At 44.0% G+C, this 144,179-nt stretch overlaps 1 protein-coding gene across 2 annotated transcripts; it reads right to left on the bottom strand.

Moving 5' to 3' along the window:
* Positions 1–298: 298 nt before the first annotated feature.
* On the bottom strand, positions 299–71,848 carry EMB (embigin). Of its 2 annotated transcripts, none has more exons than XM_073622169.1 (9): positions 71,376–71,848; positions 43,284–43,367; positions 39,173–39,362; positions 34,683–34,771; positions 31,036–31,163; positions 25,214–25,496; positions 16,246–16,279; positions 16,089–16,154; positions 299–9,294 (listed from the first exon to the last, which is right to left on the bottom strand). In XM_073622169.1, the coding sequence occupies exons 1-8, from the start codon at positions 71,461–71,463 to the stop codon at positions 16,097–16,099; spliced, it is 954 nt and encodes a 317-aa protein (XP_073478270.1). In that variant the 5' UTR covers positions 71,464–71,848; the 3' UTR covers positions 299–9,294; positions 16,089–16,096. The 2 variants fall into 2 exon arrangements, with proteins under 2 accessions (XP_073478270.1, XP_073478281.1); XM_073622180.1 differs by lacking the exon at positions 71,376–71,848 and adding an exon at positions 71,281–71,305.
* Between the last annotated feature and the right edge of the window lie 72,331 nt (positions 71,849–144,179).

Consider the following 144,179-nt stretch of genomic DNA (forward strand, 5'->3'; position numbering starts at 1 on the left):
CCTGACCACCGTGGTCAGAGTGCGTCCCTCCGTCATACGCAGCTGTTCTCTCTTCTCTCCCCCTCACCCCCTCCTCCTTGCCTGTCAGCTCCCTCTCTGTGTCTCTTCCCCTGTCCCTCCCTCCCCTGCCCCTATTATTAAAAATAAAAAATCTACAATGATTACTGCCAGCCGCTCTATTAGAGCCTGGCATACTACACTGTGTAAGTCATTTCTAAAAACAAGCGTTGTAAATACCTATTTAGAGCTATCTTCAGGCCGGTCACGTGAAAATCATGAAATCAGACCGAGACAGAAGCACAGTTACATCACACTTGTTTAATAATAAAGTAAAAAGAACAAACAAAGTCAAAACATAGCCAAAGTTCAGTAATCGGAACGGATAGTCAGCCAAGCCGAAGTCAGGGATCAAAGTAGTGGAACAGCAAGCAGGATCTGGAGCCAGAGGGGATGTTAGCAAAGCCAGTCTTTAAACAGGAACGCAGGAGATAGTTTCTTGTGATGTGACCAAGGCGAAGGCAGAGCTCCTCTGACAGATGAATGTAAAGAAAACAATGCCTGCCATACAAAAATGTAAAAAAAAAATGGCGTAGTGTCCCCCCCCCCCAAAAAAAAATCCATAACAGACTCTTATACGAGCATGCAGCCCAGCAGGTCAGGAAAGGGAATGACGAGCTAGCACCCCCCTTCCTGAACCATACCCGGCCACATGCCCTTAACATGGGGGGTTGGCGCTTTGGAGCAGGGGGCATGATGGAGACAAGGGCCTCATCCCCACAACTGTGGCCATGGTTGTGGGGTTGTGCAAGCAGGGGGCTTATGGGAATCATAACAAGGTGCCCCTCAAAATATTGCCCCCCCATGTGAATGAGTATGGGGTACACAGTAGACATGCGAAGAACAGAAATGTTTTTTTGTTTCATATAGATTCGTTATGTTACTAATGTCATTTTGTTATGGAATTCGTTTCGTTTGGTTTCGGAATTTGTTTTGGTTTTCGTTAAATTTTGTTTCTTTTTTGTTAAAATTTGTTTCATTTATACATTTTCTAACGAATTCCAACTTTTCTGAACGATTAGAATTCGGATGAAACTAAAAATGATCGACCGATCCGAATTCTGTGTGAAGAAATGGATGGTTGTTCACCACTTGCCACCCGCCATATAGCAAAATGACGTTGGCAAAGTGGTTGCGATATCCTGACTGGGCATCAAATGACGTTCTCAGGATATCAAGCCGTGGCGATCGTTGTTGCGGTGTGTCAGTTTGACACACGGCAACTCGGATCTAGGTAAAGAGTCTCTGACAGAGATTCTTTACCACGTGATCAGCCCTGTCCAATCACGGCTGATCATGATGTAAACAGGAAGAGTCGTTGATCAGCTTTTCCACACTCTAGTCTGACGCGAGTAGAGGACAGCCGATCGGCTGCTCTCCTGACAGGGGGGTCTGTGCAGTTTATCAGCGCAGCCCCCTCGGATGCCTGCCCAGGATCACCAGGATGCCACCAGGACCACCAGGAATGGACCACAAGGTATGCCACCCTAGACCACCAGGGTAATGCCAATCCCAGGCAGCTGCCAATCAGTGCCCAGGCAGCTGCCAATCAGTGCCAGTGAAAAATGCCTACCAGATTCGGTCTTTTTTTATTCATTTAGCAAAAAATAAAAACCGCAGAGGTGATCAAATACCACCAAAAGAAAGCTCTATTTGTGGGAACAAAATGATAAAAACTTAGTTTAGGTACAGTGTAGTATGGCCGCACAATTGTCATTTAAAAAGTGACAGCACTGTAAGCTGAAAATTGGCCTGGGCAGGAAGGTGCGAAAGTGCCCTGTATTGAAGTGGTTAAGCAGCGGGCCAGGAAGTCGGCCGCCGGCCGCTGGCATCCTTAAGAACCATGGGCTTCCCCACTGACAGACAAATTCAAAGGAAAGAATGCTGGCATTGCCTGGCAATAGAAAAATGAAAAAAAAAAAGGCGTAGGGTCCCCTTCGAGTCTGGTATGGATTTTAAGGGGAACCCCATGCCAAAAAATAAAGCGTAGGAATTGCTCTAGTCGACACGGGGGGTTCTATACCTACTTAAGCTGGTGGCAGCGTATATATAATGTTTGGGGGTTCTAAGTAACTTTCTAGCAAAAAATACAGATTTTTAACTTCTAAACCAGTGTCAAAATAGGCTTGGTCCAGTGGTTAAATGGTTAAGTGGTTAAATAAGATGGCCGCCCTTGGCTTCTGTTTTTTACTGCGCATGCGCCGAGCCTGGTGCATGCTAGTCGCTTGAGCACCCAGGTAAAAAATGCGCTATTGCACATGCGCAGCATTGTCTGTGCTAGACACGCATGCCTGCGCACGATCCGCCAGGCTTACTGGCATACAACCTAGGGAGAGAGAGAGAGACTGCTCTAAAGGGAGGAGCCCACAAGCCTGCAGGCTCCTATGTCCCCTCAGTGCCATACTGCAGCCATGGAGGAAAGCTTCTTCTCGAATGCCCCCTGGTGGTAAAACAGGGCAACAGGCCTAACAGTTGCATTACTATGGCTAACAGCTGAAAGTTGTATAAGAAAACAAGGGAGTCAACTTACAACCCCATATGTGCAAATAAAGGGGCTTTACTTACCAATCTCGCAGCAGTGCTTACCCTGGGCAATTAGGAGCACAAACTTCATACATCATGGTGGGTCTTGTCACTTAGAGACCTTCAAAGACTGGGTACCCTTTTCTATTTTCTGGGTCCACTCCCTTGGACCTGTACAGCACCCTGCCGAAATTGCCTTAGTTCTGTAGTGCCCAGGATTCCACTATTCAGGGTCCAGAGCCACAAAATGTCGCAATACAGGCAAAACCTCAGAGTCTTCCATCTTCTTTTGCGAGGCTGGGGTACCATTTATTTAGCATTAGCATTTTAAAAGTGGATCCGATTAATCTGTCCCTTGATTCAAAAAGAACCGGTCCAGGACCATAAAAAACTCACAGAGAGCGTAACAACCGTGACTATCAGCTTCAAGACATGGGAAAAACTTAGGTACTTCCTGTATGGGAGAGGTTATATAGAGGGGAACGTACTGTCTGTTTTTTTGGTCGGCTACTGTCCATTCACCTATAGGTGGTGCATAACCCAGATATTTAACCACTTCAATACCGGGCACTTTCACCCCCTTCCTGCTCAGGCCAATTTTCAGCTTTCAGCGCTGTCACACTTTGAATGACAATTGCACAGTTTACTCAAATTAAATTTTGATCATTTTTCCACACAAATAGAGCTTTCTTTTGGTGTATTTGAACACCTCTTCGGTTTTTATTTTTTGTGCTATAAATAAAAAAAGAGCAACAATTTTAAAAAACCACAATATTTTTTACTTTTTACTATAATAAATATCCCAAATTTAAAAAAAAAAAAAAAAAAATTCCTCAGTTTAGGCCTATATGTATTCTTCTACAAATTTTTGGTAAAAAAAAAAATCGCAATAAGTGTATATTGATTGGTTTGCGCAAAAGTCGTAGCGCCTACAAGTTATGGAATTTTTATTATTATTTTCTTTTTTACTAGTAATGGCGGTAATGTGCGATTTTTATTGTGACTGCGACATTGCGGCAGACAGATCGGACACTTTTGACACTATTTTGGGACCATTGACATTTATTCAGCGATCAGTGCTATAAATAGCCATTGATTATTGTATAAATGTCACTGGCAGGGAAGGAGTTAACATTAGGGGGCAATTAGAAGGTTAAATGTGTTACCTAGTGAGTGATTCTAACTGTGGGGGGTGGGACTGACTGGGGGAGGAGACCGATCGGTGTTCCTGTATACTAGGAACACACGATCTGTCTCCTCTCCCCTGACAGGACGTGGATCTGTGTGTTTAAACACACAGATCCACATTCCTGCTCTGTCACGAGTGATCGCGGGTGCGCGGCGGACATCGCTGCTGCCGGGCACGTGTGTTGGCTCCTCGGTGACGCGGCGGGCATGCCCCCTATGCCGGCATGAAGCTGAGAATGTCATATGACGCCTGCCCAGGATGGGAGATCCCATCTGCAGACGTCATATTACTATGGGCAGGTATTGAAGTGATTACATATATAGCTTGCTCTGTGTCCCGTGACGTATGATAAGGAAAACACAAATGCCTGTGTATACTAGCCCTGTCACAATGTGGAGGATTATGCCTCTCTCTTTTACCGCACATTCACGCCTGTCAACTTTGGTGCATAGCATTAAGGCAGTCCATTTATTAAGAGCAGTGGTCTCCAAACTGAGGGCCAGATGTGGCCCTTTGCTTGCTTTTACCTGGCCCTTGGGGCACGATTTTCATCTACTGATACCAACAATCAGACATAATTCCCCCCACTGACACAGATAAAGGCACAATTCCTCCTATGGGTGGAGCTGCGCCTGACGGATCACACAGAAGGTATAATGCGGCTGCTGCCACTACTGAGTGGCCTTTCTTTTTACTCAAAGGCAAGACACTCGGGGCTATGGACCCCAGATTCGGGGGTGTAGCCCCAAAAGTCACCCTCTAGCGAAGCCACTGCCTTCCAATGACACCAAAGATGGGGCACGATTCCTCCCAATGACACCAACAATGGGGCCCAAAGACACCAATGATGGGGCACAATTCCTCCAAATGACAACAATGATAGGACGCTATTTCTTCTACTGACATCAAAGATGGGGCATTGTTTATTCCCACTGACACCGGGACCTTTTCTACTCCCAATGGCCACAGTCCAGCCCCCCTTTAGTCTGAAGGACAGTAAACAGGCCCTTTGTTTAGAAAGTTTGGAGACCCCTGATTTAGAGTACCAATACACCAGAGCAGACAGAAAAAAAAATATGTGTAGTATTTGTTTTCCATGAACAGACCTGTACAGACTTTGTTGTACATATACTGGGGTGGATTTACTAAAGGCAAATAGAGTGTGTACTTGATTTCCCCCAGAGCTTAGTATATGTGGTAAATCTCTGCTGATTTCCATCATACAACCATTTGCAAGTAAAATCCTTTTTTTTTTTTCTGATTGGGTCTATTTACAAAGTAAAGCTTCACCAAATTACATTTACTAAGGAAAGTGAGTGCAAAGCGCACTGTCTATTTGCCTTTAGTAAATCAACCTCAGTGTATACTGCAGTACACACCGAAATAAAAATCACAAAACAACAAACTAATAATTTATAGAGTGTATATTTATTTATTTATTTTAAATCAGTGTATGTGTATGTGTGTGTATATATATATATATATATATATATATATATATATATATATATATATATATATATATATATATATATACAGTATATTATGTTAAATGTAACCTCTAAAAAGCACAGAGTTCCTCTATGGAAGTAACTTAAAAATAAAAAACACACAAAGTTTGTGTGTAATTCAGCGCTAAAAAGAACCTAGTAGTTACAACAATAGCATGCAAATGTTCATATATCTTATGTTGATACTAATACAGAATAGAGACATCAAAAGGATGCAAATAAAAGTTAGTGAGAAACAAAGTGTGTGTTTCAATGAAAAGTAATGGGGGGTGAACCCCTTTAAAAAAGAGTCTGTTATAATTGCTGCTGTGGGCAGCAAGGCCGCTTCAGGTAAGGGCTGGAGACTCAGGAACTGTGGAAGATAAAAGCAAGAGAGGGGAGAGAAGCGCCAGGCAAGTCCCAGTACAGCAATATAAATTTATTTATGATAAAAATCAAAAACCATCAATGACAAAATAGGATTGCACTCACATAGTGCTCAGTGTATGCGGGCTTGTCAAGTCCAGGGAGAAAACAGAAACCTCCGGTGTGGCCCTTGGATGGTGGGCTGCGAGCCCCGTGTGCAGTGGGGAGCTGGAGGGACCTCAGGTGAACGCCGGCTGGATGTCTCGGTGTGAGAATGATCTGGAAATGTAGACCTGAAAGCCACCTACCATTGGCATTGGCCAATCAGAACGCGTTTCGGAAGCAAGGCCGTGCCTCCTTCATCAGCTCCGTGTCAGGGCTGGGCTCAGCCCTTCCTTCTCTGAGCTGGCCGCTCAGCTGTCGGCTAATTGCCAGCTTCTATCTCTCCACAGTTATTCAACTGTTGATGATATCCTGCTCGTCAGTCCTGCCTACTTAAGCCGCCCAGTCCAGAGGAGTTCTGCTTTCGCCTTGGTCAACACCACAGAAACATCTCCTGCGATCCTGTTCAAGACTTGCTTTGCTGACATCCCTTCTGGCTCCAGATCCTGCTTGCTGTTCCACTACATTGATCCCTGACTTCTGGCTTGGCTGACTATCCGTTCCGGTTACTGAACTTTGGCTATGTTTTGACTACATTTGTTCTTTTTTACTTTTATTATTAAACAAGTGTGATTTAACTGTACTTCTGTCTCGGCCTGATTTCATGGTTTCTGACACTCAGGAGGTTTCTGTTTTCTCCCTGCACTTGACAAGCCTGCATCCACTGAGCACTATGTGAGTACAATCCTATTTTGTCATTGATGATTTTTGATTTTTATGTTAAATAAATGTATATTGCTGTAGTGGGACTCGCCTGGCGCTTCTCTCCCCTCCCTTGCCTTTATCTTCCTCTATGGCAGGCATGTCAAACTGGTATTTTTATTCATCCCTCTTTCCCCAATTTTTTTCGGCCCCCAATGTAACTGAAAAGACCCAGCTGTTCTCCATTTTTATATGAATTTTTGCAGCTCAATACTTCAAATGATTGAACCCTTTTTCTAGTTCGAAATGTTGCAATGTACTGTTGTTACTGTAAAATTAATTTTGAAAAGTGATACAGTATAATCTTCTTCTTCAAATGAATAGATGTGTCCTCAATAGATATAATGTGGCCTCCTTGAGGATGCATTTGACTCAATTCAGGCCACTGTTTCATATGAGTTTGACATGCTTGCTCTAAAATAAAAGGCACAGTGTATATAAACCAAGAATATAAAGTAAACCAGCAGGTGGCCCCCTTCAGTCACACACGGACGGAACACTTCATTGGGTAATAAATATTTATATTCTATAAGGCAGGATCTATGTACTGTCTGGAACATGGTGGTGGCTCGGTGTTGGATGTATTTTCCAAGAAGGAATTATTTCCTGCAGGCTGATTCTGTAAGGCCCAGAGCGAGGAGTAAATTACAATAACCCCCAGCAACAAATCAGAAATTGTATTTCACTTGTGCTTTCAGTAAAGTGAAACATAATTTGTTGCTATGCGTTATTGCCTTTTGTACCTTCACTGATTGTTGTACTACTTCACTGAGCGTGCCCCAGTTTTCTCCCGTATCACAAAAGATTATGGATTCTGAAGTCTGAATTGCCACAGCTGAGTCACCGGTTTGCAGTGAATTGATCTAACTATAGTCTCAGAAATATCGGTTTTGCCCGCAGGCTGTCACCTAGTAAAGAGCATATTTTAAAGTATTTATCCCCTTTATCCCCCCTGCAGGTGCTATTTTTAGCACCATAGCGCCTGTACAGCGCCTCAGTGTGAAAGCAGCCTTAAGGTATCCTGACCCCCTGACATGCCACATTTGGCATGCCATTTTTTGGAGTGGGTACCTAGTTCTGACAGGTACCCAGCACCCACTTCCGCCCGCGTGGCCTAGGCGACTCCTCCCTCCCTGCAATCTTCTGGAACACGTGACTCGCGCATACGCAGTGCGTACCTGGCTGTGAAGCCGCAAGCTGTCACAGCCGGGTGCCCACACTTGCAATGCCAGCGCTGCAGACCGATGGGGGAGAGAAAGGAGGCTTCAGGGCGGCCTCATCGCTGGACCGTGGGACAGGTGGATGTGTGTTTATTAAAAGTCAGCAGCTACACTTTTTGTAGCTGCTGACTTTTAATAAACATGGGTCCAGCTGGAACTCCGCTTTAAGAGTGGCTGCTCTCCCGGGTCTCTGCCTTCTGACTGGCTGAGAGACAATCACAGCTCACAGCCAGTGAGGAGGGGGTGGGGGGCGGAACCAAGCCAGGCCATGCTTTAGACACACACTGTGGGGCTTGGGAGCGAGCATGTACGTGTGCCCCCATAGCAAGCAGTTCATAGAAAAGGAGGGGTCAGGGGTCCTGGGGGGGGGGGAGGAGGAGGATCGGGGTTGCTCTGTGCAAAACCATTACACAGAGCAGGTAAGTATAACATGTTGGTTATTTAAAAAAATAAATAAAATACCTTTAGTATCACTTTAAGGCCAGGAGTTTAATCTGCCTATAACTTGCCTTTTCAAGTTTTTCTTTCCCCCTCATCAACATGCTAATGACATTTTTAAATTAAACCTTTCCCTTTCCATTGCATACCTTATTTTAGACACAATGATGAACTAATAAGGCAAACGCAGCATGATTTTGTGACAACTCACAGGAGGAAAAGCAGAAAGAATATCAAAGGGTTTTTGTAAATGCTTTTGTTTCTCTTCTTTTTTTTTTTTCAAATGGTCAAAATCCCACAATGAAATAATTTGGTACTTTGGAAGTAGAATTGACATTTCAGCAGTATTGGCTTAGGTAACTTAATACATATATCTTACTGACGCATATGAATTTCCATCCTGCTTCAAGCTCCTAACTCTAATGCCGCGTACACACAATCGGACTTTCCGACAACAATACCGTGGATTTTTGTTCGAAGGTTGTAAATTTAGATGCCGGCACCCCATTTCCTTAGGAGCAAGGTATGAGTTTCCTCCTTTAGCTTAGAGCATTGCTCCAAGCTGTTCATCTTACATATATCTTACTTACTTTATAAATATAAACATGTATCGTTAAATAGTATATTTAGTCGTTTCTGATGTGTTAATAAATAACTTTTATCTGAACTAGCAGACAGATGCGTACATCTCATTCACAATAACTCAAGCAGTGACAACATACGAGGCTTGTTCTTCACCTACATTTTTGGAATCCATTTACACATTACAGTTCCCAGAAGCCCTCAAAAATAGGACAACGTGAACACTGGAGCAAAACTATGGGGCTTATTGAGTGAATATCAGTGTGTAGTGAAATCTCCGCAATCAGGTCACAGAAAGTGAGAAAACCCTATGTAGATGTTCTGACCTGTATTTGGGTTTTAACACAGCACTCATATCTGCAATTATTTTCTAGGCAACATTAAGTAATACATTTTTCAGTCAGTAAGCAGCATATGCAATAAAGTATGCATACAGTATATTATTATTGCTTGGAAGCCACGAACATTCAAGAGTGCGGGATAGGTTGAAGTTGAAGCCCAACTTTGGTTCATACTGAAGACGGTTGAAGTCGGCTGCATAGTCCTCTGGAGAGGTTCTGCATCTCTGCAAAGAAAAAGGAAGATAAATCAGTATACAAATTGGACAATACATTTCATCACCAACCTCATTTACAGTATATTCCTGCTTATCCTAATGAAGATGGTGGGGGGAGCAAGATAGGCAGGCCAATTTTCTTTGTCTGTTCATTTACTCAGGTGCCTTCTGTGAGATATTCTGACAAACCAGGACAGAGAATTATTAACAGCTCAGTAGCTTTTCTTGTATTTTTAATACTTGGAAAAGAAAATGGCAGGTTTTAGCCCAATGATTTGGTTATTGAAGTACAGCCAAATCCCTCAAAACCCCACCTCAGCTCAGGAAAGGGGGCTGAAAATGTAAAACTGCCTTTCCACAATTAAGGCTTCTAGAACAGTTGAGGTCTGGGTCGATGGGCTTTTTGTTCACATCAGACCTGCTCCTCTCCCCATACAAGTCTACAGGAATATAAATGCAGGTCAAATGTAGGTCCTAAGGAGGTCAGCTGCAAGTCAAAAGAACCTGTTCATTAATTCTGAGGGATATCAGAAGCATCTCAAACTGATGTCAAAAGTATGCTCACTGAGCCCACGGCTGGTTGACACTGCCCCTTAATCAGGTTCTGGCACTGTCAAGGTTAGGGCATTCAGGTCTATTGACAGTATTGAGGGTAACTGTTCCTAAAGTCAGTGTCATTAGCATAGAGCTGGTCAGGGTTTTAGAGACACCCCCTAGGCAGAGAGAAGCACAAACATGGACTGCCCCACTCCCGAGTATGCAGTGCACAGGTAAGTTAAAGTGGTTCTAGAGGTTCAAGGTTTTTTACCTTGAACCTCTTTTTGAGGCCTGGGTTAAGGCCAGGACATCCTTAGGTAGTTGCAAGATTTATTTGGTAGACTCCGAGACTTCAATAGGAGGACAGCCATGCAGGAAAAGTCATCCAGCAAGACGCTTCTCTGCTGGGTCCCTAGCTTGGCACTCAAGATACCTTTCAAGCTTCACCCCACTGGCATACTCGGTCCCTGGCTTGACACACAAGGCAATCGTCACCTCTGCTGGCTGGGTCCCTGGCTTGATACCCACTGAAGTTTCCCGATTGTTCACTGTCCCTGGTTGGTGAGAATACTGCTCCGGTACTTTCTTCAGTTACTCACTGTGGTTCCTGGTAATAAGGTGGATGGTCCCTCAGTGGTAACAGCTTCACCTCTACTTTTGACCACAATAGGTTTTCCAGCCGTCAGAACCGTCATTTCTGGTTGGACTGCAAGCCGCACTCCCAACCCTGCGCTGCTCTCTTGCTTCTGCATAGGCCCTCAGACTGCCTAGCAGCCAGATGTGCCCAGGATAGGACAAATCTCTGGCCTAGCAGCCAGGGGAATAAAACACACGTCCACCCAGACAGCCATCCAGGTGGCACAGAACAGTGATCGCCTGACTCCACCCGAATATATAGGTTCTCCCAGCAGGCCAAGGGATTCAAGACAATCCCTGCCCATTGGCTGAGATACCCCATATACCCATTATCTGACCTTGCAATGCCATTCTCATATCCAGTACCACCAGGTACCCAGGCACCTAATGGTAGAAGAGAAAAGTGCAACAAGGTCAAACTTAGAGAGAAATCAGTTGATCTCTATCAATTAGCCAAGATGACTATTCCTCTCAAGTAAATTTTTGAGGAGCAACCCTGCCTAAACTCCAGGGTGCTACACAGTATTTGGAGATAAAGGGGGTGATGAAAGCTGTGCAGGTATGTCTAGTTCTAGGTACCTGTACTTTTCGCCTGTTCACAGTTTTATTTTTTTAAGTGACATTTTTGTCTGACATATGCGTTACCGCGTGTGAATTAGCATACATTGTTTTGCACATTCATGTGCATTGTGGTAAAGCACACCATCAGGACACTTTTAAAAAATCGGTCACCTGCAAAAGAAGTGTTTGTATCTTCCCAGTCCATCGGGCCGTGTACTGAAAAGCAGTCACATATCCACTCCCAGCTGCTGCAGATATTCCTGGTCTGATGAATATTTGCTCTGTCCACCTCTGTGGTTCCTCCAGCTATCTCGTATGTCACTGCAGGATGTATGAGCTGGCAGGAGGAACCACATCCACCGCCGGGGGAGTAGTACATATTCAACTCATCCGACCATCGAATACTTGCAGTGGCTGAGGAGCGGAGAATAGACGACTTTTCAATACATGAGCAAGGTGCTTCTTATACAGGTGACCTATTTTGTAAAAGTGCCCCTGTGACAACAAGGTCAATCATTATTACTTATAATTGTTAACTACTAATAAATCTGACCTAATTACTTAGCATAAAGCTTTTGGCTGGACTTGCATCAGTGCATTCCTGTAACGTAATTTAAAACTCACAGCATATACCGCAGCATAGGAAGCACACACATAATACAGAGCACAGTGCAAAGTGCAGCAGAGTGGCAAAGTGGTTAGCACTTCCAGTGGGCAGCACTAGGCTTGTGGGTTCGAATCCCAACCACTGCAGTGAGTTTGCATCTCCCTGTGCCTGTGTGGGTTTCCGCCTACACTCCAAAGACATGCTGGTAGGTAAATTGACCCTAGAATGCATCTGAATGAGAGTTAAGGACCTCAGATTGTAAGCTCCTTGAGGGCGGGGACTGATGTGAATGTATAATATATATGTGAAGCTTTGCGTAAATTATACAGTGGGGCAAAAAAGTATTTGGTCAGCCACCAATTGTGCAAGTTCTCCCACTTAAAAAGAAGAGAGAGGCCTGTAATTGTCATCATAGGTATACCTCAACTATGAGAGACAAAATGTGGAAACAAATCCAGACAATCACATTGTCTGATTTTTGAAAGAATTTATTTGCAAATTATAGTGGAAAATAAGTATTTGGTCAATATCAAAAGTTCATCTCAACACTTTGTTATATATCCTTTGTTGGCAATGACAGAGGTCAAACGTTTTCTGTAAGTTTTCACAAGGTTGTCACACACTGTTGCTGGTATGTTGGTCATTCCTCCATGCAGATCTCCTCTACAGCAGTGATGTTTTGGGGCTGTCGCTGGGCAACACGGACTTTCAACTCCCTCCAAAGGTTTTCTATGGGGTTGAGATCTGGAGACTGGCTAGGCCACTCCAGGACCTTGAAATGCTTCTTACGAAGCCACCCCTTCGTTGCCCGGGCAGTGTGTTTGGGATCATTGTCATGCTGAAAGACCCAGCCACGTTTCATCTTCAATGCCCTTGCTGATGGGAGGAGGTTTGCACTCAAAATCTAGCGATACATGGCCCCATTCATTCTTTCATGTACACGGATCAGTCGTCCTGTTCCCTTTGCAGAGAAACAGCCCCAAAGCGTGATGTTGCCACCCCCATGCTTCCCAGTAGGTATGGTGTTGTTTGGTTGCAACTCAGGATTCTCTCTCCTCCAAACACGACAAGTTGTGTTTCTTCCAAACAGTTCTACTTTGGTTTCATCTGACCATATGACATTCTCCCAATCCTCTTCTGGATCATCCAAATGCTTTCTAGCAAACCTCAGACGGGCCCAGACATGTACTGGCTTAAGCAGGGGGACACATCTGGCACTGCAGGATCTGAGTCCCTGGCGGCATAGTGTGTTACTGATGGTAGCCTTTGTTACGTTGGTCCCAGCTCTCTGCAGGTCATTCACTAGGTCCCCCGTGTGGTTCTGGGATTATTGCTCACCGTTCTTGTGATCATTTTGACCCCACGGGGTGAGATCTTGTGTGGAGCCCCAGCTAGAGGGAGATTATCAGTGGTCTTGTATGTCTTCCATTTTCGAATTATTGCTCCCACAGTTGATTTCTTCACACCAAGCTGCTTGCCTATTGCAGATTCAGTCTTCCCAGCCTGGTAGAGGTCTACAATTTTGTTTTTGGTGTCCTTCGACAGCTCTTTGGTCTTCACCATAGTGGAGTTTGGAGTGTGACTGTTTGAGGTTGTGGACAGGTGTCTTTTATACTGGTAACAAGTTCAAACAGGTGCCATTAATACAGGTAATGAGTGGAGGACAGAGGAGCCTCCTAAAGAAGAAGATACAGGTCTGTGAGAGCCAAAAATCTTGCTTGTTTGTAGGTGACCAAATACTTATTTTCCACCATAATTTGCAAATAAATTCTTTCAAAAATCAGACAATGTGATTGTCTGGATTTGTTTCCACATTTTGTCTCTCATAGTTGAGGTATACCTATAATGACAATTACAGGCCTCTCTCATCTTTTTAAGTGGGAGAACTTGCACAATTGGTGGCTGGCTAAATACTTTTTTTGCCCTACTGTAAGTACCTGTAATAAATAAATACAGTGCTATTCATTTTGAATGGCATCAAGCCAACTGACTGCAACGTACATGAGTTTTGGCAAACCACAACACACAGATGCAACTTATTTTAAGTAAACTGTGCAAAGTTAATGTTGTCCTTTAAATCTGAATGTATTTTTAAATTTATTTATGGTATAATATATATTTATTGTATATCGTATATATGTCTCTATCATCTAATGGAAGTTTTGGAGATTTTATTGTTTTTATGTTCACTGAAAATAATATTACTGTGTTTTTACTGAAAATAAAATGTTGGCAGGAAAGACCAATTTATTTATTCATACCTATTGGAATCATTAGTCATGGCCTTGTAGAATGCTTTTTTTTTAAATTTTTTTTTACATTTACCATGTTCTTTTCAGCATTTTGGGGCTACGAGGAGAATGGCTTTATTATTACTGTTACAACCATAACTAGTTTTATTAAGAGCAGTAACTATTGTATGTGTTACTTTAGTATGATTTAAATAAGTATTCACTTACCGTATATACGCAAGTATAGGCCGACCTGAATATAAGCCAAGGCACCTAATTTTACCACAAAAAACTGGGAAAATGTATTGACTCGAGTATAAGCCTAGGGTGGAAAAATGCAGCAGCTACTGGGTAAACAATGCCCATCTGCAGCCTCACTGTGCCCATCTGCTGCCTCATTGTGCCCATTTGCAGCCTCATTGTGCCCATTTGCAGCCTCACTGTGCCAATTTGCAGCCTCATTGTGCCCATCTGCAGCCGTACCTTTGATTACTAAAACAGCGGGTGTCTCCCGCTGTGTTATGCAGTCTGTTCGGCGGCCGTCCATTGTAACAAAGCCCCACCTCCTCATCCGCTGTGGGCTTTGTTACAATGAACGGCCAGCAAAACAGACTGCATAACACAGCGGGAGACACCCGCTGTTTTAGTAATTAAAGGTACGGCGGCTGTACAGCTCACACGAGTATAAGCCGGGGGGGGGGGGTTTTCAGTCTAAAAAATGGGCTGAAAAACTCGGCTTATAGTATATATATATATATATATATATATATATATATATATATATATATATATATATATATATATATATTATATACAGTAATTATATAAGCGAATATAATTATAAATACTGTATATACTATTATATATGACTTAAATGAGTGTTCACTGACAAAACACAATCACTTCCCAGTAGCAAAGATCAATGCTTATGTGCAAAGCATAGTACCAGCAACCACTAAATCAAAATTCATGAACTGTATTTTGATCAATAAAATGCAATTTCTAAATATTTGCCAAGGGGAACCGCACAAAATGACGCTAATAACTCTATGGGGTTGATTTACTAAAACTGGAGAGTGTAAAATCTGGTGCAGCTGTGCATGGTAGCCAACCAGCTTCTAACTTCAGCTTGGTCAATTAAACCACTTCAAGACTGCAATATGTATATTTACATTGTGGCTTTTATGTGGTTCACCGGGGTTATGGCAAACGATTAGCCACTGGATCGCTTTTAGAAGCGGCAGGAGGGGTTGTCCTGTGTTTCTCAGGCTTACCGTTCTTAGCGGCGAGCATGAGAAACGATCTGGTGGTTGGCGCAGCTGGTCACAGATCAGATTGTCTCTCCTCACCTCTATGATCTACGTGGACCAAAGCGACGTCATGACGTCACTTCTGGTCTAGGGCAGAAGTAAACTTTTTTTTTTTTTGTTTAATACATAGATCAATGTCTCTTTTTTTGGGGATCTGATGCTTTTAAAGGTAGAGGATAGATTTGGGATCTTTTAGGCCCCAGATCTCTCCATAAAGAGGACCTGTCATCCCTTGTTTCTATCACAAGGGATGTTTACATTTCTTGTAATAGGAATAAAAGTGATAAAAAAAAATGAAAGGCACAGTGAAAAAAATAAAACAAAAATAATAAAATAACTGTAAAAAAAACATTTTTTTAAAGCGCCTCCATCCCTCCATGCTCGCATGCAGAATGCATAGGTAGGTAGCACACGCATATGTAAACGGTGTTCGCATCGCACATGTGAGTTATCGCCATGAACGTTACAGCGAAAGCAATAATTCTAGCCTTCCACCACCTCTGTAACTCCAGACTGGTAACCTGTAAAAAAATTGAATAGTCAGCTATGGAGATTTTTAAGTATTTTGTCGTAGTTTGTCGCCATACCACGAGTGTGCGCAATTTTAAAGCGTGACATGTTGGGTATCTATTTACTTGGCGTTACATCATCTTTTACATTTAACTTAAGAATTGGGTTATATATTGTGTTTTTTTTTTATTACAATTGATTAAAGTGTATTTATTCCAAAAAAAAAAAAAAAAAAGGGCTAGGTCTTCAAGTGGATAATTATGATATTATGAAAAAAAACCTGGAAGCTGATTGTTTTTTATGCAGAACTGAACCAGATTGTGCACGCTCCAGTTTTAGTAAATCCACCCCTTTGCTTCAAAACTGTATTCTTTAATAACAAAACGAGATCCCCAGTAGACGTTCTATCACCTTAGATATTAAGCTTTCCTCTGCCTTGTGGTGCTCTCTTCACTTTTGCCATTTTCTTCAGCTTTCCTAAAAAAATGAACATGCAGTACAAATATTAAGCATTATACATATCACAACAAAACTATTAAGTAATGAATTAATATGGGCAGGTTCTTACAGTTGTGTCATTTGTTCATCTTCGCTTTTAACATCTGTGAAAGAGAATTAAAATATCATTAGAAACATAGAATGGATAATGCATTTATAACTCACTGTAATGCCAAATATAAAGGGCAACATAACATGCACAAAGTTTTTCTTAACACTAAACAGGTACGAAAGAGACCACTTTTCCCTATGCTTGTCTGTCAAAGTGACCCTCACTTACCCTGTTTCCCCGAAAATAAGACCTAAATAATAATAATAATCACGCTAGGTCTTATTTTCGGGGAAACAGGGTATTTGTATTGTCACTTAATGCTGTGCAGAACACGGCCCAGTTCACACCTGTGCGATTTACCGTGTGTTCCCTAATGCACATTAATACATGACAAAAGGGTTCCAGTTCTTTTGCATGAGGCCTTTCACACCTGTGCACTTTCCTGTACATTATGAAAAATAATACAAGTGCATTTTTTTGGTCGATCAATGTGTGTTTTTGGCTTTAATGGCAGCATACAAAAAATGCATTTAACGTACATTTTGCCACACGACAAAAACCTCTGTCCCTTAGCAATCACTACATTATTTGACTTTTATTGGCCAAACAAAAAAGGGAGAACAAATGAAAATGCACTAAACCTGCATGAAAATGCACATCAATAACATGCCGAAAAGGCAGAAAATGCAGATGCAAAGATGGGAACCTAGCTTTTCCTGCACTACCACCAATTCCCATGCCTTTTTTCTGTCTCATGTGAAGAAATAAATTTACACTTGGGCAAAAAAGGGTATTAAAGTGTTACTAAACCCACAACAGTAAAATCAGTCTCTAAATGCAGCATAGGATGCTTGTTATACTCACTGTGGAACTTGAGGGGTTAACCCTCTGCATTGTTTAAAAAGGCTAACACACAGGCAATAGCCAACCTGCACATGCTCAGTTGTGTCTTTTATGCTGGAGAGAACAGTTTCTTGTTCTCAGAGATAGCCAGGTCACATGATATTGACATCACACATGTGGGCGTGTATACAGACTGCAGTGAAAATCTCCACCTTCCTTAACTCTCAGCACTGAAGAAACTGCAGTTTATGATGTAACCGCTGTATACAGAACATAAGCTGTGGGCACTGTGTGTGTGTGTGTGTGGGGGGGGGGGGGGAACTATTTTCATATTACTTGGTTTAGTAACACTTTAAGGTATATGCTACTCCAACACTTCCAACACTTCATATTTCTGATATGTGCTTGTTTGAAAAAGTATCCTGTTTTCTTTGTATTGCGTCCTTTATGTGAAACCTCTGGTGTCCCTGCCAGCCACTGTGCTTTCTTAACAAAAACTGACCACACCAAGCGGAACAGCACAGTGTGATCAGTTTTCTCTCCCCCAATAATCAGATTGGTGCTGACATAACCCCCCCCCCCTCCATCCCCCCGCACAGCCATTTATCAATATAACCTTTATTGGGGATCCCAGGCCAAGAATTTCTGAATGGGGACAGCATCTATGGGTCCAGGAGACACCAATTCTAGTTGCGCTGCTGTGACCTTTGCCGTCTTAGGCCTGCTCCAATGTGTATCACCTGTTCTCTTGACATTTTGTATATATTTATGACTTTGCTATTATATTGTAGATTTTGACACCCTCCTCTCCCCATAAAGAAAGAAAAAACATAGCTTCGAAATTCATTGGGCTACCCTGTGAACACCGTGAAGGATCTGGCCATACACCCAATACAGGCAAATCCAGTGCTACAGTATTTAGAGTCATAGAGTGCCATTCTATGAAGATTGTATGTCAGCATGTCATCATGTTAATTGTTTTTTATTGATGTAGATACCAATATGACCGTTGGGTCATTTTTTATGATTGTATAAAAAAAAAAAAAAAAAAAAAAAAAGCTTTTGCATCTTTTATCATATCTCTATCATACTTGTTTACTATTTTTTAATTCTGCTTAAAGAGTCCCAATTGGCATTGTATTGTTATGTATCTCTAAGTATTTCTGGGGATGTTGGCAGAATTTCATGTTCTATGCCCCATGCACACGATCAGAAATTCCGTCAGAAAAATCTTGGATGGTTTTTCAGACGGAATTCCGCTCAAGCTTGCCTTGCATACACACGGTCACACAAAAGTTCTCTGAACTTTCAACCGTCAAGAACGCGGTGACGTACAACACTACGACGAGCCGAGAAAATGAAGTTCAATGCTTCCGAGCATGCATCGAATTGTTTCCGAGCATGCGTGATTTTTAGCGCGTCCGAATTGCATACAGACTAATGCGTTTTCGGATAGGAACGAACGAAAAATGGAGAACCTGCTCTCAATCTTTTGCTGGCTGGAATTATGCCAGCAAAAGTGCGATGGAGCGTACACACGGTCGGAATTTCTGACCAAAAGCTCACATCCGCCTTTTGGTGGCGGAATTTCTGATCGTGTGTACGGGGCATAAGGATCATTATCTAACTGGCCTTTTCCTCTAAATTTATTGGGAAGACCAGTATTCTGTTGTTTCTCCTCCCCTAGCTCTCTGAGCTAATTATACATCTGAGGATAGAAGGTAAGTGATCACTTACACTGTAAAAAAAAAAGCAAACAAAAATGTATTTATAATGTTTTTTTTATACTTTTACACATTTTTTTGCCTTTCACCTCTATTTTAAACTGAATGGGTTGTTTTACAAGGGGAGGGTTCAAATATAGTTTATTATAATATCAATACCACAGTAATAAGTGATAAAAGTCCAAGCCTGAAAACAAATAAAAAAAAAGCATCAATAAGCTGCTGGAAATCACCTGGTATGTGGCTTCACAGTCTTATTAACTGAATTCTTTAGCGCTCAAATGTTTTTCTTTTAGCAACCAAAGTGCAATAAACATTCACCTCTGTCATGTTTATATATTAAAAATGTAGCCCCCACTATCATCATTCTCATGGAACTTCGCTGACCTAAGACGGCAAAGGTCACAGCAGCGCAACTAGAATTGGTGTCTCCTGGACCCATAGATGCTGTCCCCATTCAGAAATTCTTGGCCTGGGATCCCCAATAAAGGTTATATTGATCATACACAGTCCATAACAGTGTTAGGTATTTATCTGCATTAACTCCTTGTTGTCCCTGCATATAGAAAGTGTCATGTTATGTACACTATATAGCCAAAATGATGTGGACACCCCACCAAATTATTGAGTTCAGGTGTTTCCAGTGAAGGGTCCTGGTAATTGTACAGGAAACATTAGACATTTGCACCCTTCTAATATTGTGACAGCACAGGCAGGTATGCAGAAGGTATTATATGTCTCATTCCATCACAAATTCAAATAATTATACCTGATTTTAGGATATAGGGCAGAGCCAAGAAAAACATTCTAAGTGGACATCTACTGCTGGTTATAAAATCTCTGTGATGATCCAGCCCTCCTAATAAGCCGGGGTTGGCAGGGCCTTCCATCCTTATGCCGTGTACACACGGGCGGACTTTTCGACCGGACTGGTCCGACGCAACGAATCCGTCGGACAATCCGATCGTGTGTGGGCTTCATCGGACCTCCAGCGGACTTTTTCTGTCGAAAATCAGACGGACTTTAGATTTAGAAATCTTTCCGACGGAGTCGAAAAATCCGTTCGTCTGTATGCTAGTCCAACGGACAAAAAAGGACACAAGGGCAGCTATTGGCTACTGGCTGTGAACTTCCTTATTCTGGTCCAGTCGTACGTCATCAGGTTCAAACGACCGGACTTTCGAACGGACTTTAGGACTTTCAAACGTGTGTGCGCAAGTCCGGTCGTTCGTAAGTCCGCGGTAACTCCGTCGAAAATCCGTCGGAAAGACCATCGGACGTTTGATGCTGAAAAGGCCGCCCGTGTGTACACGGCATTATTCCCACTTCTTCACACCCCCTACTCCATAAACAAAACTAAACGGGTAATCCCTGCAGAAATGTTTGGCTTTATCCTTCTGTATTTTAACTCCATAACGACACAATAACACATATATGTGGCATCCAGAAGGTGGGCTTTAAACCTGGGCGCAGCATATAGGTATACCTGTGTTTGTGCTGGGAGCACCCCACACAGCGCGCTCCCAGCACAGAGACCGGGCTCTCACCGGGGGCCCCGAGTCTCATACTATTAATCAGCACCTGGGACTCCCAGTTCCCGGTCACCTGATCACTGTGATAGCCTCTGATTGGCTATCACAATGATCAGTCACCCATATGTTTTGTTTCTCTTCTGATCAGAGAGAATGATGCATTGGGGTTGATTTACTAAAGCCAAATAGACTGTGCACTTTGCAAAGTGCAATTGCAGTCTGTAAGTGCAGTTGCTCCAGAAGTTAGTAAATGAGGTAAAGTTCCACTTTGCAAAGAATACCCAATCATGTGCCAGGAAAATAAAATAAACTGCATTTTTGCTTGCACATGATTGAATGATTAAAGTCAGCAGGGCTCCTACTCATTTACTCATCTTTGGCACAACTGCACTTTGCAAAGTGCACAGTCTATTTGCCTTTAGTAAATCAACCCCATTGTGTCTTTTTCTCCTTGCAGGAGAGAAAGATGTAAACAAATAAAAGTGCATAAGGCCCCTTTCACATATGCGGAGCGTTCAGGTCTGCCTGTCAGTTTTCTAGGCGGACCTGAACGGACGCTCCATGCAGTTCTATGGAGTGACGGATGTCAGTGGTGACGTGTCCGCTGACATCCGATCCGCTAAATTCAGACGGATGGAAACCCTATTTACCCTCCTTCTGGCAGATCGGATCGGATGAAAACGGACAGGCAGATCCGTTTTCATCCGAACCCCCCCATAGAGGAGAGAGGAGTTCTGACAGGTCCATCTCAGTGTGCAAATGCACAACAATGTGTGAAAGGGGCCTAAGCAAAAGATTAAAAAAAAAAATAATAAGACAAAAATAGCTAGATTAATGTTTGATCTGGGTAAGTGTCAGGGTTAGTGTAAGGGTAAAAGGTCAGGGTCAGCATATTTTAGGTAGAATTTTAGAAAAACTGCATTTTTAAAATTAATGTCAGTTATTGTCAATGTCAGTGTGGTTTAGATAGGATACAAAAAGCAAAATGTGCACTATTGTTTCTGGGCCCTACTACGGGTACAAACATCAAATAACATGCACATATGTGATATTGCTGTGATTGTAATAAGCAGGAAAACTTATTTTGGGTTGTTCTTTGGCAGTAAGTTATAGCAATAGCAAGAAATTTACAGCTAAATAAATTTAAAAAATGTATTTTTTTTTATTATTTTGGGCCAGTTTTCCTCTGATAATAAAACAACAACAAAAAATAATTCTCCTGGATGCACTAGTAGTTGCGATCATACGTACAATTTTACTAACACACATGTGTGTGCATAGCGTTTGCTGGGTGTGCTTGGGCACACCCTAATCACCCTGTGCAGTGCCAATTTCCCCTGCTTCCTGGTGCCCCCTATCCCCCCCCTGAAGTGCTGCCAGCCTACCTCTTCTCCTCTCCCGCCGGATGCTGCAGGGGGATATTTCAGGATGGAGAGCAGGGGAAGGGGCTGGTAACTATTTCATTTTTTTGCCCCTTCCTTTTCTGAATGAACACAGTGAGTGAACTGTACCAGTCGCTCCTGTGTTTATTCTTAACTGAAGCATAGCCCCCCCCCCCCCCCAACAGGGCTCCTAAAAATTTTTTTTTTTAAATAACGTAAAAAATAATTTAAAAAAATACATTGTAAAAAATAATAAAAATAAAAACTACTGACACCAATCTCTGCTCTACTGACGCTGTCCACTGCTCTGCTGATATACAAGCATGTATGTTTGTGCTCTGGAGTGCACACCCTAATGCAATAGGCTGCGCACACCAATGCTAACACATGACAAAGTTGCAAAATCGGGTCTGGGCGGTAAACAGTGGCGTCACTAGGGTTGGTGTCACCTGGTGCGGTAAAACATGGTGTCCCCCCCCTCGTGTATCCTGCCCGGCGCCCTGCAGGCAGTGCAAGGTCACCGGGCACACCCCAAACCGGTCCCTGTAAATGATAGTATAGGGTGGTATAGTGGCAGGTTAGGGTAGTATAGGGCAGGTTAGGGTGATATAGGGCAGTTTGGGGTGGTATAGGTCAGTTTGGGGTGGTATAGGTGTGGTATAGGTCAGTTTGGGGTGGTAAAGGTCAGTTTGGGGTGATATAGGTTAATTTGGGGTACTATAGGGGTGGTATGGGTCAGTTTGGGGTGGTATAGGGCAGTTTGGAGTGGTATAGGTCAGTTTAGGGGGGTATAGGGAAGGTTAGTGAGGTATAGGGCAGTTTGGGATGGTATAGGGCAGTTTGGGGTGATATAGTAGAGATGCCACTGGAGGTAAGGTTTGTTTTACCCTTGCTCACAAAGGGGTTAATGCTTAGGATCATAATGTTCCTTTAAAGCAGGAGTCTCAAACTGGCGGCCCTCCAGCTGTTGCAAAACTACAAGTCCCATCATTCCTCTGCCTGTGGGAGTTATGCTTGTAACTTTCAGCTTTGCAATGCCTCATGGAACTTGTAGTTTCGCAACAGCTAGAGGGCCGCCAGTTTGAGACTAGGGATGAGCTTTGAGTTCGAGTCGAACTCATGTTCGACTCGAACATTGGCTGTTCGCAAGTTCACCGAACAGCGAACAATTTGGGGTGTTCGCGGCAAATTCGAATGCCGTGGAACACCCTTTAAAAGTCTATGGGAGAAATCAAAAGTGCTAATTTTAAAGGCTAATATGCAAGTTATTGTCATAAAAAGTGTTTGGGGACCTGGGTCCTGCCCCAGGGGACATGGATCAATGCAAAAAAAAGTTTTAAAAACGGCCGTTTTTTCAGGAGCAGTGATTTTAATAATGCTTAAAGTCAATCAATAAAAGTGTAATATCCCTTTAAATTTCGTACCTGGGGGGTGTCTATAGTGTGTCTGTAAAGGGGCGCATGTTTCCTGTGTTTAGAACAGTCTGACAGCAAAATGACATTTTGAAGGAAAAAACTCATTTAAAACTACCCGCGGCTATTGCATTGCCGACAATACACATAGAAGTTCATTGATAAAAACGGCATGGGAATTCCCCAAAGGGGAACCCCGAACCAAAATTAAAAAAAAAAAAATGACGTGGGAGTCCCCCTAAATTCCATACCAGGCCCTTCAGGTCTGGTATGGATATTAAGGGGAACCCCGGCCAAAATTAAAAAAAAAAAATGACGTGGGGTTCCCCCAAAAATCCATACCAGACCCTTATCCGAGCACGCAACCTGGCAGGCCGCAGGAAAAGAGGGGGGGAGGAGAGTGCGGCCCCCCCTCCCTCCTGAACCGTACCAGGCCACATGCCCTCAACATTGGGAGGGTGCTTTGGGGTAGCCCCCCAAAACACCTTGTCCCCATGTTGATGAGGACAAGGGCCTCATCCCCACAACCCTGGCCGGTGGTTGTGGGGGTCTGCGGGCGGGGGGCTTATCGGAATCTGGAAGCCCCCTTTAACAAGGTGACCCCCAGATCCCGGCCCCCCCCCTGTGTGAAATGGTAAGGGGGTACATAAGTACCCCTACCATTTCACGAAAAAAGTGTCAAAAATGTTAAAAATGACAAGAGACAGTTTTTGACAATTCCTTTATTTAAATGCTTCTTCTTTCTTCTATCTTCCTTCATCTTCTGGTTCTTCTGGTTCTTCTGGCTCTTCTGGTTCTTCCTCCGGCGTTCTCGTCCAGCATCTCCTCCGCGGCGTCTTCTATCTTCTTCTCCTCGGGCCGCTCCGCACCCATGGCATAGGGGGGAGGCTCCCGCTCTTCTCTTCTTCTTTTCTTCTCTTCTGTTCTTCTTCATTTTCTTCTCCGGGCCGCTCCGCAATCCATGCTGGCATGGAGGGAGGCTCCCGCTGTGTGACGGCGCTCCTCGTCTGACAGTTCTTAAATAACGAGGGGCGGGGCCACCCGGTGACCCCGCCCCCCTCTGACGCACGGTGACTTGACGGGACTTCCCTGTGGCATTCCCCGTGACGTCACAGGGAAGTCCCGTCAAGTCACCGTGCGTCAGAGGGGGGCGGGGTTCACCGGGTGGCTACCCCAAAGCACCCTCCCAATGTTGAGGGCATGTGGCCTGGTACGGTTCAGGAGGGAGGGGGGGCGCACTCTCGTCCCCCCCTCTTTTCCTGCGGCCTGCCAGGTTGCGTGCTCGGATAAGGGTCTGGTATGGATTTTTGGGGGGACCCCACGCCGTTTTTTTTTTTTTTTTTTGGCGCGGGGTTCCCCTTAATTTAGGGGGAACCCCACGTCATTTTTTTTTTTAAATTTTGGCCGGGGTTCCCCTTAATATCCATACCAGACCTGAAGGGCCTGGTATGGAATTTAGGAGGACTCCCACGTCATATTTTTTTTTTAATTTTGGTTCGGGGTTCCCCTTTGGGGAATTCCCATGCCGTTTTTATCAATGAACTTCTATGTGTATTGTCGGCAATGCAATAGCTGCGGGTAGTTTTAAATGAGTTTTTTCCTTCAAAATGTCATTTTGCTGTCAGACTGTTCTAAACACAGGAAACATGCGCCCCTTTACAGGCATACTATAGACACCCCCCAGGTACGAAATTTAAAGGGATATTACACTTTTATTGTTTGACTTTAAGCATTATTAAAATCACTGCTCCTGAAAAAACGGCCGTTTTTAAAACTTTTTTTTGCATTGATCCATGTCCCCTGGGGCAGGACCCAGGTCCCCAAACACTTTTTATGACAATAACTTGCATATAAGCCTTTAAAATTAGCACTTTTGATTATTAATGTTCGTGTCCCATAGACTTTAACGGTGTTCGCATGTTCGAACGAACTTTTTTCCTGTTCGCATGTTCTGGTGCGAACCGAACAGGGGGGTGTTCGGCTCATCCCTATTTGAGACCCCTGCTTTAAAGCAATATATCCTGAAAGATGCTACTTCATCATTATACTAAAAATAACTAAACATTTACAGCACAAAGCTGAGAATGTCTTACCATCTTCACTGTGTTTCTTTTTGCTCAGCAGTTCATAGCCTAAAATAACGCCTACTAAAACGGCAACTTCCGCTACTATAGCAAGAAAGACCTTAAGTGGCACCATTAAACTGAGCACATTGACGTCAACATGTCCTTCACTTTCTCCAGTCTTAAAAACTGCCTTGCACACATACGCGCCGCTATCGCCTTCAGTCAGGCCTGATATGTGCAGCTTTGTCTCATTGGCTGTTTTGTTGTCTTGTTTGAACCTTGAGGATTCTGAAGAGATAGTTAACAGTACCTAAAAAATAAATAAAAAAAAAGTGCAAAAAATAATAATATAGTAATAAAATACATATACTGTATATTAAAGTGGAACTGAACTCAAAAACCAAAGATTTGCTACAGTACAGTATGTTATAGGGAACATTTAGAAATGATCATTCTGCATGGATTTTAGGAAGAATCAAATTGTATTTTTGAATATGGAACAGATACAACAAAACACTTTCTTTGGGTTTTTTAACAGACCACAAGGGAGCTCACCTATAGCGTTTACATACACTTTAACGTTTTTGTGAAGGCTACATCTAACTAGTCTTAAAAACATTCCCTCCCTTTTCCTCCTACCTATCTCCTGTATACTTTGTGTAAAAAATATCGTAACTTTTTTTAATTCAGTACGTTCACGTGATTTAGCAGCTCCAATTCCCCTATGTAAGGGAGTACTCGACAAAGGCTGAGAATTCCCAAAGCAGTAATGCCAACCATAGGCTCCCATGGCCCATCCCTCCTCTTGCCTGCAGCAGCTGCTCACTGACACAGAGCTGCAGGATCACATGACCGGACCAAGGTGGATTAAAAATAGGTAAGTGCACAGATATTTTTTATACTATAAATAGTATAAAAAATGCAGGATAGGTAGGAGGAGGAGCAAGGGAACTTTATAAAGAAAAATTAATATATACCTTAACTAATACTTTAACTTAAAAAAGACCACATACTGTAGACCACATTGTTCAGTTCTACATTTTGTAGGACAAACCCTTAAAACCTGAGACTGATCTTGTAAACCCAAGTCAACTGAAAACAAATATCTAATAGCCCCAGCCTGGGAATAGGAATAGATGAACACTCAGGACACCAAACATGTAGAACATAGAGGCTCCAGAAAAAAGGGGCAAGGTTGTATACCATGACATCATAATTAAAGCGGAGTTCCAGGCATTTGTTTGTTTATTAAAAGTCAGCAGCTGCAAAAAGTGTAGCTGCTGACTTTTAATAAACAGAAATTCACCTGTCCCACGGTCCAGCAATGAACTCACCACAGCCGTGTTCTCTCCGTGCCCTCCTTCGGCGGCATCTCTACTATAGGCACCCAGCTGTGACAGCTTGCGGCTTCTGTGCATGCGCAAGTGGTGCTGCGGTCTGTGACTGGCCCTGAGGTCTTCCAGGACCTGTCATGTGTCCCAGAAGACTTCGGGAGGGAAAGCAGGTACAGAAGTAGGAGCAGGTACTTGACAAATTCGGGTACCTGCTCCCCCCTCCTCACAAACAGGAGCCAGGAAGGAGGTCTTATAGCGGAAGTTCCACTTTTGGGTGGAACTCCGCTTTAATATTTGCAAAGAAAAGCAACAAAATACAAAACAGAGACTTTCAAATCAGCAGGACAATAAATCTAGAACAAGGACAGTAAGGGCTTGTTAACACTTGTTTCAACTTTAACACACATTAAAGGGTAGGTTCACCTTTATGCCGCGTACTCACGAGCGGACTTTACGACAGACTTTGCCCGGCGGACTTTTCGACAGACTTTATGAGGGACTTTCCGAATGAACGGACTTGCCTACACACAATCCACCAAAGTCTGTCGAATTCGTACGTGATGACGTACGACCGGACTAAAACAAGGAAGTTCATAGCCAGTAGCCAATAGCTGCCCTAGCGTGGCTTTTTGTCCGTCGAACTAGCATACAGACGAGCAGACTTTTCAACCGGACTCAAGTTCGACGGATAGATTTAAAACATGTTTCAAATCTAAGTCTGTCCAACTTTTGACAAAACAAAGTCCGCTGGAGCCCACACACGATCGAATTGTCCGACGAAATCCCGTCCGCCGGGCAAAGTCTGCCATAAAGTCCGCTCGTGTGTACGTGGCATTCGAGAAAAATTTGTAAGGTGAACTTACACAGGATGCCCTCCTCAACCACCCCCTCCACCCCCCAGTCTCGCTGACCTGGAGCATGGCGATCTCCCATTCTGAGCCCTGCTATAGCCGAGTCACCGGACCGGGGCTTATAAATCCCCTTGGCTTTCACTTCTTCTTCCCCACTCAAAGGACAGGTTACGTGGGTTTTGATTTGTCGGCGCGGTCACCTATTCAAATGCTCCTAAACGTACCTCCTGACGGGGTACATTTGGATATTAAGCTGTGGGGATTTCTAAGCCCTGGACCCGTGACGTGGCTATAGCAGGGATCAGAACGGAGATCGCTATGCACTAGGTCAGCGGGACTGGGGGGGTGAGGAGGGGGTCCTGTGTAAGTTCACCTTACAGATTTTTCTGTAGAGGTGAACTCACCCTTTAAAGTGTCTACCGCTTCAACACACTTTGATGCTTCTGTGATGCTTTTTTTGAAGCTTTAATGAAGCTTGGCAAATGCCGTACGTGTGTTAATTATCTATTTGCTTTAAAGGGGCCCAGTAGAACCGCGGCTCAAAAATACCCCTGTTCAGCAAATCTCCAGCTTATTAGTACCCTCATTTAGCAGATCCCCAGATAATTAGTACCCCCATTAAGCAGATCCCCTACTCATTAGTACCCCCCAGCTATGCTGATGCCCCACTCAGTAGTAATCCCCAGATCCACTGATCCCCCACTTAGTAGTAAGCCCCAGCTTTGCTGATCCTCTGGTTTGCTGATCCTCCTCTCTCTCTGGTCCCTGCTTATCTCCCGCTATATTGCTGTCACGCTGCTCAACATATGTGACATCTGCTTGTTTCTCCTGCTTTGGTCTCCCAGCTTTGCTGATCCACTGCCGCTCAGTCCTCTCCTTTTCACCTTTTGCTATAGTGTTCACATGTTGCACACCACGTCCGCTCCAGCCCAGACCCCGCACACCAGATGTGACGTCTGCACCAGACACTTCCAGAATATATACTCATGAACCGGAAGTGACTGCTGATGACGTATTTCTAGTCTGCTTGTTGGTTTCCCAGTGCATCTTGGGATATCTCATGCCTGCAATACTTCCAAAGCAAAGCTAACGCCAAGGCTGCATTCACACCTGAGCATTTCAAAGTCACGTGTTTTTACCGCATTTTACCACAATTTTGCCACGTTTTTTACAGCATTTTTGCTGCGATTTTGTTCAGGTCACCACTGTAAAAGGCAGAAAAACGCCTGTAATCTGCCCCAAAGAAGCTCATGTTCTTTTCTGAGCTCAGGGCGTTTTTCAGGCATTTTGCTTTAGTTTGCCTGTAAAGTGGCACATCTCTACAATGTATAGAACATGCCACATCAATAATGATATTTCTAAAAAGGAAAAAATTTCATTTAAACTTGCTCACGGCTGTAATGTATTGCTGGCTCCCGGCAATATATGGTAGATGGAAAAAAAAAAAAAGGTCCCTTTCGGGTCTGGTATGGATTTTAAGGGGAACCCCATGCCAAAATAAAAAACTGACGTGGGGTCCCCCCAAAATACATACCAGACCCTTATCCGAGCATGCAGCCTGGCAAGCCAGGAAAGGGGGGGTGAGAGATAATGCTGGTATTAGCAATCTGCTGAAAAGGTTCATGAGATCACACTCCGGTAGATCTACTTTTATCATAGGCAATTCTTGACTACTGTATGATTATTTAATTCTGGGCATTTGAGGGATAAGTTATGTTCCCAAGCTTTAACAAATTTGGTAAAATATTCACAGAAGTGATGTGAACTGGCTGGGGAAGCCCCCGTGGTGTCAATGGGGGGCGGGGTCACCCATTTATGTCACCGGGTGACCCCGCCCTCAGTTATATAGAAACTGTCACAGAGAAGATGAGTCAGTCGGCAGGAGCCTCCCATGGAGGAGGATCGGTTGTGCCTTTTTTTTTCTTTTTCGGGTCGTCGGTGGTGTGAAGGAAGAAGATGAATGGACATCGCTGGACATTTTTATTTTTTTATTTTTTAATAAAGGTCTTGTCCCAAGCTGTCTCTTGTCTTTTTTACCATTTTTGACACTTTTTTTGTATAATGGTAGGGGTATGATGTACCCCATTACCAATTCACACAGGGGGGAGGCCGGAATCTTGGGGTCCCCTTGTTAAAGGGGGCTTCCAGATTCCGATAAGCCCCCCGCCCACGTACCCCCACAACCACCGGGCAAGGGTTGTGGGGATGAGGCCCTTGTCCCCATCAACATGGGAACAAGATGCTTTGGGGTCAGACCCCAAAGCACCCCCCCATGTTGAGGTCACCTGGCCTGGTACGGTTCAGGAGGGGGGGCGCTCTCTCATCCCCCCTCTTGTCCTGTGGCCTGCCAGGTTGTGTGCTGGGATAAGGGTCTGATATGGATTTTAAGGGGAACCCTGCGCCATCAGGTCTGGTATGGATTTTGGGGGGGAACCCTACGCCATTGTTTTTTCAAAATTTGGTGCAGGGTATTTTTAAATTTTGGTCCGGGGTTCCCCTAATATTCATACCAGACCCAAAGGGCCTGGTAATGGATTGGGGGGGGACCCCATGCTGTTTTTTTCAATGAGTTTTATCTATATTGCCAAGACCCGACAATTAATTACAGCCGCGATCAGTTTTAAATGACAATTTTTCCTTTAGAAATGTCATTTTGCTGTGGTACAGTTTTAAACACGGGAAAATGCGCCACTTTGCAGGCATACTATAGACACCCCCCAGACATGATATTTAAAGGAATATTTCATTTTTATTGTTTCACTTTAAGCATTAAAAAAATCAATGCTCCCAAAAAAAAGGGCCGTTTTAAAAGAAAATTTTTATATTGATACATGTGCCCTGGGGCAGGACCTAGGTCCCCAAACACTTTTTATGACAATAACTTGCATATAATCCTTTAAAATTAGCACTTTTGATTTTTCATGTTAGTGTCCCATAGACTTTAACGGTGTTCCGGCGGCTTTCGAATTTGCCGCGGACACCGCATATTGTTTGCTGTTTGGCGAACAGGCGTACACCTGATGTTCGAGGCGAACTTACAATTGCCTCGAACATCGGGCTCATCCCTACTGGCTGGCTGCGAGGAGATCCAAAGAGAGAAGACATTGTTTGCATTGGACCTCTCCAGTGATACCAGACTAGATCCTTAGATGGAAGTCCCTCAGTCCCCTCCAGCAACTTTTAGAAAAAAAGGCCCCACAGCCAGCCTAGCTTGGACATCAATGAACAGCAGACACATGGCAAGCCTGCCCCAGTGGGCAGCAGCCCTCCAGGCTGGGATCGCCCTCCTCTAGGACAAGAGCCCCTCTGCTCCAAGTCTCAGAGTATTTATGCTCCCTCCCAGCCATCATCTGGGCACCTCTCCCCAGGAGTTGGCCAGGGCTACATACAAATTCAGCTGCTGATTTGACTCTCTCAGCTCACTCCTGAAGCTTTTTACGCAGGCAAGGGGAAGCAGTCAACCCTGCAGCCAGTGAAACACAGAACACACCAAAGCAATCGCATCCAGCTCAACTGATTACAGTGAGTCAGTAACTAAATTTACCTAATCTAGCACCCATTTTTGATGGTGCTACACAAATACAAGCTAAAATTCCTACTGTACTTGCCCATTGACACAAACCCAAAGCCCTTCAAAACAAGCCTTAATGATTCTATCACTTACCTGCTCATTTTCATTGACTTTATACCAGAGCCACTCCACAGGTTGGTACTTGAAACTGTCGCATTTCAGGACTGTAGAATCTCCATTATAAGTCACTAAGGTCTTGCCCCCACTATGAACACCAGGCGCTGGAACAGCAGAAATGTAGATTAGTTCACAATGTTTTAGAGAGGGTAGCTGAGAAAACAACTTTGTATTTTGGAAAGGTGCGTCACAATTTTAGTATATTTGTTGGAAATATTCTGAAGGTAGCCAAATAAACAATCAATATTTTGGACATCATCCTTTCACTTAACATATTTATCCACTTGTAGGCAGGTGCAGGCTGTATTCCCCACTGCAGGTAATGCTCAATCAAAGCGGCAATGCAGAAGGGGAAGTTATGAGGAACTTAGTTCCTCTATGATTTCCTGCGGTCACCAGGGGAACAGCTGTCCCATTGGACACTGGTGCACCCCGTGATCTCTGCAGCCAACTTGGGTGAGGGCAGAACCTTTTTAACTACTTCAAAACTGGGCACTTTCACCCCCTTCCTGCCCATGCCAATTTTCAGCTTTCAGTGCTGTCATACTTTGAATGAAAATTCATGCAACACTGTACCCATATGAAGTTTTTATCATTTTTTCCCATACAAATAGAGCTTTCTTTTGGTGGTATTTAATTACCGCTAGGATTTTATTTATTTTTTTTGCTAAATGAAAAAAAATGAAAATGTAAAAAAAACAACATTTATTTCCTTTTTTTTTAACTTTGCAAATAAATAATCGTTCTTCAAAAATTTAGGCCAAAATGTATTTTGCTACATTTCTTTTGTGAGAATAACCCAAATCAGTGTATATTATTTAGTCTGTAGGAAAGTTATAGAGTTCACAATACACAAGAAAAAGAACCGCTGCTCCAGGTGTATGATCAGAGACTGGTTGGAATGTCTCATAGAGTGCCAGCCCGGCCCTCCTCCGTGGGAAACTTGGAAAAGAAGAAAGAAATGGCTGCACATCCAGAACTCCCGATTGCCCTTTATTGTTCACAAGGATAACACCAATTACACCAACATATGGTCACGTAGACGCGTTTCACACACACATCTTGTGCTTAATCATTACCATATGTTGGTGTATTTGGTGTTATCCTTGTGAACAATAAAAGGCAATTGGGAGTTCTGGATGTGCAGCCATTTCTTTCTTCTTTACCATAGAGTCCACAAACTATGGTATATATATCGGAAAATTGATCAATCCTGATGTACTGACGGTCCGATTATTGAGGCCCGAAAATGCCAGGACAGCACAGATATCTCCCAAATTACCTGCTTTTTGGAATGTAGACAGTTGAAGGTATTTAGTAAGAGGCATGGCGAGTTTTTTGAAGGTGCCCACTTTCACCACAACACATGAAAACTTATAGCCATGTGTTGTAGTGGAATATGATAAAAAAAAAAGGTGGCAGCACTTATTTTGTAGCACATAGGGCATCCCATTGAAATAAACATGTATACTAAAGGTGCATCGCTAAAATATAGATTAAATTGTAACATCCTGTTCTCCACATAAGAGAATGAAAAAAAGTTATTTACATCAAAGTTGTTTCTAAAGTGCTCTAAAGATGTAATGAGTGAAGATTCCAGACAGAGTGCTTCAGAGGAAAGACGCCACCATCACCCAATCACACTGTCTCTTACCATCAGGTGTGGACCCCGACAGAGGAAGGTCAAACACACAATTTGGAACACAATCCTGAACAGGAATCCAATGAAAATGTTCCACCACTCCCCTCTTACTGCTACTCTCCCACTCTGCTGATGCTCTCCACTAAGGTGTCCCGGATGAAAATAGGGAAATGCCCAGAATGCATAACATAGTGTAATATTCACAAGGGTTTATTGATTTAAATCAATAAACTAACGAAATCCCGCCTATGGACGTAACACGTATGGGGGGGGAGTAGCTACATCTACAGTCACCCACGGCCATCTTTGAATCTACATCTGTATACTGATATGCCCATACACATGCACTTGGTGGAATGGCTTTGTTTGTAAGTGAATTTTATCTTTTTAAATAAAATCAGTATGTGTTTACGGAGAGCACTAGATGTTCTGTTCTTATTTGTATATACATGACCGGTGGAGCCAGTGATATCTACATCGTGGATTGACCTTTGGAGCATATAACCCCATGGTGTGGGAAAATTGCATGTTGACCGTTCCGGTCTCATTAAGGGGGTGAGAGGCTGCTGTCGTCTGTGGTGGATGGGCTGGACTCACTCTTTCACACTTGTATATTTGACATTGGACACTTTTCCCACAGGGGTTACCATTTTTTACAATCCACATTTTTTTTTGTTTTCTTTTCATGGACTTCTTTTTTACTGAATGTTTTTAATATATTCATTTTATTTGCGCTGCACTGATTTCTGCTATATATTCCATTGAGGGGTTTATGTATTGTCCTTATAGTGTTCAGCTGGCAATCAATATATGTATATGTGCATATACACATATATATGTATGAGCAATATTGGTTATATTTGCGCTGAATATTTTCTTATTGATTTAAAAGAATTGCATTCACGTCAATAAAAGTACCAATCCGCATGTCAAAATGACCAAAAGTTTACAACCAACAAAATGGCCACCGCGTCCCAGTGCCAGTGACCTCAAACGCCACAACTGCGCGATTATTGCTGGCGAAACGCGTAGGGAGGAGTCGTGGCGTGTGATGTCATCGTGCATTGGGACGCGTCTGCCATTTTGTTGGTAGCACACTATGTTATGCATTCTGCGTTTCCCTATTTTCATCTGGGAAACCTTAGTGGAGAGCATCAGCAGAGTGGGAGAGTAGTAGTAAGAGGAGAGTGGTGAAACATCTTCATTGGATTCCCATTCTGGATTGTGTTCCAAATTGCGTGTTTGACCTTCCTCTGTGGGGGTCCGCACCTGACAGTAAGAGACAGTCTGATTGGGTGATGGGGGCGTCTTTAATCTGAAGTGCTCTGTCTGGAATCTTTGCTCATTAATTACATCTTTGGAGCACTTTAAAAAAACAACTTTGATGACTTTTTTTTTGGACTCTCTTATGTGGAGAACTGGATGTTACAATTCAATCTATATTTTAGCGCTGCACCTTTAGTATATGTGTTTACATATTTTTACAGCAATATCGTGCTAGCAGCTATTATAATATTCCTTTCAAAATGTTTTAATTTTTGTATTTTATCACCTAGCGCAGCTGGTTAATATATATATATATACTATCATTGAAATAAACAGGCTGCCCTAAATGCGACACACTTATACAGGCAAAACCATAGGCACATTGTCACACCTGTATAGGTGTGAATGGAGCCTGATTCTGGGAAGAATTTCAGAAGTTAATAAGATTTAAAACATTTCCCTCTTTGATGAATGAATTGGTATTATTAAACCTCATAATAACCTTGTGATAACATAGCTTGGCATTTAACTTTTTTGCTTCCAATATGTAATGTGCAACTGGCTTCATCAGGCTAACGTCTGTAGTTGGTTTGTTTAAATGTATCGGCTCACATCATTTTTTGTGAAGTTCTCCTTCTAGTGTCAAACTAACACTGCAGGCTTTTGGAATCACCATAAAACAATCACAAATGTATAACGCAGAGGTCTTTCTTACCTTTTATGTAAAATGTTGCTTTTGCTTCTGTAGTAGAACTGAAAATGCAAGCATAACTTCCTGTACTGTTCACGTCTGCTACAGACACTCTGTACGTAGAATAAAAAATATAATACATCTTATGATAAACACCACTTTTTTGGAGGAATAAGATCTAACAGCTGCTGATATGGAAGCCACCATAGAAGCCACCGCTAAGGGCACTCATAATGTCAAAAGAAAAATGGTCCAATCCTCTCTATATGGCTGGTCTCTAGTTCCCCATGAGGGAGATTTCTACGGGGATATAGACATCACTTACACCCTGACAGAAGTTCTAACCCCTCCCTGCTCTATCCAAAAGAAAAAAAAAAAGTAATAAATAGAGTCGGACTTTAACCAATTCCGGACCGCCCACTGTATATATACGTCATTACTTTGACGTTATATATTTTTTTACACAGTGGGCGGTGGGTTCGCCACAGGATCAATTTTATGGGCAGCAGGAGAGGTGCTTCCCAGTCGTTTTCCCCGCTTACTGGAGACAACGGTAGCGGGGAAAATGATACGACCATCTGGACTGATGGGCAGGAATTCGAGTGAGGGCAAGATGACCCCCACTCGACTCTATGCCCTTGGAGGACCGGAGCAACATCTGACGTCACTTTCGCCCAACAGCCTTAAAGGGCCTTTTTTTATTTTTTTATTTTAGTAAGAGTAAAATTATGATTATTTTTTTTTTTTATTGCTTTTAGGTGTAAATGTGAGATCTGAGGTCTTTTTTGACCCCAGATATCACAATAAAGAGGACCTGTCATGCTTATCTCTATTACAAGGGATGTTTACATTCCTTGTAATAGGAATACAAGTGATCAAAATTTTTTTTTTAAAGGGACAGTGTAAAAAAAAAAAAAAAAAAGAAGGTAAAGCGCCCCGTCCCTCTGAGCTCACGCACGGAAGCAAACGCATACGTAAGTCACACCCACATATGTAAATAGTGTTAAAGGCACACATGTGAGGTATGGCCGTGATCATTAGAACGAGACCAATAATTCTAGCACTAGACCTCCTCTGTATCTCTAAACAGGTAACCTGTAAAAATGTTTAAATTGTCACTATTTAACAACTTGCCGCCCACCCACCGTCAAATGACAGCTTGGCGATGCGGCTCCCGTTCTGCGTGGATGTCATATGAGGGCCTCATCAGTGCCCTGATTACAATTAAGTGCCAACCAGTGCCAGCAATGATTGCCCACCACTGCCAGCAATCAATGCCAACCAGTGGCCACAATTACCACCAATCTGTGCCCACAAGTGCCAGCATTAAGTGCCCACAAGTGCCAGCAATCAGTGGCCATTAGCGGTGCCAGTCAATGCTGGCTATCAGTGCTGCCCATCAATGCCCATCACTGCTGCCCATTAATACTCATCACTGCTACCCATCAATGCCACCCATCAATGCCCCTCAGTGCCGCCCATCAGTGCCTCCTATCCATGCCGCCTATCTGTGCCCACCAGTGCCGCCTATCTGTGCCCAATGCCACCCATCAGTGCCACCTATCAGTGCTCATCAGTGCCACATATCAGTGCCACATATCAGTACCCATAAGTGCGGCACATTCGTGCCTCCTCATCAGTGCCACCTAATCATTGAAATAAAAATAAAAAATGAACTGCGCTAAACCAGAGATGAAATAATATACATTGAAATATATATATAACAACCAATATCAGAAAAACAAATATCTGACAGTATTAAATAAATATATAATCCTGAGGAGTCAGATAAAGTAACATAATAACAATATTGAGTTGAATAGCAATGTGTGAAAAAAGTCCCAAAGAACCCAAATGGTATGCAACGGTGATTAGATTAAAACTCATCAAATGGCACCAAGTGAAAGATCCATCACCTGTAGCAATACACGCTTACCAGAGGCAAGCTACAAGACAGCTTGTATTTGAAATAGGATATCCATTCAATGGAGGCGTCCCAATCCGACCTCACCGGGGGAGGAAGACAAGGCAGGAAGGCTCCGTCCGGTGGATAGAGGTAATCAAGAAGGGGGACCTGGAAATGGACTGTTCGGTCTGGAAAGCTGCAACATGCCACATGACCAGCGTGTATTGCTACAGGTGGTGGATCTTTCACTTGGTGCCATTTGATGAGTTTTAATCTAATCACCGTTGGATACCATTTGGGTTCTTTGGGACTTTTTTCACACATTGCCATTCACCTCAATATTGTTATTATGTTACTTTATCTGACTCCTCAGGATTATATATTTATTTAATACTGTCAGATATTTGTTTTTCTGATATTGGTTGTTATATATATATTTCAATGTATATTATTTCATCTCCGGTTTAGCGCAGTTCATTTTTTATTTTTATGACTTGTTTGTTTGTGTATGCCTCACAAATTGGGACTGCAGCTTTATAATTTTTTGTGTTTGTGAAGCGCGGTAATTTATTGTATTTTTCACCTAATCATTGCCCATAAGTGGCCCCTCATCAGTGCAGCCTATCAGTGCCCATCAGTGAAGGAGAAAAATTACTTACTTACAAAATTTACTGACAGAAACTAAGAAAACCTTTTTTTTTTTAAATTGTTGGTTTTTATTTTTTTTTAATAAAATAAAAAACCCGGGAGTGATTAAAAATGGCCAAAAGAAAGCTCTATTTGTGTGAAGAAAATGATAACACTTTGACTTGGGTACAGTGTAGCATGACCGCGCAATTGTCATTCAAAGCGTGACAGCGCTGAAAGCTGAAAAATGGCCTCGGCACGAAGGGGGATGTAAGTATTGAGGTGGTTAAGTACCGTAGTTTGTCACCATTCCATGAGCGTGCCTAATTTTAGAGCATGACATGTTGGGTATCAATTAACTTGGCGTAACAATGTAACATAATCTTTCACATTATACAAACAAATTGAGCTAACTTTACTGTTTTCTTATTTTTTAATTCAAAAAAGTGTATTTTGTCCAAAAAAAAATGCATCTGTAAGACCGCTGCGCAAATATGATGTGACATAAAATATTGCAACAGTCTTCATTTTATTCTCTAGGGTCTCTGCTAATATATATATATATATATATATATATATATATATATATATATATAATGTTTGGAGGATCTAAGTAATTTTCTAGCAAAAAACCACTTCAGCCCCGAAGATTTGGCTGCTCAATTCTTAAAGTTGCATTGCTAATTATGTATCGATTGCTTAAAGGGTAACTTCACTTTCATGGGGAAAAAAATAGCAAATAAAGAAAAAATAATATAGCCCATATACTGTAATTGTGACACTAATCATATTGTAATTGAATGTTATTGAAAATTACCTTTCCTTTTTAATCTGCAGCCACTGTAATTTTCTGAGAATGCATTGCAATATGGCTACATGGAGCTGTTCTGTAAACAGAGTGTTTACTGACCACTCCGCAGAAACATAATTTCCTGCTTGTGTGATTGGCTCACCAATTTCCCCAGAAGTCTGCCTAAGATACAAGTCAGATTTCAGGCAACAAGGCAAGTCAGATTCCCCTGCAACAAAAATGTCATTTTTGGAGAGCTACTTTCAAGAGGAACGCGTCTAATGGGATGCAGTCCCAGCAGATCTCCTTGTTAGTGCCCTGCAGCTGCACACCTGACAGTTAATTATGAAACCACGCCCATTAGACCCACTCAGAACAGAGGCACAGACAAACACAGAGGGATTTCTTCAGAATAACAAAAGGTAGGATTCTGCAACAAAGTTTGTTATAATCCCTGCAATGTACAGAGATCACCCAGAGGGGAATGTTTTTTCTCAACCAAAGTGGAGTTATGCTTTAATATTTTCTCTTTCTATATATACTTGTGTATTTGGTGTTGAAGTTCTATTCATGTTCCAGCATAACATTTTCCCTCTAGTTTCTTGCTTTTTCACTAGCAGCTGAGGTAGGTTGAATGATGGTGGACGTCAATTAACCTGGAAGAACGGCAGCACTTAGTGGCCGGGGACAACTACAGATTAAAGGTAAGTAAGGCAGCAAAAGCTGCTTTTTTAGTTCTTTTATGCATTTGTACTCTTGCTGGATTTTTTACCCTGGTGCTATGAATGGCATCCTCTTATTTATAGGGTGTTCTATTGTGACGGCTGTGATTGGTCACAGCTAGCACATGGTACATATGCACTGTGATTGGCCCTGTCTGTACCATGTGATCATTGCGACCAATCACAGAGATCACCACAATAGTACACAATGATAACATGGTACTGGAGCTGGCCTGGTACAATGACCTGTCATCCGCTGTGTCCGGTGAACACGGGCAGGTGATTGATTGAGCCGCAGTCTGGCTGCTAGAGCGAGCAGGAGACTCCCGCTTGGCTGAATTTTAACTGTCGCTTCAGATGGGCAAATTTACCCAAACATAATCTAAATACATAGAGACACTTTGTCAAATGTCAGCATGTTCATTTTGACAGTGCCGGCTGATGAACGTGTCACATACATAATACTCACTCCAGTGTGGTGCGCCATTCACCAGCTGTATTATTTTCTGAATAGTGCTTTTTGTTGATTTCTTCCTCTCCATGTATCCATGTTAGATTAGAAATTTGCATGGAGTCAGCTGCTTTAAGAATACATTCTAGTTTCAGATGCACTGGGCTGTCCAGAATGATGTTTTCTTCTGCGTTCTTGGGTGACAAGCCTGGAGAGAGATAAATAGAGATTGCTTACACAACGATTAAGCAAACATTATGATTTAGAAGCTGAACTGTAGCAGAAACATCAGAATGGCACAAAGCCAGCCACACTATGGAAGTTTGTACAGCGACATATTTGACCATTGTAGTGGGTATTGCAGCCAAAGACTTACATTAACACAGATAGGCTGCATGTACAGGGGGGAGAGAGCTGGCTGTCATGTCTGCATGGGCTTTTTCACCCCCGTCCCCTCTTTTTCCTGTTTTCACTGACTAAGTAATGTAATGAGAGCTGACTCACACAGTGCTCTTGATCCTGCCACAGCTCCAGAGGTTGGTGTGCTGATTCTGCCACGGTTCCAGGAGTCGGACAACGACGGACACCTAGCCTGAGAGGGATCCCACTATATATCTACAGGTGTTCCTGAGGGAATGGGCAGATCTGTTTACAAGATGGCCAGTCGGGCCTTTCGGGGAACTGGTCGCTTGATCCTTTGGTCACAGGATGGGTGAATAATGAAGTCTGCTTCAACTGCGGAGGAGTTCATTAGGAGGATGACATTATCGAATAGCATGCTAAAGTCCAGTGAAGCCTGAAGCACACCACCAAAAGCCGACGGGAAACTCCAGAGGGCCCTGGAGTCAACCGGGTGCCCATCTACATTAGCTAGCTCCAGAAAAACCAGCGACAAAAAGAGACCTCAGCGGAAGTCCAAACCCTTGCAGAGGGCTCCGGTTGTTGCCTCCGAGTGACCCAATGTCCCACTCCCTTTGACCCATGCTCGGAGAGTCAATGCACACCAGACTCCCAGAGCCCAACGGAGACTCAAGCTGGATCAGAACTTCCGCAAGAAAGGAGCACGGATACAAGCCACCAAACATGAAGAAGTCCTTGTGACGAAACATGTCGGGGCTTGGCTATACGGCATTCTAGAACGCGTGACATAAGACGTAGTGACGAGACACGGAGCGGTGGATAGCGAAAGATTTGTCTTAGGAGCGGGTGAGATTGTTACCAGCATCCACACTCCCTGGGTCCGCCGCGACCGCTGCCATTTGGTTTACACCACTGCATGGATTACTATGATGTGATTTGTCCTTTGCCTGCTGTTATTCAGTCACGTGTGAGTACAATGGTGACGGATTATTACGTTTTTAATAAAGTTGAGAACGTTATCACACTATTGTAGCGCTCTTTTTCATTTACATGTGGAGCTATTACTTCAGGAAGAGCATTTGATATACACACCATTGGGCTCCGGAGATTGTATTTTAAATCCTCTTATGAAAGGGTTGAGGACATTCTGGCCAAACAAGAGAGTGTGAGGCTATAGCAGCTGGTGAGTTTGCATTTTAGAGGGGTGTGGAATCACATCACTGAGGTGCGGTGGATGATTACAAGATTCACATTTTGTTTTTCATACCGGATATCTCGTCACTTTTTGGATTTTTTTGTTCACACTGCATATGGACTGTTTTGATTTACCATTCCTTGTTAAGTGATATGCACTTGGCACATTCATCACGAGGTGCATTACATCTGTTTTGCTGCACGTTATATATGGATTGTCATTATTTAGTTATTTTTCATTAAGAAGTGACACATTTATTTCACCAGGTCCATCTGTGACTTGTTGTTTATATTGTTTATGGTTTGTTCCTATGCATTATCACCACCCACTGGTATTTTTTGAGAAGTGCTATATACTGTATGTTGTACACTTGTCACAGGGTGTCATATATGTGTTCGAACCACTTCAGTTTACTGTCACTGAGAAATTTGATTTTTTTATTCACATAGATTTCATAGCATTGATTATCTTTACGGTAGCGCCAATATTCATTCTCACACATTTAGAGGTTTGAATCCGGTTCACATATTGTTTTTTAAGTGGCAGCTATAGGATCACCTTTTCTTAGTTCCTAGTGGATTTACGGGTTAGGGCGGATTCTTCTGTAAACCAACAGTTTATACTACTGATACTGCTGAAGTATATTGAAGAAACAAATCACTAATGTTTGGACTAGCTCTCGACCTTTTAAAAGTCTTTATAGCACAAGTGTCAAACACAAGGCCCGCGGGTCGAATCCGGCCTGCCAGGCCTTGCCAAGTGGCCCGCACAGTGGCCTCCAGCTGACACCTGTTCGTTTCTCACTGCCAAGTCTAAACATCCTCCCCCTCAGTCCCGCGAGCGGCGCCAGCTTGTGACAGCGCATGCGTGCCCGTCAGTCTCCAAGGAGACAAGAATAAATAACTTCCACTCTCTCCTCCTCAGTTCCTTCAGCAGCACCAGTGCCCGAGCCGCACTGCGCATGCGCTATACGGAATTGCACAACCGATCGTGAAATCAGCTGTTGTGCAGTTCCGTGCGGCGCATGCGCTGTGCGGCTGGCACTATCCGACAGAACACCGGGTTTTTTGTGAGCTGAGCGCAACCACCACTGACAGCTATGATATGTTTTTTTTTCCCCATCCAGCTGGCTGAGCCCTGAGGCCGGGCTTTTTGAGGACTTGATGAAGAGAGACAGTGTTGTGCTGACGATTTTTTTTTTTTTTAATCATACATTTTATTGATTTTACAAAGGGAAAGTGCTGGTCCCAAATATCCATCTGTGACCATTCTTGAATACAGGTAAGGAATCTATTACATTTACTATCAGTAAGGGCACCACAATCATCATCACTTAGGCTACTTTCACACTGGGGCGCTGGGTGCATCAGCGGTAAAGTGCCACTATTTTTAGCGACGCTTTACTGTCGTTTTTGCGGCACTATTCGGCCGCTAGCGGCCCCCTCTGCACCCCCGCTAGCGGCCAGAAAAGGGTTAAACCTGCCCGCAAAGCGCCTCTACAGCGGCGCTTTGCAGGCGGTTCGGCGGTGCTACTCATTGATTTCAATGGGCAGGGGCGCTTTAGGAGCGGTTCATTCACCGCTCCTACAGCGCCTCAAAGATGCGGCTAGCAGCACTTTTTTAACATCCTGCCAGCGCACCGCTCCAGTGTGAAAGCCCTTGGGGCTTTCACATTGGTGTGAAAAAGGCCTTTTCAAGGCGCATTGCAGCGCTATAGTGCCTGCAAAGCACCTCAGTGTGAAAGTAGGCTGAGACTGGTGTTTGTCTGTCCAAATTGCCCAAGACTTAGAGAAGGTAGCACATTTCAATGTGTTTATAGCTAGCAGGCGTTCAAAATTGTCAGCACAAAGTGAATCATAATTTTGCTTTTGAAGTGATGGTGAAATAAGACATTTAGGGCCAGAAGCCAGGAGGAGGAGTGGAAATGAGATGTCGCACCTTCTGCATAGCGTGCTCCTGTACCCTGCACTCTGTACGTAGCGCACTCCTGTACCCTGCACTTTGTACCTAGCACGCTCCTGTACCCTGCACTCTGTACGTAGCGCGCTCCTGTACCCAGCACTCTGTACGTAGCGCATTCCTGTACCCTGCACTCTGTACGTAGCGCACTCCTGTACCCTGCACTCTGTACGTAGCGCACTGCTGTACCCTGCACTCTGTACGTAGCGCACTCCTGTACCCTGCACTTTGTACCTAGCACGCTCCTGTACACTGCACTCTGTACGTAGCGCGCTCCTGTACCCGGCACTCTGTACGTAGCGCATTCCTGTACCCTGCACTCTGTATGTAGTGCACTCCTGTACCCTGCACTCTGTATGTAGTGCACTCCTGTACCCTGCACTCTGTACGTAGCGCACTCCTGTACACGGCACTCTGTACGTAGCGCGCTCCTGTACCCTGCACTCTGCACGTAGCGCATTCCTGAACCCTGCACTCTGTACATAGCGCGCCCCTAGAGTGGATACATAGTCCTATAGATACAACCGGCCTTTTGAGGGCAACCATACTGCTAATGCGGCCCCCCATGAATTTGAGTTTGACACCCCTGCTTTAGAGCATAAATGTAGATTTTACCTGATAAAGTCAGGCTATGTAATATTACTGAGTTGTCAGCACTTTCCTCGGTTTTCACAGAAGCTTGTGGTATCCCATCTGAACCTGGAGAGAGAAGCAGGCAGCATTAGGTTGGACTACAACTATTATATGTACCTGTAACAAGCTTCCCCTATCCAAGGCAAAGCATAATAGTGCCCATAGCAAAAATGTAATATATCAGTCCTTAGATGTGATGACTAGAGAATCATTCTTTACTTTCTTTGCTGATACAGAGTGTAGACATGGAGAGACAGGAAGTGTTATTCACAAATAGCTTGGAAAAAAGAAAACAAATACAGCCACTTCCTCTAAGAACTGGTAACCTGCAATATATCACATTTTTGTTTTTGGGGTTAGATACATTTTACAGTACGGGTGTACCTTTGTATAAACAACCCTCTACTGGTTCTCATTACCTCCTTCCTTATCTACTACTGTACATACCCAAAAATCAGCCTTCACATTCAGATGGTGCCTGCATAATTACCAGCTCTACAGACAATAAGAGGAGTGCCAAATTGGGTTCAAATCCCTGCCAATGTCTGTGTCTCATTGAAGATAGGTTCCTTCACTTCCTGTGCCAGAGACACAACAGGAAGTGAAAGAGATTCTCTCCAAAGTGAGGGGAAATTTCCTCTTTGAGAACTATCCCCAAAACATGTGTGCCTATTGGAAGATTTCTTCTGTATTCCTGTTCCAATGAAAACGGCATCATTTTTGATTTCCAAACTCTTCTGTCCACCAAATTGAGAGGGTACATCTTCTGACAGACAACAATAAACATCATCAAAACTCCCAGACTTTTTTTTATTAATTCCAAGCTCCCTGTTAACTTTTCCCCAGAACATAAATTAATGCATGTAGGGGCACAAAGACTTAATTTATTTTGCTATGCACCACTGCCAGCTCCAGGTCCCTCTGTGCAGCTTCCCCAAACTTCCTCTTTGGGAGCACACTTATTAGGTATTAGGTACCAAAGGGACATCATGGGCATGCACCAACAGCTGTCCCTTAATTAGCTTTGAGGAGGGAGGAGGAGGGAACAGGTGAGTGGCTTGCCATGAGGTTGTGTGTTGGCATTGACGCACACAGCATAATAGCAAAAAGTCGACTGGGAGCATGCACATGTAGAACAAACACCAGACTGGGCTGGTTGTATTATCCCAGGTTCCATTCCCTGTGAGCCACGTGACAGCCAGGCACACAGCAGTTCAGTCACTCAACTCTGAAAGCAGGCAATGCAAGTCTTTTTTTTGTAGTTTATTTGCTGGTATACTTGGGCATTGTGCAGGTGAGTCTTGGGATACTCCAAACTAGCAGAAAGATAATGCACTTTTAACTTTGCTGTCTCTTCAGGGTGCAGCCACCTTCTTGCAACTACACCTCAGGGAACCCCTTTGCAAAGGTGAAGCCTGAGTCAGCAAACTGGAGTGAACCTACTAACTGACACCAACCACTGCCCCACTAACTGACACTGTGCACTGCTCTACTAACTGACACCACCCGCTGCTCTACTAATTGACACCATCTACTGCCCTACTGACACCATCCTCTGCCCTACTGACACCATCCTCTGCACTACTGTCACCATCCACTGCCTTCCTAACTGACACCATCCTCTGCCCTACTAAGGCCCCTTTCACACTGGGGCGGGAGGTGCGTCGGCGGTAAAGCGCCGCTATTTTTAGCAGGGCTTTACTGTCGTTTTATCGGCGGTATTCGGCCGCTAGCGGGACGGTTTTAACCCCCGCCAGCGGCCGAGAAAGGGTTAAAAACCACCGCAAAGCGCTTCTACAGAGGCGATTTGCCAGCAGTATAGCCGCGGTGCCCCATTGATTTCAATGGGCAGGAGCGATGAAGGAGCGGTGTATACACTGCTCCTTCACAGCTCCAAAGATGCTGCTAGCAGGACTTTTTTTCCTGTCCTGCTAAAGCACCACTCCAGTGTGAAAGCCCTCGGGGCTTTCACATTGGAGACAAAGCAGCGGCACTTTCAGGGCACTTTGCAGGCGCTATTTTTAGCGCTGTAGCGCCTGCAAAGCGCCCCAGTGTGAAAGGGGTCTAACTGACACCATTTACTGCCCTACTAACTGACACCATCCTCTGCCCTACTGTCACCATTCACTGCCCTAATGACTGACACTTACAACTGCCCTACTGACACCGTCCACTGCTCTACAGACCCCTGTACCCTGTTCTACTGACCCTGTCCTTTTCCATACTGACCCCTATAATCTACCCTACAAACGGCTGACTCCTGTACTTTGCCCTACCTATTACTGATCTCTCCACACCGCCCTACATATTACTGACCTCAATACACTGCCTTACCTATTATTGACCTTTACACGCCTACCTGCACACCCGCCTACCTATTACTGACCTCTATACACCCGACCTGCACACCCCCCTACCTATTACTGACCTCTATACACCAACCTGCACACCGCCCTACCTATTACTGACCTCTATACACTGTCCTACCTATTACTGACCTCTGCACACTGCTTTACCGATTACTGACCTCTATACACTACCCTACCTATTGCTGACCTCTATACACCGCCCTACCTATTACTGATCTCTACACCCCGCCCTACATATTACTGACCTCAATACACTGCCCTACCTATTATTGACCGCTATACACTGAGCCGCTCACCCCCCTACCTATTACTGACCTCTAGACACCAACCTGCACAATGCCTTACCTATTACTGATCACTATACACCAACCTGCACAACGCCTTACCTATTACTGATCACTATACACCAACCTGCACACCGCACGCCCTACCTATTACTGACCTCTATACACCAACCTGCACACCATCCTACCTATTACTGACCTCTATACACCAACCTGCACACCACCCTACCTATTACTGACCTCTGTACACTGCCCTACCTATTACTGACCTCTGTACACTGCCCTACCTATTACTGACCTCTATACACTATCCTACCTATTACTGACCTCTATACACTGACCTGCACACCGCTCTACATATTACTGACATCTGCACACTGCCCTACCTATTACTGACCTCTGTACACTGCTTTACCGATTACTGACCTCTATACACTACCCTACCTATTGCTGACCTCTATACACCGCCCTACCTATTACTGATCTCTACACCCCGCCCTACATATTACTGACCTCAATACACTGCCCTACCTATTATTGACCGCTATACACTGAGCCACTCACCCCCCTACCTATTACTGACCTCTAGACACCAACCTGCATAATGACTTACCTATTACTGACCTCTATACACCAACCTGCACACCATCCTACCTATTACTGACCTCTATACACCAACCTGCACACCGCCTTACCTATTACTGATCACTATACACCAACCTGCACTACGCTTTACCTATTACTGACCTCTATACACCAACCTGCACACTGCACGCCCTACCTATTACTGACCTCTATACACCAACCTGCACACCACCCTACCTATTACTGACCTCTATACACCAACCTGCACACCACCCTACCTACTACTGACCTCTATACACCAACCTGCACACCACCCTACCTACTACTGACCTCTCTACACCAACCTGCACACCGCCTTACCTATTACTGATCACTATACACCAACCTGCACACCACCCTACCTATTACTGACCTCTGTACACTGCCCTACCGATTACTGACCTCTGTACACTGCCCTACCTATTACTGACCTCTATACACTATCCTACCTATTACTGACCTCTATACACTGACCTGCACACCGCTCTACATATTACTGACCTCTATACACTATTCTACCTGTTACTGACCTCTATACACTGACCTGCACACCGCTCTACATATTACTGACCTCTGTACACTGCCCTACCTATTACTGACTATACGCTACCCTACCTATTACTGACCTCTATACACTACCCTACTTATTACTGACCTCTATACACTGTCCTATATATTACTGACCTCTATACACTGTCCTACCTATTACTGACCTCTATACACTGTCCTACCTTTTACTGACTTCTATACACTACCCTACCTATTACTGACCTCTATAAACTGTCCTACCTATTACTGACCTCTATACACTATCCTACCTATTACTGACTTCTATACACTGTACTACCTATTACTGACCTCTATACACTGTCCTACCTATTACTGACCTCTATACACTACCCTACCTATTACTGACCTCTATACACTGTCCTACCTATTACTGACCTCTATACATTGTCCTACCTATTACTGACCTCTATACACTGTCCTACCTATTACTGACCTCTATACACTGTCCAATTACTTTCCAAATACGAAAAAATTGTGAATGAAAGTGAATGAGTTGCTTGCTGAAAGGTAGGCTAAGTTTATATTTTTACAGTGACATTTGTTTTTTTATATTTTTCTACATTTTCCTCGTGTCATCCTTACCATTTAGTTAGGCCTTGCTAGTCAATTATTTATTTTTTTTAAAGGCCGCTGAACCCTCCTGATGTTGTTCAGGTAGATCTCCACCTCAAAGGTTGCCTACCCCCTTTTAAGGTAATTCGGCAGAATTTGAAATAGATTTAAAAAATATCCTTTAATATCATTTTAATCTATATGCCCTATACAGTGATGGTTTTTATATGGGAGTTTACTGGCATCCTTTTTTTCTCTAGGACTCTTGAAGACATGTAGACTAGGTAGGGAACACATGTCAAGTCCAGCATAAGAATTTATTTAAATTCACCAAGCGAATACAACATGTTTCAGGTGTTCCAAAGGTCCCCCTTCTTCAGGGTTAATGTATGTGAGGCTTATTTTTGCTCTAGCTTAGCTCGAATGGTTGAAATGTGTTTTCTTCTTATGATAAATTCTAATTAATTCTCATTTTAGTTTGTATAAGTGGGGTGCCTACTTCATCTAAAAACACAAGAGTCGTTCTTCTAACCCTTCTGCAAATGAAAGTTTTGGCTGGGGATAAACATTTGTGTATCATTTAAAAAAAAAAAAAACTATACAGATGACAGAGTTATTATTTTACAGAAAGAAGAACATCTAAAACACATTTGACAATGATGACTACCAGAAATGGTAACTACTGGAATGTACCTGGCCTACTGGTGATTATTCTCAATCCATGTCTAGCAGTACTCTTGGTGGTCAGCACCCATCCCTGCTTGTAGCCGTCTGCACATCACAATCGCAATCATCATGGACAGGTATATAGAACATTCTGCTTCAACGTGACCTCCTGTGCTAGCAGCTGGTACAATCTGTTCTCAAAATATGCTTCCCCACACTACTTTAAATGAAAGGATATTGCTGACATTGTGGGAGCATGCCACCCTTGCTGATGTGTTTGTGTGGGTGTGTGTACATATTATATGCTGTAAGAATTAAACAATGCAGCTGCAGAAAAATTCAAGCACATCTCCGGGAAAGGAACATGACATTGATTAAATTCACAAAGCTAACACTCCAAGATAAACATCTTTTTTTTTTTTTAATTACACTTTCAGCTCTAATAGGATTTGAAAATTACAGTCACACATACGAAATAAATACCCTTGTAGTTATTTTAACCTCTTCAATACCGGGCACTTTTTTTATATATCAAGTGACAAATATTTCCCAGCTAACCGCTGAGAGGCTGAAGCCCCCCCTCATCAGAAAATCCTCCAATAGGAGGTGGTAGATGAAGGAAAGCTTCAGTCATCCTCCGCCTCCTCCCCCATCCCCCATCCTACCCAGGCGGAACTTCATTGCCCGAGATGGGGGGGGGGGGGGGGGGCGGCAGAAAGGAGGTGAGGTAACACATAAGGGATAGGAAGGAGGGGAAACAAAGGGGAAAAGGGGGGTACAGGGGTGGGTTGCAGGGATGCAGAATATTGGAGGGCCCTGGTTGATTCAGGACGGTCCTGGAGTCCGCGTTCGCTGGGGTATTGACCTCATCAAGAAGTTCTAAGGGCAATGCCCTCCGAAGAGAGAATGAATTGGTGCCAAAGTGCCCATGTCTTTTTATATTTTTCCTGTTGATGTCTCGCAGTGAGCACCAGGTCTTCCATTTTACTAATGTCCTCTACCCTTCGGATCCAACTCGCCACCGTTGGGGGAGTTTTCCATTGAAGTGGGATACAGGATTTAGCAGCATTTACTAAGTGGCGTACAACAGACTTTTTGTATCTTTTAGCTGATACTGTGTTTACATGCAAAAGGAAAAAGGCCAGGTCGTCTGGGATGTTATATTCGGTAAACTTCTGGATAGTTGTTCTGACCAGAAATAGGATAGCTTCGAACAGGACCAAAATATATGCAACAACGTACCCCTTTCCACCCGACATCTCCAGCAAAGTGCTGAGGTGTTCGGGTAGTATGTAAAGCTTGAGGGGTTAAATACCACCTTGTTAGGAGCTTATAATTGGTTTCCTGTACTTTTGTGCAGATAAAGGATTTTAGGGCAAACGTTATGATACGTTGAGTCTGGTTCGAAGTAAATGTACAGTTCAAATCCCTCTTCCACTTGCTCAGGAAGGTCAGGTGTGTGTTATCCGTCGGGGCAATTAGGAGGTTATACATTGCGGACAGCGTTCTCAGGAGTGTACCGTCTGCTGAGCAGTAGGCCTCAAACATAGTTAAGGGTTTGGCAAACCCTTGCGAATTAGGTATAGATGTAAGAAAATGTCTTAGTTGAATGACAGTCCAGAATGGTAGTTTAAAGGGACCCGTTTATTTGCTTAGTGTCTCTACGGAGGGCCAAGAGTAATTTATCAGGAAGTGTCATGCTTGCGTGCGATTTATTTAGTTAATGCATTCTTAATGCAGTCCAGGAAGAAATTGCGGGTTCCCTATAATGGGGTATAGCAGAGAGTTAGGTGTGGATAGTGACTGCGTGAGACAGGTTTGTGACCCTACACGGAGTGTCGTCCCTATCAGTGGGTGTCTCTTTACACTTGCTGCAAGATGTTAATAACACCGAACAGCTCCTTGCAAGGGCACCTGCGCTTGAGCTTGTTCCAGGTGCATCCACAGTTTCAGATCTTGATCACGGCACCAGTCTATAATTCTACCTAGATGTACAGCTTGGTAGTATTTCTTCACGTCTGGGACAGCTAGACCTCCATTAATCTTAGGTAAGGAGAGTAGGGTACGAGGTAATCTCGGTTTCTTATTTTCCCATATGAATCTGTTAAATTGACTGTGTACCTGTCTGAAGAATGATATGGGGATCGCGATTGAGAGTGTCTGTAATAGATAAAGGAATTTGGGTAAGATGCACATCTTAATAAGATTAATAAGATTACATCTGCCGAACCAGGAATGGAGGCCCTTATGCCATGATTCTAGTAGGGTCCGGGTTTTAGTTATTAAGGGGGGGGGGGAATTCAAATTAAAGGTATGGTTTATATTAGCTGGGACAGAAGTGCTCAGGTATGTCAGAGCTGAAGATGTCCACTTAAAGTTGAAGCTGGAGCAAAGTGCTTGCATTGCGGTATCTCTATACTTATTGTAATTAATTTTAATATTGGATATGTTTCCGTATTCGTCAAATTCTCTGAGGAGGTTTGGGAGGGAGATTGTTGGATTAGAAAGGGAAAATAGCAAATCGTCTGGGTATGCGGAGACCTTGTACTGGGTATCTCTAACCACTAGGCCTTGGATGTCTGGGTTATTCCTGATTTTACATAAGAATGGCTCCAATGATAGGGCAAAAAGGAGGAGAGACAGTGGGCAGCCTTGTCTAGTCACGTTCGTAATTGGGAGGGGGTCTGAAAGAATTCAATTCACTTTAACTTGTGCAGTAGAGGTAGAGTATATTTGGATGATCCATCTAATCATCGTTTCCCCTAGCCCTATATATCGAAGGACTGTGAACATATAATCCCAATTAACCCTGTCAAAGGCTTTTTCTGCGTCAGTATTTATGAAGACTGAGAGCGCATGGGTCTGATTGGCTACATGTATTAGATTCAGTACTTTAATTGTATTGTCTCTAGATTCCCTAGTGGGGATAAAGCCAACTTGATCTAAGTGGATCAGAGTTTGTAGATGATGGGCTAGTCGGGTCGCTAAAATCTTGGTAAACAGCTTAAGATCTATGTTTAAAAGGGAAATCGGCCTGTAGCTGCTGCAAACTAAGGGATCTTTGCCATCCTTTGGGATGACCGTAATATGTGCCCGCATAGTATCACTGGAGAAGGCTGCCGTGTTCCCTATTTCAATAAAGAAGGTTACCATATGGGGGCTAAGGGACGGGAGTAATGTTCTGTAGTATTGAAGGGTAAGGCCATCTGGGCCAGGGGCTTTACCTGGCTTAGTCGAGGAAAGTGCTAGTTCCAGTTTTTCTGGCGTTATCAGGGTCTCTAAGTCAGCTATACTTTCCGATGTCAGTGTAGGGATCTGGCAGGAGGATAAATAGGCCTCCATCAGGGGTTGCGCTCACGGTGGGGCTGGTAAATTGTAAAGGGTTTCATAATATTCCTTAACCCCTTGCTGACTGGCTCACGCCGATATACGTCGGCAGAAGGGCACGTACAGGCATATTAACGTGCCTGTAAGTTGTCCTTTAAGATGCGGCATTGTGGGCATGCGCGCAATCGCTGCGAGCTCCGTGAGAGGAAGTACGGGGAAATGCTGATATAAACAAGCATTTCCCCATTCTTCCTGGTGACAGGACACTGATCACCGATTCCTGTGATCGGGAGCGGTGATCAGTGTCGTATCACACGTAGCCCCTCCCCCCAGAGTTTGAATCACTCCCTAGGACACACTTAACCTCTGCAGCGCCCCCTACTGGTTAACCCCTTCACTGCCAGTCACATTTACACAGTAATCAGTGTATTTTTAAGTGCACTGATCGCTGTATAAATGTGAATGGTCCCAAAATAGCGGCAAAAGTGTCCGATCTGTCCGCCATAATGTCACAGTCACGATAAAAATCACAGATCGCTGCCATTACTAGTAAAAAAAAAAAAAAAATGATTAATAAAAGTATAGAAGGGAAAACACAATGTGGGAGCCCCCAAAGCTGCATAACTCAAATGTATACAAAAAATAGGAAGTTTCCCCAGGGGTTTTTTAGCAGCAGAGAATTTGTATAAAAATAGTTGATGTAAAAAATCATTTATTAATAAAAATGCCATAAAACTATCCCCTATTTTGTAGACGTAATAAATTTTGCGCAAACACATCAATAAACACTTATTGCGATTTTTTTTTTACCAAAAATATGTAGAAGAATACGTATCGGCCTAAACTGAGGAAAAAAAATGTGTTGTTATATATTTTATGGGTATATTTATTATAGCAAAAAGTAAAACATATTGCGTTTTTTTCAAAATTGTCGCTCTTTTTTTGTTTATAGCGCAAAAAATAAAAACCGCAGAGGTGATCAAATGCCACCAAAAGAAATCTCTATTTGTGGGGAAAAAAGGATGTCAATTTTGTTTGGGAGCCACATCGCACGACCGCGCAATTGTCAGTTAAAGGGACGCAGTGCCGAATCGCAAAAAACGCTCTGGTCTTTGGCAAGCCAAATGGTCCGGGACTGAAGTGGTTAAAGGTGTTAGCTATTTGATGTGGTAAGCTGACCTTTTTATCCGTTCCCGCCTTAATATGGGGGATGTAGGCTTGCATCTTAATATCTTTGATCGCTCTGGCGAGAATTTGCCCATATTTGTCTCCCGATTCATAAGCTATGAAACAACATTTTTGTAGCGCTGCTTTAGCCTTATAGCCAAGGAGGTCGTTGATTTGATTGCGGAGGGAGGTAAGTTCAGCCTCCACTAAAGGGTCAGGGGAGTTTTTATGTTGTGACTCAGTGGTATGAAGTTTGGCGAGGAGTAATTCTAATTGTTTTCTGTTCTCTCTTTTAATATGTGCGCCGTGTTTTATGAAGATACCCCTGATAACCACCTTGTGTGCCTCCCATACCGCTCCCGGAGTGCAGTCTACTGTTGTGTTAGTTTGAAAGTAAAATTTCAGTTCTCTATTTACTTCCTCCAGGACTTCTGGTCTCTGTAGGAGGCTTTCATTTAAACGCCAGAGGTGAGTCCTATGAGAGGGGTTATTTGATAGCGCGTAGGTCAATGTTATAGGAGCATGGTCCGACCATGTCCTTTGGCCTATAATCGAGTCTTTAACAGTGTGTAGCTGGCCGTGGGGTATAAGGAAGTAGTCTATTCTTGTATATAGTTTGTGCGGAGGGGAATAGAACGTATAGTCTCTTTCACCCGGATGTTGGAGGCGCCACAAGTCGATCAACTGTGTTTCGTGTAAAATTTTGGTGATTCGTTTTCGGGCCCTTATCGGTAAAGAGGATGATCCTGAGGAGGTGTCTACATTAGGAGCTAGAGGAACATTAAATCTCCCCCCAAAATCAGTTGGACTTCTTGAAAATTAGACAGTTTAGATTAGAGTGTGTCGCATAAAAGTATCCTGACAGTCGTTCAGGGCATATATGGTCGCTAATGTCAATTGCCCATCTCCTATAAGACCCTTAATAAACGCAAATCATCCCTCTGCGTCTATCATAGAATCGCGAGGGGTCCATTGTATTTTGCTGGATAGGAGGATAGAAGTCCCTCCAGATTTAGTTTTGTTGGTAGAAGGATAGGTTAGAGGGAAGAATCTATTTTTGAGGACTGGCAACCGGTCCTTTTTAAAATGACTTTCTTGAATTAAAGCTATATCAGCCCGAGCTCGTTTTAAGTAATTCATCAACATACGCCATTTCTCTGGCGTGTTGAGGCCCTTCGCATTTATTGAGTATATTTTCAGGCCGTCCATTCTCAACCAGGGTTAAAAAAAAAAAAGGGGGGGGGGAACGGGTCTGGGGAAGGGATTTAGCTGCAGAAGAGTTACAAGTGGCCTCTACGGTGAGGCAGTACAATTAGTTCCTTTATTGGGAGGAGTGCAGCTTAAACTGGGATAGTGATATAGAGGGGGAAAGAGAAACAAACCAATAGGATTTAGGTCAGGGGGGAAAGGGAATAACTACTAAAGGCAAGCAATATGCTTGTGTTTGCATGCCTCAACCTATAATAGTCAAGGGATGTGCCAGCCTATGTGGGGGAGTAACTGGAGTGGGCTGCGGGGAGTTGCTCCCGACCCATCCCGTCCAGCCCGAGCCATGGGAGCTGCCAGTATGTGGCCCATCTCATCTTGTTTTCAGGATCTCCGTGCCCGCTCCACCCCCGGCACCCCCAATCGTGGTCAGAATGCCATTATGTTGACACACGCCCGATGCTCCTTTGCAGCATGTTTCTGAAACATGCAGCAAACCTTGTGTTTTCTGTGCAGGTTGCTGCGCATTCAGAAATGCTCAGATGTGAATGCAGCCTAATTGGTAATGACACCCCAATCACGGTTAGCAGATGCATCTTTTGCCACGTGACAAAACACATTACAAACGCACCAATATGCGAACTGAACAAAACGCTCTGTGACGCAAAAGATTCTTGAGCTACTTTGGGTCATTTGTCATGCATAGTGCAGCCCATTCAAGTGACTTATGCACAACGTGTGTTTACTTGTGAAAAAGCGAGCAGGAACGCGCATTTCCACTACGCTCAGGTGTGAATGGAATGTGCTTGGGAGAAGAGTTTTTAGGCAGCAAGGATGATCTGGGAGAAGAGGTGAGGGTTAAAAAAACACTGATCTCATCAAATGGAATGGTACCACTGGATTGGCGCAGGGATCAAAAGATAAAAAGGGATCAATGTAAAAAGGGATCAAAGTCTTTGCCAAGTAACTGTAGACCTGTTAGGTTAACTTCTATAGTCGGGAAGATACTGAAGAGTTTAATAAAAGACCACATAGACCAGTTTTTGCTGGAAAAAATATTTTAAGCAACAGGCAGCATGGATTCATGAAAGACAGAAGTTGTCAAAGAAACCTGATTTCTTTTTATGAGGAGGTAAGTCAAACCTTGGACAGTGGAGTGGCTGTAGACGTGGTATACTTAGATTTTGCAAAAGTGTTTGACACAGTTCCCCACACATGGCTCATGTATAAGGTAAAGTCTACAGGCTTGGAAAGGCCAATTTGTAAATGGATAGAAAACTGGCTAAAATACAGTATTCAGAGAGTAGTGGTTAACGATTCTTACTCTGAATGGTCTAAGGTTATCAGTGGTGTACCCCAAGGTTCAGTGCTGGGACCCTTACTTTTTAATAACTTTATAAATGATATTGGATCTGGTATTAAAAGTACCATAGATAAAGGAAGGCCCGTAGACGTGGTGTATCTGGACTTTGCAAAAGCATTTGACACAGTTCCCCATAAATGTTTATGTACAAAATAAGGTCTGTTGGCATGGACCATAGGGTGAGTACATGGATTGAAAACTGGCTACAAGGGAGAGTTCAGAGGGTGGTGATAAATGGGGAGTACTCAGAATGGTCAGGAGTGGGTAGTGGAGTCCTCCAGGGTTCTATGCTGGGACCAATCCTATTTAATTTGTTCATAAAGATCTGAGCAAATTAATGGGGTGGAAAAACTACATGGCAAATGAGGTTTAATGTAGAAAGATTTAAAATATTGCATTTGGTTGGCAAAGATATGAATGCAATCTATACACTGGGGGGAGAACCTCTGGGGAAATCTAGGATGGAAAAGGACCTGGAGGTCCTAGTAGATGATAGGCTCAGCAATGGCATGCAATGCCAAGCTGCTGCTAACAAAGCAAACAGAATATTGGCATGCATTAAAAAGGGGATCAACTCCAGAGATAAAACGATAATTCTCCCACTCTACAAGACTCTGGTCCAGCTGCACCTAGATTATGCTGTCTAGTTGTGGGCAGCAGTCCTCAGGAAGGATTTACTGGAAATGGAGCGAATACAAAGAAGGGCAACAAAGCTAATAAAGGGTCTGGAGGATCTTAGTTATGAGGAAAGGTTGCGAGCACTGAACTTATTCTCTCTGGAGAAGAGACACTTGAGAGGGGATATGATTTCAATTCACAAATACCGTACTGGTGACCCCACAATAGGGATAAAACTTTTTTGTGGAAGGGAGTTTAATAAGACACGTGACCACTCATTAAAATTAGAAGAAAAGAGGTTTAACCTTAAACTGCGTAGAGGGTTCTTTACTGTAAGAGCGGCAAGGATGTGGAATTCCCTTCCACAGGCGGTGGTCTCAGCGGGGAGCATCGATAGTTTCAAAAAACTATTAGATAAGCACCTGAATGACAACAACATACATTGATATACAATGTAATACTGACATATAACCACTTCAGCCCTGGAAGATTTGGCTGCTCAATGACCAGGCCATTTTTTGCGATACCACACTGTGTTGCTTTGACGTCCTTTTTTTTCCCACAAATAGAGCTTTCTTTTGGTGGTATTTGATCATCTCTGTGGTTTTTATTTTTTTGCGCTATAAACAAAATTTTAGTAATAGTTTAGTGACAATTTAAAAAAAAACAATATTTTGTATTTTTTGCTATAATAAATAAATAAATCCCCAATTTTGTATGTATTCTACTACATATTTTTGGTAATGAAAATCGCAATAAGCGTATATTGATTGGTGTGTGCAAAAGTTTTAGTGTCTACAAAATAGGGGATAGATTTATTGCATTTTTATTATTATTATTTTTTTCACTAGTAATGGCGGCGAAAATAATGCCATAAATCTATCACCTATTCTGTAGACGCTATAACTTTTGCGCAATCCAATCAATATATGCTTATTGCGATTTTTTTTTTTTTTACCAAAAATATGTAGAACAATATATATTAGTCTAAACTGATGAAGACATTTTTTAAAAAATGTAATATTTATTATAGCAAAAAGTAAAAAATAGAATTTTTTTAAAAAATTGCCTGCCTTTTTTTTTTGTTTATAGCGCAAAAAATAAAAACCGCAGAGGTGATCAAATACCGCCAAAAGAAAGCCCTATTTGTGGGAAAAAACGAACGTCGCGCGTTTGGGTACAACGTCGCACGATCGCGCAATTGTCAGTTAAAGCGACACAGTGCTGAATCGCAAAAAATGGCCTGGTCATTAAGGGGCAAATCCTTCTGGTCCTTACGTGGTTAATATCTTAACCGCTTGACTGTATATCTATACGGCTGTATAATACCTAGTATGGGATGGTTCACTTCCGGGTTTGGGGCACGCATGGGGGCTGCCGGCGTCCCCTTCCCACCGTGATTAGAAACAGCGGGAGCTGATTGGCGGGTATGGAAGACTCAATGTCCACTAGCAACCACCGATGCTTCGGTACAGTGACAAAATGGCGGTCTTACATGACACATCCACCTCATTGAATCATCCTTGGTAAGGAGAGCTGAGCTTCCAGTAAGAGTGCTGTAGACTTACAATAGGAAGGAACCTACAGGCCCAGTTAATACTTACCTCCGGTAAGCAGATACACAAGGGGGTGTGCACGAGGTGGATTGGTGAAGGTGTAGCAGCTATTGATTCACGGAATAAGATCTCTTTTGGATCAGAAGCATACTACAACACCTTGATTATATGCATTTCATTTCATTGAACTGTCAAAAGGAGGAGTGGGTTGTTCACACCACTTTATTTATGTTAACTGATAGTAGATTGACGGACATTTCAGTGAATGGTGCCGCTCATGGCTTAATTATCGTGATACTAAACCTGAAAAGATTTTTTCCACTGCATTACATGAGATATCATATTGTTGAATATTGTTTGTTATTCATATAGAGCGCTGTTAATGCTTTGTTTTTATAATTAGGCATATATTTTTATACTGGTTTTTATATTTTATAATAGCGGCTGAAAGTGCAGGTTACACATTTACATTGAGCGCTAGGTTCAGGATTACTTAGTGGTTCTGATTTTTATTTTATATTCAATCAATATATATGCTTATTGGGATTTTTTTTTACCAAAAATATGTAGCAGAATTGACCTAAATGAAGAAATTCCATTTTTTTACATTTTTTTAATGGATATGTTTTATAGCAGAAAGTAAAATATATTGTTTTTTTTGTTTTTTTTCAAAAATTGTCTTTTTTTGTTTATAGCGCAAAAAATAAAAACTGCAGAGGTGATCAATTGCCACCAAACGAAAGTTCCATTTGTGGGGAAAAAAAGGACATACATTTTGTTTAGGTACAGCATTTCATGACCGTGCAATTGCCAGTTAAAATAACGCAGTGCTGTATCGCAAAAAAATGGCCTGGTCATGAAGTGGGGGTAAACCTTCTAGGAGCTGAAATGGTTAAATCACATTGCATATTGTACATGTTTGTAGCCTAAATACTGAAATTTGCACTTAAAACTGTAATTTTGTAACTTCTAGAAATGTCAGTAAAAACTTGTCTGTGCCAGTAAATTTCAATCTGGTAGGTTGGCAACACTGATCTAACACAACACTCTCCACAAATTAAAGATGCGGCTGTCCAAGGATGACTATGCTGCTTCTCCACAGATATGCCCCGTACACACGGTCGGACTTTGTTCGGACATTCCGACAACAAAATCCTAGGATTTTTTCCGACGGATGTTGGCTCAAACTTGTCTTGCATACACACGGTCACACAAAGTTGTCGGAAAATCCGATCGTTTTAAACGCGGTGACGTAAAACATGTACGTCGGGACTATAAACGGGGCAGTGGCCAATAGCTTTCATCTCTTTATTTATTCTGAGCATGCGTGGCACTTTGTCCGTCGGATTTGTGTACACACGATCGGAATTTCCGACAATGGATTTTGTTGTCGGAAAATTTTATCCCCTGCTCTCCAACTTTGTGTGTCGGAAAATTCGATGGAAAATGTCCGATGGAGCCCACACACGGTCGGAATTTCCGACAACACGCTCCGATCGGACATTTTCCATCGGAAAATCCGACCGTGTGTACGGGGCATTACAGTACATTGAGAGTTGTCATCCTGGGGTAGGAAGTGTGTTACAGGCAGGATTACCAGGTGAAAAAAAGGGAACAAGGTAAAATGAATGCAGCCACAACATAAGGACCAGTAAGCTGCAGTATATTCACTTTTTGTTCTTGAGTTTAGATTCCCTTTCAACAAATTCAAAAGTCTCAGTGTGTTAATCTGATACTCACTGTATGAGTGTATTTTCAAATAAACTTTCTATTTTGCAAGCCACTTCCCGGACTAATTTATGTGTTCCAATATATGTGGCAAGTCTGAGGTTTCCAATATATGTGACAAGTCTGAGGTTTCCTGAGATCCGTGCTGCATGTTGGGCGTGTGGTTCCCCTTACGTCAGCAGAGTTGTTCTGTTTTAATTCTCTGTGAATTGGAGTTTTTGGCACAAAGGCCAAGTTCACCTTTTTAAATAAATAGACTATGCAGTACAGTGTAGGGGCCCCAGTGTGTTAAAAAAAAGCTGTGCAGTTTAAAAATCTTACCATTAGGCCATGAGGGACATCCCAAAAAGTCATACTGTGGTTGTTAGCCCATCCTGCCCAAAAACCTGACCACTCCTACAAGGAGCTCATTCCCAGTTTTCCAAGAGCGAACACGCTCCCAAACAATCACATGTGTGTGTAGCAGGGCTTTTTTTCTCAAACAATAGGTGCTGGAACTCAACCACGACCCCTCCCAAACCCCTCCCCCCACACACCCTCCAAATCACATCAAACAGTGGGTGTGGTCATATTTCACAAACAGTAGAAGGGTCTTAAAGGGGCATTAAATATCAGGATTGGATTACATACAGAGTCCAATGTTCATGGGAGTTACACACAGAGTGCAGAGCTGTCACTTGTAAACACAGAAACCAGACTTCTGTGTTTACAAGTGATTGTGGTGAGCAGGCACCAAAGGGTCTGAGCCAGAGGTGGTGGAACTGAGTTCCACCAAGTTCCCCCTGAAAAAAAGCCCTGGTGTGTAGGCAGGTAGAGGTTAATGCTGCCCATGTTGGGAAGGGTAGTGTTAATTATGTCCTGGGTTTTTGTATTGGTGGGCTTTGCTGTGTCCGGCCCATTGGTTCTGTGTGATAAAAAAGGAACAGGGGTTTGCACCCAAGGGGCTCATGACAAGGGAAATGTATTGTTTGTCGCCAGAGTCCAGGCCACCAGTGTCATTCCGATATCGGAGTTCCCGCTATCTGGGGAGATTGGTGGGATTTACAGTCCTCCCTGAAGAAACCTCCTATGGACTCTGCCAAGTATGGACTCTTATCCTATGCAGGTATGCTGGGGCAGCCACTAGCCTGAAGTTAGGGACTAGGGATGATAGGCAAAGACTGCACTTAATGTTGGACTGTTACCTTTGTATGTCATTATGCACTTTGAAACTTTGTCCTTGCCTGGTGTGAAGTTATTCAAGGGGTGTAATGCAAGTAACCAAGACATATACAGTAGTCCACAGCTTGGGTCACTAAGCACATTAAGGTATGAAGATAACGGTACAAGAGGTAATACAGTGTGAAGATACAAGTGGTTACCAAGCGTAACAAAGGTTTCTTTAGCAGCCTCTCGTAAGTGTGTACTTGTGATAGGTAGAACAGCTTTTTAGCAGGAGGAGTTGTTCTCAGCACTCTCTCCGTGAGCAGGTCAGTCTCCCAGAGCAACAGGAGCAGGCCAGGACCACAGAGGTCCTCAGGCTGTACACAGGTACGGAAGAGGGAGCGTTAAGTGAAGTGCACACATGGGGGTTAATTTACTAAAGGAAAAAGACTGTGCACTTTGCAAAGTGCAAATGCACTCTGCAAGTGCAGTTGCTCCAGAGCTTAGTAAATGAGCAGAAACTCTGCTGACTTCCGTCATCCAATCATGAGCACACAAAAATGCTGTTTTTTTTAAATTTTCCTTGCATGTGATTGGGTACTCTTTGCAAAGCAAAGCCTTGCCTCATTTACTAAGCTCTTGCAGAGGGCTTGCAGAGGGCTTAGCAAAGTGCACAGTCTATTTGCCTTTGGTAAATCAACCCCATGGAGTCGTTGCATTACGTGCATAGTGGGGCCCCATTCCATTACTGGGAGTAAGGGTGTGGTTATACGTTAGACAGATGGAGAGGGCATTGGCTCTGTGTGTCCCTCCTAAATGCTCAAGTGACCGTAGTGGTGTATAATACATTGGGAGAGTTTATTAGAGTCCTGTTTTCTGTTAAGTAAATGTACCCCATGTGTGAAGTGCCTAGCGTAGGCCAGAAGAACCCAACCCAGGGTAGGCCTCCTATGTGACCCACACTTGGCACCCAATGATCAGGGGAGCATGGAGGACGTGTCATCTACCTACCCTTACACGCAGTGTGCTCTTCCTCTGCTGCTACAGGGTAAATGAGAGCGCACTGCACGGATCTGGAATGTGGAAGCGCAGATTTGAAATGCAGAAGCTCCTGGAATGCTGGGAGCAATGTCCCTGTTGAGTGCTGAATCTGAATGTCCCGAAATGTGGACAAGACAGGTCGATTTTATAGCTACAATCACCTCCGTGAGAGTTTTTCTGACAGGCTTTGGGGATATCCCTCCTGGCCTAATGGTAAGGCCTTTAAACTAATGACAATGTTTCAGCACTGCACTGTATTGAATTAATATACTGGGGCCTCTAGACTGCACAGTCTATTTTCTTAAAAAGTTGAACTTAGCCTTAAAAATAATTCAAAGCAACAAATGGCTTGGATCATTATATTCAACAACACTCCTGCCTTTTTCCTTTGAAAAGAAAGGAATGAAAAAACGAATATATACAATAGGACCTGATGCATGCTCTTCATGATGGGAGTCCAGTGCTAGTAGGCTTGGGGTTTCTGGTACCAAGAACAAATCACAAAGCTACAGCTCCTCTGAGGGCCCATTCACACCAGTGGACATGTTAAGGTATGCATAATGCACACTTGCTGGTGTGTGTGGTGCATGCGTGCTGCCATGCATTTTCCAAGTGTTTATTTTTTTAAACCTGACTGTGCAGTTAGCGGATAGCACACAGGTCTTACACTAAAGAAAAATATAGAGCACATGGATGCCACCACCTAGTACTGGGACAGGTTTGTCAAGCACCCAGAGCAAGAATGTGGAACTGTGCCCCCCTCCTCTATGGCTAATCAATGATGTAGAATGGATGTACCACCCTACACCTATTCTCTGCCCTCTTGCTCTGGCTGCCCATGGTTAGTATTGATCCTGTGCTGCGCTTGTTTGGCCAATCACTTGTTTTCTTGCAGATTTAATGTAAATGCAAATGCACAATGTGGGCATGTTGACGCATGCTGTGACAGCCCACTGGTTGCCAGCCACCTATCTAGAACATGAGGTGGATGTCCCCTTTACCACTACATCTAGGGAATCTGCCCCTGCCCATCCCTTGCCACCAGAATAACCTTATTTGCTTTACACTATGTGTAAAATTATTTGTTTTATCCCATGACTAGGGTATAAAAGATGCTTTGCTCTCCCAACTGCTTAACCACCACTCCTCCACTAACCTTTTCCAAGAATAACCACATGACTCAGGATGGAGTACAATGGCCATATAGCAGCCTTTTATTAAACAATTATAAATAACTTATAGACATATCAACATATAAACATATGAACATCCAGTACATTCTGCCAAAAACAGGAGTCACAAGGTCCTTATGGACATCAACTACTCGTACCTGTGTGACCACTGAAAATTTTTAGGCCTCCAGCTGCAACAAACACTGACTTGGAGACAAACAACTACACATGTTGCGCTTCCCAACATGTCTTCAGAAACAGCTCCTATGGAACAGTCCATAACTGTCTTAATGTGTTGCGCTTCCCCTTTAATGCAGGTACCACCAACTATAATAATGGAAACCTTATTCAGGATGGGTCCCTTCCAATGTACATATTCTTTATACCCAAAAAACCCATAAGAGGACCTTGTACCCCGACAAAATCCTCCAAAAAAACCTTAATCCCCAACTATTCACCACTCGCCATGGAACTCAGTTAGGGCGGGAGGGTGGGCCGTTGTCCCAAGACCTTCCAAGACCCTCCTACAGATACCCTTACTGCAGCCCCACCTTCTCCAGTCCTCCCCACAAATCACGTGAGTACTTTTAAAAGAATGCTTCCCACTGACCAGAAGCCCTCTCCCTATTTGAACCCCTTTTAACTAGGGCTGGGAGATTTTCCAAAAAAAAAATCTGTGATTTTCTTAAAAAAACTCGATTCACGATTCGAATTGAGTTTTTTTTTGACACCGTGCAGGTCCTAAGGAGCTGCAGGCAGGAGTTTTTAGGCGAGGCCGCGGCTTCGGCCTAGTCCGCGGTGTCCAGCCTCGCGGACTAGGCCAAAGCCGCAGTCTCACCTAAAATTTCCTGCCCGCAGCTCCTCAGGACCGGCGCGGTGTCAGCGCCGGTCCTGGGGAGCTGCAGACAGGAGTTTTCAGGTGAGGCCGCAGCTTCGGCCAAGTCCGCGGCGTCCGGCCTCGCAGGCTAGGCCAAAGCCACGGACTAGGCCGAAGCCGTGGCCTCGCCTAAAAACTCCTGTCTGCAGCTCCCCAGGACCGGCATGATGAAAAAAAAAAATAAAAAAAAATCGATTTGCTTAAATTTTGAATCGATTTGACCTCTCAACTCGATTCAAGATTTTTTCCCCAGCCCTACTTTTAACCCTCTCATGCCGGCCCTTCGTGCATGCTTTCTTCTTTTAAATCCAGGCCTCTCTATCTTCCACTACATTTTACTGACACCGCAGTACATGTAGAAGCAGAGTAAGCCCCCCCCTCTATACTTAGGGTATGGAACTTTTTCCCTGGTTCAGCTCTATTTTCCTGTAATATTCTGAGGGGAAGAAGAGGCGAAAGAAATAGAAGTTCAAACTGAAATTTTCATCATAGGAATATATATATATTTTTTTGTTAATGTTTTGTAAATTTACAACACTATTTAGCATAAAGGTGTAAATTTTGAAAGAATGTAAACAATGTTTAGCAAACTTTTCTTAAGTCCGTCTCCAGGCTCAGCCCCATGCATCAGGTACACTATAGGGCTCTCTTGATTCTGACCCCAGATTTTTTTATCGAGTACCTATTTACCACACACGCTTGACTATTTTTGGATATTTGTGAGGGCTGGCATACCAAGGACTACTTTCAGGACAGTATTGTATCTAATATAGTTTGCTTTATGTACCATTGTATTTGCTGCATTAGATACATTTGTACACCAACTTTGGATAGTTGTCTACAACTACTGGTAGAGGTTTACAACTAGTTGTAAACCTCTGACATGAACTATGAACAAAGCATATCTCTCTATACTGTGTTCTTGTCTCAATCCAAACCACTGAGTGTAATTTTGTCTGCTGCCTCCTTCCTTTGCTATCAGCATCAAACACTTCTGACAAGTTTTCCTGACACCAAGAGAAAAATGGTGACGGGGAGGGATCTCCAGCACACAGCCTGTGAATGAAAGCCTTAGCTTTGTTCCTGGGTGTTCCTTCCCTCCAATCAGCTCTTACTGAGCTCTGCAAAGTGTAACTTCAGGTCCCTACTCCATGCTTTTTGCATGCTCAGACAAGCTGCATAAATTCTGGACTTTGGCTGTAGAGAAGAGAGGGCTGAAGATAGACAGGTACAACTTATGTAGGAGGATTTGTTTCATCTCGGTGTTTCATCTGAGGCCAGTCAATTCACTGGGTATATGTAAGTCTTTATAACCACTTTAATGTATCAATTTCATCTCCCTTACATGATCTGTATCAATCTGATGGGGTCTTACCTGCTATCCTAGACCAGAGCAGGGGAATCTTCCCAACTCTCAGCACACCTATGACAAGCAGAGTTTTACTTTTCAGACAAACTGTAGCGATTGCACTACAGTGTCTGTACTGAGACCTGCCCAACTCCAACCGAACTTGACAAATCCAACCAAACCTGTTTGCAAATCCATCTCTGCCTAGGTCATAGACTCATTGGGAGTAACCAACATAGATTATCATAAAATAAATATAAGTGATAGAACATTAACGTATATCTGAATCTAGGCCCAAAATTGTAATATATTGCAGCTTATCAGTCCTCAGATGTGGTGGCTGCACTATTCGTCTTTTTTAAATTATTATTATTTTTTTTTTTTTGTAAGTACATTTTTAGCAACCACAGAAAAATACTTGTTGCTACTAGCAGAAATCCAGTATACAGGTAAAAGCCAGTAAATTAGAATATTTTGAAAAACTTGATTTATTTCAGTAATTGCATTCAAAAGGTGTAACTTGTACATTATATTTATTCATTGCACACAGACTGATGCATTCAAATGTTTATTTCATTTAATTTTGATGATTTGAAGTGGCAACAAATGAAAATCCAAAATTCCGTGTGTCACAAAATTAGAATATTACTTAAGGCTAATACAAAAAAGGGATTTTTTAGAAATGTTGGCCAACTGAAAAGTATGAAAATGAAAAATATGAGCATGTACAATACTCAATACTTGGTTGGAGCTCCTTTTGCCTCAATTACTGCATTAATGCGGCGTGGCATGGAGTCGATGAGTTTCTGGCACTGCTCAGGTGTTATGAGAGCCCAGGTTGCTCTGATAGTGGCCTTCAACTCTTCTGCGTTGTTGGGTCTGGCATTCTGCATCTTCCTTTTCACAATACCCCACAGATTTTCTATGGGGCTAAGGTCAGGGGAGTTGGCTGGCCAATTTAGAACAGAAATACCATGGTCCGTAAACCAGGCACGGGTAGATTTTGCGCTGTGTGCAGGCGCCAAGTCCTGTTGGAACCTGAAATCTCCATAGAGCAGGTCAGCAGCAGGAAGCATGAAGTGCTCTAAAACTTGCTGGTAGACGGCTGCGTTGACCCTGGATCTCAGGAAACAGAGTGGACCGACACCAGCAGATGACATGGCACCCCAAACCATCACTGATGGTGGAAACTTTACACTAGACTTCAGGCAATGTGGATCCTGTGCCTCTCCTGTCTTCCTCCAGACTCTGGGACCTCGATTTCCAAAGGAAATGCAAAATTTGCTTTCGTCAGAAAACATGACTTTGGACCACTCAGCAGCAGTCCAGCTCTTTTTTTCCTTAGCCCAGGTGAGACGCTTTTCGCACTGTTTCTTGGTCAACAGTGGCTTGACACGAGGTATGCGGCAGTTGAAACCCATGTCTTTCAAGCGTCTCTTGGTGGTGCATCTTGAAGCTCTGACTCCAGCAGCTGTCCACTCCTTGTGAATCTCCCCCACATTTTTGAATGGGTTTTTTTTCACAATCTTGACCCTTACACAATATTCTAATTTTGTGACACACGGAATTTTGGATTTTCATTTGTTGCCACTTCAAATCATCAAAATTAAATGAAATAAACATTTGAATGCATCAGTCTGTGTGCAATGAATAAATATAATGTACAAGTTACACCTTTTGAATGCAATTACTGAAATAAATCAAGTTTTTCAAAATATTCTAATTTACTGGCTTTTACCTGTATATCTAATTTTCTGTCTAACTGACATAGAAAATAATATTATACAGTGGCGAAAATAATCATTTGATCCCCTGCAGATTTTGTAAGTTTGCCCACTTACAAAGAAATGAAGGGTCTATAAGAGTTATCATAGGTGTATTTTAATTGATAGAGAGAGAATATCAACCAAAAATCCAGAAGAAGCACATGATACAAATGTTATAAATTGAGTTGCAATTTAGTGAGTAAATGCATCCTATGCATTAAGGTGAAAAAACATCCGACAATACCGGCCCCCCCAGCACCCCCGTTTTACTTACCTGAGCCCCTAAACCTGCTGCGCTCGCCCCGATGTCCTCTTCGCCGCTCAGCCTGGCCGTTGATTGGCTAGAGTGGATGGATTGAAAGCAGCGCAGCCATTGGCTCGCGCTGCTGTCAATCATATCCAATGACGGAATGATGCAGTGAGCGGCTACAGCCGCCAGCTGTATCACGGGAGCGCGACTGCAAGAACTAACCACCATGCGTGAGAGAGCTCGCATGAAGGTGGTTAGTTCTTGCGGGGAGGAGCTGAAACAGCTGCCGAGGGACCCCAGAAGACCAGGTTCGGGGTCACTCTGTGCAAAACAAGCTGCACAGAGGAGGTAAGTATAATATGTTTGTTATTTAAAAAAAAAAAAAAAAATTCCTTTACAACCCCTTTAAGAAGGTGCTTCTAACAACAACTCGTTATGTGCATTAAAGATACCTGTCCACAGAATCTCTTTCTTCCATTCAAACCTCAACATCATGAGCAAGACCAAAGAGCTGTCAAAGGATATCAGGGACAAGATTGTAGACCTACACAAAGCTGGAATGGGCTACAAGATCATCAGCAAGAAGCTTGGTGAGAAGGAGACAACTCTTGAAGCGATTATTCGCAAATGGAAGAAATACAAAATAACCATCAATCACCCTCAGTCTGGAGCTCCATGCAAGATTTTGTCTCAAGGGGTAAGGATGATCATAACAAAAGTGAGGGATCAGCTCAGAACTACATGGGGGGAGCTTGTGAATGATCTCAAGGCAGTTGGGACCACAGTCACCAAACAAACCATTGGTAACACAATACGCCACCATGGATTGAAATCCTGCGGTGCCCACAAGGTCCCCCTCCTCAAGAAGGCACATGTAGAGGCCCATCTGAAGTTTGCCAGTGAGCATCTGAATGATTCAGAGAAGGATTGGGAAAAAGTTCTGTGGTCAGATGAGACCAAAATTGAGCTCTTTGGCATTAACTCAACTCGACTGTTTGGAGGAAGAAAAATGCTGACTATGACCCTAAGAACACCATCCCTACAGTCAAACATGGAGGTGGAAACATTATGCTTTGGGGCTGTTTCTCTGCTAAAGAAAAAGGCTGACTTTGATGCATTGAGGGGCCAATGGGAGGGGCCATGTTTTGTAAAATCTTGGATGAGAACCTTCTTCCCTCAGCTGGAACACTGATGATGGGGCGTGGATGGGTCTTCCAGCATGAAAATGACCCAAAACATACTGCAAAGGCAACAAAGGAGTGGCTCAAGAAGCAGCACATTAAGGTCATGGAGTGGCCTAGTCAGTCTCCAGACCTTAATCCTATAGAAAATTTGTGGAGGGAGCTGAAACTTTGAATTGCCAAGCAACAGTCAAGAAACTGTAAAGTGTTACTAAACTCACAGCAGTAAAATCAGTGTGTATATGCAGTAAAGCATACTTGTTATACTCACTGTGGAACCTAAGGGGTTAATCCGCCGCATTGTATAAAAAGGCTGTTTGATCCTGTCTTCTCTGATACCCCCCTTCTTCCACTGTCCCCAATCCATCTGCTGATAGAACCGAGCCTTTGGAGTCACTCTGCACATACTCAGGTGTGTATTGCGAGAGTTTTTTTTTTGTTCTTGGGAGGGTGCATGTGATCAGCACAGGACCAGGGAACACAATCTTTCCCTTATTTTGTAGATGCAGTAACTTTTACGCAAACCAATCAATATACGCTTATTGCGATTTTTATTACCAAAAATATGTAGAAGAATACATATCGGCTTAAACTGAGGAAAATGTGCTTTTTTTTAAAAAAAAATTGGGGATATTTATTATAGCAAAAAGTACAAAACATAGGCGTGTGCAAGGGGTGTGCCAGGTGTGCCTGGGCACACCCTAATGCTGGGGTTGGCAACCTGTCAATGGTGGGCAGGTGACAGGTAAACCACAACCCTTCCTTGCCGATCCTCAGAACCTTGACAGGAGAGGTGGCGTGGGTGGAATTTAGTGAAACCAATCTGTATTTTCCTCCTGCAGCAGCTGAAAGTAGGCTTCTCCTCTCCCTTTTGTCAACATTCAGCTGCCACAGGAGGAAAATATAGGGGATTGGTACTAATATATGCCACCCTCGCCACCCCTCATTTCCCTGATCCTCTTCCTTCTGTTGCCCGGGTCTCCCATGTGTTCCCTTGCTCCCCCTTCCTCCCATTGTTTCAGGATGGAGAGCGGGGAAGAGGCCAGTAAATATGTCAAACTCATATGTGTTGGAGCTTTGAGGTGCACACCCTAATGCAGTAGGCTGCGCACACCTATGGTACAAAATATTGTGTTTTTTTTTTTCAAAATTGTCGCTCTTTTTTTGTTTATAGCGCAAAACATTAAAAATGCAGAGATGATCAAATACCACCAAAAGAAAGCTCTATTTGTGGGAAAAAAAGGACATCAAATTTGTTTGGGTACAGCGTTGCACGCAGTGCCGTATCGCAAAAAATGGCCTGGTCATTGAGCAGCCAAATCTTCTGGGGCTGAAGTGGTTAATGCATTAAGATAAAAAACCTTCTGCCTTTACAACTCCTTTAAGGAGATGGGGAGAGTGTTTGTAATACAAAAAAAGAATTCAGCCCAGGACGACAACGATACTGCTCTATAGATACAGTGCAATCAGCGAATGTTGTCACCTTAGGACAGGAAGTGAGTCACCTGCAGGATCACATGGTGAAAATAAAGGAAAACATCTAAATGATGAAAGGGGTTGTAAACCCTCGTGTTTTTTCACCTTAAAGCGGGGGTCCACCCTACAATTAAAAATGACATTAACATTCTACAAAAAAAAAATATTAAAAAAATTTGAAAAAAAAAATTTTTTTTACTTACCAGAAATGCCTGTTGCTAGGCACTCTTCTTAATCTGCTCCTTCACTTCCTCCTCTTCGGTGAGCTGCCCAGTTGTCTTCTGGGACATGTCACAAAGCGGCGCGCGACTCGTGCATGCGCAGTAGGAAACGGGCAGTGAAGCCGCAAGGCTCCACTGCCTGTTTCCCTTAGTTAGGGTGGTGGCCCCGGCACCTGATCCGATGGAGGGCCTCAGAGGGCCGACATGGCGGGCTCGCTGGACAGGTAAGTGCCCTTATTAAAAGTCAGCAGCTACAGTGTTTGTAGTTGCTGACTTTTTTTTTTAAACAGCCGGACCTCCACTTTAATGCATCCTATCCATTATGGTGAAAAAACACCTGGCAGTGACCGGCCCCCCAGCCCCCCCCCCCATTTTACTTACCTGAGCCCTGGAATTTCCCACGGCGTAGACACTCTGTCCCTTTGTCCGGGGGTTCTTGGCTCTTGATTGGATAGATTGATAGCAGCGCAACCATTGGCTCCCGCTGCTGTCAATTAAATCCAAAGACGCGGGCGCTGGGGGGGGGGGACTTGGGAGCGTGCCTGCAAGGTAACCCCCCCGGGAGAGCGCTTCTCCTAGGGGGTTATCTGATAAGAGGAGGAGCCGTGAGAGCCGCTGAGGGACCCCAGAAGACCAGGTTCGGGGGCAACTCTGTTCAAAACGAACTGCACAGTGGAGGTAAATATGATATGTTTGTTATTATTTATTTTTATTAAATCGAAGCTTTACAATCACTTGAAGTCACTCTCCCTGGGTGATTCCCCATACTTGAAGAACAGATTAATAACAAAGACTGACATTGTATGACCTTGGGGGAGAGGAAGGACGCACAAAGGAACACAGGGGAATCTTAGCCCTGGGGTCCCCTAGAAATACGAAGCTGATGGGTGACTTAACACACGAGTGCTCACCCAAAATTAAAATATCATTCTGGGTGGGAGTTGACATTTAGACCTGATTTGCTGCCTGAATAAACACAAGTCTGCTGGTTCAATGTACCTTTATTAAAAAAAGAACACACTCCGCCATCCTCCCTTCCCCCCCGTGTACTGGACAATCAACCTTCTGCTGGTCGATCTATAATTACATTCCCTTGGTAATACATGATGTATGCTTCTGAATGGCAGACAGCACAGCAGCTGCAATGTGACGGAAGGACAGATACATAGATAGATAGATAGATAGATAGATAGATAGATAGATAGATAGATAGATAGATAGATAGATAGATAGATAGATAGATAGATAGATAGACAGACAGACAGACAGACAGACAGACAGACAGACAGATAATAGACAGACAGAGGACTAGACATATAGAATTCACCTACGCACATGTCATTTAAAGGAAACTCATCATTGACCACATTTTTCCCCTTTAGTATAATAGATGTAATGTAATAAATGAGACATAACCGGTCATACAACATATACATTTGTGTGTCGTTTATGGTAATTGAAAGGCTTACGTTACCTCGCTTCATGTCCTTCCCAGCATCAGTCACCTTCTGTCCTTCAAGGACAGCTGAGCGTAAGGGAAGATAAGATTTTGGTCTGGAGGGCACTTACCTGCTGTATGTGGGGTGACGGACGGTACTGAAAGGAGCCCGGAGAGGATGAGGGACACCATGGTGGGCTGGAGGTTAAAGAAGCCCATACTGGCAGTACAGGCTGGAGTGCTTGGCACAGATGCTGCAGTGTGTAGGCTTCTCTGATATCTGAAGACTCCAATGATGTATGAAGACTCTTCTCTTGTTGTATGAAGGCTCTCCTCTATTATATGAAGATTCTTGTCTGTTGTAGAAGACTCTCTTTTTGGTTATAGGAACACTCTTTTGTGATGTATTCAGACTCTCCTCTGACGTATGAAGACTCGCTCTCTGCTGGGACAGGGATGTACCAAGAAGGCTGTGCGTTGCATCAGCCCCCAGCTCTGCCTGTGATGTGAACCTTCCCAGAGACTCATTAGTAAAATCAGCACACGGTTGCTTCACATCCTTCCTGAAGTCAACACAATTCTGAAGAAATCGCGCATTCAAAGCAGACAAACAGCTAAATAACGAGATACCATAATAAAATGGGAGCTGTTTTACCTGCTAAATGTCTATCTAGGAAAAACCCACATCTAGGGGCTCATGCATACGGGCAAAAAAAATGACGTTGCTGGGAGCGTATGGCATTTTTTTTTTTTTAATGCCCATGCATAAGTTGCATGTTATTTAACCACTTTACCCATCTTCATGACCAGGCCATTTTTTGCGATACGGCACTGTGCTACTGTACCCGACAATTGCGCGGTCGTACGACGCTGTACACAAATAAAATGTATGTCCTTTTTTTCCCCACAAGTAGAACTTTCATTTGGTGGTATTTGATCACCTCTGCGGTTTTTATTTTTATAAACAAAAACAAAAAAAAATGAAAATTTTGAAAAAAATCCCAATATTTTATTTTACTTTATGCTATCAAACAAACCCAATAAAAAAAAAAATGGAAATGTCTTCATCAGTTTAGGCCAATATGTATTCTGCTACATGTTTTTGTTAAAAAAAAATTCCAATAAGCATATATTGTTTGGTTTGCGCAAAAGTTATAGCATCTACAAACTATGGGATAGGTTTATGGAATTTTTATTTATTTACTAGTAATGGCAGTGAGTGCTCAGCGACTTATAGCGGGACTGCGATATTGCGGCAGACAAATCGGACACTAAGGGCACTTTCACGCTGGGGCGGTGAGAGCGTCAGCGGTAAAGCACTGCTAGCTTTAGCGGCGCTTTTAAGGTTGTTTTAGCTGAGCTTTTCGGCCACTAGCGGGCGCTTTTAACCCCCGCTAGCAGCCGAAAAAGGGGTTAATAGTGCCCGCGAAGCACCACTGCCAAAACGCTTTGCGGGTGCTTCGACAGCGCTGCCCATTCATTTCAATGGGCAGGGGCGTTTTAGGAATAGTGACACTTTTTGGGGACCAGTGACACTAATACAGTGACACTAATACAGTGATCAGTGCTAAAAATATGCACTGTCACTGTACTAATGGTATAAATACCGTACTGGTGACCCCACAATAGGGATAACACTTTTTTGCGGAAGAGAGTTTAACAAGACACGTGGCCACTAAACTACGTAGAGGGTTCTTTACTGTAAGAGCGGCAAGGATGTGGAATTCTCTTCCACAGGCGGTGGTCTCAGCGGGGAGCATTGATAGTTTCAAAAAACTATTAGATAAGCACCTGAATGACCGCAACATACAGGGATATACAATTTAATACTGACATATAATCACACACATAGGTTGGACTTGATGGACTTGTGTCTTTTTTCAACCTCACCTACTATGTAACTATGTAACTATGTAATGGCACTGGCAGGGAAGGTGTTAACATCAGGGGCGATCAAGGGATTAAGTCTTGCTATCAATTAGGAGATATTCTGATAAGATGTAACCAGTTGTAGAGGTCATTGCAGATGTAAATGATGAGGTGACTCTCCCTGGATGAACCTTCAACCTAGGTTCACACCTATGCGTTTTTTAGTGCATTTTGCAGTTTGCAGAAATGCACTACAGTGCATTTAACATGGTTTCATATGGTACAAGTTCACATCTATGCGTTTCGCACCCAGGGTCAGGGACTTTTTTCCCGCGTTTTGCGGGTAATAGACTTTAATGGAATTGCACCAGAAACGTAAGTGTTGTGTTTGTGATGCGATTTTTGATGTGTTTTGCTTTTTGTGTTTTTTTTTTTTAACACTGTATATAGCTGGTTGCTAAGCAGGAAGCTGGCCGCCGTGTCCTTAACAAACAATGAGTCATCAGCTGTCAGCAGGGTTTCCCCCGCTGACAGCTGAATGTAATACACAAAAAGTTGTGGAAAAAAACAGCGTCCCTTCCCCCAGGTCCATACCAGGCCCTTTGGGTCTAGTATGGATTCAGAGAGAACCCCCCACCCCCAAGCCAAAAAAAAAAAAAATGGCGTGAGGTCCCCCCAAAATCCATACCGAACCCTTATTCGAGCATGCAGTCCGGCAGGTCAGGAATCAGGATGAGCGAGAGCCCCCTCCCCTCCTGAACCATACCAGGCCACATGCCCTCAACATGGGGAGGACGGATGCTTTGGGGGGATCTGCCCCCAAAGCACCTTGCCCTCATGCTGATGGGGGCAAGGGCCTCTTCCCGCAACCCTGGCCTGTGGTTGTTGGGGTCTGTGGGCGTGGGGCTTATCGGAATCTGGAAGCCCCCCTTTAAGAAGGGAGCCCCCAGATCCCACCACCCCTATGTGAATAGGTATCGGGTACATTGTACCCCTACCCATTCACCTCAAAAAGCAGTGGAAAAAAAAAAAGAGTCGGTTTTTGACAAGTCCTTTATTAAAAAAAAAAATAGCTCTCATCCATCTTCTCCCACCGCCATCTTTCCCGCTGCCGTCTTCTCCCACCATTGTCTCTCCCAGTGTCGTCTTCTCCCACCGTTGTCTCTCCCGTTGTCGTCTTCTCCCACCGTTGTCTCTCCCGGTGTCGTCTTCTCCCACCGTTGTCTCTCCCGGTGTCGTCTTCTCCCACCGTTGTCTCTCCCGGTGTCGTCTTCTCCCACCGTTGTCTCTCCCGGTGTCGTCTTCTCCCACCGTTGTCTCTCCCGGTGTCATCTTCTCCCACCGCCGTCTTCTCCCACCGCCGTCTTCTCCCACTGCCGACTTCTCCCACCGCCGTCTCTTCCCAGTTTGTCTTCTCCCCGAGCTATCTTCTTGTGCTATCTTCTCCCGCTGCTGTCTTCTTCCTCGCCACTGGTTACCCGCTATTAAAAAAAAATAAGTTGCTCTTCTTCTGTGGCTGTTTTCCTCTGTTAAGTTGTCGTCCACTGTCTGGCATCTCTTATATAGCCACAGAGCATGGCCATCCGATGACATCACACGTGGAGTCCACCCATTGTGACATCACACCCCATGGCTATATAAGGGATGCCAGACAGCGGGTGAAAACACAACAGAGGAAGACAGCCACAGAAGAGTGGCTTTTTTTTTATAACGGGTAACCGGTGGCGAGGAAGAAGACAGCAGTGGGAGAAGTAAGGAGGGTAGGATGGAGCGCTAGCAGAAGCAGCTAGTGAGATATATAATAACAATAATAATAAAAGTCTAGTTGTTATTTTGAGGCTAAATCCATTTGCTTCTGGGACCAGACCTGTGTTAAAGGGTCTGGAAAAAGAGGAAAACCCCTCACTGTTCCTGATCACTAGGAACAGCTGATCTCTCTACTCCACTGTCAGAACAGAGGTCTGTTTGTTTACATTGACAGATCCCCATTGTGGCTCTCTGCGGAGTGATCGCGGGTGGACGGATATCTTGGCCGCTGGCCAAGTGCATCGGCCCCGGCCATGCACCGTGGGCATGCGCACGTGCCTGCTATAGCCTTTAAAGGGACCGTGTTTTGCACAGCTGAGTCATTCTGCAATATATAATATATATATATTGGAACAATGTGGAGACAATATTTAAAAGCTAAACGATTGTAAATCCTTGTCTTCTAGTATAAAGAGACCCTTGTACCAGACAAGCTAACTATAAGATTTTGTGTGCCTTATGCATTTTTGCGGGCACAGCAGCCTATTCAAATGAATGAATGGCAACCCTGCGTGTTTTTACAGAGCAGTGCGTTTTCAGTGTAGGTGGTTGCGGGTGCTGGAATCGCTGCCATTCCCGCTCCCACAGCCACACACAGAAGTGTGAACCAAGCATAAATGAATTCTATGTATGTTATTAACCTGTAAAGTCTCCTTTATGTAGACACCCAAAAGCCCTGAGACAGCTGCTGGGTTCCCATGATCTTGGATGGGATGTCAGCTACCCCGTCAGACTCTGAGCTGTCCTTCAAATGACATTCTATAGTGTTCAACTTCGCTCATCTCTTGGCAGCTATATAAACATTTATGGGGAGTGTGCAAGACCCATCCAAGGCAGGGGCTTTTGGAGAGGACTAGGGGCAAGCCTCCTACTGATTATGGCCCATGGAGAGAGAAGATCATTCTATAATGATGGACCACCACTTAATAGACGCTGAGAGCGTGGTTTAGATTACTTCTCTGAATAAGGACAATAAAGTTTCCCTTCTGGAGTGTATGGAAAAGTGTAATATTAATTATGTACAGGTTAATGGTCAGAGGGAATATGGTGGCCCTCCTGCAGATTGGGTTGGAGAGGCTCCTTTACTTGGGACAGAAATATTTATCAACCATAATCCTCAAGGGATCTATGAAGATAAATTAATTTCACTGTGTCAGACAGCTGGGATGTATGTACTCTGATGACGTGTCTAGTGGATAGAATACGCAAGTTTGAGTTTCTCCCATTGTTAATTGGGTCACCTATTGTTTCTGTCTGTCTGCTAGTATTGTGTGCACTCCTTGTTACCAAAATATTGTGGGATGTTATATGTTTATGGGTTAATTAAATCACTGTCAGCTATTATTTGCTAGATGTGGATTAGCATATAGTATATGTTGGTTGTTCCTTTAGTTATGCTAATTATATATAATGTGATTAGGCTCACCTGATCTGGTGTACTATAAATTCTGTGTGAGTTTTCAATAAACAGTTCCAACTCCAGTATGGATCTGAGCTAGTCCCATCTAGTATCTTGGGTGCAAAATGTCACTATAATATCTGGTTCCTGGTTCCAGACTGAAGGAAGCTGTACAATGCCTTGAAAAAGTATTCATACCCCTTGAAATTTCCCACATATTGTCATGTTACAACCAAAAACATAAAATAAATTTTATTGGGATTTTATGTGATAGACCAACACAAAGTGGTACATAATTGTGAAGTGGAAGGAAAATGATAAATGGTTTTCAATTTTTTTTACAAATAAATATCTATAAAGTATGGCGTACATTTGTATTCAGCACCCTTTACTCTGATACCCCTAACTAAAATCTAGTGGAACCACTCACCTTCAGAAGTCACCTACTTATAATAATCTCAGTATAAATACAGCTGTTCTGTGAAGCCCTCAGAGGTTTGTTAGAGAACCTTAGTGAACATCATGAAGGCCAAGGAACAGACCAGACAGGTCAGGGATAAAGTTGTGGAGAGGTTTTACCTCTTTAATAACTGGCACTTACACCCCTTCCTGTCTAGGCCATTTTTTTAGCTTTCAGCGCTAGGCCAATTTTTAGCTTTCAGCACTATCGCACTTTTAATGACGATTGCGCGGTCATGCTACACTGTACCCAAATTTTTTACCATTTTGTTCCCACAAATAGGGCTTTCATTTGGTGATATTTGATCACTGCTCGGGTTTTTATTTTTTGCGCAACAAATAAAAAAATACCGAAAATTTTGAAAAAAAAAGTTTTTTCTTTGTCTCTGTTATAAAATTTTGTAAATAAGTAAGTTTTCTCCTTCACTGATGGGCACTGATGAGGCTGCACTGATGGGCACTGATTAGGTGGCACCGATGAGCACTGATGATGGGCACTGATAGGCTGCACTGATGGGCACTGATAGGTTGCACTAGTATGCAGCACTGTTGGACATTGATGGACGGCACTGAATGGGCACTCAAATGCAGCACTGATGGGCACTGAAAGGCTGCACTGAGGGGTACTTATGGGTGGCACTGATAGGTGGTGCCGATGGACACTGATGGACAGTGATAGGTGGGCACGGATGGGCACTGATAGGTGGCACTGATGGACACTGATGGGTGGCACTGATGGACACTGATTGATGGCACTGTCGAGCATCACTGATGAGGAGACATCTGGCAGGCATTAGTAGTGGGCACTGACTGGCACCATTTGTTGGCACTGATTGGCATATTTTGGGCACTGTGTGATATCCCTGGTGGCCATGGTAGGGCATACGTGGTCATCCATGCGTGATGGGCATTCCTGGTGGTCCTGGTGGCATCCCTGGTGGTCCAATGTGGGCATCATTGGGGGGGCTGCGCTGATAAACAATCAACGCAGACCACCCCTGTCAGTAGAGACGCTGATCGGCTCTCCTCTACTCGCGTCTGTCAGACACGAGTGAAGAAAAGCCGATAAACGGCTCTTCCTGTTTACACTGTGATCATCATCAGCCGTGATTGGACACGGCTGATCACATGGTAAAGAGCCTCAATCAGGGGCTCTTTACCGAGATCTGTGAAGTGGTGCGTCAGACTGACACGCCGCACCACGATCGCTGCGCGCCCCCATGGGCGCGCGCCGGCAGTTATCCTGCTAGATGTCATATGACACCCAGCCAGGGTAACTGAACCACCGCCCGTCATTTTGCTATAGGCAGGGCGGGAAGTGGTTAAAGCAGGGTTAGGGTATAAAAAAATATCCCAAGCTTTGAACATCTCACGGAACACTATTCAATCCCTCATCTTAAAATTGAAAGAGTATGGCACAACTACATACCTACAAAGACATGGCCATCCACCTAAACTGACAGGCCGAGCAAGGAGAGCATTGATCACAGAAGCAGCCAAGAGGTCCATGGTAACTCTGGAGGAGCTGCAGAGATCCACAGCTCAGGTGGGAGAATCTGTCCACATGACAAGTATTAGTAGTGCACTCCACAAATGTAGCCTTTATGGAAGAGATGAAAGAAGAATGCCATTATTGAAAGAAAGACATAAGAAGTCCCATTTGCAGTTTGCAAGAAGCCATGTTGGGGACACAGCAAACATGTTTAAGAAGGTGCTCTGGTCAGATGAGACCAAAATTGAACTTTTTGGCCTAAAACCAGAACGTTATGTGTGGCAGAAAACTAACACTGCACATCACCCTGAACACACCATCCCCACATTGAAACATGGTGGTGGCAGCATCATGTTGTGGGGATGCTTTTCTTCAGCAGGGACAGGGAAGCTGGTCAGAGTTGATGGGAAGATTGATGGAGCCAAATACAGGGTTATCTTTTGCCTCGTACACACGGCCGGACTTCCGAATGGTCTAAACTCTGTCGGCATTTCTGACGGAAAGATTTAGAACATGTTCTATATCTGAGTCCATCGGAAATGCCGACAGAAAAAGTCCGATGGGGCATACACATGGTCAGAATGTCCGACCGAAGGCTCCCATCGGACTTTTTCTGTCGGGAAGTCCGGCCGTGTGTATGCGGCTTTAGAAGAAAAGCTGTTGTGACTGGTGCAGGGGTTCACATTCCAGCAGGAAAACAACCCTAAACATACAGCCAGAGTTTCAATGGAATGGTTTAGATCAAAGCATATTCATGTGTTATGCAGCGTACACACGGGCGGGCTTTTCGATCGGACTGGTCCGACGGAACAAATTCGGACAATTCGACCGGGTGTGACTTCCATCAGACCTGCAGACCTTTTTCTGTTGAAAATCTGACGGACTTTAGATTTGGAACATGCTTCAAATCTTTCCGACAAACTTGAGTCCAGTCGAAAAATCTGCTCGTCTGTATGCTAGTCCGACGGACAAAAACCGACGCTAGGGCAGCTATTGACTACTGGCTATGAACTTCCTTACTTTAATCCGGTTGTACGTCATCACGTACAAATCCGTCAGACTTTAGTGTGATCGTGTGGGCAGAAATGTCACTCTCTAGATGTGCAAAGCTGGTAGAGACACCCCCAAAAAGACTTGCAGCTGTAATTGCAGCGAAAGGTGGTTCTACAAATTATTGACTTAAGGGGGGCTGTATACAAATGCACTCCACACTTTTCAGATATTTATTTGTAAAAAAAATGAAAAACCATTTATAATTTTCCTTCCACTTCACAATTATATGCCACTTTGTGTTGGTCTATCACATAAAATCCCAATAAAATATATTTATGTTTTTGGTTGTAACATGACAAAATGTGGAAAATTTCAAGGGATATGAATACTTTTTCAAGGCACTGTATACTGATGGAAGCACCAAAGCAGGGTGCAGGTCGGTTCCGTCACAGGGATAGCTAAGGAGAAGCGCAGAGGTGCTGGGTCAACACAGATCGTAGTTAGGACACCAGAAGAGGAAAGAGGTATGATGCTCAAGTAGGGAGGAGGGCTGTGTTAGGGAATTGACTTTTACTGTGGTAGCTAAATTTTTTGGAATGTTCAGAAGCACAATGACAAGGGAAATGCAAAGGCTGACAGACACCCCCTGCCTCTGCATTCCTTTTGCCGTTTCCTGTCTGTGGAGAGCTGAGACAAGCTACAGTTATGAAGCAGCTGTCTCTTTCCTAGCTATTTTTGGATTAGCCGCTGGGGGAAGTTCAGACCTCATATCTAGGCTTAAGCCCCGCACACATGATCAGAATATCATACAAAAAGTACCAAGTGAATGTACGATAATCTAATCCAGGGGTCGGAAACCTATGGCTCTTGAGCCAGATGTGGCTCTTTTGATGGCTGCATCTGGCTCTTGCCTCTCAATCCATGGATCGCATGGTGTGCCGATCAGCGGATTGAGCCCATAGCAAAGGCTGCAGCTTCGGCCTAGCTCCGGAGTGGGGGCCATCTTGGTACACCTTGGCGGCGGCCTAGGTGAGCAGCACGCTGACGTCATCATCACCCGCCTCAACTGCTCATGGATCTGCCTGCTTGTGTAGTGGTAAGCAAGCAGATAATCGTAGGGGAGATGTGGATATTACAGTGGGGGGAGATGTGGATATTACAGTGGGGGAGATGTGGATATTACAGTGGGGAGATGTGGACATTACAGTGGCGGAGATGTGGACATTACAGTGGGGGAGATGTGGATATTACAGTGGGGGAGATGTGGATATTACAGTGGGGAGATGTGGACATTACAGTGGGGGGGATGTGGACATTACAGTGGGGGAGATGTGGACATTACAGTGGGGGAGATGTGGATATTACAGTGGGGGAGATGTGGACATTACAGTGGGGGAGATGTGGATATTACAGTGGGGGAGATGTGGATATTACAGTGGGGGAGATGTGGACATTACAGTGGGGGAGATGTGGATATTACAGTGGCGGAGATGTGGATATTACAGTGGGGGAGATGTGGACATTACAGTGGGGGAGATGTGGATATTACAGTGGGGGAGATGTGGACATTACAGTGGGGGAGATGTGGACATTACAGTGGGGGAGATGTGGATATTACAGTGGGGGAGATGTGGACATTACAGTGGCGGAGATGTGGAAATTACAGTGAGGGAGATGTGGATATTACAGTGGGGGAGATGTGGACATTACAGTGGGGGAGATGTCAGTGGGGGAGATGTGGATATTACAGTGGGGGAGATGATGACATTACATTTATAATTAATCGAAATTAGTCGATTAATCGATTAAAAAAAAATTTGATTAATCAAACACGAAAAATCGCATTAATGGTAAGAAGTACTTTATTCATCATTGGTTAGCAACAGCATAACAACAATATTAAAAAGAATTTAGAGACTTATTGTACTTTAAAAGTGTTGGTCTTACATAAAATGCACTCATTTACTTGTATTTAGTTTTAAACATATTGTATGGCTCTCACGGAATTACATTTTAAAATATGTGGCGTTCATGGCTCTCTCAGCCAAAAAGGTTCCTGACCCCTGATCTAATTGTTAGTACATAGCTTTCATCCAAAATGTTCTGAAGGACAAACACGAAAAATTTTCTCGTACAATACCAGATTGTACAACTTTACAATACAAATACATTACATCACTTCCAAATTTGTATTCTGTCATATGAGAATTTTCATACTTTAGTAACCTATTAATTTTTTGTGATGGAGACTGACATGCAAAAAAAAAGAGAATTATTCGTCCGATAATCTCATCATGTGTACTAGGCTTTAGACTGTTAAGGTGGTTGTACACCTGACAATCATAACTCAATCAAGATTACCTGAAATAAGCATTTGAGCTTAGTTTGGCATCTTGATGCACTCCTATTCTCCAGAAATCCTCCCTGACCTTCTGAACTGAATAAACCCGACACAAGGAAATATATGAGGATGGCTCTCCCCTTCTCTTGTGGGTGACAGGCTGTGCAGTGGAGACACATGCACAAGCCTCACAGTAATGCTTTGTCAAAGGGGTGTGTCCTCTCACTGCTGCATTTCTTTTCCTCCCAAGTCTCTATTTCTAAGCCACGTCCACTCATCGGCAACTTTAAGAAGGTTGAGAAAAGCCCAGGAAGAAATTTTAATAGGTGAAAACAATACCATGTAGCACTACTCGTACCCCTACTATAACTACTCTAGAGTGCACTCTAGGAGAATGGCTATTATATGGTGCAATGTACCCTGAGAGGTACCTCTTAGCATGAGCAATAGATGAAGGTCTCTCTGTAGCAGCTGTAAAGGGAAAGTCTTTAGTTCTAACCCTTCAGCTGGCTAGTGTCGGGGCCCAGATGTACCATAGGTGCACGTGAGAAAAGTCCCAGTCAAGCCTGCAGGCAGCAATAAGGCTACTAGATGACTGTATTGTCAGTTCCTAAAGGGCTCAGTCCCTCTCTCTCTCTCTCTAGCAGCAGATAGTAAATTCCCATAGCAACAGCTCACCAGTCCCGGCGATGTTGCAGCCCACCATCTGGTCACACACAGCGATTAGTCCACTCTGTGCTCTGCCCCATCACTCAGGTGACTCTGGCTCTTGGCACCCTAAAACTCAGTGCACCCTGTATCACACTCAGGCCCCTGATATGCAGCAGATCTCCTTCACACCAAGACTAAGCTATGATCTGTACAGTTTAAGAAAATGCACCTTTTATCTCTCCTCCTTGCAATCTCCTCTGGGGAATGCAGTTCAAAATCTCTTGATTCCAGTAAAGTCTCTCTCCTCCGGACTACAGTTCCCACAGTGCAATGCTGCCTGACTCAGTCTATTGAACTCTTCCTGCTCAGCAGCTCCCTCTTTTTGTTGATATAGCTGTTAACCAGTTCAGCACTGCAGGGCTGCAGCTACAGAGAGCAGCTGCAGCCAGTGTTTCTCTCACTCTCCATTCTTAGCTAAGCACCTGGCTACACAAGGTTTGGGTTATTACAGTATAACCAACTAAATGGTGCTAGAGAGTTTAGTTTTTTTTTAATGCGTGTTTACAACCACTTTAACTGCTTGTCTTTTAAGGTACCACTTGAAGACCAGGCCTACTCTGACACTTTTTGTTTACAAGTAAAAATGACTTAGAACCCCCAAAAATTATTAAATTTTTTAACAGGGGCCATTGGAAAAAAAAGGGGGTTGTTGCAATTTCTTTGTTGCAGTTTTCAAATGCAATTTATGGGGAAAATATATGAAAGAATTTTAATGAAAAAAACACCAATATGTAACCCATTGTTTTAGTAAAATATAAAAGATGGTGTTATGCCGAGTAAACAGATACCTAACACGCCATGCTTTAAAATTGCGCACGCTAAAATGGCGATAAACTATGATACTTAAAAGTCTCCATAGGCGATATGGCCAGCATTACATTGAACAAGCCCCAGGAGTTATTAGGGTTTTTGTTTAAAAAAAAAAAAAGCACAAAAAACAACTAGGTGATAAATATACATGGCAAGGAAATAAATAAACCTGTATTGTGTCTCTTTATGTCCATACCAGAGTGATACCTGAATGGGAGATGCAGTCCCATGAAACGTCTTCTGTAGCCGACTCTTCTGGGAGTGTCAGTCTCCTGTGTCCACCGCTGCGCTCTGTGGTTCTATCTGCCAACTTTCATCTCACTGCTCTATTCTTTAGTAACATATGTATCCATAGCTAAAGGCTGAAAACAGCATGTTACCACACGTGTAGAATATCCACAGTCTCTGACCATCTCCTGTGATATGTTCACAGACCACAGCCAGCTTTCTCTAGCACATCATATGCTAAACATCATGTGTGACTCCTCCTCAGTGATGTCAGAGGCTGTAATTTAAACTCTTATACCTCGTAATTTAAAAACCACTGGTGTAAACTATACAGCAGGGATATGCAATGAGTGGACCTCCAGCTGTTGCCGAACTACAAGTCCCATGAGGCATAGCAAAACTCTGACAGCCACAAGCATGACACCCAGAGGCAGAGGCATGATGGGACTTGTAGTTTTGCAACAGCTGGAGGTCCGCTAATTGCATATCCCTGCTATACAGTATGTAGGCAGGTGCAGTTTATTTCCTCCACTGCAGGTGGCGCTCAACCACAGCAGCTCTGCAAATGGAGAGGAAGTCAGGAGGAACCTGGTTCCTGTATGCTTTCCCAGGTATCTAGGAAAGCGATCCAGTTGGATGCTGTTGCCCCATGTGACTCTGCCAGCCATCATGGATCGGGCAGAGCCGATTTAAAGCCCTGGCTTCTGGGTTTGGCGTGTTTTATGTGAGTGGGTAGTGCAGGGAAAGGTGGGGTACCTGTTAGAGACACTACTAGTGGTAGGTAAACGTTTCTGATGAGGAGGAAAAGCGTAGGGTCGCATCTCTTCTGGGCATCCCTGGACAGGCCACGGGATCATGTGGTCACTGTGACAGCCAATCACAGTAGTTACATGATCAGGAAGCCCCCCCCCCATCTTAAGACCCAGCCAACAGACAGGAAGGGGTTAAACTTCCATTCTTTTGGATGTAAATGACGGTTTCAATAATGAAGGAGCCTTATGAATTAAAGACAAGATTTGCTTTCTCAGTAAATAAAATATATGTTCAGGGTGAAAAATGTACAGCGGAAAGCAGAAAAATAAATTAACAGCGTGCACTGAAAAAAACGCACAGAGATTTTTTCTATCCCTATAACATGTATGTCATTAATAACCAACCATGTGTTACCTTGATATCATTTATTTAAACGTCAAGCAACGCTTATACCCATATTGTCACGTCTGAGACAGGCACAATATATTGCCTGCCTCACTGGTCTTCCCGTGAAATTATTAATGGAAAGCAATAAATAATTCACCACCAGCCTTCTCCTCACACAAAGGATGAAAACCCAGCTACTACAACTGGGCACACTGAGAGCGTAAACACCTCTAAACAACCATATAGTTTCTGCTAAACTCTTGTTTTTACTTATTCTCCCTGTTTTTAAATCTGAACTCATTGTAAAAGCTACACACAAATACACAAATGAAATTCATACAAGAGAGCTGTTTGGCCTGCCAAAGAAATTGTATCTCTGTCCATCCAGTTTTGAGATTTACACAGCTCTGCCACACAGCACAGCCCTGTCTGGAAGAATGGGAGACCTAAATTTTTCTTTGCTACAGCTCAGTTACATTTACAGGTTTTCTCCCTCCCCTCAGCCTGTGACTGGACCGAGACAGGAGAAGCTGCACATTGAATAGCCTATCGGACACTTTGCTTTCTCCTCCCACCATTGCACAGTAGTGCAACTGATTTGTTCCCGATGGCCACACCTCCTGAAGCCTTTCACCCCGTCCACTGGGGGCTTAGTGACTAAGCCCCGATGGGCAGGGCAAAATGCATCAGGGGGTGTGGCCACCAGGGTGCGTGGTCTTCGGGGGCGTGGCCATTAGGAGTTTCTGGGGCTGAGGCAGCTCTTTACCTTCTATATATTTAGAGCTGATTGGTGTTGATTTATTATTTGATTACAGAGCTTTCTGGATGAACAAATTCATGCCAGGCTAGCATCCTTTTCAATAGTGAAATGTTTGAGCAATGGCGCCTGCCGCTTGGAGTGGCACACCACCAAGTTTATGTGAGGTCAACGTGATTTGCTCCTTATGCTGATTCTCTTGCTCCCAATCTGAGCCTTGCTGTACAGGGTCAGATGCCAAGTAGGATTTAGGTGCTTGCATTAAAAAAAAATACATTTAAGGGTGAATTAATAAATACACAACCGCATTAATCTGTGTCAGGGTATAGATATTTTCACATTGTTACACTGGTCCAGCTTTTATAAATGTAACTATGTATATCATACCTCTCAACTTTTTGAGATGGGAACGAGAGACACCTATTAGCAAAAGTTTGATGGCGCAGGACACACCCCTTGCCACGCCCCCTTAAAGGAGAATTATGCAGAAAAAAAGATTTGTTACACCCACAAGTGTTTTTTTTTTTTTTTTTTTACCACTACTATTGCTTTATATTGGCTTGTGGAATTTACAAATAAAGCAATTAAGAAACCGGATGAAAGGTTTAGCATTGGGAAACACTTTTTGAAAGATAAAAAGTGCATTTTATATACATCTATATAGATCAGACCAAAATAAGGGACAACAGAGGAGGAAAGAGGGACAGAGGGACATTGCTCCAAATCAGGGACAGTTGGGAGCTATGGTATAAACCATACCTGAGGGATCCCTCTAGAAGCTGGAAATCACTATAGTACACACTGCTACTACAGATATCTCTATTAGCGTCTGAGTCCAATGTCGAGCAACTGCCCTGTTGCATTCAGAGATCGCTTTCAATTCTCTGAATGGATGAGGTGGAGAGGCAGGGTGGGGACTGTCTTATGTATATAGATGATGTGATTCACTCTGAGTTTTGTGTTTCTCAGCTTAGAGTGTTACTAAAGCCACAGCGGTAAAATCAGTGTGTATATTCAGTAAATGCTTGTTATACTCACTGTCAAACCTAAGCGGTTAATCCTCTGTATTGTGTAAAAAGGCTGTTTGATCCTGTCTTCTCTGATTCGCCCCTTCTTTTACTGTCCCCAATCAATCTGCTGATAGTACAGAGCCTTTGGAGTCACTCTTCACATGCTCAGTTTGGTGCATATTTGCTAGAGAGTTTTTTTTTCTTGGGAGGGTGCATGTGATCAGCACAGTCCAGGCAGAGGGTCATGAGTCATGCAGCCTCATAGGACAGTCAGAGTCTAATGAAAACTCCTCCTACAAGCTTTAACCATACACTGATAGAAGTCATAAGACTGCTATATACTGCTGATGAGAAAAGGTATTTAGCAATTTATATTTACGTATATAATAATTGCATTTCCATGTTCTGTGGGAGACCAGATATGATGAATACAGGGTTCTGGGTTTAGTAACACTTTAAGGAGACCAATCTCTTGTACACTTTTATATGTAAACAGCTTTGGGGTAAGCATTTGGGATGCGGTGGTGATTTTTTCTAAATTTGCCTCACAGTTAGCGATGTGAACTGTTTAGGATAAATTTGCATTAAAAAAAAATCACAAAGATTTGTTTTCTAACAAAACCGTGTGATTACCGTTCTGGAGTTAAGAATGGCGGAGCACATCTTAGCCGACAGTCTCCACGCGCTGCTGGCTGAGCTTAACATGACCGCGAGCCAGGAGAGCCTGATTGCTCCGGCGGCCCCAGAGTCCTCCACCTCCGGAGACACGGCGGTGATCCTGCTAGCCATAGAAAACAGTAGATCCTCCCTGCTGACCCGTATTGAATGCAATTGCATAAGGGCAGATCTAGATAAGTTCAGAGACCGCCTCACAGAATCTAATTCACACATATCAGCCACAGAGGACCTGACTGCCAGTCATGACCACCGCATTGAAGTGCTAGAGAACACGGTCAAATCACTGGTAGCTAAATTCGATGACGTCGAGAATCGCCTCAGGAGGAACAACGTAAGAGTGCTTGGCCTGCCGGAGAGCTCAGAGGGCGAGCGAACTGCAGAGTTCGCTGAAGCTTTCATCAAGGACATCCTTGAGCTGGCACCTGTTTCGCCAACCTATGTAGTCAAACGCGCACATCGAGTTCCCACTGGCCGTCGACCCCCTGGGGCACCACCTCGCCCATTCCAGGTTCCTCAATTATCGGGATCATGACCGCATACTCAGCGAAGCCAGGAAACATCCTCACCTTAAGTATGAAAATGCTGACATCCACTTTTACCCTGATTTCTCGGCAGACCTGTAGAAGAAGAGAAAAACCTTCCAAGACATCTGCAGATGCCTCAGAGAGCGGTTGCCCCCCCCCGTCCTCCGGTGGGTAGTTCCATTTCACATTTGCACGCTAGATGGAGCTCAGATTGGTATCGTGGAATGTGCATGGTTTGAACAGTCGTTTCAAAAGAGCACTTATGTTTAAGTATCTACAAGCACATAAGCCACATATCCTATTTCTTCAGGAGACCCATCTGACGGGCAGTAGACATTTGGCCCTCCGTAGAAGATGGGTGAGACAATCTTTCCACGCCACATACTCTAACTATGCCAGAGGGGTGTCCATTCTCCTGAACAGATCTCTGAACTGCCAGGTGGAACATGTTATCTCAGACCCTGGAGGACAGTTTGTCATATAGCTGTTGTCCATAGAGGCCCAGATGTTCGCCTTTGTGAACATATATGTTCCGCCCCCATTTTCCACGTCTATACTCTATGCGGTGTATGACAGACTGGCTCCTTATATGGTCACTAGACTCATCATTGCAGGGGATTTTAATGGCATTCTGGACCGGACTTTGGACACCTCTAATCCAACCAGGTTGACGGACCCTCAATTGGGGCAATGGGCCTCGGCCCTGCAGCTTACAGAGGTCTGGAGATGGGAAAAATCCACAAGCACAGTGCTACTCCCACTTATCTGCGGTGCACCGCTCAGGCTCCAGAATTGACCTGGCTTTTTGCTCTCCGGCTACACTTCCGTATGTGGCCTCAGCAACTTACCTGCCGGCGGGGATTTCAGACCATTCCCCCCTAGAGGTCATTCTGCAGTTTAGAGGGGGGGAGCGCAAAGGTTGCTGGCGACTGGCAACAGGATGAAAAAGTAGAAGAGAATATGCAAGGGAAAATTGCCCAATATTGGGACTATAATGACAATGTGACCAATGCACAGGTGACCTGGGATGCCTATAAGGCAACTATAAGAGGGGATTACATATCTGCAATTAAAGCTGCCAGGGTGGACTATGCCTCCAAACTAAAAAACTAGAGTCTTGGGTGAGTACGGCAGAGTAGGTGTTTGCATCGGACTCTTCTCCTGGGGCATATTCCTCCCTGGCACAGGCTCGAAGGGCACTCTCTTTACACCTTTCTGTTTCGACTGCCTCAGCAGAGATGTTGCTCAGGGCCAGAATTTTTTAGTCTGGGGACAAGAACGGGAGGCTTCTAGTCAGTCTGGTGGCCGACCCCAAATTTCAAACAGTTATACCCACTATACTTACTGCTCCGGGGGCTCACTTCGAACCCGTATCCCCGTGAACTGACTCTAACAACCTTGACAGAGGAGGATGTTGCCTGCACCCGCGTCCTACGTCACACGTCCCATAGTTCAACCTCGGACGGAGGTGCGGTGGCCATCTTGTTGGTTAGAAGCACTGGTCTCTTCTTCCTTTAAGCTTGCTGAACTCCTTGTATAATGTGAGTTTATTTTATGACTTATTTTATATAATAAATGTCCTTTGATTGGATGCCTACGCATTGAGCGTTCTTTTTTTACTCCACGCATTCATATGACGATCAAATTATTACCTGAGCCCTGGAGTACACTTGGCTTGAGAGGAAGGTTTTTTCAGTGTGGTAATGGGTCTACTGGGAGAAGGATCTCTTTGGAATACATGTGCAGTGGACAATTGGATCGCTTTTGTCATCATCTGAGTGCATTTAAAGTGTATAGCCCATACACTGATGGTAAGAGTCAGTTTTATTGGGTGAAGGTGACGGGCTCTATATCATCTTTCTTTCTCCCATGCTGGATCTTGATCATTAGATGTTTTATGCTCTGTGGACATTGCTTTGATTGGTTCTGGTCCTTCTACTCATACAGATGAACTTCTTTTCATGAACTTTATCTTTTTATTATTTTGTGTTTTGAGCGCTACACTGTTTACCGATATCTACATATCTACATAGTTGTGAGAATGGTGCACTGCTGACATTTGACCAACTTTAAATCTAGATTCGACTTACCCAATGTGTACTTCTTCTGGTTCCTGCAGCTCCGCCACGCCTACAGGGCACAGTTCGGGGGCTCTCTGGTGACCCTTTACCAGTCAAAATGGAGTCTCTTCTACATCAAGAGACATTAACTAAACCATTATCCACAATTTACAGGCCTCTGCAGCCTACCGTACATCACGGTTTGGAGAGACTTTGTGACTTCTGGGTGTCGGAGCTGCCGGAGTTGGATGGGGAGGACTGGGAAGATATCTGGGACTCCCCCTTTGGACACCTGGTCTCTTCTAGAGATCGGTTGATCCAGTTTAAAATATTACACAAGTTTTATAATACTCCATACAGGCTTCACGAAATATACCCAGACTGCACGGCGCAGTGTTGGCGCTGTCGAGCTGACTCTGCGGGTTTCTTACACATGATCTGGTCATGCCCTGATGTACAGCATTACTGGTCATTAATTACAACCTTCATCACTGAACTGACCACAATTCCTATACCCAAAAGATAGAGGTTTGCCTGCTTGGCTGGGTGGATGCTCTTGCCCCTTCGAGGGCAGTTCGTACACTACTAGGATTGCTTCTCTTCTATGCCAGGAAACTCATCATACTCAAGTGGAGAGCTCCCACGTCTGCCCTTACCCTGAATGCATGGAAATCATTAGTCAACCTTGCAGTACCCTTATATAAAGAAACATACTCTAGTAGAGGATGTGCCCTAAAGTTTCGAAAGGTCTGGAACATATGGCTAGAGTCTGAAATGACAACTCTGTAGAACAAGAAGACCCTGTAGGACTATAGGTCTGATTTGATTTATATATAAGATGATGGTTCCTCTGACTGTCCCCCCAGGGGTGCACTCTAACTGACCACACGCCTCTAACCACCCACTTGTTGTAGACCTTTTCTTGGGTGATACCTGTTGTATATCACATATCTATGTAAATTGCTGAGCATTACACTTATCCTGTTATTTTTAGCAGCAAGCTATGGGGTTGTTTTGTTGTTGCTTAACTTGTTTAACTAGTTTAGGCCAGTAGCTAAGGTATGATACGCCTTGCCTAATGTTTTAAACACCTTGAGCCCTGGAATGCCCAGAGGCTCTGTTATGTAACTTTTCTTTTTCTGAAATAAATAAAAAGAACTTTAAAAAAAAAATGGCGGAGCACTGGACTCTTGAAATCCTGAAGGAGGTTCCAAATAAATCAAATGATTCCTGGAATGTGGCAGCGGGGTTCCTGAGAAATTCAGCTTGTATAGAATGAAATGAAAGTGGCAAGCATTGGTCCAGAAATACATTTTTATGTATCACAACAAAAGGGTCTTATCAAAAGTTGACAGGCATTGGGGTTGATTTACTAAAGGCACATATACTGTGCACTGCAAGTGCACTTGCTCCAGAGCTTAGTAAATGAGGTAAAGCTTCACTTCGCAAAGAATACTCAATTCAAGGAAAATAAAAAGACAACATATTCGCTTGCACATGATTGGATGATAGAAATCAGCAGAGCTTCCCCTCATTTCTGAGTTTCCCCTCAGATCTTTAGCACCTGCCTTTAGTAAATTGACCTCAATGTATCTCAGGAGTTTCCACATATCCACCTTCATCACAGCTAATGCCCTGTACACACAGTCGGACTTTCCGACGGAATATGTGCGATCGGAGCGTGTTGTCGGAAATTCCGACTGTGTGTGGGCTCCATCGGACTTTTTCCATCGGAATTTCTAACACACAAAGTTCGAGAGCATGCTATAACATTTTCTGACAACAAAATCTGATCCTTTAAATTCCGATCGTGTGTAGACAAATCCGACGGACAAAGTGCCACGCATGCTCAGAATAAATTAAGAGACGAAAGCTATTGGCTATTGCCCCGTTTATAGTCCCGACATACGTGTTTTACGTCACCGCGTTCAGAACGATCGGATTTTCTGACAACTTTGTGCGACCGTGTGTATGCAAGACAAGTTTGAGCCAACATCCGTCGGAAAATAACAATGGATTTTGTTGTCGGAATGTCCGATCAATGTCCGATCGTGTGTACAGGGAATTAGTATTGTTGTGCAACTGGAATCTGGACCAGTTGGTTCTCTTGTCCTGTCCTGTCCTGTCAGCTGACTAAGCAAACTCCTAATCTCGGTTCATGAAGAATTAAAACTCAGGAGTAACTCCCAGTCCAAATGCCAATCACAAAGGTGATCTGATCCTATTCTATAGATCAGTGGTCATCAACCCTGTCCTCAAGGCCCACTAACAGGCCAGGTTTTATGTATTACCTTGGGGAGATACAGACTAGAATACTGCAATCACTGAACAGCAAATTATATCACCTGTGATGTATTTCAGTTATCTTGCAAACCTGGCCTGTTAGTGGGCCCTGAGGACAGGCTTGATGACCACTGCTCTAGATGACCTCTGATGGATCAAACCCCCCACCTGTAGACAGTATACCTTTTGATCACTAAAATGTACTCCAAATTGAATTATTTCTTACTTCCTCTCTAATGAACCAAGTACTAACCATAGCCATAGATCTGAAAACATTTCCTTTTTATCTATTTCTTCTTTTCTATCTCTGTCCATGGCTAGAACTAGAACTAGCAACTGGAAATGCAATGAATACTAAGGTTGGGTTCACATACAGTATGTGCGAATTGGATGTGGGTTTCTCCGCATCCAATTTGCATGACATGCGAGTGTGACCGGCTCTCAATGGAGCTGGTTCACTCAGGTCTGAGGTGGCCACGGAGTGGATTGCAAAAGGGTCCTGTGTGTGTTTGGGTCGGTTCAGGTGGGAATTTAGGCAAATATTCGGACCTGAATCGCATGTGAACTGGTGAATATACACACACCGGACTCCAGGCACGAACTCGTGGCCGCACATATGTGAACCCGGCCTAAGAGAACACCCCGCCTTACAAGAAGGCTGGCTAATGTTTTGGAACAGTTTTTTAGACTTATCGAAGGCACAGTTGATAAGACCACAACCTTATGGGAATCCTACTAGGCATACATTAGGCCAGGGGCGGACTGATATCTCATGGGGCCCCAGGCAATAGGAGATTATGGGGCCCCCAGGCAATCACACACACACACAAACTCACACAAACACACACACAGTATACAATCACACAGTATACACATACATGTACACACAGTATACACAGACAGATGTAAAAAAAACTGATTTATACATACTGTCCCTGGTTTTACTGAGGCTGGCAACCCTGATGGGGCCCCCTAGTGGCCTAGGGCCCTCAGGCAGTGCCCGAGTGGCTTAATGGTCAGTCCGCCCCTGCATTAGGCGCCATTGTATTTCTGCAGGCACCAATTTGAAGAGAGATGATAAAGCTAGCTTAGGATACTTTAAAGACCGAGTTTAGTCAAACTTTTTTTTTTTAATCAGGACAAGCAGATTGGCTGCTGTTTTTTTTTTTAACACTCTTTATTTTAAGAAAAATTTCATACAGATAACAATGCATAAAAAGCGTATACAGACTTTAACAAAAGCCAACAAATGAGCCTTGCGACATAAGATACTGCACAAAAAACTATCCATCCTGTCTATTGAAAGGAAATTCATCAAGGCCAAGGATCAAGTGGCAAAATACAGAGCACATGCATTTCATCTGTGATTTGTAACAGCAAGAAAAACAAAATGTGAATATATAACTGAGACACAACATAGCAGTGATCAGAAAAGAAAGAAAGGGGAAAAAAAAAAAAAAAAGGGAAAATGGATGGAAGGGTGAGGGGGAAATCTCAGTCTCCCATTTGAATGGCTAAGGCATATTCGCTTGAGCAGGTAAATTAGTAGGTCCAGTAGAACCACTTACGTTTGAATTTTTCCTCTTTACACTGAAGTGAAGCCGTGATATTTTCCATGGAGTAAATTTAATCAATTTTAGTAAACCACATTGAAAGCGATGGGGAAGTATCCTTTTTCCAGAGAAGCGGTATGCATGCCCAGGGAGCATTCACCAAGTGAATCACCATAGAATTTTTATATTGTTTCCTAGATAGGTCAGAGTGGTGCAGAATATAACTGGCTGGGTCACCCCCCAAATCAACATCCGTCAACTGTTTGATAGTCCTTCTAACCTGAGACCAGAAGTTAGTCAGCTTACTATATGACCAGAATATATGTAAGATTGATCCTTCCTCCTCCTTGCAATGCCAGCCAGTGTTGCCAACCGTCAGTATTTTTACTGGCAGCCAGTAAAAAACAGGCAATTTTCTCCTGCCAGTAAATGCCAGTTAAAGTAAAAGGTTGCCAGTAAAAAATATGGCTGTGACGCTCGGCTTGGTCCAGAGCCGGCTGAGACCATCCGAGTGCCTGCCACAGTGTGATCGGGCGGCTCTAGCGGAGGCGGTGCCTGAGTATGTCGTGTGATGTCATGGTGCAATGGAGCCAAGCAGAGCTGCCAGAGCCTCATGTCTGCGGTATGGGAGCAACACAGGCTTGGACCGGGACCGTCGGTGCTGTTTAGACTGGAGTGGACTGGAGGGACCACTTGGCTTGGAGAGAGACTGTCACTGTGACTCAGGAGAGGACATGTTGTGTCAGTGAGATGTCATCATCATCTGTGCTGCTGCACAATGCTGTCAGTGTCACCGTGAGAGTTAATTTTATGTGTGTGTGCCACCCATTCTAAATTCTTGCCCTCCTGTCTCCTGTCCCTGAGCTACTTACTTACTATATCGAAAATAAAATAAGAAATATGTTTTTTGCCTTATTATCCACCTTAAATCATATTGCTAATTGCATATTGTATGTTTGTAGCCTAAATACTCAAATTTGCACTTAAAACTGTCATTATGTAACTTTTGGAAATGCCAGTAAAATCTTGGCTGTGCCAGTAAATTTTGGGTGTTGTGTCAGTAAATTTCAATCTGGTAGGTTGGCAACACTGACGCCAGCAAGTATTCGTTGATTCAGGGTATAGCTTTCCCAAAAGGGATGGAACCCTATACCATCGGGTAAATATTTTATACCCCAATTCTTGGTATTTGCTTGCCATGGAGGAGCGGTGAGCAAAGTACATAATATGGTCACGCTGTTCTGCCGAAAACTCCCTGCCCAAATCTCGTTCCCACTTTAGTAGTTACGGAAGTACAAAAGTCAAGAGTCAAGAAGTCAGCTTAGAAGTTTATAGGTATTTTATAGGTATCAGAAACCGCATGGGATGTGGGGTCTGGGATCAAACAATGATCCTCAAAGGAAGTATTAGGGCGGTTGTTGATTCTACAACAAGATAGAGTATTGAGAAAGTGAACAAGCTGCAATTGTCTAAAGGCAGCGAGAACATATCCCGAATAACCAACGGAGCCTTTATCTCCCCATCGGACATAAAGTCGGTAGATGCCACAGAGAATCAGTTGCTTAAATCTCACATCTGTTAAACCTGGGAGAAAACTAGGGTCCCAATAACTGGATATAGGCGAAAAGGGGTGGAGTCTGGGATAATGACAATCCTACACTGTTTTAGAACCCCCAGAGTAGCCCCTATCAGAGGATGATTATTTAGGGCCTGCAAATTGGAGAGTCCAAACCATGGAAGGCATTGTAGTCGGACGGCGGTGGAACATTGTTCGAGATCAAGCCATTGTTTGAGTCCTTTGTCTCTACACCAGGAGAGTGCTCTAGACAAATGTACCGTGTATTTGCGTAAAAATAGCAGACAGAATCTGGAAAGGCCATTAATCCGTATACCTTCGGCAGGGATAGGTAAGAATGTGAGAGACGAGGGTGGGATTTAACCCATACAAATCGGATAAAGATACCCCGCACTTTTTTAAGAAAAGACATAGGAATCGCAATAGGTAGTTATATAGTTACATAGTAGGTGAGGTTGAAAAAAGACACAAGTCCAACCTATGTGTGTGATTATATGTCAGTATTACCTTGTATATCCCTGTATGTTGTGGTTGTTCAGGTGCTTATCTAATAGTTTTTTGAAACTATATATGCTCTCCGCTGAGACCACCGCCTGTGGAAGGGAATTCCACATCCTTACCGCTCTTACAGTAAAGAACCCTCTATGTAGTTTAAGGTTAGACCTCTTTTCTTCTAATTTTAATGAGTGGCCATGTGTCTTGTTAAACTCCCTTCCACAAAAAAGTTTTATCCCTATCGTAGGGTCACCAGTACGGTATTTGTAAATTGAAATTATATCCCCTCTCAACCGTCTCTTCTCCAGAGAGAATAAGTTCAGTGCTCGCAACCTTTCCTCATAACTAATATCCTCCAGACCCTTTATTAGCTTTGTTGCCCTTCTTTGTACTCGCTCCATTTCCTGTACATCCTTCCTGAGGACTGGTGCCCAGAACTGGACAGCATACTCCAGGTGCGGCCGGACCAGAGTCTTGTGGAGCGGGAGAATTATCGTTTTGTCCCTGGAGTCAATCCCCTTTTTTAATGCATGCCAATATTCTGTTTGCTTTGTTAGCAGCAGCTTGGCACTGCATGCCATTGCTGAGCCTATCATCTACTAGGACCCCCAGGTCCTTTTCCATCCTAGATTCCCCCAGAGGTTCTCCCCCCAGTGTATAGATTGCATTCATATTTTTGTCACCCAAATGCATTATTTTACATTTTTTTGCATTAAACCGCATTTGCCATGCAGTTGCCCACCCCATTCATTTGTTTAGCTCTTCTTGCAAGGTTTCCACAATCCTGTGGAGAAGTTATTGCCCTGCTTAGCTTAGTATCATCTGCAAATACAGAGATTGAACTGTTTATCCCATCCTCCAGGTTGTTTATGAACAAATTAAAAATGATTGGTCCCAGCACAGAACCCTGGGGAACCCCACTACCCACCCCTGACCATTCTGAGTACTCCCCATTTATCACCACCCTCTGAACTCACCCTTGTAGCCAGTTTTCAATCCATGTACTCACCCTAGGGTCCATGCCAACAGACCTTATTTTGTACAGCAAACGTTTATGGGGAACTGTGTCAAATGCTTTTGCAAAATCACGTCTACGGGCCTTCCTTTATCTAGATGGCAACTCACCTCCTCATAGAAGGTTAATAGATTGGTTTGGCAAGAACGATTCTTCATCATGAATCCATGCTGATTACTGCTAATGATACCGTTCTCATTACTAAAATCTTGTATATAGTCCCTTATCATCCCCTCCAAAAGCTTGCATACTATTAATGTTAGCCTAACTGGTCTGTAATTCCCAGGGATGTATTTTGGGCCCTTTTTAAATATTGGTGCTACATTGACTTTTCTCCAATCAGCTGGTACCATTTCAGTCAGTAGACTGTCAGTAAAAATTAGGAATGGCCTGGCAATTACTTGACTGAGTTCCCTAATTACCCTCGGGTGCAAGCCATCTGGCCCTGGTGATTTATTAATGTTAAGTTTCCCAGGTCTAATTTTAATTCTGTCCTTTGTTAACCATGGAGGTGCTTCCTATGACATGTCATGAGGATAAACACTGCAATTTTGGTTACTGAAGCCCCCCGATTCCCTTGTAAAGATTGAGGAGAAGAATAAATGTAATACCTTCGCCATCTCTCCATCCTTTGTAACCAGATTTCCTTCCTCATTCTTTATGGGGCCTATATGGTCTGTCCTCCCTTTTTTTACTGTTTACATACTTAAAGAATTTCTTGGGAATTTTTTTTCTCTCCTCCGCTATGTGTCTTTCGTGTTCTACCTTAGCTGCCCTAATTACACCCTTACATTTCTTGTTGCATTCTTTATAAAGTCTGAATGCTGATGATGATCCCTCAACCTTGTATTTTTTGAAGGCCTCCTTTTCTTTTATATGCATTTTTACATTGGAGTTAAGCCATCCAGGACTTTTGTTCGCTCTTTTAAATTTCTTTCCCATTCGGATGGATTAACTAATGCCCTTATTTAATATGCTCTTAAAGCAAACCCATCTCTCCTCTGTGTTCTTTGTTCCTAAGATTTGATCCCAATTTATGCCTTCTAGCAAGGTTCGTAGTTTAGGGAAGTTGGCTCTTTTGAAATTTAGTGTCTTTGTATTCCCATTATGTTTCCTATTTGTGTGATTTATACTGAAGCCAATTGACCTGTGATCGCTGTTTCCTAAATTACACTGTATTTCCACATCCGTGATCAGGTCTGTATTGTTGGTATTCAGTAGATCCAGTAACGCTTTATTTCTAGTTGGTGCGTCTACCATCTGACCCATGAAATTGTCCTGCAAGACATTTAGGAACTGGGGAGCCTTATGCCGCATACACACGATCGGACTTTCCGCCAACAAAACCGTGGATTTTTTTCCGAAGCATGTTCAATAGCCAGTTCGGCTCCTTCTGCTCGATTCCGAGCATGCGTGAACTTTTGTGCGACGGACTTGTGTACACACGATCGGACTTTCCGACAACAAAGTGAGCTGAAATTCCGACAGCAAATGTTCGACGGAGCATACACTAGGTCGGACTTTCTGACAACAAGCTCACATCGAACATTTCCCGTTGGAAAGTCTGACCGTGTATACACAGCATTAGACTAATGCGTGGTTCCCTCCTCCCAGTCTATGTCTGGATAATTAAAATCCCCCATTATGACAACACTTCCCATCCGTGCTGCTAATCCAAATTGTGATAGGAGATCCGTCTCCCCTGCCTTCCCCAGGTTAGGGGGCCTATAGCAGAGGCGGCTCTCTAATTTGGCAAATTAGGCGGTCGCCTAAGGCCTCGCACTCCCAGGGGCCCCGCGGCCACCTAATTTGTCCATACCTTAGCTTCCCCGGGGAATCAGAGTCATGGAATGCCCGCAGCTTGTTCGGGGTATCTTCGTTCCCGCACGCCGCCAACAAGCTCTACTTTTATGGCAGAGCCGACATCTCTCCCCACTGTCCCCAGCTGCCGGACACATACACAGTGCAGAGTGCTGTGGAGTGAACTGAACCCACCGATCCTCCTCCTGCTGTGATGTTTTTCTGTGTACACAGAGGAGGAGGGGGAGGAGGAGGCTCACCACGCTGCCGAGACAACGCTTCTGGACTAAGATCAACTGTCTGAACTAATCCAAAGTGAGTCTTCCAGAGATGGGGGGCATGAACAAGAGGGTGAGGGGGGGGACTATGGTACAGTTCACTTTGAGTGATTTGGGGGGGTATGTTCTAGGGGGCACTTTAGGACCTGTGCTACAAGGGGGCTTGGATATGAAATCCACCACCCATTAGCACATATCCTCTCCCCCCAATATTAAAGAGATGCTGTCTGCCACAGAGGGGATGGCCTTTGGCACCCCACAAGAGATGTGGAAAATTGCTCCAGGTGCCCATACTCGTGCCCGCCCTTTCAGGCAAGTTAGTGGAGCAAAGTGTGGGTTCCAGGTCACAGGGTGGGTTCACACTGTGAAAACACAGGAACGCGCTGTGCATTCTGTGCGATTCACATGTGACCCGGGTGCAATTTCAGCACAATTATGTATGCAGTTTTTGACCATCTCCTGTACCATGTCCGCACACTCTCCGACCATCTCCTGTATCATGTCTGCAGTCTCTGATCATCTCATAATCATATAGTCATAGATAATATTTGATAACAGAGAGAAACAAAAATACAAAGTAATGTACATATTGTAAAGCTGAAGCACAACATTGATAAATACATAACTTTTTGGATACAGGTCACTGGGGTCAACTTACTAAGCGATAAATAGTACATGCATTTTTGCCTTAAAGTGATTGTACTTGATCACCTTGTAAAACAACCCATTCAGTTTAAAATAGAAATTAAAAGACAAAACATTTGTGTATAGATATAAAAAAAAAAACACACACATTATAAATACCCTTTATCCCCTTTTTTTATAAGTGATCACATACCCTCTGTTCTCAGCTGCATAAGAGCTGGAGGGAGGAGAAGCAACAGTACACTGAGCTTTATAGTGAATGGCTGTGCAGAGAGGGCTTGTCAGGACAAGTCTAATCATTGGAGGAGAGCAGGTTGAGTTCTTAGCAGAGCTAGAAAACTGATCACACTGTGCTTTCCTGCTTAGTGTGGTCACCAGGGATTTCACTCAAAGGAAGCAATACAAAGAGAACAGGATACTTCCTCATAAAAGTATGTGGTACAGCAGACACATATCAGGAATATGAAATGCTGGGGTAACAAACACTTTAAGGCTCCTTTCACACTAGCCGACTCCAAAGTTGCGAGATTTTTCAGTGCAACTTTGGGGTCCGACTTTAATATGACTTTGAAGAGACTTTGATAAGACTTTTACACTCTCTGGCATTGAAGTTGTGTCAAAGTGGGATCAACTGCAAAAGTGTCAATTGGTACGGCTCTCATGGAAATACATGGCATTTCACATGTCCTGCGACTTGGAGTCTCACAAGTCGATCCTAAGTAGCACAAGTGTGAAAGGAACCTGAAAGAACTCATTCAATATTTATCTCAAAAGTAGTCAAATCGCTAAAAAAAATGTGTTATTTAACAAATTAAATAGTAATGTTTTGTAATATTTTTTTTTTAACTGCTTCAGCCCCGGATGATTTTATCCCTTTCCTGACCAGAGCACTTTTTGCGATTCGCTTTAACTGACAATTGCGCGGTCGTGCGACGTTGCACCCAAACAAAATTGATGCTCTTTTTTTCCCACAAAGAGAACTTTCTTTTGGTGGTATTTTATCATCTCTGTGCTATAAACAAAAAAAGAGTGAGAATTTTGAACAAACACAATATTTTGTACTTTTTGCTATAATAAATATCCCCCGAAAATATATAAAAAAACCATTTTTTTTCCCTCAGTTTAGGCCGATACATATTCTTCTACATATTTTTTGGTAAAAAAAACAAAACGCAATAAGCGTATATTGATTGGTTTGCGCAAAAGTTATAGCATCTACTAAATAGGGGATAGTTTTATGGCATTGTTATTATTAATTTTTTTTTTTACTAGTAATGGCGGCGATCTGCAATTTTTATTGGCACTGCAACATTATGGCGGACACATCGGACAATTTTGACACATTTTTGGGACCATTGGCATTTATACAGCGATCAGTGCTATAAAAATGCATTTATTACTGTAAAAATGTCACTGGCAGGGAAGGGGTTAACACTAGGGGGCGATCAAGGGGTTAATTGTGATCCCTAGTGTGTGTTCTAACTGAAGGGGGGAGGGGACTGTGTAGGGGAGATGACAGATCGCTGTTCATACTTTGTATGAACAGACAATCTCTCTCTTCTCCCCTCAGAGAACCGTAAAATGTGTGTTTACGCACACAGATCCCGGTTCTCCGTGTGTCAGCAGCGACCGCGGGAGCCCGGCGGTGATCGTGACCGCCGGGCACTCGCATCAGCTCCGGGGGAGAGCAGTGGGCGCATGCGCCCCTAGTGGCCACAGGGCGAAGTGACGTAACATAACGTCATTTCGCCCAGCCTGCAATTCTGCGGCGGCTGGTCGGCAAGTGGTTAAAATAACAAACGTTATACTTACCTGCTCTGTGTAGTTTTGCACAGAGCAGCCCTTAATCCTCCTCTTCTCGGGTCCCCCCGCTGGCACTTCTTGCTCCCTCCCCCCCCGCTGAGTGCCCACCATAGCAAGCTGCTCGGGCCCCTTGCTCCCTCCTCACTGGCTGTGATTGACAGCAGTGGGATCCAGTGGTTCCCTCTGCTGTTTCTAAGCCAATAAGAAGTGAGAGCCGAGAAAGCCTCAGCTTTCATGCACATTGCTGGATTGAGATCAGGCTCGGGTGAGTATGGGGGTGGGGGGTGGGGTGAGCTGGAGAGGAGGCTCAGAAGATTTTTTACCTTCATGCATAGAATTATTTTATCACTTTTTTTCACAGGTTAACATTGCACAAGTGGATGATTGTTCTATGAATGAAGGCAAACAGAAATATTGTGAAACTATGAAAACATTCTAGTATGCCTTTTTTTCACAGAATGTGAATGACTTTAATGATTTATCCCATTTTTTTTGCAGTATTTACTTCACATATCTACTGACTTTGCGATATTTAGTGCAAATTCAATATTTTACTTTGATGAATTGACTCTTGCATTATTATTGCATGCAATATTTCCAAAAATACACAAATATCATAAGCGATAACCGCGAAACAACCCCACGACCCATATATAAGCTGATGTACAGAACATAAAACATGTTTACTTGACTCTGTACTTTCCGTGTACTTGCAAAACAATGCCATGCTGTGTACATGTTGTGTTAAAAATATGAAAATCTAATAAAAAAACACACAAAAGATGGGCCTATGCTTCAGATAACACTGAAAGATTCAGATAACAATAACAAGGTCAGAGTCGGAGGTTAGCAACATGTATCAAGGACGTGGTGAGGTTTCTGTTGGTTCAGCTGTAACAACAAAATCCAATTATAAAATGCTTCAACAGCTTCCTTGCAAATATTTTCTGCAAAAGTTTACAGGGAGTAAAAGTTAGAGAAACATTAGATGATGTTTAAAAGTTTAAAGCTTAACTCCAGGTGTTAGTGAAGTTGAAATAGTTGGTTTGGACCAAGCTGGTCAAAATTAACTATTTATTTAATTTACAGATGAACAGATATAAACTGTATGTAGCCTCAGCTACATACAGTATACAGCACCGTGTTCCGAGAACTTCCCGTCGTGCTCCCGCAACAAAATTGAGTTGGGATGAGTGCTGCTCAGCCATTCACATGCAGCTTTGTATTTTCTGAATGAATACAAAGATTCCTCTGACTGGCTGAGGTTGAGAGGTAGGGATGAGCCGAACACCCCCCGGTTCGGTTCGCACCAGAACCTGCGAACGGACCGAAAGTTCGCACGAATGTTAGAACCCCATTGACGTCTATGGGACTCGAACGTTCGAAATCAAAAGTGCTCATTTTAAAGGCTAATTTGCATGGTATTGTCCTAAAAAGGGTTTGGGGAACCGGGTCCTACCCCAGGGGACATGTATCAATGCAAAAAAAAGTTTTAAAAACGGCCGTTTTTTCGGGAGCAGTGATTTTAATGATGCTTAAAGTAAAAAAAAAAAAGTGAAATATTCCTTTAAATATAGTACCTGAGGGGTGTCTATAGTATGCCTGTAAAGTGATGCGTGTTTCCCGTGTTTAGAACAGTCCCTGCACCAAATGTCATTTTTAAAGGAAAAAATCTCATTTAAAACTGCTTGCGGGTTTAATGTAATGTCGGGTCCTGGCAATATGGATGAAAATCAGTGAGACAAACGGCATCGGTACCCCCCAGTCCATTACCAGGCCCTTTGGGTCTTGTATGGATATTAAGGGGAACTCCGCACCCAAATTAAAATAAGGAAAGGTGTGGGGCCACCAGGCCCTATATACTCTGAACAGCAGTATACAGGCTGTAGGTTTGTTGTTAAGTAGAATCTCTTTGTAATTTAGAACGAGTACATTTTTAACGTGTTTAGCTCCAGCCAAAAAATCTTTTTTAAGCTTTTTGGAAAACATAGGGAAGGGTTATCACCCCTGTGACATTTGTTTTGCTGTCTTTCCTCCTCTTCAGAAGATTTCACCTCACTTTTTGTCCCAATGGATTGGAAAGCATCAGTGGAAAGGAGAAATATTTTTCCCATATTAACTCTTACAGGAGAGAATTTCCCTTCCTAGGGGTAGATTTATTCTCACTTCCTGTTGTCTCCTTCCGTTTGCAAGTAGGAGTCGTTTGTAAGTTAGTTGTTTGAAAGTAGGGTCCTGCCCTATATACTCAGCAGAAATTTGGGCCTTAGGTGTTGCTGTGGCCACAACACTGTAAGCCCTCACAGGGCTCTGCTGTGAAATATTAGATCAAGAATTGTAATTACATGCCCCTGTTGAACAGGAGCTGAAAAATTAGGCCTTAGGCACTGGTGCTGGTGCCACAACACTGCAACCCCTCACAGACACTCTAGTTGGAATGCAGGAACGAGCCCTGCTGCAAAGTATTACATCAAAAATCGTAATTACACGCCCCTGTTAAACAGGGGCTGAAAAATTGTGCCTTAGGCACTGGTGGTGGCACCCAGAACCAAAAATGTTCTTACAAGCTATCAGCGTGATGATTGAGGAGGAAGAGGATAATTACTCAGGGATAGTCACTCAGCATCAGCATAGGCAGTCTTTGAAGGGATCTGAGATTTCAAAAAAAATTATTCGGTTACATCAGCATCAGGTGTTTGGTAGCTGGTGGTGATCCAAGACTCATTCATTTTTATGAAGGTCAGTCGATCGACCGAGTCAGTGGACAGACGCACCCTGTGATCGGTTACCACGCCTCCAGCAGCACTGAATGTGCGTTCCGAAAGAACGCTGGATGCAGGACAGGCCAGTAGCTCAATTGCATACTGTGCAAGCTCTGGCCAGTGATCCATCCTCAAGACCCAGTAACCCAGAGGATTTTCGGTGGGAAAGGTGTCCAAGTCTGATCTTGCCCCTAGGTATTCCTGCACCATGTAAAACAGACGCTGGCGATGGTTGCTGGAACCGATCATACCTTGGGGCTGCGGACCAAAAAATTGTCTGAACGCATCGGTCAGACGGCCACCTTCTCCACCGCTCCTTCTTTGACTGACTGAAGCCTCAGCAACACGTTGTCCAGAAACAGGAGTTTGTAACCTCCCAGTCTCTGGGAACGCGTTGCACAGACCTTTCTGCAAGGCCTCCCGAAGATGTTTCATCCTCTGCTCCCTCTGCGATGGCAAGATAAGGTCCTCAACCTCACCCTTGTAACGTGGATCAAGGAGGGTTGCCAGCCAGTATTGGTCCTTCTCCTTGATACCACGAATACGAGGATCCTTACGCAGGCTTTGCAGGATCAGGGAGGCCATGCAGCGTAGGTTTGCTGAGGCATTCGGTCCGGAGTCCTCTGGGTCACTAAGGACGACATGGTCCGCAGCCACCTCCTCCCAGCCACGTACAAGTCCATGTGTTTCTTGGGACTGATCCCTTAAAGACTGCTGCTGATGCTGAGTGCCAGGCTCCACCTCCATACTGACACAATCTTCCTCCTCCTCCTCCTCCTCCTCTTCCTCCTCGTCCTCTTCCTGTGTGATCGGCGGGCACGCAGGAACACTGTCTGGATAAAGGGGGCCTTGAGAGCTAAGGAAGTCCTCCTCTTCCTGCCTCTGTTCTGCCTCAAGTGCCCTGTCCATTATTCCACGCAGCGTGTGCTCCAACAGGTGGACAAGGGGGACAGTGTCACTGATGCATGCACTGTCACTGCTCACCATCCTCGTGGCCTCCTCAAATGGTGACAGGACAGTGCATGCATCCCTGATCATGGCCCACTGGCGTGGGGAAAAAAAACCAAGCTCCCCTGACCCTGTCTGGTGCCATAGTCGCACAGGTACTCATTGATGGCCCTCTGCTGCGTGTGCAGCCGTTGCAGCATGGCCAACGTTGAGTTCCACCTGGTGGGCATGTCACAGATTAGGCGGTTCTTGGGCAGGTTAAACTCCTTTTGGAGGTCCGTCAGCCGAGCACTGGCATTATATGACCGGCGGAAATGCACACAGACTTTCCTGGCCTGCCTCAGGACATCCTGTAAGCCCGGGTACCTGCCCAAGAACCGCTGCACCACCAAGTTAAGGACATGAGCCAAACAGGGCACATGGGTCATTTGTCCCTGTCGGAGGGCAGAGAGGAGGTTGGTGCCATTGTCGCAAACCACCATTCCTGCCTTAAGTTGGCGTGGCGTCAACCACCTCTGAACCTGCCCCTGCAGAGCTGACAGAACCTCTGCCCCAGTGTGGCTCCTGTCCCCCAAGCACACCAGCTCAAGCACCGCATGGCATCTTTTGGCCTGCGTACTTGCGTAGCCCCTTGAACGACTACGGAGCACCGCTGGTTCCGAGGAAGAGGCCATGGAGGAAGAAGAAGAGGAGGGGGTGGAGGAGAGAGGTGTGTCACAATCATTAGCATTTTGGAGGCGTGGTGGCGGAACAACCTCCAACACTACTGCACCTTGTCCTGCATCCTTCCCAGCTGCCAGCAGAGTCACCCAATGCGCCGTGAAACTTAGGTAACGTCCCTGTCCATGCCTGCTGGACCATGAGTCAGCGGTAATATGCACCTTACCGCTGACCGCCCTGTCCAGCGAGGCATGGACATTGCCTTCCACATGCTGGTAGAGAGCCGGAATCGCCTTCCGTGAGAAAAAGTGGCGTTTGGGTACCTGCCACTGAGGAACCGCACATTCCACAAACTCACGGAAGGGGGCAGAGTCTACCAACTGAAAAGGCAGCAGTTGAAGTGCTAGCAATTTTGCCAAGCTAGCATTCAACCGTTGGGCATGTGGATGGCTGGGAGCAAACTTCTTTCGGCGGTGCAGCAGCTGGGGCAGGGAAATTTGCCTGGTACAATCTGACGTCGGTGTACCAAAATCAGATTGCCCACAAGTACGTGGCTGTGACACACCTAATTCTACACCTTCATTCCTCTCAGTGCAGGTCTCAGAGAGGACTGAAGGTCTAGTGGGGTTGGAAATCTCAGCTGATGAGGAGCAAGCAGAGGTCCTCTTTGTTCTTTGGTGTGGGTCTTTTAGATACGCTTGCCAACGAACTGCATGGCAGGTCAACATATGTCTGGTCAAGCATGTGGTACCCAAGCGGGAGATGTTTTGGCCACGCGAGATACGCTTGAGACATATGTTGCAAATAGCAGCGGTGCGATCTGATGCACTCGTCTCAAAAAAGGCCCACACCAAAGAACTTTTTGAATAACGCGCAGAGACTGCAGCGCCCTGCACATGTGGAGCTTTGGGGTGTGATGCAGTCAATGTGCTGCCCTTAGGCTGGCCCCTGGAGGGCATCCTGCCTCGTTGGTGATGTGCCGCCTCCTCCTCCTCCTCCTCTCTCCTATCAGGCACCCACGTTGAGTCAGTGACCTCATCATCCCCTCCCTCCTCATCACTGGAGCAAACCTGGCAGTATGCTGCAGCAGGGGGAGCATGACTGCCAGATTGCTGTCCTTCTTGGGCACCCCCTCTGTCCGTGCTCGTGTTACTGCCTTCATCGAGCTCAGTATCATCATCAGAGCCTTCCAAACGCTGGGCATCCTCCTGGAGCATGTACCCAACACTGTGGTCAAACAGTTCGAGGGACTCCTCAGGAGGACATGGTGGGGCTAGGGAAGGAGTCACTGATGACATTGAGCCGAGGGAAGAGGCCGCTGCTTTGCCAGACAAAGTACCCTGGGCATGGGTGAGAGAGGATGAGGAGGATGAGGACGGCTTGGTCATCCACTCGACCAAGTCTTCCGCATGTTGTGGCTTAACATGGCCAGCTGCCGAAAAAAAGGCCAAGCGTGTACCCTGGGCATGGGTGAGAGAGGATGAGGAGGATGAGGACGGCTTGGTCATCCACTCGACCAAGTCTTCCGCATGTTGCGGCTCAACATGGCCAGCTGCCGAAAAAAAGGCCAAGCGTGTCCCATGGCCACGTGCTGATGAGGATGCACCGTCTCCACGACCAGACATACTAATGGCCTGTAGCTGCACTAAGCTGGGATATATATATATATATATATATATATATATATATATATATATATATATGTACTGATACTGCAGCTAGCAAAATCAACTGCCTGCCTGTAGTATGAGAACACCACCAACCTTCTACAGGTAGCTTTAGCTGAACACTGTGAGGTGGACGCACCCCACTAACTTGTAGGTTTAGCAGAACACTGTGAGCAGGACGCACTGCACTAACTGTAAATAGTCTAGCTGCCTGACTGTGGTACTAATAGGATCAAAAGAACACCAGCAATTTTCTTTAAAATACTGTAACAAGACAAGCCTGCCTGTCAGTAAGAAGATAACAGGAACGGATCTAGCTGAACACTGTGAGCAGGACGCACCCCACTAGCTTGTAGGTTTAGCTGAACACTGTGAGGTGGACGCACCCCACTAACTTGTAGGTTTAGTTGAACACTGTGAGCAGGACGCACCCCACTAACTTGTAGGTTTAGCAGAACACTGTGAGCAGGACGCACTGCACTAACTGTAAATAGTCTAGCTGCCTGACTGTGGTACTAATAGGATCAAAAGAACACCAGCAATTTTCTTTAAAATACTGTAACAAGACAAGCCTGCCTGTCAGTAAGAAGATAACAGGAACGGATCTAGCTGAACACTGTGAGCAGGACGCACCCCACTAGCTTGTAGGTTTAGCTGAACACTGTGAGGTGGACGCACCCCACTAACTTGTAGGTTTAGTTGAACACTGTGAGCAGGACGCACCCCACTAACTTGTAGGTTTAGCAGAACACTGTGAGCAGGACGCACTGCACTAACTGTAAATAGTCTAGCTGCCTGACTGTGGTACTAATAGGATCAAAAGAACACCAGCAATTTTCTTTAAAATACTGTAACAAGACAAGCCTGCCTGTCAGTAAGAAGATAACAGGAACGGATCTAGCTGAACACTGTGAGCAGGACGCACCCCACTAGCTTGTAGGTTTAGCTGAACACTATGAGGTGGACGCACCCCACTAACTTGTAGGTTTAGCTGAACACTGTGAGCAGGACGCACCCCACTAACTTGTAGGTTTAGCAGAACACTGTGAGCAGGACGCACTGCACTAACTGTAAATAGTCTAGCTGCCTGACTGTGGTACTAATAGGATCAAAAGAACACCAGCAATTTTCTTCACGTAGCTGTATTTACTGTAACAAGACAAGCCTGCCTGTCAGTAAGAAGATAACAGAAACGGATCTAGCTGAACACTGTGAGCAGGATGCACCCCACTAGCTTGTAGGTTTAGCTGAACACTGTGAGGTGGACGCACCCCACTAACTTGTAGGTTTAGCTGAACACTGTGAGCAGGACGCACCCCACTAACTTGTAGGTTTAGCAGAACACTGTGAGCAGGACGCACTGCACTAACTGTAAATAGTCTAGCTGCCTGACTGTGGTACTAATAGGATCAAAAGAACACCAGCAATTTTCTTCAGGTAGCTGTATTTACTGTAACAAGACAAGCCTGCCTGTCAGTAAGAAGATAACAGAAACGGATCTAGCTGAACACTGAGCAGGACGCACCCCACTAGCTTGTAGGTTTAGCTGAACACTGTGAGGTGGACGCACCCCACTAACTTGTAGGTTTAGCTGAACACTGTGAGCAGGACGCACTGCACTAACTGTAAATAGTCTAGCTGCCTGACTGTGGTACTAATAGGATGAAAAGAACACCAGTAATTTTCTTTAAAATACTGTAACAAGACCACCCTGCCTGTCAGTAAGAAGATAACAGGAACGGATCTAGCTGAACACTGTGAGCAGGACGCACTGCACTAACTGTAAATAGTCTAGCTGCCTGACTGTGGTACTAATAGGATCAAAAGAACACCAGCAATTTTCTTCAGGTAGCTGTATTTACTGTAACAAGACAAGCCTGCCTGTCAGTAAGAAGATAACAGAAACGGATCTAGCTGAACACTGTGAGCAGGACGCACCCCACTAGCTTGTAGGTTTAGCTGAACACTGTGAGGTGGACGCACCCCACTAACTTGTAGGTTTAGTTGAACACTGTGAGCAGGACGCACCCCACTAACTTGTAGGTTTAGCAGAACACTGTGAGCAGGACGCACTGCACTAACTGTAAATAGTCTAGCTGCCTGACTGTGGTACTAATAGGATCAAAAGAACACCAGCAATTTTCTTCACGTAGCTGTATTTACTGTAACAAGACAAGCCTGCCTGTCAGTAAGAAGATAACAGGAACGGATCTAGCTGAACACTGTGAGCAGGACGCACCCCACTAGCTTGTAGGTTTAGCTGAACACTGTGAGGTGGACGCACCCCACTAACTTGTAGGTTTAGTTGAACACTGTGAGCAGGACGCACCCCACTAACTTGTAGGTTTAGCAGAACACTGTGAGCAGGACGCACTGCACTAACTGTAAATAGTCTAGCTGCCTGACTGTGGTACTAATAGGATCAAAAGAACACCAGCAATTTTCTTTAAAATACTGTAACAAGACAAGCCTGCCTGTCAGTAAGAAGATAACAGGAACGGATCTAGCTGAACACTGTGAGCAGGACGCACCCCACTAGCTTGTAGGTTTAGCTGAACACTGTGAGGTGGACGCACCCCACTAACTTGTAGGTTTAGCTGAACACTGTGAGCAGGACGCACCCCACTAACTTGTAGGTTTAGCAGAACACTGTGAGCAGGACGCACTGCACTAACTGTAAATAGTCTAGCTGCCTGACTGTGGTACTAATAGGATCAAAAGAACACCAGCAATTTTCTTCAGGTAGCTGTATTTACTGTAACAAGACAAGCCTGCCTGTCAGTAAGAAGATAACAGAAACGGATCTAGCTGAACACTGTGAGCAGGACGCACCCCACTAGCTTGTAGGTTTAGCTGAACACTGTGAGGTGGACGCACCCCACTAACTTGTAGGTTTAGCTGAACACTGTGAGCAGGACGCACTGCACTAACTGTAAATAGTCTAGCTGCCTGACTGTGGTACTAATAGGATGAAAAGAACACCAGTAATTTTATTTAAAATACTGTAACAAGACAAGCCTGCCTGTCAGTAAGAAGATAACAGGAACGGATCTAGCTGAACACTGTGAGCAGGACGCACTGCACTAAATTTAAATAGTCTAGAAGATAACAGGAACGGATCTAGCTAAACTGAATACAGTGTATATATATATATATATATGCAACACCTGGGATGCATATATATACACAATACACTTTAAGTGCAGCTAACTGACTGACTGTCCTGCCTAATCTAGCTAACTCAAATGAAATGACACTGTCTCTCTCTCTCTCTCTAAGCACACCGGAACACACTGCACAGGGCCGCCGTGCAGGCGGCCTTATATAGTGTGGGGCGTGTACTAAATCCCCTGAGCCATAATTGGCCAAAGCCTCCTTGGCTTTGGCCAATTATGGCTCTCTGTTAAGGCGGCGCTGTGATTGGCCAAGCATGCGGGTCATAGTGCATGCTTGGCCAATCATCAGCAAGCAATGCACTGCGATGCCGCAGTGAATTATGGGCCGTGACGCGCCACACGAATTTGGCGCGAACGGCCCATATCGTTCGCAATTCGGCGAACGATCGAACAGCCGATGTTCGAGTCGAACATGGGTTCGACTCGAACACGAAGCTCATCCCTATTGAGAGGTGGGCAGATGATGTCACAATCTCTGCCTCAGCCAATCAGAAGAAGACATGTATTCATTCATAGCATACAAAGCTTCCTGTGAATGACTGAGCAGCACTTATGCCGACTCAATTCTGCTCTAGTAGCTCAGCTTTAACCACTTGAAGATCGCCTAATGTACATTTACGCTGACAGTTTCAGGTGAAAAAACAGGATGATACCTGCAGCTACAGGCATCATCCCAACATTGTTTTTTTCAGCAGGCTTCCAGTTTTTATGTAACAGCCATTCTAGTGGCTAATTAGCCGCTAGACTGCTTTTTGCATTCTTCCCCTTTATTAGTGTCAGTGGGAGAATTAGTTCCCCATCTCTGGTGCCACTGGGAAGAATGTTGCCCCATCATTGGTGTCAGTGAGAGAATTAGTTCCCCATCTCTGGTGTCAGTGGAAAGAATAGTGCCTGATATCAGTGGAAGGAATAGTGCCTCAAGGGCTGGATAAAGGCAAGCAAAGGACCACACCTGGCCTACAGGCCACAGTTTAGAGACCCTTGGTCTATAGCTGGAATATGCAAAATTGTAAGTCCCAGCATGCCTCTGCCTCATGCTTGTCATGCTCGTCGCTGTCAGGGTCTTGCTATGCTTATTGGGACTTGTAGTTCTGCAACAGCTGGAGGTCCACTAATTGCATATCCCTGGTCTATAGCAACATTTGTAGTGTTCAGTTACCCCAAACCTTGACTATACTAACAAAACATCTGCACAAGTCATGAAGGAGAATTGGACCCAGAGTACACATTAAAATGCAGACCTGCATTTTAATTAAACATAACAACATATTACCAGAAACAAACCAGCACTTTATTGCTAGATGTGCAAGGGTTACATGCTGCCAGGGTAGTGCCCTGCTATAAGAGTGATGCCCTATTTGCTTATTTATCAAATGGAACCAAAGTCCCATGTTCCCAGACTAACATGTTAATATAAAATCAAACACTAGAAATGTGAGTCAACCCCCCCCCCCCCCCCCCCCAAAATTAAGAAGAATGGAGAAAAGAGAGTATGAGAGATGAAGAAATCATGGCTTACCATGCCATGGTCTCATAACAATCCTGTTGTGTTGTTTTCGTCGGCTGTTCTTTCTCCCAGTGTTCCTGCAGCCACTGCACAGGGGTGATGCCAATGAAAACACTTCTGCCCAGATTAGCAAAATCAGTGTTCTTCCCTGTCCACCCTCCCTGCCGACATTACTGGAAATTCATGTCATTTTGACAGCTGTTATTTGTTCTGCAGCTGATGCAGTGTGAAAATAAGAGTTTCTAAATAATGTTCAGAAGTTTCATTGAGAAACACAATGTAACAACGTCATTGGGTGACCTTTGATATAGTTAAAGTAGAGCTCCAGACCCCCTACAAATACTGTAGCTGCTGTCTTTTACTATTAGGGCACTTACCTGTCCAGGGATCCCACAGTGTCCTCACCCAAGCTGATACTTGAATTGGCTCTCGGGTGCTGGCACCGCCATCTTGGGTAAGGGAAACCAGCAGCGAAGTCTTGCTGCCTCACAGCCGGTTTCCTACTGCGCATGCATTGCTCTCTCTCAATTGGCCGGCTGCAGCGACCCAAACTTCCGGTTGAGTTTGCCGCGGCAAACTCAGCAGGAAGTGGGAGTGAGTACCTGTCAAAACCAGGTACCCGCTCCCCCCCCCCACAAGGTGCCAAACGTGGCACCGGACAGGGAGGAGGCAGATAAGCAGAGCTTCCCCTTACGGGTTTTTATGTCTATAGATTACATTAAAAATTTCATAATTTTACATGATGATATAACTAAAAGAAACCCTTGTATGTCCTGAAAAATTCAAACAATATATGTACTACTTCATTGTCTTAGAGTCCATTATCATCATCAGTTATTTCTGTACTTGCAGCGTGTTGAAAGGTATAAAATATGGGCACATGTGCATATTTAGCATAGGTATACTATCTGTGTTTGTTTTTCTGTTATTTGCCTTGAAATATGCTTTATGTTACGACAAATAGCTGAAATGTATAACTAGCTCCGGTCTATAAGTGTGAGAGCTGAACTGGTTAAGCCCATTATCACCTCCTTCTGCCAACCACAGTATAGGTCAACTAGTCCAAGCACCTGTAAGTGAGGCTGAGCAGTGAATGACACTGTGGCATCTGTAGGCAGGTGTAGTTTGGCCTCCTTGCAAGGTTGGCGCTGTTGGGCAGACGCTGTGCAGAGAGGGTGTAGGACAAATGGGAACTCAGGTCCTTTGAGGCCTCAGTAGGTTTCATCAGGGGAGCAGCTGCCTGATTGGACGCTGCCGGCCTGATTGACCTCTGCAACCATCTTTGGTGTGGGCAGTACTAATATGTAGCACTGTCTCCCCCTCGGGTTGGCACGGTTTTTTTTGTATAGTGGGTAGATTAGGGACAGATTGATTAGCGTGGCACAGTGCACTCCCAGCACAGAGACTGGGCTTTCCCTGAGAGCCCCGAGTCTCGTATTAACAATCGGACCCGGGATTCCCCATTTAGGGTCACCTGATTGCTGTGATAGCCTCTGATTAGCTATCACAATTATCAGTCACTGTGACCCTGCCCTGTGTTTACTCCCTTTTCTGAATGAAGAGAAAGATACATTGTACCTTTTCTCTTCTTACAGGAGAGGAAGATATAAACAAACAAAAGTGTGTAAAAAAAAAAAAAAAAAATCTAAAAAGAAAGAATAAAAAGCAAAGATAAAAATAACTAGACAAGGTTTGCCAGATTAGTGTTAGGCTTAACGTACACGGGACGTTTTACAACCTCTCCTGAATTATTTAACTTGACAGATAGTAACCGACATTTAAAAATGTCCGCTTTGCCGTGTTTACATGCTGCATTTGCGTTTAGAAGCGTTTTTTGTTTTTTTTCAAATAGTCAAAAACTAAAAATGCATGTAAACGAAATGAGGCTAAACGCGAGTTACCGCGTTTACAAGCTGTTACAGGCATTTGGCTTTTCAAATGCCTCTGAACATCCGTCCTGAACGCATTTTTTTGCATTCCAAAAAATGCTTCTAAACTCAACTGCCTAGAAACGACCCTGTGTACATGTACTGATAAGATAACAGAGGAGAAATCAGGGGCAGCTGAAAATACTCCCAAATGCCCCCAAATGTCTGTTTACCAGCAGCAGTGTACATGAAGCCTTAGAGTCAAGACAAGGGTCAAAGGTCAAGGTCAAAGGTCAAAGGCGGCATATTTTGAGTGCAATTTTTTTTAAACACTTCAATATCGGGCACTTTCACCCCCTTCCTGTCCAGGCCAACTTTCAGATTTCAGTGCTGTTGCACTTTCAATGGCCATGCAACACTGTACTCAAATGAAATTTTTATCATTTTTTTCACACAAATGGCGCTTTCTTTTATTTAATCACCACTGGGTTTTATTGTTTTTTTTTTTTTTTCAAAATCATCAGTATTTTTTTGTTTATAGCGCAAAAGATAAAAACCGCAGAGGGGATCAAATACCACCAATAGAAAGCTCTATTTGTGGGGGACAAAAGGACGTCAATTTTTATTTGTGTACGGTTTTTCATGGCCGCGCAATTGTCAGTTAAAATAATGCAGTGCCGTATCGCAAAAAATGGCCTGGTCATGTAGGGGGGCAGACCTTCCAGGGCTGAAGTGGTTATGACCATGTAATCTATTATCAAAGACAATGTAAAAAAGGGGAAATATTACTGCGCTGTCAAGAAAGAGAAATGTTGACAAATAATACATAGAACAAGCAGAAACTTCCTGCGAGCTATGCACAGCATCAATCAAATATTTAAAAATAATTTGCGCTAAACAAATATATAAATGAAATAGTGACGTATGAATAAAAAATGAGTCTATCCAGTGAAGAGATATCCAAGATAATCACACAATGAAAGTGCACCAAGAAATAAGTGATATTCAGAAAAGTGATTTCCACCTCTTAGAGAATAGCTACTTACCGACTTCCTATGATCTCCTATTACGGGAGATAACACACGCTTTTGGCTCTATACCCAGCCAGGGCATTTAGTAAGTTCAGGGAAGACCGCACTTCAAGAATTTCCACAGTCCTGATTGGGCACCATTGTACGGGAATCCCAAAGAGAAATGAAAGCCTACATAGAATAAAATCTTTGTGGCATTTATTGGTTAAAAAAAAGTAGTACACTTACAAGAATGCAAGAAGTTTCTGGCATAAAAACAAGCTGGCCGGCTTAAAGTTTGAGCCCGTCACTCACTCAGGGACCTGCGCAAACGCGGTGACGTCAGCACGTTGCTCCTACCTAGGGTTTTGTCACAAATGGCGTTGTCCTGCTTGGTGCATAGGGATGAGCTTCGTGTTCAAGTCGAACCCATGTTCGCCTCGAACATCGAAATGGTGGAAAAAACCTGCGCTAATGAGCAAAACACAGTAAAAAATTACTTAAATTCACAAAATGCAGCTGCAACAAAATACTCCAAATATCCATAAAGTAAAAAGCATATAAATTAAAAATTTGTGCGCTAGCAAAATATATATTGAAACAGTACAATTAGGAAGCCCCTTGGGGTAATACCCGGAGCCACAATGTGTTTGAATCCCAACACAGAAAAATAACAGGACAACAGATACAAATTGTGCATTAAATCATATATCCTTGAAAATTAATAAATAAAAGAATATAAAAAAATATTTGAAAAGAGGAGAAAGTTCTGAAGGTACGATTGATCACTCAATCATTTAAAAAGCACCACATTCAGTCCGTGAAGAACAAATTAGCAAAAACCAAAATAAGTGAAAAAGCAAAAAGGAGACGTTCCTTTGGTGTGTCACATCAAAGCTGAAAAGTGAAAAGATGCGAAAACACTTCCAAGCCACCATTGATTGCAGGAGAGGAGTAATGGATGTGCCCTTACCCCATTCGTTGGACCTCCTCTATGGCGAGGTCATACGGGCTTGCAGATATAACCCTCTGCAGGGACAGATGGAATATTGATGTCCGGGTCTTGTTAGCCTGCACTACCGACTCCGAGCTGATCCGACTGATCTGACTGCTACAGCATCAGAAGGGAGACTCAGGGTTCGGAGGATCCATAATTAAGAAAAGAAGGGGAAAAACTCCAATGGTGTAGTAATATTAGCGATTTATTAGATAAATAAACCGAAGGTATGTATACAAAAAATTCCAGTAAGAAAATCATTAAATCTAAAAAGCCGGCATAAAAACAGAGGCTGAACGCCCGTGCAAACAAAGAACACGTGATGGCAAGCATTGCGAGGCCACGCCCTACATGTTTCGTCATACGTGACGTCTTCTACGGGGCACGGCCTAAACCGTTTAATGGAGACATATAAACTAAAAATATCCAAACTTGTCAGAGAAGTTATATGAGGTTTGGACACATTATGTTAAGATTTGGGCCCATTATATTTTTAGAATTCAAACATGTTAAGTTTAAATTTGGACATGACAGCCAGGTCAAGCCCCAGCATACCCCTTTACAGTCATCGACCTAGGGGATAGACGCTAGAGTCTTTTAGATAAAAAAACCCATAAAATAAACCTAAGAATGAACACATATTTGAATAGTCAATACTCCCACTTAACCAGAAGTTGAGTGGCCAATAGATAGTAAAATAATTGAAATCACGAAAAACACATAAGTTGTTATGTCTGAAATTTCCATCATGCGTTATCAATAAACGCATTGATTTCATTGTCGACATTGAGTCCTCGTGGTTTGAGACATCTGATTTTGTATATCCATCCCATTTCTAACTTGGATATAGCTCGTCTTTTGGGCCCTCCTCTCCATGGTACCTTCAGTCTGTCAATACCTATGAATTGGGTGCCCTTGGGATCTTTGCCGTGTACATTAAGATAGTGTTTGGATACCGGGTGGCCTATAAAACCCCTCCGAATATTACCGATGTGCTCGTTTAACCTGACCTGAAGCGGGCGAACCGTGCGTCCCACATATTGGAACCCGCACGGACAGGTCAAAAGGTACACCACATGGGTGGTGGAACATGTGATAAACGATTTTATTGGAAAAGTTTGTGAAGTGCTGGTAGAGTGGAAATGGGTCACCTTCCAGTCTTTAATAGCATTAACAGTACAAACCGCACATTTTCTGCATCTATAGTACCCCACTAGATTCTGAAAGAACATTGGTTTCCTTATCGGAGGGTCGCACACACTGGGAGCCACCGATGTTCTAATGGATGGCAACCCCTTAAAGACCACCTGAGGCCTCTCAGGAAGTAGGGGACCCAATATATTATCGTTTTTCACAATATGCCAATATTTATGTATCAACTTTCTGATTGAAAAATGTTGATGGGAGTAACTGGTTATAAATGGGCAGGTAAAGTCTTTCTTTGTAGTGTTCCCTGTTTCTGTTTGATCTCCTAATAGGGATTCTCTATCTAACTTTTCTACCTCTTTCTACCTCTAAGGGATTTTTTCATAAAAAGATTTTTTATTATAATAAGTATACAGCGCATTATAGTATTTTGGTTATATTTGAGCGTATCACATGTGTTGTGGAGCAGTTTACTATTAGTGTTGAGATGTCTTTAAGTTTGATTTTTCACCTATAAGATACCGGATGTTCTTGCGTATCAGATATCGTTACTCTATATTTGGATTTAGGGTCACACACTTGAGCATTTCCTGTTTACAATGATGTTCCGCCTCCATAGGAGGGTTTCATTGACAGCCAGATCGAGGCTTGGTATACCCTTGCGCATGCCCAGTCGTGTGACGGGCCTGCGTGGAGATGAGGCTTGGTTATATTTCGTTTTTTGTCTTCTCAAACATTTCCTGTTTATGTGTTATGTTCCGCCCCTAAAGGCGGTCTTCAATGACGGCCGTGTCTGGTCTCTGCGCATGCCCAGTCACGCGACGGACCTGCGCGGAGACGAGGCTTGGTTGCATTTTGTTCTTATAAAAGGTGATGGTTCATTGCGTCGCCCGTCCCCCGTAGAAGACGTCACGTATGACGAAACATGTAGGGCATGGCCTCGCAGTGCTTGCCATCACGTGTTCTTTGTTTGCACGGGCGTTAAGCCTCTGTTTTTATGCCGGCTTTTTAGATTTAATGATTTTCTTACTGGAATTTTTTGTATACATACCTTCGGTTTATTTAACTAATAAATCCCTAATATTACTACACCATTGGAGTTTTTCCCCTTCTTTTCTTAATTATGGATCCTCCGAACCCTGAGTCTCCCTTCTGATGCTGTAGCAGTCGGATCAGTCGGATCAGCTCGGAGTCGGTAGTGCAGGCTAACAAGACCCGGACATCAATATTCCATCTGTCCCTGCAGAGGGTTATATCTGCAAGCCCGTATGACCTCGCCATAGAGGAGGTCCAACGAATGGGGTAAGGGCACATCCATTACTCCTCTCCTGCAATCAATGGTGGCTTGGAAGTGTTTTCGCATCTTTTCACTTTTCAGCTTTGATGTGACACACCAAAGGAACGTCTCCTTTTTGCTTTTTCACTTATTTTGGTTTTTGCTAACTTGTTCTTCACGGACTGAACGTGGTGCTTTTTAAATGATTGAGTGATCAATCGTACCTTCAGAACTTTCTCCTCTTTTCAAATATTTTTTTATATTCTTTTATTTTTTAATTTTCAAGGATATATGATTTAATGCACAATTTGTATCTGTTGTCCTGTTATTTTTCTGTGTTGGGATTCAAACACATCGCCTCGAACATCGTCTGTTCGATCGTTCGCCGAATTGCGAACGATATGGGCCATTCGCGCCAAATTCGAGTGTAATTCACTGCGGCATCACAGTGCATTGCTGGCTGATGATTGGCCAAGAATGCACTATGACCCGCATGCTTGGCCAATCACAGCGCTGTCTGTAGAGAGAGCTGTAATTGGCCAAAGCCACGGTGGCTTTGGCCAATTATGGCTCAGGGGGTTTAGTACACGCCCCACACTAAATAAGGCCGCCTGCACGGCGGCCTTGTGTAGTGTGTTTTGGCATTGAGAGACAGAGAGACAGTGTCATTTGATTTAAGTTAGATAGATTAGGCAGGACAGTCTGTATATACACACTGTATTCAGTTTAGCTAGATCCATTCCTGTTATTATCTTCCTACTGACAAGCAGGCAGGTGTTGTTACAGTATTTACAGCTACCTGAAGAAAATTGCTGGTGTTCTTCGAACTGTTTGACCACAGTGTTGCGTACATGCTCCAGGAGGATGCCCAGCGTTTAGAAGGCTCTGATGATGATACTGAGCTAGATGAAGGCAGTAACGTGAGCACGGACAGAGGGGGTGCCCAAGAAGGACAGCAGTCTGGCAGTCATGTTCCCCCTGCTACAGCATACTGCCAGGTTTGCTCCAGTGATGAGGAGGGAGGGGATGATGAGGTCACTGACTCAACGTGGGTGCCTGATAGGAGAGAGGAGGAGGAGGCACATCACCAACGTGGCAGGATGCCCTCCAGGGGCCAGCTTAAGGGCAGCACACTGACTGCAACACACCGCAAAGCTCTGCATGTGCAGGACGCTGCTGTCTCTGCGCGTTATTCCAAAAGTTCTTTGGTGTGGGCCTTTTTTGAGACGAGTGCATCAGATGGCACCACTGCTATTTGCAACACATGTCTCAAGTGTATCTCGCATGGCCAAAACATCTCCCGCTTGGGCACCACATGCTTGACCAGACATATGTTGACCTGCCATGCAGTTCTTTGGCAAGCGTACCTAAAAGACCCACACCAAAGAACAAAGAGGACCTCTCCTTGCTCCTCATCAGCTGAGATCTCCAACCCCACTATACCTTCAGTCCTCTCTGAGACCTGCACTGAGAGGAATGAAGGTGTAGAATTGTGTGTGTCACAGCCAAGTACTTGTGGGCAATCTGCTTTCGGTACACCGACATCAGATTGTACCAGGCAAATTTCCCTGCCCCAGCTGCTGCACCGCTGAAAGAAGTTCGCTCCCAGCCATCCACATGCCCAGCGGTTGATTGCTAGCTTGGCAAAATTGCTAGCACTTCAACTACTACTTTTTCAGTTGGTAGACTCTGCCCCCTTCCGTGAGTTTGTGGAATGTGCGGTTCCTCAGTGGCAGGTACCCAAATGCCACTTTTTCTCACGGAAAGCATTTCCGGCTCTCTACCGGCATGTGGAAGGCAATGTCCATGCCTCGCTGGACAGGGCGGTCAGCGGTAAGGTGCATATTACCACTGACTCATGGTCCAGCAGGCATGGACAGGGACGTTACCTAAGTTTCACGGCGCATTGGGTGACTCTGCTGGCAGCTGGGAAGGATGCAGGACAAGGTGCAGTAGTGTTGGAGGTTGTTCCACCACCACACCTCCAAAATGCCACTACTAATGATTCTGACACACCTCTCTCCTCCACCCCCTCCTCTTCTTCTTCCTCCATGGCCTCTGCCTGTGCTTTTTCCTCGGAACCAGCAGTGCTCCGTAGGCGTTCAAGGGGCTACGCAAGTACACAGGCCAAAAGATGCCATGCGGTGCTTGAGCTGGTGTGCTTGGGGGACAGGAGCTACACTGGGGCAGAGGTTCTGTCAGCTCTGCAGGGGCAGGTTCAGAGGTGGTTGACGCCACGCCAACTTAAGGCAGGAATGGTGGTTTGCGACAATGGCACCAACCTCCTCTCTGCCCTCCGACAGGGACAAATGACCCATGTGCCCTGTTTGACTCACTTCCTTAACTTGGTGGTGCAGCGGTTCTTGGGCAGGTACCGGGCTTACAGGATGTCCTGAGGCAGGCCAGGAAAGTCTGTGTGCATTTCCGCCGGTCATATAATGCCAGTGCTCGGCTGGCAGACCTCCAAAAGGAATTTAACCTGCCCAAGAACCGCCTAATCTGTGACATGCCCACCAGGTGGAACTCAACGCTGCATGGAATAATGGACAGGGCACTTGAGGCAGAACAGAGGTAGGAAGAGGAGGACTTCCTTAGCTCTCAAGGCCCCCTTTATACAGACAGTGTTCCTGCATGCCCGCCGATCACACAGGAAGAGGAGGAGGAGGAGGAGGAGGATTGTGTCAGTATGGAGGTGGAGCCTGGCACTCAGCATCAGCAGCAGTCTTTAAGGGATCATTTACAGTCCCAAGAAACACATGGACTTGTATGTGGCTGGGAGGAGGTGGCTGCAGATCATGTCGTCCTTAGTGACCCAGAGGACTCCGGACCGAATGCCTCAGCAAACCTACGCCGCATGGCCTCCCTGATCCTGCAAAGCCTGCGGAAGGATCCTCGTATTCGTGGTATCAAGGAGAAGGAACAATACTGGCTGGCAACCCTCCTTGATACACGTTATAAGGGTAAGGTTGCGGATCTTATCTTGTCGTTGCAGAGGGAGCAGAGGATGAAACATCTTCGGGAGGCCTTGCAGAAAGGTATGTGCAATGCGTTCCCAGAGACTGGGAGGTTACAAACTCCTGTTTCTGAACAACGTGTTGCTGAGGCTTCGGTCAGTCAAAGAAGGAGCGGTGGAGAAGGTGGCTCTCTGACCGATGCGTTCAGACAATTTTTTAGTCCGCAGCCCCAAGGTGTGATCGGTTCCAGCAACCATCGCCAGCGTCTGTTTTACATGGTGCAGGAATACCTAGGGGCAAGATCTGACTTGGACACCTTTCCCACCGAAAATCCTCTTGGTTACTGGGTCTTGAGGATGGATCACTGGCCAGAGCTTGCACAGTATGCAATTGAGCTACTGGCCTGTCCTGCATCCAGCGTTCTTTCAGAACGCACATTCAGTGCTGCTGGAGGCTTTGTAACCAATCACAGGGTGCGCCTGTCCACCGATTCGGTCGATCGACTGACCTTCATAAAAATGAATCAGTCTTGGATCACCACCAGCTACTAAGCACCTGATGCTGATGTAACCGAATAATTTTTTTTTGAAATGTCAGATCCCTTCAAAGACTGCCTATGCTGATGCTGAGTGACTATCCTGTTATGCTTATAATTATCCTCTTCCTCCTCAATGATCATGCTGATAGCTTGTAAGAACATTTTTGGTTCTGGGCGCCGCCACTAGTGCCTAAGGCCCAATTTTTCAGCCCCTGTTTAACAGGGGCGTGTAATTACAATTTTTGATGCAATTCTCTGCAGCAGGGCTAGTTCCTGCACTCCAACTAGAGTATCTGTGAGGGGTTGCAGTGTTGTGGCACCATCACCAGTGCCTAAGGCCCAATTTTTCAGCCCCTGTTTAACAGGGGCGTGTAATTACAATTTTTGATGCAATTCTCTGCAGCAGGGCTAGTTCCTGCGCTCCAACTAGAGTATCTGTGAGGGGTTGCAGTGTTGTGGCACCAGCACCAGTGCCTAAGGCCCAATTTTTCAGCCCCTGTTCAACAGGGACATGTAATTAGAATTCTTGATCTAATATTTCACAGCAGGGCCCGTTTCTGCACCCACCAAGGGCTTACAGTGAGGGCTTACAGTGTTGTGGCCACAACAACACCTAAGGCCCAAATTTCTGCTGAGTATATAGGGCAGGCCCCTACTTTCAAACTTCCAACTTACAAACGAATCATACTTGCAAACGGAAGGAGACAACAGGAAGTGAGATGAAATCTACCCCTAGGAAGGGAAATTCTCTCCTGTAAGAGTTAATATGGGAAAAACGTTTCTCCTTTCCACTGATGCTTTATCACCAATCCTTGTTTCACAGGATTCACAGACAGAAAGTGAGCTGAAGAGGAGCACAGACAGCAAAACAAATGTCACAGGGGTGATAACCCTTCCCTATGTTTTCCAAAAAGCTTAAAATAGATTTTTTGGCTGGAGCTTAACACGTTAAAAATGTACCAGTTCAAAATTACAAACAGATTCTACTTAACAACAAACCTACAGTCCCTGTCTTGTTTGCACCACCTGTATACTGCTGTTCAGAGTATATAAGGCCTGGGGGCCCCACACCTTTCCTTTTTTAATTTGGGTGTGGGGTTCCCCTTAATATCCATACAAGACCCAATTTTCTGCTTTTAGCGCTGTCGCACTTTGAAAGACAATTGCGCGGTCATACAACACTGTACTCAATTGACATTTTTATCAATTTTTCCCCACAAATAGAGCTTTCTTTTGGTGGTATTTGATCACCTCTGTGGTTTTTATTTTTTGTTAAAAAAATTGAAAAAAACGAATTTAGAAAAAAAAATTTTTATATATTTTTTATATTTTGTTATAAAATTTTGCAAACAGGTAATTTTTCTCTTTCATTGATGTACGCTGATGAGGCAGCACTGATGGGCACCGATAGGTGGCAGTGATGGGCACTGATGGGTGGCAGTGAAGGGCATTGATGGGTGGCAATAATGGGCAAAGATTGCTTACACTGGTGACAGCACTGCTAGGTGGCACTGATTGGCACCACTGGTGGGCATTGATAGGTGGCACTTGTGGGCATTGATAGGTGGCACATGTGGGCATTCATAGGTGGCACTTGTGGGCATTCATAGGTGGCACTTGTGGGCATTCATAGGTGGCACTGCTGGGCACTGGCAGGTGGCAATGACAGATGGCACTGGCAGGCTCAGATGAGACATATATGCCACCTTCCTCTTCGGGACCGATGTCCCTTTAACATAAGCCGGTGATCGACTTTTTTTTCTCCTCACGCTGTCAGCGTGAGGAGAAAAAGAAACCGATTACTGAGCTTTTGTTTACATCATGTGATCAGCTGTCATTGGCTGTCATTGTCTCCATGACTCGGTGATCACAGCGCGCGCACCGCGCGCCCTGCAGGGTGCGCGTGTAAAGGGGAGGATGTCCCATGACGGCCTCCCGGAAATTGAGGTCCACGCTGTGGCCGTCAATCGGCTATGGCCCGGACCTCAAGTGGTTAAGTATCATTAAAATCACTGCTCCCAAAAAAACGGCCGTTTTTTAAAAGTTTTTTTTTGCATTGACACCCGGGCCAAACCCTTTTCAGGACAATACCATGCAAATTAGCCTTTAAAATGAGCACTTTTGATTTTGAATGTTCGAGTCCCATAGACGTCAATGGGGTTCTAACGTTCGTGCGAATTTTCGGTCCGTTCGCAGGTTCCAGAACCTGCGAACAGAACCGGGGGGTGTTCGGCTCATCCCTATTGGTGCACTTTCATTGTGTGATTATCCTGGATATCACTTCACTGGATGGACTAATTTTTTTATTCATCCTTCACTATTTCAACTTATTTTTGAACGTGTAATATATTTTTCATAAATGTGTTTCTTACTGCCTCCTTGTAATGCTCTTCTGAACCCCCCAAACCTTTCCTTTTCACCCTCATTTCTGTTTGTTTGAAACAAGCAGTGCGTGTTAGTTGTGTTCATGCGTACTGCTCTATGCACACTACGAATCCCATAGTCCAAAATCTATAGTCCCTAGGCCATTTCTCCATCTTGGTAGCAAGAAAGGGGAAGGGTGGCTACTTCCCAACATACAGCCATGGCGAATGAATGTGGCCACCCTCTAACAGGAAGTTGGATCACAGCTGCAAAAAAAAAGAAAAAAAAGAGGGTCTCTAGAGATATCAGGAGGCCGATAGCGGTAGAAGGTACTTTTGTGATACATTGATTTTTTTTTTTTTTAAACCAGAGTGTCACTTTAACAGCAACATTAAAGTGGATGTAAACCCAATGTCATCCTTTCTAAACTACTGCCATAGGGGTTATCTATAAGGATATACATGCCTCTCCTGCATGTATCTTTACCTGTCAAATGTCTCCCCTCTGTCTGTTATGAGACCCAAAAAACTGCAGATTCTGTGGGCGGGTCTGTTGTCTGGAGCTCGGTGGGTGGAGTTGTGATGTCAGTAGACTGCCCGCCCACCTCTACACTCCCCTTGTCAATATGCATTTTCTCCTGTGTATTTCTAACACTGAACTTCTGCTATAATCTCTAACATCCAGTGAAAAGACAGGAAAGTAACCACATGACTTCAGCATGCCAAATCATGCTGAGGTGTGGAACAGCCAATCCTTGCAGAGCTGCTGAAGAAAGGAGTGGGGGGAGGGAATTAAAAAATAATGCCTGTGTCTTAGGTTGTCACTCACAGCAAGGGGGAGGATTTGACAAAGTTTTTCTCAGTTTGTCAAGATTTATCTCACTGAACAATAAAAGAGGATTGCTCAGAGCTGGATTAACTCTGTGTGGCAAGACTGGGCTCAAATGATAGGAAATCTTATACTCTACAGTATGATACAAAAAAAAAATAAAATAAAAAATAAAAAAAATTTCGGCTTTACATCCACTTTAATAAATGCATAATCTTTTAGGTAAGTGTCACTGGGGTCAACTCACTCAGAGATAAATAGTCTACGAATGTTTGCCTTTAAAGAATACATGCAGTATTGATGCTGAGATCATAAAGAAAAAGAATTGTATTTCTTTAAACCTGAATTTAGTGTCACCTTAATATGCTAAAAACAATATAATCTTTTTTTTTTTTTGTATTTGAAAGCAAAGCATTCGATTTTATGCATAGAAAACAAAGAAAATACCATCTAGTGGGTAAAAAAGACAATTGCAGATGGGATTAATTTTATGTTTACTTTGCAAGGTTCAACCAGACCTAACATCACACCTGCCAAAATGAATAATTCCCCCACCCCCTACATATCCTGATTATGACCTGTATATAAACCCAGTACCTCCTTTATCCTGCATTAACCACTATTTCACTTAAAATATTTTAAGAATTTTTTATGGGTTAGAGTTTTTTCTATCAATTGTATGTTTATCACATTATACAATTTATTTTACTGTTTATCGAATTAACCACTTCCCGTCCAGAGTACTTATATATTTGTCCTGGATAGGAAGCAGTTACACCAGGATTGTGGCTTTCAGGTAAAACAGCCGCCCAATCACTTTTACAGGGCTCAGGAGCGGGCACCCAGCATCACTACTTGCCGCCCTTTCCGGGCTCTCCCATTCCACCAGGGAGCATGGGACTGCTGTAAACAGTTAGGCTAGCTAACCATAAAGAAGATTCATTTGTCCATCTGCTCTGTAACAAATGAAGCTGGAAACAATGAGGATTTCGACATTTCCAGTTTTGGTGCTGTGCGCCCGGGACAGCCAGGGAAGCAGCCGATCAAACAGATCTCTGACCTAATGTGATCAGGGGTTTAATACACCAACAATCTATCCATAAAGAGTACCTGTCACTACCAAAGCTATCACAAGGGCCTTTCATTACATATCATGGGGCCCCATACAACCAACCTTTCAGACACCCACCATAATTTCCAACTTTATAATATAGAGGGGGGTGCCTCAGGGAGACCAGGTCCTGGCATGGTTAAATTACACTGCATATTGGGCGGGGATTAATAGATTTTGAGCCTACCCGCTTATACACCACACATAAACTGCAGACCCTACACTCACAAAATACCCCTTAAATATTGTGGAACAAATGTGAATCTTACAGACACACATAAACATCAGTACAAAGGATATTTTTTTTAAATTCAAACCCTAACCTCTATCCACACTTCACATCCATTCTGGCAAGTGCACAAGCTATTGTTAAAGGAGACTGTTAAAAAAAAAAAAAGTAATCTTTTAAAAAAAAATCTCAAAGAAGCATACACAGATGAAGTACTGTACTGCCAACAGTTAGCATATGATATTCTTTTAGCTGCAGGGGGTGCACTTTGCCTTTGGTTCCAGAGGAGCTGTGCCATAACTACACTCTCAAAGTAAACATGATGCAGAAGAATGATGTTTACATTCAATTCCACAGAAAGCTCCTATGGAATCATCTATAGAAGGATCGAAAGTCTAGGAGCTGATATCTGGCAGTTCCAGCTCTACCAGCCACAGGGATCTGAGAAAAATGCTGAGTATGGGTGTTGTTTTTAAATGGTGCTGGGACAAAAAATGCTTTCCCTGTACCATTTTCAAAATGGCACTCGTGACTCAAGTGGCTAAGGCACAGGAAGCAGAAGGAGCCATGTTAGAGCTCTAATTTCAGGAAGAACGATACATTTGTTTCTTTGGCATTGCACACGTGTGCCAAACATTGCATGCATTTTATCAGTGCCAAATATCTACATAAACCAAACCAACCATATAGAATCACGCTATTACTGCTGCAATGTTAACAATTACACTCCACCTCAAAAATATTATAAACGCACATCAGGTAAAAGCAGGTTTTAATGCAGAAGAGTAGGATAATAAGAATAAAATAAATTCTTAAGAACATTACTTAAATAATTATTATTACTTAACAAAGCTCCTCCTCTGTATCTTGTATAATTACAGGAAATTGCAGTTTGTGTGAAGCAGTGAAATATGCTTTGCTTAATTCCTCAATTCTAACACCATCATCATCATCATTACTACATAGCTACATAGCGTGTAAGGTTGAAAAAAAGACACAGGGCCCATCCAGTTCAACCTGTGTGTGTATGAATTTTATTCTCTAACAATTCCAATAGTCCTGTATTCTGACATCTAAATGTTTTTTGAAGTTGATAGTGCTCTAGCTATTACCACTTCCTAGCATTTTACTGCTCTAACAATAAAGAAACCTTTCTGAAATCTAAAAGGTAAAACTCCTTTTTTATAACTTAAAATCACGGCCACGTGTCCTTTTCAGGGACCTTAAAGTCAAGAGCGGATGGACAGGGGTGGCAGGAGTCATTCTCAGCGGGACCAGGACCCATGCTACAGGGAGCCGGTGTGGGCCCCCTGTGTGCCTGGATAGGAAGAACAGCAAGGCCGGCTGAGACCCGAGCTCCCTGATCCTCTGCCAAACTGTAAATCAGCACTGCGGGGAGCTGGTCACACTATTATGCCTAAAGTGAAAGCACAGAGTGTGCTGGGCTCTCTGCCCCCCCCCCCCCCTACAGTGCAGTACCCGACAGGAATAGAGGTACAGTACTGTTGTTTTTTAAAAGGCTATCTGCTGTATGTGTGTTTATATGTGAGTGTGTACGTATGTGTGTGTGTGCGAGCGCATGTATGTATGTATGTGTGTGTGTATGTGTATGTGTGTGTGTGTGTGTGTGTGTGTGCATGTATGTGTGTGTGTGTGTGTGTGTATGTGTGCATGTATGTATGTATGTGTGTGTGTGTGTGTGTGTATGTGTGCATGTATGTGTGTACATGTATGTATGTGTGTGTGTCTATATATGTGTGTGTTTTTCTGTGTGTGCATGCATGTATGTGTGTGTGCGTATGTATGTATGTGCGCGCATGTATGTGTGTGTATGTATGTGTGTGTGTTCTTATATGTGTGTGCATGTATGTGTGTGTGCGTGTGTTTATATATGTGTGTATGTATGTGTGTGTGCGTGTGTTTATATATGTGTGCATGTATGTGTGTGCGTGTGTGTGTTTGTGTGTGTGCATGTATGTATGTGTATATATATGTATGTGTGTGTTTATATATATGTGTGTTTTTATATATGTGTGTGGATTAGGGATGAGCTTCGAGTTCGAGTCGAACTCATGTTCGACTCGAACATTGGCTGTTCGCAAGTTCACCGAACAGCGAACAATTTGGGGTGTTCGCGGCAAATTCGAATGCCGCGGAACACCCTTTAAAAGTCTATGGGAGAAATCAAAAGTGCTAATTTTAAAGGCTAATATGCAAGTTATTGTCACAAAAAGTGTTTGGGGACCTGGGTCCTGCCCCAGGGGACATGGATCAATGCAAAAAAAAGTTTTAAAAACGGCCGTTTTTTCAGGAGCAGTGATTTTAATAATACTTAAAGTCAATCAATAAAAGTGTAATATCCCTTTAAATTTCGTACCTGGGGGGTGTCTATAGTGTGCCTGTAAAGGGGCGCATGTTTCCTGTGTTTAGAACAGTCTGACAGCAAAATGACATTTTGAAGGAAAAAACTCATTTAAAACTACCCGCGGCTATTGCATTGCCGACAATACACATAGAAGTTCATTGATAAAAACGGCATGGGAATTCCCCAAAGGGGAACCCCGAACCAAAATTAAAAAAAAAAAATGACGTGGGGGTCCCCCTAAATTCCATACCAGGCCCTTCAGGTCTGGTATGGATATTAAGGGGAACCCCGGCCAAAATTAAAAAAAAAAAAATGACGTGGGGTTCCCCCTAAATTCCATACCAGACCCTTCAGGTCTGGTATGGATTTTAAGGGGAACCCCGCGCCAAAAAAAAAAAAAAAAACGGCGTGGGGTCCCCCCAAAAATCCATACCAGACCCTTATCCGAGCACGCAACCTGGCAGGCCGCAGGAAAAGAGGGGGGGACGAGAGTGCGGCCCCCCCTCCCTCCTGAACCGTACCAGGCCACATGCCCTCAACATTGGGAGGGTGCTTTGGGGTAGCCCCCCAAAACACCTTGTCCCCATGTTGATGAGGACAAGGGCCTCATCCCCACAACCCTGGCCGGTGGTTGTGGGGGTCTGCGGGCGGGGGGCTTATCGGAATCTGGAAGCCCCCTTTAACAAGGTGACCCCCAGATCCCGGCCCCCCCCTGTGTGAAATGGTAAGGGGGTACATAAGTACCCCTACCATTTCACGAAAAAAGTGTCAAAAATGTTAAAAATGACAAGAGACAGTTTTTGACAATTCCTTTATTTAAATGCTTCTTCTTTCTTCTATCTTGCTTCATCTTCTGGTTCTTCTGGCTCTTCTGGTTCTTCTGGTTCTTCCTCCGGCGTTCTCGTCCAGCATCTCCTCCGCGGCGTCTTCTGTCTTCTTCTCCTCGGGCCGCTCCGCACCCATGGCATGGGGGGAGGCTCCCGCTCTTCTCTTCTTCTCTTCTTCTTTTCTTCTTTTCTTCTTTTCTTCTCTTCTTCTCTTCTTCTTCATTTTCTTCTCCGGGCCGCTCCGCAATCCATGCTGACATGGAGGGAGGCTCCCGCTGTGTGACGGCGCTCCTCGTCTGACAGTTCTTAAATAACGGGGGGGGGCGGGGCCACCCGGTGACCCCGCCCCCCTCTGACGCACGGTGACTTGACGGGACTTCCCTGTGACGTCACGGGGAATGCCACAGGGAAGTCCCGTCAAGTCACCGTGCGTCAGAGGGGGGCGGGGTCACCGGGTGGCCCCGCCCCCCCCGTTATTTAAGAACTGTCAGACGAGGAGCGCCGTCACACAGCGGGAGCCTCCCTCCATGTCAGCATGGATTGCGGAGCGGCCCGGAGAAGAAAATGAAGAAGAAGAGAAGAAGAGAAGAAAAGAAGAAAAGAAGAAAAGAAGAAGAGAAGAGCGGGAGCCTCCCCCCCATGCCATGGGTGCGGAGCGGCCCGAGGAGAAGAAGACAGAAGACGCCGCGGAGGAGATGCTGGACGAGAACGCCGGAGGAAGAACCAGAAGAACCAGAAGAGCCAGAAGAACCAGAAGATGAAGCAAGATAGAAGAAAGAAGAAGCATTTAAATAAAGGAATTGTCAAAAACTGTCTCTTGTCATTTTTAACATTTTTGACACTTTTTTCGTGAAATGGTAGGGGTACTTATGTACCCCCTTACCATTTCACACAGGGGGGGGGCCGGGATCTGGGGGTCACCTTGTTAAAGGGGGCTTCCAGATTCCGATAAGCCCCCCGCCCGCAGACCCCCACAACCACCGGCCAGGGTTGTGGGGATGAGGCCCTTGTCCTCATCAACATGGGGACAAGGTGTTTTGGGGGGCTACCCCAAAGCACCCTCCCAATGTTGAGGGCATGTGGCCTGGTACGGTTCAGGAGGGAGGGGGGGCCGCACTCTTGTCCCCCCCTCTTTTCCTGCGGCCTGCCAGGTTGCGTGCTCGGATAAGGGTCTGGTATGGATTTTTGGGGGGACCCCACGCCGTTTTTTTTTTTTTTTTTGGCGCGGGGTTCCCCTTAAAATCCATACCAGACCTGAAGGGTCTGGTATGGAATTTAGGGGGAACCCCACGTCATTTTTTTTTTTAAATTTTGGCCGGGGTTCCCCTTAATATCCATACCAGACCTGAAGGGCCTGGTATGGAATTTAGGGGGACCCCCACGTCATTTTTTTTTTAAATTTTGGTTCGGGGTTCCCCTTTGGGGAATTCCCATGCCGTTTTTATCAATGAACTTCTATGTGTATTGTCGGCAATGCAATAGCCGGGGGTAGTTTTAAATGAGTTTTTTCCTTCAAAATGTCATTTTGCTGTCAGACTGTTCTAAACACAGGAAACATGCGCCCCTTTACAGGCACACTATAGACACCCCCCAGGTACGAAATTTAAAGGGATATTACACTTTTATTGTTTGACTTTAAGCATTATTAAAATCACTGCTCCTGAAAAAACGGCCGTTTTTAAAACTTTTTTTTGCATTGATCCATGTCCCCTGGGGCAGGACCCAGGTCCCCAAACACTTTTTATGACAATAACTTGCATATAAGCCTTGAAAATTAGCACTTTTGATTATTCATGTTCGTGTCCCATAGACTTTAACGGTGTTCGCATGTTCGAACGAACTTTTTTCCTGTTCGCATGTTCTGGTGCGAACCGAACAGGGGGGTGTTCGGCTCATCCCTAGTGTGGATGTATGTGTGTGGGTGTGCGCATGTGCATGTGTGTGTAAGTATGTGTGTATGTATGTGTGTGTGTATTTATATGTGTTAATATGTGTGTGTGTGTATGTGTGTGTGTCTGTATGTGCGTACATGTGTGTTTACATGTGTATGCACATTACTTTTAATACTGACCCCCTATATGTGTACAATCAGAACTAATCATTTTTTTACTGCTTGTTCAAAGTACCAGCAAGAAAATGCAGTTCCTCTGAAAAGAGATCCATGCTCAAATTGCTTTTCAGAGGAGTTTGACAGGCGGTATAGAGGCAATATATTGCCTCCTGACTGCCTGTTTTAACCCCCTAAATGCATCACACTATGCTGCAACTGCATGCAATGCACACAGTTGCGGGGTGGTTGCAGTGCAGCCCCATTCACCTAGGGGTATACTTCAAGGGTGCCCTGACTGGATAAAGACTGAGAAACACCGACATAGAGGAACCCATCTCTCAATTTTCCTGCTACAGCCGCTGAATGCCTGTGGGAAGGAGAGGAGGAGAAGCGGAGCAAAAATTGAGAGACTGGTTTCCTTTATATGCAGCCACCCCCCGCTGCTCCTCCTATCCAGCTTCTTTCTACTGCCCCCCTGTGAGCTCTCCAGCCCCCCAGTGCTTTTCTCCTGCCAGCTGCAGGGGATCTGTCAGGATGAAGCCTTTTCGGATTGGAGAGTAAGTGATCCGTACCGATCACTGACTCTGTCTATTCAGAACGGAAACATAGTAAACTGTGTTTACTACGCTTCAGTTTGTGAATGAATGGGAAGCTCTGTACAGAGCTTTTCCTGTCCATTCATTCTGTGCAGCTGAGGCTGTGTCCTCAGTCTCCTTTCTCTGTCTCAAAGGTGAAACATCAGATGTCTTTTTATACCCTGATATTTCACCAAAGCCCCCGACAGGGATCTTAAAAAATTGAAAAAATATATAAAAAAAATAAAATAGAATAAAAAAAGATAAGAAAAACGAATGAAACAAATAGTAGAAAAATAAAATAAAAATAAAAAAACTGACACCTGTGGCAGAACTACCACGCAAACCTCTTACTCCGTTACTGGGCTCAGAGGGGAGGGCCCCGTCCGGGGGTCAGGGGGGCCCTTTATGGTTACTTGCATCGGGGGCCCTGAAGGTTCTAGTTATGCCACTGCTTAAAATTAACAGTTTATTACAGTTACTGGAGTAACCTTTGATATATTTGTACATTGCAATCAGTGGCGGTGCGTCCATAGGGGAGCACGGGCGCTGCCCCCTCTCTCCTGCCACCCCTCTAGCACCAATAGATAGATTCATGCATTGCATGAATCTATCTATGGCCGCCACTGCCACCCCCTATTCAGGCGCCTTTTCGGGCACCAGGCGCCTAAATTACAGTGGCGGGGGGGGGTTTTGAAGCACCTGATTAGAGCCATAGGCTCTAATAGGCCTCAAAAAAGGTGACCTGCAAGCGCCATGCTGGGCGCTTGCAGGTCACTCAGCTGTGTTAGAGAAGCAAATGAATAATCACTTTTCTAACACTAAACCGCCTCTCAGCCAATCAGGTGCTCGGATCTGTTACCCGTCACCTGATTGGCTGAAACGACAGGCGCTGTGATTGGACGCCTATCAGGCAGCAATTGATGGGCACAGTGGTTGCCTTTGATGGCACAGTGGCTGTGTTTGATGGCACAGTGGCTGCGTTTGATGGGCACAGTGGTGGCAATTGATGGGCACAGTGGCTGCGTTTGATGACATAGTGGCTGCATTTGATGGCACAGTGGCGGCAATTGATGGGCACAGTGGCTGCGTTTGATGACATAGTGGCTGCATTTGATGGCACAGTGGCGGCAATTGATGGGCACAGTGGCGGCAATTGATGGGCACAGTGGCAGCAATTGATGGGCACAGTAGTGGCAATTGATGGGCACAGTGGCTGCCTTTGATGGCACAGTAGTGGCAATTGATGGGCACAGTGGCTGCGTTTGATGACATAGTGGCTGCATTTGATGGCACAGTGGCGGCAATTGATGGGCACAGTGGCGGCAATTGATGGGCACAGTGGCAGCAATTGATGGGCACAGTGGCAGCAATTGATGGGCACAGTGGCAGCAATTGATGGCACAGTAGTGGCAATTGATGGGCACAGTGGTGGCAATTGATTGGCACAGTGGCAGCAATTGATGGGTACAGTAGTGGCAATTGATGGGCACAGTGGCTGCCTTTGATGGCACAGTAGTGGCAATTGATGGGCACAGTGGCTGCGTTTGATGGCACAGTAGTGGCAATTGATGGGCACAGTGGCTGCATTTGATGAGATAGTGGCTGCGATTGATGGTGCAGTGGCAGCAATTGATGGGCACAGTGACTGCGTTTGATGGCACAGTGAGGCTGAAATTGATGGGTTTTTTTTCAGAACTTTCAGTTTGTTTGCGCCCCCCCCAAAATTTGGAGCACCAGCCGCCACTGATAACAATCATAAGCATCTCTTCTCCAGACTGAATAGCTGTAACCTATGTAATCAATCCTTATAGCTGAGGTCCACCATCTCCCTTATTCATTTTGTTGCCCTTCGCTTAACTCTTTAAAATTCAACAACATCTATCCTGAGGATTGGTGATCAAAACTGAACTGTTTATTCAAGATGAGGCCAAAGCAATGTTTTGTTTAGAGGTACACTTATTAATTTATATCTTGAATGTACAGTATGTCCTTTTTAATAAATGAAAGCTTTGTTAGCTGAGGCTTGGCACTGCATTCCTTTGCTAAGTCTGCTATCTATAAACTCCTGTTTTCCATCACCGATAGATCTATAGATATTTAAATATTTGAAAACCAATTTTTAGATCAGACTTCAGTATCCTCCCTCTCATCTTTGTATCTGGTAAGGCCTTGTTTGCACGGGGTGTACTACAGCACACTCCCATGTGTTTACCTACACTGTGTGTATGGGGCTGTGCACCCGCATGGATGTCAAATTGGGAGCAGTGACTGTGTCTGCACAACCGCTGCATCCTAATTGCCATGCATTGGACTGCCTGCACAGGGATACACACAACACCTATGCAGCCCTGTGCGGGTAAACACAGCCCTCACACGAGCGTACAATGTAGTATCCCCCATGTGAATGAGGCCTAAATCGTTCACAAAATACAAAGTTTTCTGTGAATGGACAAGAGGAGAAAAGGAGTGGACAAATAGCACTTCAGCTTCTGTGTAAGCCACAGCGCTCATAGTTGCAGCATCAAAAGTATATCAAAGGTGCTGTTACACTTGTGTAAACTATTAGACAGTAAAACCTTGGATTGTGAGCAGAATTCGTTCCGCAGACATTCTTGTAATCCAAAGCCTCCCCTCTCCACTGAACACAAGAGGATTAGTCCTCACAGCGGCAGCTGCGGCCATCCTCTTGTAGCCCGCCGGGTGTTTTTGCTAAAACATTCACGATTTTCCTGGGATAAAAAGCAAAATCCCAAGAATTTAATCGGGACGAGCTCCGATCGGGACGAGGGTCCCAAAATCAGGATTGTCCTGGGAAAATCTGGACTGTTGGCAAGTATGCCTCTAAGTGTAGTGATATGGTTACATTTAATGAGGTTACAACATTTAGCAACTCACATGGTTGATGATTAAAAGAGGCACTTATAAGTGTGCAGGCATCCAACCGTAAAGCTGTCCATATAGACCGTCCTCCGCACCGCCGGCTCTCACCGCTGTCAGTTTGCAATCGTGACCGGGAAGACTACCCTGCAGTACAGCGATCTGAGAGCGAGACTTGAACCGCTCATGGAGCGCAGAGTGGTAGGGATGACATCGATGGTGGTGTGGAGGATGGTCCAGCTTTACCCTGGATGCCTGCATACTGCATACTAAGGCCTCATGTACACTGCTGCTGGTAAACAGACGTTTTGGAGCAGTTGGGCATTTTTTTCAACTGCTCCTGAACTCTCCTCTCTGTTACCTTATCAGTACATGTACACCGGGTCGTTTATAGTCGTTTCTAGGCAGTTGCGATTAGAGGCTTTTTTTGGAACCCAAAAAAATGCGTTCAGAAGCTGTGTTTAGAGGCATTTCAAAGGCCAAACGCGGCTAAACATGGTAACTCTTGTTTAGCCACGTTTCATTTACAGGCGTTTTCCATTTTTGGCCGTTTAGCCGCGTTTAGATGCCGCGTTGAGTCGCGGCTAAACGCGACTTAACGCGGCATCTAAGCGCGGCTAAACGCCCGTTTTTAGACACCGGTTTCTAGCTGTCAAGTTAAATCGTTCAGGAGAGGTTGAACAACGTCCCGTGTACATGAAGCCTTAGATGTTCCTGTTTTAATCATCAACCATGTGACTTGCTAAATGTTGTACCTTTATTAAATGTAACCATATTGCTAAAGTTAGAGGCGCCTCTGTTCTGTTTTATACTCAGTTGTGACATGACGCTACTTGTATATCAAGACATCGCTTGTACATCAAGTCAAAATGTATTTAAAAATTTTGCTTGTCTTGCAAAACGCTCTTAAACCAAGTTACTCTTAATCCAAGGTTTTACTGTATAATGAATAGTTATGTTAATGTTCATATGACTGTGAAAGTACTGCCATCTTCTGGTAATTTTGGTTATTGCACCATTATTTTCTGTGTTCCTTTCTGTGTTCTGCCCATTTTTTGATGTATCTCCTGTTCCTTCACATTGGGCTTATGGGATAAGAGAAGGCCACTTGTCTAGGCCTCATATTCAATCTGCCTGCATCCGGAACACATTACATTGTTTTGAGATGCAAATACCATCTTTCATCTGCCACATCTTGTTACCTGCCTCCAGCTTTCAGTAAAGATCCACGCTGAAGAAAATGTTTTTGGATAAGTTCAGCTATCTGATAAAAACTGTCTGCGGTGATTATATCTGCTTATACAGGCCAGGCATGGGTCTCAGCAAGAGATAAGTCACTATTACAACAGCTGGAGTCAGAATAGCAAAAACTCTACTATACAACCTTAATGAAAGTGTGAATATTAAAGAAATGACAGTGATACTTAAAATGTCTAACAAACTGCTGGTATGAAAAAAAAAAAAAAAAAAAAAACTATCCAAATGCCAAATTGTAGTTACCTGAATTCACAGTAATGTGACTTCCTTGGGTTCATCTTTGGGTGTCCACGTTACTGCCTGCATGATGTGGACAACCTCTATACAACCAGGTTCTGGTTCATAGGCTCCAGGGGCAGGAGAACTCAGGGGGAAGGTGAGGGAAACAGTACCCAGGAAGATAACGAGAAGGAAAAAATGCCTGGTCTCCAGAACTTTACAGAAAATATATAAAGGTGAACTGACACTGAACACCTTTCCGACAACCCCTGCCCTTGCTTTACTTACCTTCGGGATTATTGAGCTGTCAGTACCACCGCAGCTGCCTGAGCATTCCAGGAATTTTAAATCCCCCCCCCCCTTCTTGTCCCTTTTCTCTACCAGGCCTAATCCTTTAAGGTTGTGTGAGACTTATTCATATACTGTACATGTAGTGCTACCCCTGGATAGGATGGGACCTCTGTTCTTGCCTGAAATTTCTCATGAACCTCAGCCCCTTTGACACACCAGGTTAAAGTGGGGGTCCACCTAAACCTCCAAAAAAAATACTGCAGCTGCTGACTTTTAATACATGGCCACTTACCTGTCCCAGGGTCCAGCGCTGTCGGCAGGGGACGCCGAGAACCCACTCGGTTCTCGGCAGCTGCCGCCGCCGCCATCCTAGGTGAGGGAATCAGGAAGTGAAGCGTTGCGGCTTCACTTCCCGGTTCCCTACTGCGCATGCGCGAGTCGCGTTGCGCGTCCCAAGTGGTCCCCGCTCTCTCCTGGGAGCTGTGTGATTCCCAGGAGACAGCGCGGAGGGACGGGAAGTGGCGTAGGCTCCCATTGGAGTCTATGCCGGAAGTGGGTGCAAATACCTGTCTTAGACAGGTATCTGCACCCCCCTCCCCCCTGAAAGGTGCCAAATGTGACACCGGAGGGGGGGAGGGTTCCGAAAAGCGGAAGTTCCATTTTTGTGTGGAACTCCGCTTTAAGTGTACAAACATGCACTATCACAGGAAACCACCGAAAGTAACACTTAGTACCCAATAATAGTGCTATAGCAAACAAAATAGGCACCAAACCAGATAGTGAAGGCAAACCTAATATATTGTCACCCAGTAGGGTTAGTAACTTATCAAGCGTAAAATAGATTAACAATGGTAATAACATAAATCAGCATACAATGTGATTAACAGTAAGAACTAGGCAAAAAAAAATGAATTTGGTGCCCAGCTCAGCATTAACAGTAGCAAGGCCACCTCAAGTGCAGCAGAAAGCAGTAGTAAAGTTTAAACTACCAAGCGAAATGCTGGAATTTCATGTGGATTTCACAATGAACCTGATACGATTTTGCAATTATTTATGATTTGTATAATGAGCTTGTAAATCATCTTTTATTTGTGATTTTTTTTTTTATCCTAAGCGCTGTTTTGAATCACTGGCACTGATTTTATATCATTATCATATTTATGAGAGCCGTTCTTCTCAGTGGCCTCCAATATAAGGGCCATTGTTCCTGAGCACCAATATAAAGGCCATTCATCTCAGGAACCACCAATATAAGTGCCATCCTTCCTACTATCACATTCCTCAAAATACAATTCCAAATAGAAGTGTGGGCTGTAAATTTTAGCAAGTTAGGCATGTAAAGCTGCAGCAGAATTATAAACAACACATTGTACAAGATAGTTCCTGTATTTTGTGTTATTTACATCCTGCAATACCAGGAAACACTCTGTTCACTGTATTAAATATCGTCTTTAGTTCCTGAAACAGGTATTTATTGTACACAGCACCCAGCCAGGTATAGCACAGCTTGCCAAAGCTTACTGCCTTGATATGTTCTTCCCCTAGCAGAGAAAGGAGCTGGGCTGTGGGTCAAAGACAAAAAAACCCCACTAATATTAAAGCTGAAGTGCAGTGTACACATACAATACCTTCCCTTGCCCCACTAGTGCAATTCACATGCAATTAAAAAGTTTGAATCAACTCATGGTTTAAAAAAAAAAAACACTTTTGAGACCCAGTGACATCATCACTGTGTGTCTCTTGCTCTTTGCTCATATTTGGTGGGAAGTAGCTGGAGGACTTCTGTACACATCACAGCATTCTGCCTTGGATCCTTTTAAAAAGCCTTATATAGAAAAAAGAAAAAAAAAACACATCTTGGTATCCCTTTAGACGTTCCTGCTTCTGCCAGCTGAGCGGGTGCTACAAACTTTAGCTGTGCAATCTGCTGATTGTTTACCAGCTGACCACTGAATGCCAAGAGTGTGTTCTATCACATAATGCTTGGGGGTGGCTGCAACGTGGTGCGGAGTCAATAACACACGCACAGTCCATAGGCAATTAGTAGAACTTGTTTTGTAGTAAAGGCAAAACAGTTCACAACAAAGCCAGTTGGGGGAAGGCCAAACTGGGAACAATAGTGGATGCCAACAGTGTGTAGCAGAGCAATTATCAGCTGAACTGACAGTGTCTGTCTGGGGAGGCAGAATGCAGCCTGGCCGTCTCTTTCCCAAATGGGAAGATGTCTAAAGAGAGCTTTCCCTTCTCATCTGGAACCTTTCCCTGCCTCTAATACTGTCCCTGACAGACAGGTGACCTGTCCCTACACTACACACAAGAATGTGTGCCAAACCCAGGGTACCAGGGACTTAAATAAACTGTGCCATACCCAAGATGGCCACCAGAGTCACATTGGCAGCCAGCATCCAATTTGATCACTGCCTCAGGAAACCATAGAGGAACCATGTTCCTCATGACGTCCTCTCCATTACCGCCTGGTTGAGTGCCACCTGCAGTGGAGACAGCAAACTGCACCTGCCTACATGCTGGGAATAAAATGATTGATGGCAGAAAAAGATAACAGCTGTAAAAAGGAGGGTTAAGACTACATACAGTTCAGGGGAAGAAGTGACTGATGAATGACTGGAGTCATTCAGACAGGAAATGAAGGGGAGCTCAAGACAGCTGCGGGAGCTTCAAAAGGGTAATATTGTGCAGATGCAAGTTTGCAGGAAATTGAAAGTAATCAGTTTCAACACAGGGGAGGACTTGTTACAAGTGGAAGAAAAGGGTAAGGCTAGAATTTAAAGTGTTACTAAACCCACAACAGTAAAACCAGTTTGTATATGCAGTAAAGCATGCTTGTTATACTCACTGTGGAACCTAATCGGTAATCCTCCGCATTGTGTAAAAAGGCTGTTTGATACTGTCTTACATCCTCCCCTTCTTCCACAGTCCCCAATCCCTCTCCTGATAGTACAGAGCTTTGGGGACACAGTGCACTTGCTCAGTTTGGTGTGTATTGCTAGAGAGGTTTTGTTTTTTTTGTTTTTTTTTGGGAGGGTGCATGTGATCAGCAAAAAGCCAATCAGCAGGAGTCATGCAGCCTCATAGGACAGTCAGTGGAGAATGGAAACTCCTCCTACAAGCTTTAACGAGTGCTCGGCCGGACACTGACAGAAGTCACAAGACTGCTATATACTGCTGCTGAGAAAAGGTATTTAGCCGTTTAGATTTACCAAAACAATTGCATTTCCATGTTTTGTGTACTTTAGGAGACCAGATATGAATCTGAATCTGAATGCAGGGTCCTGGGTTTAGTAACACGTTAAGCATCCCTTTAGCTGTGTAGGCAGAGAAAGGGACTGGGTTGGTTAATGAGCTGTGAGATTAAACATCCCTGGCAACCATTCAGCTGTGCAGATTCATTTCTTGTCGGGAAGCTGGAAAGTGTTCCAGCACTGCTGGCACTTGTACTGACAGCTTGTTCCCATAATGGATATTCAGGGATGGGGACAAGCAGGATTTTTTTGTTTTGTTTACAGACCTCCTTTCTTCCATTGACCACCAAGGTATGGGGCATTCCTCAAACTGACCACCATTATAAGGCTAGGTTTATGCTGCTGCAGTCTGTTCTAGATCCAACTTTCAGTGTGATTATGTAATGCAACTTGGATGCTACTTTGCAGTGGTTTGCATATTCTATGGGCCAAAATCATCCTGGAATCACACCAAAGTAGTACAGGAACCTTTTCCAAAATTGAACTGTGCTGAGTGGCATAAATGTAAACGGGCACTATTGAAAGCAATGTGATTTCCACTGTCATACGATTCTGTACGACTCACGTTGCATCTGAAAACACACTAAAGTGAGCAGAGTCTAATGGCTCCTAGACATGTGCATTGCTGTTAGTTTTAGTTTCATTCATTTTTTTTTTTTCGTTTTTCGGGTTATGTTATTTTCGTTATGATCGAAATTCATTATTTTGAATAAATTCGTAACTTTGTAAAAATTAGAATTTTTTACGTTCCTTCATTTAGATGCAATATTCGTTATTTTGATAATTCGCAAAAATCTGTAAATTTGAAAATCCAAAATATTAGTTATTATTAGTTAGTTAATAGTTAGTTAACTATTAAATTATAGGTATTGGAATTTCCTTTTTAAAGGGGTTGTAAAGGTTCACGTTTTTTTTCACCTTAATGAATCCTATGCATTAAGGTGAAAAAACATCTGACAATAACGCCCCCCCCCAGCCCCCCCATTTTACTTACCTGAGCCCATTCAGCCTGCTATCGCCCCCGATTTCCTCTGCGCCGCTCAGCCTGGCCGTTGAATGGCTAGAGTGGATGGATTGAAAGCAACGCAGCCATTAGCTCGCGCTGCTGTCAATCACATCCAATGATGCGGTGCGCCAAGGGGCGGGGCCGAGTGATACAGTCAGCGGCTATAGCTGCCAGCTGTATCACGGGAGCCCCCCCGCAAGAACTAAACACCATGCGAGAGAGCTCGCATGAAGGTGTTTAGTTCTTGCGGGGAGGAGCTGAGACAGCCGCCGAGGGACCCCAGAAGACCAGGCTTGGGGCCACTCTGTGCAAAACAAGCTGCACAGTGGAGGTAAGTATAACATGTTTGTTATTTAAAAAAAAAAAAAAAACTACCTTTACAACCCCTTTAAATTTGGCTCAAATTTGGTTAGTGAACGTAACAAATACAAATTTATCCAAAGTTACGAATGATCCGAAATAACGAATGCCGCATCTAAACGAATGGAACATAACAAATTAATAATAGTAAAATGTTTTTATTATTGGTACTTTATTATTATTAATTTGTTACGTTCCATTTGTTTAGATGCGGCATTCATTATTTTGGATAATTCGTAACTTCAGATACATTTGTATTCGTTACGTTCACTAACAGCCAAATTTGATTGGAAATTATAATACCTATAAATTAAGTTAGTAATAGTTATTAGTTAGTTTAGTAAATTTTGGGGTTTTTGAGTTTTCGTTCTTTTGAATTTTCGGATTTTCACATTTTCAGGATTTCAGATTTCGGTTTATGTTCTTACGAATTTTCGTAAAAATTCATTAAACGGATTTTCGTTAATTCGAATATCTCCAAATTAACGTATTTGTCGAATTTAGTCGAAAAACGAATACGGAACAAAATGAATTGCACATGTCTGATGGCTCCTTCTCCCACTAACCACCACTTTAGGGAGGTATGCTTCCTCCCATTGGCCACTGATGTAATGAACATTCTTCCCACTGACCATAAAACATAAGAGCCCCATCTGGCATGTTCAGGGTACTGTAATCATGGGGAGAATAGACTCTGGGATTTTTGGGACACACAGGGACCTAGAAAGGCAAAGTGACACCAGAGGCTCAGGAGACAGGAAGAGTGGTGATCAGAAAGTCTGCACATTTGGAGAGGATATGTTTGAGGCTTATGCCCCGTACACACGATCGGACTTTCCGACGGGAGATGTTGGCTAGCATGTTCTCAAATTTTCCGCCAACAAATGTGTGTTGTCGGACTTTCCCATCGTGTGTACACAAGTCCATCGGACAAAAGTCCAAAGTACAAACACACATGCTCGGAAGCAGAAGCGGCCGGTCTTATAAACTAGTGTTTGTAATGGAGAATTACCATTCGTGACGTGGCAAATTATGAAATCTCCAAATGCAGCGCACAATTCTCTTCTTCTTCTCTAATGGGATAATAATGAAGCTGCTTTGCTGGTGATACTGATGGAGTTATTGCAAACAAATTTTCAAAGGCTTTTTTTTCTAGTGATATCAAGAATAATATTATTATGTTTTTTTTTTTTAAATTTGGGCCAGTTACCACAACACCATTATCCCGTAGTTTTTAAGAACAAAGATACAACTATGTTGGTGTCCCTTGTCAATTTTACATTGTATATTTTAAAATGTAACTGCCTACTCCCAAACTGTCATTTGAAGTAAAACACATAGCCAAGTATTATTCTACACAAGTTTTTTTATTGTGCATTAAAAAAAGAAAACAAATAAAATTAGACATGCTATCTGCCAATAGAACTTAACCAAAAAGTGCATTCTATGCATCCAAAAATATAGAAAATATACCAAATCAAATCATTATTCAACCAAAAAAATAATGTCAAAGCAATAACTCCAAGGCCAATAATAAATAACGCGTTATCTCCTGATTCCGCAACATGTCTGGTTGACGAACGGCCGCTCAGAAACAAACTGAAAAGCGCGTAAAGAAAAGCGCGAATCAACAATCACCAAACTTCTACTAACACGAAATTAGCAGAAGGAGCCCAAAGGGTGGTGCTAAAGAGCTGAAAAACCACGTAGTACATCTAGTATGTCACTACGTTCGTAATTGTTGGCCAACATTTGTGTGACCGTGTGTATGCAAGACAAGTTTGAGCCAACACCCTTCGGATAAAAGTCCACGGTTTTGTTGGCCAACAATCTGATCATGTGTATGGGGCTTTAGAGTCTACAGAGAGCCTGGTATTCATTAGAGTCCCATGCAGGACAGCTCCTAGATTATTGCATACCTCAACCATATCCATGAAAGCTACAGCTGACCACACACTGCGAAGACTAGGGGTCACTGCAATATCCTTGAGCAGAAGGGAAAGTCTCTTGCATCTTAGTGGGGCTAGGAATGTAGGAGCAGCAGGGAACACAGGAGCAGTGCTGAGGCGCTAGGAACACATGAGCAATAAAAATCTCTTGCAGAACTGGAGTTCTGGATTCACTGGCTTACAAAGAAGAAAGTCATCACACCACTGAGGTTCACTTATTAATGCAGACTGATGCTCAAAAGGTTCAGGCCCATGAGCACCAACACCAATGTAAAGGCCATTTTTCCAACTGACCACCAGCATACGAGGTGGTATCAAAAAGTTTCGAGACTAGCTCTGTTTACAAGAAGGTACTTTATCTATGTGACAGACCCAACTGGGACAGGGGCTTTTGGAGGGGACTGCAGGCTAGCCTCTTGTCTGTAGACTATGGGCCCTGGCATTTGGGTGGGGGTAGGGATGAGCCGAACACCCCCCGGTTCGGTTCGCACCAGAACCCGCGAACGGACCGAAAGTTCGCACGAACGTTAGAACCCCATTGACGTCTATGGGACTCGAACGTTCGAAATCAAAAGTGCTCATTTTAAAGGCTAATTTGCATGGTATTGTCCTAAAAAGGGTTTGGGGACCCGGGTCCTACCCCAGGGGACATGTATCAATGCAAAAAAAACTTTTAAAAACGGCCGTTTTTTCGGGAGCAGTGATTTTAATGATGCTTAAAGTAAAAAAAAAAAAAGTGAAATATTCCTTTAAATATCGTACCTGGGGGGTGTCTATAGTATGCCTGTAAAGTGACGCGTGTTTCCCATGTTTAGAACAGTCCCTGCACCAAATGTCATTTTTAAAGGAAAAAATCTCATTTAAAACTGCTTGCGGGTTTAATGTCATGTCGGGTCATGGCAATATGGATGAAAATCAGTGAGACAAACGGCATGGGTACCCCCCAGTCCATTACCAGGCCCTTTGGGTCTTGTATGGATATTAAGGGGAACCCCGCACCCAAATTAAAATAAGGAAAGGTGTGGGGCCACCAGGCCCTATATACTCTGAACAGCAGTATACAGGTGGTGCAAACAAGACAGGGACTGTAGGTTTGTTGTTAAGTAGAATCTGTTTGTAATTTTGAACATTTT

The sequence above is a fragment of the Aquarana catesbeiana genome, linkage group LG01 (genome assembly GCF_042186555.1).
Source record: "Aquarana catesbeiana isolate 2022-GZ linkage group LG01, ASM4218655v1, whole genome shotgun sequence".
NCBI classification, from domain to species: domain Eukaryota; kingdom Metazoa; phylum Chordata; class Amphibia; order Anura; family Ranidae; genus Aquarana; species Aquarana catesbeiana.

What these genes read in the sequence shown, in the direction of transcription:
- EMB (XM_073622169.1), bottom strand. Translation starts at nt 71,463, where the DNA reads ATGGGCTTCTTTAACCTCCAGCCCACCATGGTGTCCCTCATCCTCTCC. An exon ending in ACATAGCCTGACTTTATCAG is followed by an intron (nt 39,363 to 43,283) that starts GTAAAATCTACA and finishes ATCTCTCTCCAG; the next exon opens with GCTTGTCACCCAAGAACGCA. An exon ending in GATGAACAAATGACACAACT is followed by an intron (nt 16,155 to 16,245) that starts GTAAGAACCTGC and finishes TCATTTTTTTAG; the next exon opens with GAAAGCTGAAGAAAATGGCA.